Here is a 144,179-nt window from a genome sequence, read left to right as displayed (position 1 = left end):
TTTTGGAAGGTTTGTTTTTCTGCTATTTTTTACTTTTATTTCATTTTATTTTTATACAAATGGATAAAAGGAAGGCCGTTCCTCTTCGGCTACATAAACAGAATAATAGGAAGTCGTCCCGTTACGACAAAGGATGCTCCATACTATAGCCCGCTGCGAATTTTTCGATGACTGTCTTCTCGTTGCTATGTTGTTTCCGTTCTTTGTTCAATCTCATAAAAAAAGGAACTGGGAAGAGGTGCTATTGTTATCATCTCATGTCATCGATAATCTGGCTGCGAGGCGGATTATGGAATGCGCTCCGGAGGAAATTAGAAAAATATTGCCTATATTTAGGGTTCTTGACGATCGCACAATGTCGTTCGTTGAGGTAATACCAAAAATCGGGTACTGTCTTTTCGCCATTAGCGAAGAGGTAGTGAACAGCGTGGCCGCTTATCCACGTCACAGAGTTCGTTTTAGCTCTTGGGAAATAAATCTTATCGGGGAAAAGAAGTGATCGGGTAGTTATCCTATCGGGAGTCGTGTGTGTGAGAAACGCCAATATCTGACGCACCAAATACCATACGTCCTTTGCCGACCCACATTCGAAATGATGTTCATCTGTGTCAATCACTTGGCATGTGGCACACAAGGGGGAATCAGCGAGGTGGATGTGATGTAGGCGGGACTGGCACAACTGTTTCCCATTAACAGTAACGTACCATGCAGATTGCACGTCAGTATCAAGGTTGGTGGCATTCACTGCCTGCCACACAGTGCGCCACTTTGTATTGTGGTGTTTGCTTTCAATCAATTTCGGCGTCATGTTCATTTGCATGGCAGCATATATCGCCCTCGTCATCATCAAGCGTGTGGGTAGTAGTGCAGTGAGGATGTAGCTTAATTCAAGGAAGAATTGGCTAATGTAGAAGAAAGGTGCTGGGATGTCCGATATCATCACAGGGGGTGCGAGTGAGATTGGTCGTAAGGCTTCCGGTAAGAGACTTGTGAGGCACGTCGGACTTCGTAGCCACAGTTGCAGGTGACAGCTGACGATCAGGGCCTTCGCTCTGTTCTGAACAAGACAAAGGCCCAAACCCCCTCTGCTTCTCGGGAGGCTTAGGGACTCGTAATGAATCTTAAATAACATGCCCGTATTAACAAAGGATCCCAAAACTGCCAACATGCGGTGAGCCAGGGTAGGTAGTATGGGGAGTATCTGTGAAAAATGGGGGATACATGATGCCAAATAGACGTTAGCATATCGTGTCCGTTGCAGGAGGTCTAGGTGTCTCAGACGGTGGTCACTTATTCCTGCTCTCATCTGATTCAATAAACGTTTGTAGTTAAGGGCTGTTGAACGCTTCATGTCAGATGTGAAATCAATGGCAAGACAGCAGATTGCGTCACTAATTCGTAGCGGTGCGACGCTCTCGTTGGGTAGGTCTCTGCCTATAGACAGAGCGTGTGATTTGTGGAGATTGAGATGGCTGCTCGATGCTGCGCCGTAAGGTCGCCACCCACGCCAGTGCTGCACGAACATCGTCATTATTGCGAAGAAGGAGTACCAGATCATCCGCATAGGCAGCGCAGCAAAAAGTGTGTCCACCAAGGGACATCCCAGTCAGGCGTTGTCGGAGGCCGCAGAGGAGTGGTTCGAAGACGAGGGCGTACAATATCGCCGAAAGAGGGCAGCCTTGTTGCACCGATCGCTGGATCTGTATAAGCGGCGTAAGACGGCCATTATATAACACCTTGGACGTCGCGCCGCGTAGGAGACGCATCAATACATTAACTATGACGCCCGGATACCCCATGTGTCGCAGTACCTCCATCAACAATGTGTGGTCGAATCTGTCAAAGGCCTGGCTAAAGTCGAGTGAGGCCAAAACTCCTGGCAGTTGGCGAGCTTTGGCTAGCGCGATCATATCTCTATATCGGCACAATGCAGTGCGATTATTATGGTCACCACCTAACGATGCCTGGTCCTGCACATCGTACTGATCGCTTTAGGCGTGCCGCCAGAAGCCGGGTGTAAATCTTTAAGTCACTTTTGAGTAAGGTCAAGGGCCGATAGTCACTGATCCTGGATCCGCCTCGTGGTTTGTGTATGGGCACAATCAGTCCTTCTAGGAAGGCCCCAGGTATCTGCGTCGTGGGAGACATAAATTTGCGGCAAATATCAGTCTGTGCTGGTGCCAGCAGTTGTTGATACGTCCAGTAAAATTCCAGAGGAAGGCCATCAGGTCCCGGGGACTTATGAGCAGCCCCAGCCTGTATTGCTTCAATGATTTCCTCTTCCATTAGATCTGCAGTCAAATCCGCCGCCTCTGTTGGAGAGATCGAGCCATAAGTGAGTTGAGAGACTTCGGCGATCACCTCTGGGGGATGTTGATGTTCCGAATACAGCCTAGTGTAGTGAGCATGAAGGGAGTTTTCTATGTCACGCTGGGTATCAAGGTGTCGTCCATCTTCCGTCGTGATTGCTTGGATCAGTGTCCTGCGTCGGCGCCGTCGTTCTGCAATGATGTGGTACATAGACGGTTCCTCCTGGGCCACTCCGTCTTGAGTGCGCACTCAGACCATCACACCCTCAAGGCGGCAACGTGTTAATCTGATGATCTGTGCCTTGGCACGGTTTACCGTCACCTGCCGTGTAGGTGAGTACGGCAGTGTTGCACATTCCCTTAAGATGCTGTAGTAAAAGTCCATGGTATGTCCCTTCCATGCTGCAACATATCGGCCGTAGCCTATCAAGGTCTTCTGGAGGGCTGGTTTGGCGCAGAGTAACCAGAGTGCCACGCTGGCAGCTACAAGAGTCCCACGTGTTCTCTATAAGGCGGTGGCATTCCTGAGAGGCTAGGTGGGCGACGTTCAACTTCCAAGGACCAACGCTGTGCCGTATCTTCTGGCGGCCGAGGGTAATAGCGCAGATGTAGGCCTCGTGGTCAGAAAAAGCTGTGGGCCAAACTTCGGCAGCTCTTGTCCCCACAGCTATGGAGCGCGAGATATAAATCCGGTCGATGCGGCTGGAGGAATGGTTGGTGTAGTGAGTAAATCCGGGCCGATCACCACAAACATGTTCCCACGAGTCCACCAATTGAAGATTATTTATAATTGTCGTAAGTTCTGCGCAGGGAGAATGATGTGGTAACTGATCCTTAGGTGCTTGGCTACAGTTGAATTCCCCTCCCATTATCAAGGCGTCCTGACGGCCCATAAAGAGGGGCGTGATTGTATGACCGAAAAAGGTTGATCGTTCCCGACGCCGACCAGATCCTGACAGTCCATAGATGTTAATAAGTTTGACTCCTTGGATAGCAAGAGCCATGCCTCTGGCGTCAGGGAGATACTCGACGTCTTCTGCGGATATACCTTCGCGGAGGAGGATCGCCACACCACTGCCAATGGCACACGCATGTGAGACCCAAGTCTGGTAGCCATAGGGTCCCTTGAAGTCGGCGACATCACCTCTTGATGGAGCGCAATGCCGATGTCTGCTGTGTTGAGTAGATCCTGAGCATCGCTAGTTTATGTCGGGCACGTATGTTGTTGATGTTAATCATCACTAGACGGTATATTTGGTCAGCCAGGTCGGCAACTGGGTTGTGTAGGAGGCCAGGTGTGCGCGGCAGGGGCAGCCCCACAGAGGCTGACGATACAGCCGTAGTCACTGTTGTTGGCTGGTGCTGGGTACAGCCGAGGGAGCATCTCTGCCTTCGGCATCCTCCTGGTGCTGTGGCTCATCCTCGACATCATCCGCCCAAGAATCAGATGCAGCAATTGGTAACTGTTGATTAGTGCTGTCAGTAGAGCGCTTGCGTGTATGTTCAGTAGCAGAAGTGATGTTGTCAGACCGAGGCTCAGAAATTGTATCCGCTGTAGCATCGTGATGGGAAGGTTGAGTTGCGGTGGTAGAGTCCTGAGCGTCGTCCGACGCCGGATATTCGTCTGGGTCGCACATCCGAAGCAGGCAATCATCGGATGGCGTATGGCGCTGTTTCTTGCGTTTTCGAGGGGACCGTTGTTTCTGGACATGTTGTTCTGTGTAAGAGTGCGGGCGACAATCATCTGATGCGGTCTCCATTGGTAGGAAGGCAGAGGTCAGGACAATTTTAGTTTCTACTTCCATCTTCTCTTTAGGTTCGTCTTGGTGGCACAATTGATCACCGTCTTGAGGCAAGTCTGCCGAAGACGTCGTAGAGGGGATATACTGTCTGCCACACTGTCATCGACCACTGACTGCAATATGGTGTTACGATCCTGGGCAGGAACAGCTGTTGCGGTTGCAGCCGCTGCATACGTGATGGGGAGTGAAGTAGGCGTCGCCGGGCATGGAACTTCAGCAACCGGTGTCTGAGTCAGTCGGCGTTGAATGCAAGCCGATCGGACATGTCCTTCCTGGCCACAGCCGGCGCAAGTACGCGGTTGTCCGTCGTACATGACAATGGCTCTGCAGCCGCCAATTACTAGATAGGATGGCACATGTTTTGTCAGTTCAATCTTAATTTGTCTCACTCCATTTAAGACGGGGTACGTCTCAAACGTTTGCCATTTTTCAGCCAAGTGGCTTAGCACGTTGCCGTACGGTTTGAAAGCTGTCATCACAACATCTGGCGGGACTTTGAATGGCAGCTCGAAGACCCTCAGAGTGCGAAGGCCTAATCCAGTGTGGTCGATCGTCACAGTTCGTATGTGACCATCAGAATGCTTAAATTTAAGTCCATGAGCGTGTCGGCACACAGCATCAGTGCACGCCTTTTCATTGATCATTTTTATGTAGACGACACTTTGTGTTATAGAAAAGTGGATCCCAATGATGTCTTGAGGTGCAATATGAAGTTCTTCTCGGATGAAACGTTCAGTGTCAAGTGCTCGAGGTCTTGCGTAGTCCGCTTGAAATGTGATCTTAATTGTGGACTTGCGATACGAGTGCGCCATGGCACTACCGAGACACGGATGCGTGACACTCGCCGCAGCGGAAGGTAAACAGTAACAGGGGGACGCAGGCACGACGACCTTGCCCCACCGCTGCTAACAGCGGACTGAAAAAGTTTCTTACCTCGATTTTTGGAAAAGTATACGTTTCCGGACCCTATACGCGATGTCGAAAAATGCTGTATCTACTATTATCTATCGATCCCGCCAATTTTGAGTCGACTGCTCGTCATAACCTTTAGGGGTGATCTCAAAAACGGGGCGTTGACCCAAAAATATCTTAGATTCCTCCGTTTTAGGCTGTACACAAGCGACCTGCCAAATTTGAGCCAAATCGGTTGGCCACATCTGAGGCCTTCCCCTTGTTACTGCCGAGGAGACTACAGCTGTGAGGGTACCAATGCGACATTGTGTGTCGTTAATCATAGTTTGGCGCGCCTGTGTCCAACTGGAGGTCCACCACTGCCCCATTAATATCAAGTAGCAGCTCAGTGCATCCTACTAGCTGATGTCATCGGCACTGGCAAGATAGCATGTAGCTAGCTGACGGCCAAAGTTGCTGATGCACGCTGAGCAAGACAGACCCACACAAGGTGTCTTTGTTTCTGGCATACAAAACAAATGACTTCACAGAAAGGGCAGCAGTGCTGTTGTGGGCTACAATCTGGACACAGTTCGGCAGCACACATGTTTTTGGGGTTCTTTGACAGTGCCAGGAAGGAAGATGCATGAGCACCTGCTTGCTTTGGGATGTGCTGACAGTGAGCAAAGGGCTTTCTTTCATGCACATCTACCAACAATGAGAGTGGGGGCATTCCTAACTACTGGATCCCATTTTGCTGGACTCGGTACATCCGTGATGACATTGACTGGAAGTCACCAGTTGATTGTGGAGCTCAATGGCAACTAATACTACTAATAATGTCAACTCTGGATGAATTGTGAAACAGATAGTACTGATGCAGGAACTTCGTGAGCTTTGGCAATTTTTAGCGCACCACTCGAGGCAGGATCAGATGGCGCTAAAGCCTTCTCACTAATTTCTTAATCAAGAGTGAGGCAGATAACGTGATCACAATTGAGGAGTCTGCATTCAGTGTGTTAACAGGAAAAGTCACAGTTGTGTGTCAAGCCATGTAAGTTAGCTGCACGTGCTGCATGGAATTGCTTATGTCACTTAAAGCAGTAATTAAATGAGATCCTAGCTGCAACAACTTGTGATCATCATAATAGTCAGCCAGAAAACTATAAACATCAGGAATAGTCAAACTAATAGGAACTGAGAGTGGGCAAAACTTTGCACCACTTCATATAGTTTACAATGAGCTCAGAGATGTTCAAGGGTCAGTTTTTTTAACTTGCCTTGCATTGGAGAACAAAATAACATAAGTAGACCTCCCAACTCTCTTCTGCCTCCTCAATACAAGCAAATGGTGGAGGGAGAGGCGAGCATACTGCAGTTGCTGGCTTTTGATTTGCAGTAGCTGTAAGAGCTGCTGTTGTAGGTGGAAATCTCTCCTGTAGTTGTAGTTGTTGCAATTGCTGCTGCTGCTACTGCCACATCTTGAGAAACTTGGGATTCATGCTTCACTGGAATGTGGCGTGGTGAGAGTGTTTTTGTCACCCCTTTTCTGTCCTATTCCACGTAGGAAGAACACAGTTTGTAAAATCATTAGATAATAATAATAATAATAATAATAATAATAATAATAATAATGGTGCGAAAAGTGTCAATTGGCACTAAACAAAGAAAAGTGCAAGGTCATCCAAAAGGGTCCTAAAAAAAATCCGATAAAATTTGGGTATACGATAAATCACACAAATCTAAGGGCTGTTAATATGACTAAATACTTAAGAATTAAAAGTACGAGCAACTTAAATTGGAAAGACCAGAAGGCGAAACTGCGCTTTGTTGGCAGAACACTTAGGAGATGCGACAAACCCACTAAAGCCTACATTACACTTGTCCATCCTCCGCTGGAATATTGCTGCACGACAGTAACCATGTAGATGTACTGTAGATGTAGATGTGCTGGAATTTCCTGTGAGTATTGTAGGGTTTGCAAGACAGATGTGATGTGTGGAGAAATTACAGGAAAACCAGCACTGATCAGACAACAGTTCTTCATTAATTTGTTCAGCTTAGACGTTCTTCTGATTGTGCTCTATTTTTCGGCACAGTTCAGTGTTTTCTTGTAATATTCCAGCACTGCCACTGAAGGCAAGGTAGCACGGTGTACGGTGGATATGAGGTGCCTGGGAAACAGCGCATTGAGCTGCTGTGTCTGGTACACCAGAAGCTGAATTGGCAGTGGCAGAGAAGCACCTGTCATGCCTTTCTGTGGTGCAAGGTGGTCGCAGTTGCTATGAGGACACCAGCTTGCATCGGGGTCCAGGCCCTGTAGCGTAATGGTTTTCTGTTGATACACTGGCAAGTGTAGGGATGGCTGCACCCTCCTGTCTTACTCTTGGGTCAGTGCCAAAGTGCAGAGCTACCGGGTGCCCAGATGCTTATGCGGCTGGCAGCGATTCTTGTCCTGGCAGTGGTGGACATGTCCACATCACTGTTGTGGCACTGAAAAGGACTGGTTTGAAATAGCATAACTGCTCAACTGTTCAACTCCTGACAAGCTTGTTCAGCCATTATTAAATGCTGTTTATCCATGTTGATTTCATGGTAAAGTCTATGTTTATTGGTCACTTCTTATGTTCTGGGGTGGGGTGATGACCCAGTTGTTGTAATCCCTGAAAACTGGCACAGCATTGGCACTTGCAACCTGTTGTCACAGACATGGTTGTGAAATTGGTGGCCATGCAGTCCACTGGCCAGTGCCTAACTTTGGGCTGTGGCCTGACTCTATCCAGGGAGTGCACTGCTGATTATAAGACTCATTTATAACTTAACCCTTTACACATAATACATATAGTAGACATAATTCTTCATAAGATTTAAAAGAGACACACACCTTCACAATTCTAGTGCACAGGACCGCTGTTGTCTCTGAGAGCTTCAGCATGTGCAACTTGTGCATGTATGAATGTGTACACTGTTTTCTAAACCTGATGAAAGACTTTCTCCAGCAGCTTAGCTGACGTTTAAAAAAACCTGTGCTGGCTTAAGCTGTTGCCAGACACCAGTTGACAAAGATGTAGCAAGAAGATCGATAGTAGGCATTGGATCAAGCACGCCTGTAAGGAGAGAGGCCATAGACAGCCTTCCAAGCAACACGCTGCCAACGCCCTCTTGACTGCAAGTATTTAGGCCGCCGCCACTGACCAGTCAGTCAGTCAGTCAGTCAGTCAGTCAGTCTCAGTCCCAGTCACTAGCTCAGTCACTAGTGCACTAACTTGCATTCTAATTTGGTGTCTGTCATTCTTCACATAGCAGGACCTGTACTTCACCAGCAGTGATACTAATGTGAAGAGCTTGTATCACAACACTTGCACTCTTAAAGTTGAGTAGCTTCCTGTTTATCTAAATGTAGAACCATTGTAATACATGTATGCAGTTGTGTTGTAGAAAGAGGATACCGGCCATCAAATAGCATCCTCTCTCTCGATTCCCATAGTACAAGACTCAACAGTGTTCATGAGAATACTACAGTGATGACGAGGATGGGATAATTCAATGCAGATCGAAGGTAATCAGCTTGGCTGGAGATTTTGCTTGCTTCTCTTGTGTTTTAGCTTGCAGTGTTGCTCATTTCTGTTTGTTCAGTAGTTGTTGTGTGAATGCATGTAGTCCAGGAGGGGAGCTGCAGAACTAATCAAATTTCTGTTTTCAAGGGCTTTTGGCTGCTTTTTTACTATAAAGTGTTTGTGTAAACCACGGCTATCCTGCCTCCTCCAACCCCTGCCCCGTGCCTCAGTCGCAGGCAGCCAATGTGATGAATCTAACACAATCTTTTCAGTTTCAGAACCAACAAATTGCTGCCTTACTGGTGATGGTACAGCAACTTCTGGCTGCACAAGCTGTCAGCCCCGGCAACTGACCAACCAACCAACCAACCAACCAACCAACCAGCCCAGCAAGTGCTGCCGACCCGCATACCAATGTTCCAATAATTTAATGACACAGGAAAGGAATGGCTTGAAATACCTGACACAGTTCCGAGAACATTGTTAAGTTCATCGTATTCAAGGTAATGTAAAGCTACAATAATTTCTTTCGATTGTGGGGTCCCCAGTGTCCTGGTTAATACAATAACTATTCCCTGCCATGTCTCCAAAAGAATTCAGCTGTGATCAAGTACTTGCTGCATTAAGTCAATATTATGACCAGCAAGTCCAAGTAGCTGCAGTTTCTTCATTTGCAGAAAAAGCCGGATCAGACAAACTGTCCGTGGTACACAGAATTAAGGTGCATGACTAGGAAGTGTAAATTTAAGTGAAGTTGTCGGAACTTTTACAGTGATTTAATGATCTGGGATGCAATAACATTCAATGTCCCATATAGTAGACTGTAAGAACAGATCCTCGAGTACGCTGATTCATCACTTCCCCAAGTATTGCAAAATCTTAAAGCAATATGATTCGGGTGCCATAGCGGCCAATAAGTTTGACCAGGCCCCAATTTCTCAGGTCAACTAGCCCCTTGTCATGACCACTCCAAGCAGCCACAACAACAAGTGCATACACAGCCACACGGACAGCCATAAAGAGAGGTAAACAGGCCTGTGAAGTTTGTGAAGTCTTGTCCTATATGTTTTGCTTGCCGTAAAAGACAGGATTGCCCCTCACGTAACGCATCATGTTACACGTGTTGGAAAAAAAGGCCATGTCCTAGCAGTTTGTTTGCAATAGCACAAAAACGCCAATTTTGCCTGCTCTCACAAAAAACAGGCTTGTGCTCATGCAGTGGCCGTTGTGTTTTCAAAACCTACAACAGGTTCTGACAAAAGTAAGATTCCATTTATGCCTCCTCCTTGCCCTGGTGCTGTGCAAAAATGTTCAAACAAACTGTTTTGTCTCATTATGAATTGCTGGCTGTTGTGTGAACTTTCAATTCGACACAGGTGCCTCAGTAACTTTGCTTAATTGTGCCATGTATGACCAATTAGGGTCACCATGCCTTTCTAAATCTAGCTAGTACCTCACTTCCTTCCAATGGACAGGAAATTCCAGTGCGTGGACAATTTAGTTTCTCTGCCACTTACAAATCTCCTCAAGGATAGTGAATTTTATTGTGTTGAAATCGAGAGACAGTGAGAAAATAGTTGGTTTAGATGCCTTTGATTTGTTTGGCCTTGTCGTCCAAGACAATGTACCTTCAGTATCAGCTTAATTAATTTCTTGAACTATTTTCAGAAGGAGTGGGAAAAGCTAATAACTTCGTTGCACGTGTTACATTGAAAGACAATGCACAGCCTAAGTTTTACCGGGCCCGCCCTGTTCCAACTGCCTTAAGAGACAAAGTAGCAGGGTGAATTGAAAGAATTGCAAGATAATGATGTAAGTGTTCCCAATCAAGCTAGTCAGTGGGCAAGTCCTCTTGTTTTGTTGCCTAAGCCCTCTGGCCGTATTCACATTTGTATTGACTTCAAATGCACAGTCAACCCACAGACTACAGTTGACACTTATCCATTACCTCACCGTGAAGAAGTCATGGACAAGGTTGCTGCAGGACATTACTTTTCTAAGATAGATTTGTGTGATGCCCACTTGCAGGTTCCATTGGATAAAGAATCACAAAGTGTTTGTTGTAAGTACACACTTAGGACTGTTCAAGTATTTGCATTTGCCCTTGGGCAGTGCTTCTGCACACGCAATTTTCAACTTTACTTGGAACAGCTGACTGCAAAAGCACCATTTTGTTCAGACTACCTTAATGATATTGTCGTCTCAGGTTGTACACCAGAGGAACACATTGCTGATTTGCATACTCTTTTTCGAGTGTTGTCAGAAGCAGAATTAAAGTGTCATCTTGAAAAGTGTGAGTTTTTTCAAACTGAATCACAATAATTAGGTCATGTGATAAACAGTCAGGGTGTGCAATCTGTAACCTGCATTTTCCTTGCAAAGTGTCTGAACTGCAGTCAGTGCTAGGCAAGATGACATACTACATTCGGTTCATATCAAATGCCACTCAGATCACTACTCCATTGCATGCTTGTCACAAAAATGTACCTTTTGTGTGGACTGGAAATGTACCTTTAGTGTGGACTGTAGAGTATCGAGATGCATTTCAGAAACTCAAAAATGCATTACTTATTGACAGATTCCATTGGATGAAGAATCACAGAAAGTGCTTGTTGTAAATACACACTTAGGACTGTTCAAGTATTTGTATTTGCCCTTGGGCAGTGCTTCAGCACCCACAATTTTTCTACGTAACTTGGAACAGCTAACTGCAAAAGCACCATTTTGTTCAAACTATCTTGATTATATTGTCGTCTCAGGTCGTACACCAGAGGAACGCATTGCCAATTTGTATACACTTTTTCAAGTGCTGTCAGAAGCAAAATTAAAAGTGTCATCTTGAAAAGTGTGAAATGGAGGACCCTGTATAGACACTCTATATACTCATTCCACCTTTCTGCTTTCCCTACTTTGCTTAGAACTGGGTTTCCATCTGAGCTCTGGATATTCATGCAAGTGGTTCTCTTTTCTCCAAAGGTCTCTTTAATTTTCCTGTAGGCGGTATCTATCTTACTCCTGGTGAGATAAGCCTCTATATCCTTACATTTGTCCTCTAGCCATCCCTGCTTAGCCATTTTGCACTTCCTGTCAATCTCATTTTTGAGACGTTTGTATTCCTTTTTGCCTGCTTCATTTACTGCATCTTTATATTTTCTCCTTTCATCAATTAAGTTCAATATTTCTTCTGTTACCCAACAGTTTCTACTAGCTCTCGTCTTTTTACCTACTTTTCCTCTGCTGCCTTCACTATTTCATCCCTCAAAGCTACCCATTCTTCTTCTACTGTATTTCTTTGCCCCAATCGTGTCAGTTGTTCCCTCATGCTCTCCCTGATACTCTGTACAACTTCTGGTTTAGTCAGTTTATCCATGTCCCATCTCCTTAAATTCCCACCTTTTTCCAGTTTCTCCAGTTTTTATCTACAGTTCATAACCAATAGATTGTGGTCAGAATCAACATCTGCCCCTGGAAATGTCTTGCAATTTAAAACCTGGTTCCTAAATCTCTGTCTTACCATTATATAATCTATCAGAAACCTGTCAGTATCTTCAGGCTTCTTCCATATATACAACCTTCTTTTATGATTCTTGAACCAAGTGTTAGCTATGATTGAGTTGTGCTCTGTGCAAAATTCTACCAGGCGGCTTCCTCTTTCATTTCTTCCCTCCAATCCATATTCACCTACTACATTTCCTTCTCTTCCTTTTCCTACTGTCACCCATGACTATTAAATTTTCGTCTCTCTTCACTATCTGAATAATTTCTTTTATTTCATCATACATTTCTTCAATGTCTTCGTCATCTGCAGAGCTAGTTGGCTTATAAACTTGTACTACTGTAGTAGGCATGGGCTTCATGTCTATCTTGGCCACAATAATGCGTTCACTATGCTGTTTGTAGTAACTTACCCCCACTCCTATTTTTTTATTCATTATTAAACTACTCCTGCATTACTTCTATTTGATTTTGTATTTATAACCCTGTATTCGCCTGATCAAAAGTCTTTTTCCTCGCGCCACCGAACTTCCCTAATTCCCACTATATCTAACTTTAACCTATCCATTTCCCTTTTTAAATTTTCTAACCTACCTGCCCAATTAAGGGATCTGACATTCCACGCTCCGATTCGTAGAACGCCAGTTTTCTCTCTCCTGATAACGACGTCCTCTTGAGTAGTCCCCGCCCGGAGATCTGAATGGGGGACTATTTTACCTCCAGAATATTTTACCCAAGAGGACGCCATCATAATTTAACCATACAGTAAACCATATATTATCAAATATATGTCAGAATTAAACAAAAACTAGTTGAAAATGTACATAACGGCCTCAAAATCTGCTCTGTAACAATCCAAATCTGGTCTGGCACTGGTCCTCACTTAAATGAATAACGAGTAGAAATTTGTTAAGTGGTCACCAAGTTCTACATTGACACAGAAAACATTTAAAATAATTTATTTTGTTAAAAGTTGACTACTCTCGCAAAACCATGGAATTTTATGTCAAAAGAATGACATCAGAAATATACAAATTATGTTTAGACCAGTAAACCATTTTTGTTGCTTTCATTTATAAGCATTCTGATACTGAAGTATTATTTCATACACAGACAAAATGTCTTCAAAATGATAGATCAAAATATTTACATTTTGAATGAAACAATGGAAAATACAGGATTGACTGTAACAATACTGTGATAAGGATAGTTGCTGAGAGGCACAACAAGAAGACACTCATAAAATAAGCTTTTGACCAACAAGGTCTTTGTCAAACATAGACAAAAAAAACAAACAAACACACACACACACACACACACACACACACACACACACACACACACACACACACCTGCAAATGCAATTCACACACTCATGGCCACAGTGTCTCTGACAGCTGGGGCCAAATGACACAGCATCACCACTGTATTGGTGAGTAGCATCTGTTCTTTTCATAATGCTGTTACATTTTGAATGGTCAGCAGTGGTGTTCTATAACATTTTCTAGAGGTTTTTGTATTGTATATATGTGTGCTTTATTAAACAATTTTGTTACATAAACAAATTTCTGTTTTCCTGTGTTTGAAATTACAAAACTTACTGATCTGAAATACATACACATCAAGTTTTCATATGCATGCTTTCATAATTTTGCATATGAAATGAGGTGATGAATTTTTCCTTATGCAGGTCATTAAATTAACTTAAATGATATTAAATGTCAATTACAGTGTGTGACAAAAACAAATGTAATAGCAAATGTAGTTCAACATAATGAAAAAACAATGTCTCATGTACTTCACTTGAAAAATTGAATTTTTGTATACATCTGGTATCATGTATTTCATTATACAGCTCTCATAACAGGACAGTTATATCTCAATAGTCAGAGGATGAAGAGTGAAATGGTGCAAATGTTGAAGCAGCTATTGCAGTGACTCATGTTTTGTACAGTTAGTTTAGTAAAATGGTTGTTCCAATTTGCAATTGGTCACAGTTCGGTGGTGGCTATTCATGTCAGTATACTGCTGATAAGTTTTCATACTTGCATAGAACACTGCACAGCAATTAAAGTGCACTGATGTATAGCATGTCTACTTTCACACAGGACCTTGCATCAGATTTTACTGCAGCAGGAGGTTGTAATCTAAAACTGTGTATGAGATAGGTCTTGCTTGTGGGTTGTTCATAAGGCATACAGGGATGTCATAAGGATGGAAGAAGACATAATGTAGGTTGGGTCAGCTGTGGAATAACATTTTGGGTATTCCTTCTTGCACTGCCAGTCTTTCCCCACTTCCTCTTGCCCCTATTCCACAACTGAGTGTGGCATGGATGTGAGCATGTGGACATGGGCAGGTGTCTCAGATGGGGCGAATAGCATCAGTCATAAAAGGTCAGCCCATAATGATCAAGTTCATCTTTTGCCAAAAAGGGTATAAAATTTTTACCAAGACTGGTATAACACTGTGAGTAGATCTCACACAGAATTGTGTATAAATTTTTAGGAACTGCATCTCCCAGTTTGACTTATGTAAGTATGAATGCAGGAGGGCTGGATAATCATAAAGACTGCAGCTGGAAAGATGGTAAAAATATGACAAAACTGAATAATAAATAATAATTGTATGACTCAAAACTTAAACTTCGTACTGCTTGCTTAGTTACTAGACTAGAGTATGATCCTGTCCCTCAGCAAAACTATTTGCATAAGTACTAACTCTGAAATTATCTTACTCATGAGTCCCACTTCCCCTGTCATGTTGTCCTTGCTATGTTACTTTCAACTTTAATGAACAGTTCATTTTAGGTACTATTATTTTTCTACTTGTAGCATAATTTCAGTTTTTCATAATAGCAGTGTGATGATTGCTCATTTCTTTGAGTATAGTGCAGACACATCCCATCCATTTGGCTGTTTATGCTTCTTAATTCCTAATAGTAAATATTTCAGTCAATGCCACAATAGCAAATATTTTAACTGAAATGTTGCTTTGAATGCTTATCTTGCAGCTATTTTCTTTCATTTATTTTCTACACTGGCAGCTTCAGCTCAGTAAATTATTGCTATTCTTCTTTTCACTCTCATTTAAATGACCCATAATTATCTCTTATCCTTGCTAATATCCCACTTTCATTCTTTCAGAACAGAGGGATTAATTGTTCAAACTAAAGTATGTTTTTGGCCATTCCTTCTCACTCCAAATATCGCTTCTCTATTTCCATACCCACGTAATGTCGTTGTGAATACTGTATCTCATTGATCTCCTTTCCTTTAGTGATCCTGTTTAAGAATCTTTCAAAATTCTAGTTGCTGCAGAACTATGATATGTGTTGGGAATATGGGTCAGTCCATCACCTTACAACAGGACACCACAGGTATAATCGAAAATATCAAACTTCTTGCAGCAGGCTGCCTGAAAGTAGGCACTGAACCTGTTAGTCACTCATTGTAATGTCCACTCCTTGTCTGCACATTGCGGAAATGGGAGAATACCATTCAAGTTTATTTAAATAAATGTACAAAGACAAACACTTAATTTTTGCATTCAAGGTCAGTACCCTGACAGTCTTGCAGTTATCATTACACTTTCTTGAGTCTTAATAGTGGATATCATTATAAATAGAGATACAAATGTAGACTTGTTGAAAAAAAATCCCTCTGCAATAAATCTCTAATGATTTTTTTAGTAGGCACAATTTAAGAATTCTTCCATTAAAATCTCCACATAACATTTTTATGCCTTCATTTGTGTAATCACAGTAAAAGTATTGACATCATAAGTGGTATTAGTCAGACATCAACTTCTGACCTCTAAGGCTATAGCTACTACTAAGCAGACTGAAAACTTACAGTATAAATGCCACATCCATATAACTACTGATCATTTATCTAACCAGTCGTAAGCAGTGTACAAAGCTGAGTTATGAAATTAATGGTCTGATCAAACATTTCCAATCCAGCTATGAAACTGTAAAACAAGGGCTCCGTATTGAACCCTTTCCTTTTCCTGTTCTACATTAATGATTTAGAGGCACCTCTGTACTCCCAACTAGTAAGTTGTGCAAATGATGCCTCACTTTTGTTCTTTTGCAAAGAAACTAATGACTTGGCATTGGCTGCAACTGATGGCTTAAGTGAAATGACTACTTATTTCCATGATCAAGGTTTAAAAGTCAATATTAGCAAATCCCAGCTATTACCATTTAAACTTGGTAACTCATACCAAACCTGTATTGATAATATAAGTGGCATCAAAAAAGTAGACACTGACAAGTGTAAATTTTTGGGTATATACCTAGACGAAAATCTTAGATGGGTAGAACATATCAATGTTGTATGCAATAAAATCAGCAGTTCACTGCACTTAATTAGCAAACTATCAAATTTAGTCTCTGAACAAACATTAAAAACTGCTTATTATGGGACAATATTTGCATATATTAATTATGGAATAGAGGTATGGGGACGTGCTGCTGATAGACACATGAACAGAATCCTAACACTGTAGAGAAGAGCAATCAGGGCCATACATCGACTAGGATACAGAGATTCATGTAGGGAAACCTTTGTACACCATAAATAGCTAACAGTACACTCCTTGTATCTGTAAAAACTAATATCATTCTTTGTGGACCATAAAAATAATGAAGCTAAGTGCACTGATGTGCATACCCATAACACAAGACAAAAAGATTGCTTCTTCAGAAACAGAACTAAACTAAAGACAACAGATCATAGTTCTTGGATAAATGGCCAGATATGGTTTAACAAACTGCCAAGTGCTGTAAGATGCCACCGAGGTAAAGAATTGAAAAGGGAATTAAAATCATTCTTAACTCTCAAATGTTTGTACTTATTGAATGAATACTGATATTAAAGTGTAGCTATTCTTAAATGTAGGCCATACTCTTCTATCTGTATGATGTACTATTCTGAGGTGAGGTGATGGTAATATAGATTATTTTTGTAACAACATGCTGTAAAAACAGATACCTATACTATGTAACAACTGTATGTTGCATTATGAAATATATATTGCCAAGTGTGTCACCCTTAAATGGCTTCTTGTAAATGTGAATTGCAAATTCCTACTGTTTGTACAAAAATTGCATAAAAATGCTATAACATTTGCAAAAGTCACCAGTTGATGACTATATACAAAAAAGACAATAAATAAATTAAAAGTAATATTTGTGGTCTGCTCCTCACAGCCCTTCAAAGGTCAAATCATGTTGTATAAATTGTAGGAACATTAATTATAAATGAAAAGCACAATATTCTATGTGTTCTACAGTATACTGCAGAAGATGTTTCCTCCCTTTAATGCTTGCCATACTGGAATGTAAAGATGAGAGTTCAGAAGGGTGAATTAAGGAATATGCAAATAGGTTTGCATTTTGTTTCTTGTTATAAACCATTTCTAAGTGATCTACATACATCAGTAATGTAACACTTGCAATCTTTGTGTTTATAGTTTAATAGTGCTACAACTGTTGAATATGATATATGGAATCATGTAATGGGTGACCCCTTGATGGTCCATGAAGTCCTCCAATTGAGGATGCTGATTAAAAATACCATTGGAATTCCAATGGTATATCGTACATGATGACTGCTACTCCAGCCTCTAAATGAACAAGTTAATGGCAGTTTTGAGGACAGTCATCAGCATTGAAAAATGGCACTGTCAATACTGCTGTCCTGGCTTCCCTAGTTTTGTAAACTGTGATGGTTGAACTGAAACATACAAAGAAAACTCTAATCTCACGTACAAACTTAAAAATCTCATGTTTGTAAGCCAATCCCTGCGATGAGAGGGGAATCAGTGGGACTGGAGGCAGGGTGAATATTGTCACTGCTTGTGATTGTCATGCTGAGATCCACTGTGAAGGCATTGACTGCGCATACTATCCAGTGTTCTGCATCGTCATCAAAATGTGATCATGTTGCAGCATAGAATTAAATAATTTTCATGGAATACCATTCCTTTACGTTCAAAACGTGTCCTGCTGTGCTATCTGAAATTCTTGAAATGTCTGTAATATTGTTTTTAGTTTTCTTGTTTACATTAAAACCTACTTTCCTTTTCCTTTCCCTTTTCCTTGTCCTTGTCCTTTTCCTTTTCCTTTCTCTTTCCCTTTCCCTTTTTTCCCTTTCCCTTTTTTCCATTTCCCTTTCCCTTTCCTGTCTATCTGTAACTAATCATTATATTGAGGTTTTAGTTAATTATGTCTTCCTACTTATTGTATGTTATTTGATTTTATTTAGCTCCCATTACAAACTCTGTTGATTTAATTCACTTAATCTTTACTTCTCTGTAATTAAAGGTGATTATCTCAGCTCTTTGTTGCTGAACATTTTTGCAATAGGCTAAGTTTAAGTACCTGCTATGAAACATTGTTCAAATGTTATACATTTACTGTTACAAAGGCTAGGTTTTCACAATTTGTTCTAAAATCAACAGCCCAGCTGACTAAAACAGGATGTCTGAGGTCAGTCTCAAACATCTTTCTCCCAGAGCCTAACTCTGATGTGTATAAGGATTTGGCAAATGTGGGGTCTCGAGCCTCTTAATGCTGAAAGTCTAATCTGTGACTGACCTATTCCTTCCCTTAGTGAACCAGCCGATAACTGAGTCATTTGATGCTCCTGGACCATTGCCAGCCATGTGATTAACACAACATCACTTTCCCACTGGGAATTAGCTGCTTGTGCATAATAAGTGGTATAAAATCCCACAGCATTTGTAAAATATTGTGGTAGGGTTTATATATCAACAAATTCAAGATGGGGATGTAAAAGAGAGTAATACCCCTGACCCGCATCTGCTGTTGTTTCAAAGATATCATCAGATGTCAGTTGTAGTATCTGGCCACTCACCTAGACACATACCGCCATGGACATAATAATCTCAGTTTGTCAGTGGAGCCAAAGATTGTATTGTAATGTTTGGGCAATGGAGAATGAAATTCAGCAGTTGAAGACACCTTTGGCAAATCACGACTCATTATGATTAGATTAGTTTTTGTTCCATAGATCCGTGTTGAGGAGATCCTCGTGGATGTGGAACATGTCACCTTTTGTTATTTTTTATTTTTTTTAAAGCTGAAATAACAATACTAATAGTATAAATGTAGACAACACATCATTTGTTTCTATTAAAAAATTCATCAATGGAGTAGAAGGAGTTGGCCACTAGTAAGTCTTTCAGGCTCCTTTTAAACTGATCTCTATTTGTAACTAAATTTTTTGTGTTTGCTGGCAAATTATTGAAGATGAGTGTTCCTGAGTAGTGGACCCCTTTTTGAACCAAAGTAAGTGCTTTTAAGTCCTTGTGCAGATCATTTTTGTTCCTGGTATTGTATGTATGAACTGAACTGTTTTTTTGGAAAAAAGATATATTATTTAGGACAAATTCCATTAAGGAGTAAATATACTGAGAGGCAGTAGTTAGTATACCCAGTTCTTTGAAGAGGTTTCTACAAAACGTCCGTGAGTTTACTCCACAAATAATACGTATTACACACTTTTGGACTCTGAAAACTGTTGTTTGACTTGAAGAGTTACCCCACATGAAAGACAACACAAGGTTCAATGATACACAGGATGAGTGTCAGTTGTTAAAGTCAGCTTTTACATGGCTACAGAGGCAACTATGCCAAACTACAGTGTTAGTCCCACAACTACAACATGAAAGGCATTGACTGGGCACAGGTGATTGAATCTTGAAAACCATTTTGAGTGCTGCTGACAAAGAGGACCTAGAAATATCATTCATGCCTTACACCGAGTACAAGTGGATGTAGAAGGTAACCATGGAACAGTAGAACTACACACCATGCAGCTTCCCTGCCTTCAAAAGGACACAGTAAATACACCAGATAGCTATGCTTATTCGGCACAGCACTTGTGTCCCACATTTGGGCATCGGCAGACACCATAATCATGATCTGGGCGTACTTAGGTAGCTTTTGGATAATGTAGACACCTAGCTAACAATTGCAAATCCCTTCCACCCTCTCACTGATAGTATTACTGACATACGTACAAAAACCACCAAACTACAGGAAACCCTATTACAGACTGCTGTCGTTTAACACCAATACTACTACCTCCGGATTAATTCATGTAACTGTTATGTAAAATTCGAACAGAATTACTCATACCATTAGAGTTGATAACAGCTATGCGAGAGGAATTTTTCACTATACTATCATATGGCCATAGTCATAAGTACATAAAAAGGTACACCGACTGATTATTGATATGCAAATACTGTTAACTTACAGAGACACTGTACTTGAGTGTTATGCTTTGCATACTTAGCCCATAGCCTGGGAAGTCCTGTACATGTCTGTGGATCTGAAAGTACATGAAATGCTACTAGTAGCCATGAACAGACAGTCCCACGCATTTCTCTCTATGCAGGAATTACTGTCTTGCTGAGCCAGGCCAATTGCCATCTGCCCTACATAGCAGTACACACCATCCCTAGTTTTTATGGGTTCTCCTTGTTCCTCTTCCAGAAATATGTGACAGAATGTCCTAAAGAGATAATTGGACAAAATAGAATTCTTCCAAAGATTAGGTCTACATTGGTTACATCCACAGCAAATCCACTGGTTATTACTCTTACTTGTTACAAGCAAGGATGTTATAGTGGTGCACAGTACACAGACCTACAATGTCTATGATTATTGATCAACAGCAATCAATAAAATATTTCTGAATCATCTTTATGATTTACCGCCATCATCACTAGAACCACCACCAGAATTCACATATTAATTTATCTACTAACCTACATTTGAAATCCTATCTGCTGAAAACCTGACTTGCTTGAGTAATACATTACATCTGACCCTGCTCATCTCCATGGATAAAATGCTAGCTGTTGAAAATTGCTGCATATCAATGGAGCACCTTTCAGACTCTATAAAAAGGTATCTTACAGAAAATAATCACAACTCGTAACCATAGGAACCTCAACCTCAGCTACCTGCATGATTTTAGCCAAATAGGTATTGCTTGATACCAGTTCAAGCAGAAAGTTGCCCAAATTCCCAAATTTCATCCCTGCCAACCTTAAACTTATGGGTTCAAACCAATAGAAATTGCACCAACAGGAAAAAGTCTGTCAAGGACAAAATCAGCCAGAACAGAAACTCAGCCAAGAGCTAGTATGGTCAAAAAGAGGTGTAAATAGCATAAAGGACCAGGTGACAATGGGCGAGTGAAGTAAATAATTCAACATTTGTGTTATACAACCAGTTTTCAATGGACATCTTAAGACCGTCTTTTTTTTTTCCGGGAGGGGAGTTTGGGGGGGGGGGGGGGGGTTGGAGGAGGATTTATATCAGGATGCCTGAGCAGTGCTTAGAGCCAAGAACGGAGCACAAGGAACCACTCATTGATCACTGCCAGTTGTTGTCTTGCCTGCCCAGCACCCCTAGCGGCAGCAAGATGCTGCCATGACACTATTCTGTATGGCAGCACCCTGAGGCCAGTCTTTGGGGAGCCACTCTGGTTTGACTGACTGTGAAAACAACAGCTTCAGTCATTTCTTCTGTTTCAGAACATTTTCTCATGACACACAAATACAAAAATTTCCACAAATCAAGCTTCGCGCAGATGCATTTTTAAACCCTCCTTGACCAGCCACCATTGTTGAACAGCTGAGCAGTAATGTGATGTCCAGTCTATGCTGATCAGTGCAGTGACAATGACACTGTCACCAGTGTCATCCCTCAATCTCGAAACCATGTTCACTGCCTGAGCATTCCGAATGAATGAGCAGCTCAGAAATCTGCTGCTCTCACAGTACTATGATGCAGGGGATCCAGATGTCCCCGTCTGTTGACGTATCAACAAATGGCTTCCTTGCCCTGTACTCCTGGGGGAAATGCAGTCAGATGTATTCACAGTGAAGCAGTCACATCAAGATATCCACATTATGGGAATGTAACATGAGACTCCCTCTATGCAGCACTGGCACACGCCAACATATGAAATATGATGTGATGTGTATTCACCTTGCTTGCCATCAACACTAGTGTCTTCAAAGTTCAATGATACAAACAACAGTAAGGAAGTTCTTTCATTCAGGAACTACTTACTTCTGCTGAATCTGCTTCCATCTTCAGCATGGAATCACCACCCTCATTCAACTGTCTCAGCAGCTCTGTTCTAATTTCTGTCACTAGTCTGTTCTGTTAAACCATTATAAAAGTTTTCACTACTCACATCATATTGGATTATGCACCAAACTGAAGTTCCAATAATGTGAAAAAACATATCAAAATTTCTGCAGAATACACAGAAAAGGGGAAATCTTCTTACACATTACAGTAGTTTCTTTTCTGTCTAATTGACATGATCATCTGAAGTTACATTCAGATTCTTTATCAATTTCTGATATGGATTTGGGTATCACCAAGAAAATAGGGGGCAATTGTTTGCAGAACTGAACACTACCTTGTGGTGAGGTACAACAATTACTTGTCATTCTTTTGTATTTAGTTTCAAGGCCCACATTTTGCACCCATTTGAATGTGGAAGACACGTTTCCATCCATCTGGATGGTGGTGATGTTTGGTTTGTGGGGCACTCAACTCCGCGGCCATCACTACCTGTACAAAGTCCCAATTTTTACACAGTCCAATTTTTACACAGTCCAATTTTTACACAGTCCATCTGGATGGTGGTAGTACAAATGTCTTGAGGTGAGAATAATAACAGCATGCACAGAAGTTCCCACACTCCATACATGAATGGAATGGGAATAAATCCTAACAACAGGTATAACAGAATATTCCCTCTGTGCCACACACTTCACAGTAGTTTGCAAAATATAGATGTAGATCTAAATAGAAATAAGGCTGGAAGTTGTATGTGTAGAAATGATATTTATAGGAAAAAGCTGACAAGATGTCAATGACACATGAGGAAACAGAAGAGTGCATCAGACTGACCCCTGTGGCAGTGGTGAGAAAACTTCCTTTCAGCACAACTTTCGATTTCCACAGACAGCTTACTGCTCTTTGTTTCTCATAAAGCTCTCAGACCAATTTAATGCACTGCAAGAAAATTTTAGACATCAGTTTACCAGAGTGGACCATATCAATTGTTTTGCTGAAGTCTAGTAATTTCAATATGGTGAACTCTCAGTTCTTTATTGTATATTTGAGGTCATCATGTAACTTGACTAGTGCTGTGCTTTGGTGTTTACACAAACATAAATGAAGTTAGTTGTGTAAGTTGAATGTGCTTTAGTTGTCAGTCAACAGGGAACAATATGACCCATACTTTGGACACAGTACTTAATTCTAATTGGTTAGTAATCACAAGATGAGTGTGGGTTTTTGTTCTTATGGACAGGGGGGCTGAATGGTGCTGGGGAAGGAAGGGGGAAAAAAGAAAAGAAAAAAATCAGTGAGTCTGTCAAACAAATTTCTGATTTTACTTTTCCGATATCCAAGCTGTGGAGCTCCTTTTACTGAATCAGGGAGCTTATATTGCTGCATACAACAGAGTAAGTGCAAGGATACTGATACCCAGCGGCAAGGGGGTGGGGGGAGGGGGTGGGGGGAAGAGGTGGGGGGGGGGGGGGGCTCGGGCCCTCCCTAGCTCTTAGGGAGAAGAAAAAATATTGGTATTTAGGGGTTCTTCTTTTAAAAAATGATATAAAAGTTGGTACTATGCAGGTTTATGACTTGAAAACCAAATCAGTGTGTCTTTCCACACAACATACTAAGCCTTGTTTGTGTTTTTTAGGGGCAACCTTTATAGTTCCTACATTTACCAATTCTTCCATCACTTCCTGACAACTGCATAATTATAAATGAAAACTGGCTCAGCTGAGAGACATTACATCAATAACTCAATTTCATCATTTTTTCTGGTAACATCTCATCTGCTGCTTCCATCTAATTGTAATAACTAAGAGGTAATGCACCTCATTTCACTCCCAAGTTTTTGAGATAACATTCTCGACTGCCTCATCACAGAAGCCCTCATCCTGTAAAGACAAATCTAACCACTACTGTGCTGATAGATTCGCTTTTTGTGCTGGACATATCACCTGCCCTCAGTTCCAGCCCCATATGACAGTGGCCGTCTTTAAAAATGTCTGCTCCACTAGACTGGTTGTCTGGATATCCTTGGAACATCTAGATTATAGAACTGCATCAACTGGTGCCTAGTCCTGAAAATGAAAATCAACTATAACAAAAGGGTAATACTGGGTAGCTATGTCCACTTCAAAAGTAAGACTCATAGACCATTAAATCTGTGTTGGTGGCTGTAACTTGAAATGGCAAGATTCAGTGATTTATTTAGGGCTCCAGTTAGACATAAGATTAGCTTTCAGTATGGAAAGATTTTGATGTTTCCTACTTGTGTTGTCTGCCCATTAAGCATGGTAGATTATCAGTAGATACTAAGCTAAATACACAATCATTTATTAATATCAGTTTTATTAGTTATTATTACATCTTAATCAGTCACCTGTTATTGCCAGACTTATTGTATCAGACTTACGATACAATATAATTGGATTGATAAAAAATCTACTCACCAACGGGTGACAGGAGAAAACACACATAAAGGTTAAAGAAATGTGGAAACTTTTGAAGCTAGTGGCTGCTGCTTTTAGCAGAAGTGTTGAAAGGGAAAAGGAAAGGGACTTCCAAGGTTTAGGAAATGGGGATAGTTTGAAAAAGTCACTCAGAACCCAGTGGAGTGTATCTCGATGGGAGGAGACAGAAAGACTTGTCGGGGACTGCACCAAACATCATTTGAAAACTTAAGAGCTTAAAGGTGGAAGGTAGGGTAATAAAAAAGACAGAGATTACTGACAAGGTACCATGCAAGAGTTAATAAAAGTGGAAACCAAATGGGAATTAAGAAATGAATAGGTATTGAGAAGAAATGCTTAAACCAAGGAAATAAAATAAAATAATTAACATTAATTAAGGCCACAATGTTAGCAAGAACCAAGGACATGTTGGTAACACCAGTTTCCACCTTTGGAGCTCTAAAAAACTGGTGTCTTGGGGAGGAATTCATATGGCACATGTGGTGAAACAGACACCGAGATCACAACTGCCATGTCTACAACACGATGTTATGTGTTGTCAGTATACACTCTGTCTATGCCCATTCATCCTAACTGTTAACTTCATGGCAGTCATACCAATGTAGAATGCTAAACAGTGTTGACATAACAACTAGTACACAACATGTGTATTTCACAGATGGCTCTCCCTTTGATATTATAAATGGAGATAGGAGGGTGCATAGGGAAAGTCTTACAGTGGGGACATTCACAGGAAAAGTATCCATATGGTAGGGAAATGGATGCAGAAGGATCATTAGGTCTTAACAGGATATTGCAGAGTTTGGGAGGGGGGATACCAAAAACTATTTTAGGTTTGATGGGCAAAATGTCAAGACAGAGTGGACCTAACCTGTGGGTATGATATTGGGATATCAAAGCCTTGTTACAGTAGCTGATTAACACATTAACATCAGATCAGTACTAAATAACTAGAGCGATTGATACATGTGAAAAACTGTAGCAGCGAATAATATGATTCTGTCAAAATTTACGAGATGATCTCCAGAGATAGGTGCAGTAGGTTATTGTCTCCAAATGCGAGGATGAAATATGGAATACCTCCAGTAGGTACAAGTGTATGGTAAATAGAAACATGTAAAGTAATGAGACAATATTGCATTTCTTGTTAAGGTAGGCCTTGTGTGAAATTTGAACTCAATTAGATGAGGTGTTGATCAAAAAGTTTACATTTTGAACATATTTATATTAATCTGGACAATATATCAGTGATGGCTTGTAATGAAACATTCACAATTACCTCACATTTGCTTTGTTTGCCACATGTGTACTGAAAAATTTTTGCCCCTGTTATTGTGTACTTTCATTCGTGCTAGTTTTTGGTACTAACTGTGGTACACCCTATGTACAAATATTGCACCTGGGTGCCTCTAGCAACACTCCCAGATAGGCACCTCAAGCATCCATTTGTGTCACGTGGGCCTTAAAAATGTCCTGACTTCACTTTAATAAAAAGAAAAAGTTGGAAGTTAGGGAGATGAGGGCTTGTTGTCCTGTCAATGACTAGCTCACTAGGAATGCAGTAAATGGTGGGTTACAGAAGGAATTTGACCTTGTCCCTTTCAAAAGTACAAAAGGTACAATTTTGGTTGTTGTTTAAGTGATTTAGAGCAGCCTCAGAAAAATTAAATATGGAAGCCAGGACAGAGATCTGGATCACAGTCCTTCCAAATCTGAGTCCCACTGTGCCACTTTGCTTCAAAAGTATAAAAAAGGAAAGGCTTCTCCTTTGAGCTACAAACAGACTGATTTACTAAATCCCTATACATTAACACTTCAAACGCGAGGTCCATCTCCTCCTCTTTAGATAATTTACACCGTAACACAGTCCAGTTGTATTACCATCCAGATAATTCAAAGATCTTGTGTCAAACTTCACTTATCTAAGCTGGATGTCTGATAGAAAACAGTCTTTAGGGCTTCCATAATATAAACTAGATGTTAGAGATAGCAAACAGTTCTCAAGGTTATATGTAATTCTACGTGTTATACATTGCAATGTTATACATACCTGTGCATTTACTATAGTTCAAGTATTCACCTACTGTATAGAAGCAGTGGTACTGCAGATACACTCTAACAGATCTTTCAAAAGCATTAATATTTAATATTATTTGGCAACTTATTAAATAGTTTTATTCCCGTATAACATGGACATTTCTGATACAAAATTGTATTGGCTGGGAGTAAATGCAAGTTACCTTTTAGTTAGTGCTGTGATCATGTAAGTCACTATTTTTCTAATACTGTTACAAGCCAAGAAATGTTGTTACTACTTTATTCATAATGCATTGTTAATTGCTGGTAGTATCTGAATAATGCAAGGTGTCATTTTGACAGTTATGGAAATTTAATGATTTTTACTGTTTACTTAGTTGACCTGCAACAAAGTTTACTTCTATTACATGATTGCATGGTGTCTATTCTTTCGGACATGTCCATATAGTTGATGTTCATATAATTTGAATGCACAATTAAAACTAACCTCCTAAGGGACACTCAAAATAGTGAGCAGGGAGGACATGAATGGGGGGACTGTGGATAGATGGCACCAGTTGAGGATGTGGGTTGGCCAAGGGGAATGATGAAATAGTCCACAAAATTGCAATAAACCCTGTGTCTGGGTGGTGCAGTGGTTAATACAACTGCCTAGTATGCAGTAGATCCTGAGTTTGTATCCCAGTCCACCACACTTTTTCACTTGTCGCTACTGATTCCACATAAATTCCCGACGTAACTGTAATCAGTAGCCCTTCCCTTTCATTTCTTTATCCCCACCCCGCCTCCAGTTTACATAGTTTAGTTGATTCTGAATTTCATTTTTGGTGCTTTTACTAATACTGGTATATCATCAGCACACAGAATTATTCTGTGTGAATCAATGTGCACATCCATGTCATTTATACACAGGGTGACCCAGCTACTCCTATGGCTGTCACTTCATGCAACCCACAATGTTACTGCTGGCCTTCATAAACCATATGCAAGACTTTCATATTCTCTTGTTCACTGCATGCACAGGATATTTCTGTAGGAAACTTAATGTAGTAAAATTTTGTACTGGGATGTGGTTTTGGAGAAGCTGTAGATCTTGAATTATTCAAGAAAAACGTACAAAAACGACCTTCTAACACACCCCCACTCCCTCACTCGGCCCCCACTGGTCTGGAGTTCCAGCATGTTGTTCATGACACTGCCTCCTACCACAAATATGTGTGACTGCATGAATTATTTTCCCACATTTGACCATTTTTGGTCTTCAGTGACTGCCCTTGTAACATCACCGATTTAGTTGAGACTTGCAATTTGTAAAATTGATATTTACAAGACACTTTTATATATTTTAACAGCATAAAATAGACAATTTCATTATTGTATTCATTAGGTTTTCTGACTACCAAAACACTGTGCTCATAAGGATTAAATTTGGATTGAACTGTCAACACAGGTAGTTCTAGTGTAACCTTTACAAAGTCATTTTTCATTCGTTACCCTCATGGGCACATTTAAATTAATAATATTAACGAAGTATCCAGCCGTGCTGGTTATATAATAGCCCATCAATAGAGAACAAAAATGGTCAAATGTCAGGAATAGTTTGTGTAGTCAAAAATTTTTGTACAGTGGTACGGGAGAGTGCCAAGAACAACACACTACAAGTCCTGACTGGTAAGGGCGAGTGGGGGGTGGAGGCACGTCTGAAGGTCATTGTTGTATGTCTTTGTTGAATAATATCTAATGCTGTGGAGCCATGTAGGGTAGCCATGTGCTCTGAGGCGCCTTGTCATGGTCTGTGTGGCTCCTCCTTTTGGAGGTTCGAGTCCTTCTCCGGCATGGGTGTCTGTGTTGTCCATAGCACAAGTTAGTTTAAGTTAGATTAAGTAGTGTGTAAGCTTAGGGAGTGATGTCGTAAGCAGTTTGGTCCCATAAGAACTTACCGCAAATTTTCGAAAAGCTGTGGTCGCCAGCAAAAATGTGTCCCAGTAAAAAAATTAACTACACTAAATTTCCTACAAAAAAGATCCTGAGTCAGAATGTAGCAAGTGAGAGAATATGAATATCTCACTCATGGCTTATGAAGGCCAGCTATAACATTGCAGGTTGTATAAAACAACAGTGGTACAGGCAATTAAGTCACCCTTTACATTAGGAAAAGAAGAGGTCCCGTTACTGACCCTTGAGGTACTCCATCGGTGATTGTGTGTTCTTCTGTCTGGTATTCGGAGACTATTAGTGATTTTTCATCTTTATGTCTAATGCCAACTGTTTGTGTGTGGTTACTGGGAAATGAATTTGCAAATCCCACAGTGCTCAAGCTTGTTTAGAAGAGTTGTGCAGTTTACCATGTCAAAAGCTTTAGTTAAGTGTAAAAATATACTTGCTGTTTGCTGTTTTCTATCAATAGCTTTTAAAACAGTGGTTATGCATTCATAGATTGCCATATAAGTTGATTTCTCACTTCAAAAACCTTATTTAGAACTAATACTCTTATTTTTGTTTATTAACTTACTGCACATTATTTTTCCAATACTTTAGAGAAATGGGATGTTATTGTAATTGGTGATAGTTTATCACTTTATATTCATCACCAGCTCTGAATACTGGAAAAACTTTGAATGTTTTTAACTGATCAGGAAGGATGGTCATCTCTTAATTACAGTTACATATTTGGCTGAGAGGGTCAGTAATATTTTGACGGGAGAGCTGCAAGATTGTACTGGGTATGCCATGAGTTCCTACTGAGTACATTGGTTTTAGATAGGTGACAGCCTTGTCTCTTCTGTCCCTGCTTACATGGTCCACAGACATTGATATTTGCTGTTTCACTTGGTTCAGTAATCTTTTTAGTGTCATGTAACAAAGACAAATTGTCACTGATATTCTTGCCTTTTTTCCTTTTTTACCCACATAACTTTTACTTTGCTTGTAGCTAGAATTTTTTTATATAATTGTCATTGGGCATTCTTTTTTCCTGTTCTATGATCTTTTATAAAAATGTTGTGTGTTTTGTGGTGGGTATGCATGCTTGCAGTGACATTATTTTCCTTGAAGATTTGGAACAGTTCTCTTTCTTCTACAAGAACTTCTAATTCCTTTAGTAATCTAGGCACTGCCTCTTGCATTGTCTCTGATGTTTACCATTTTTAGAGGGCAGGTTGCATCAAAATGCTTTATCAGTTTGCTAGAATTATGTTGAGTTTTGTATCCAGACTTTGCATTGAGCTGGTAAGGTGGGGAGAATATGCAGCAATACGCCCGAACAGTTCGACAGGTGTTGTGCAGTTTATCAGGGTAACATTTTACCAATCAGGGTATCGTTGTACCATTGCTATTTTTGTTTCAAATGGCTGGTGTTCCACCAATTGGCATTATTTTGTTCTAAAACAACAGAGGTAAAGAAACCGTTACTTTTAGTCAAAATGATGCCAGTAGATGGAACACCAGCCATTTCAAACGAAAATACGAAGTGGTACAAATCTACCTTGTTCAATAAAAACTTCTCCTGATTGACTGTATTATAATTGTGTCTAAACACTAACCAATTACAACTGTCTTGGAGAACATAATTTTTCTCAAAAATTAACCTGGGAAGTAATTCAGTTTGAGCTATGAAAAAACGTTGAATAAAAACATTAGTATTTCGTATCGATTCATTAAGACATTTTGTTGTGCAGAAAACGTGATGAAGAGGTATGTATTGATAAGCGAAGGAATGGCGAAATACAGTGGCGGGGAAAAAGTATGTGTCTTAAATCATGTTTGTATGATAAATTACCTACTTAAAAAATGATACCTTTACTGATTATAACTACTACTTATTTGCATTAGGTAACTGTTAGAATGCTTTTCTTTTTTGTAGTAGTCAACTATTATGCAGAAATAAAAACGAACATACAAGTAACTTTGACACGAACGGTTTACGTTGTTATTCTCTGTGATTGCACTTACTTGGACGGTACGGTATGCTCTTTTATTTGGTTGGCACTCGGCACCTGAAGATAAAGTTCATTGTTGCAGTGTAAGTAAGTTGTTGTGCTGTGGAAGCTGTGTTGGATGCCTACAAAGACGGAGGTGAGAGTAAATCGTTTGTCTTTGTTTTTCTTGTCCAATGTTTGATTTGCCACGATATTGAACACGTTTTAGGGAAAAAGTTTTCATAGTAAATAATATGAGGACCTAAATTATGCTATGCATGGTTTGTAGGTATAGCGCTCCGTTCAAAATAGTAACTTATTATTTTGTTAGGGGCAACTTGCTCTGAATGAACGTTTATGTTTCGGAGAGTTCGGCGATTCACAGCGATAGCTTTTGATGAGTGTGTTTATACTTTTCTAGTCTGTTGAAACAATTTCCAGCGATTTGTGGTTGCAAAAGAAGAAAAGAAATGAACTCGACGAAGTGTCTATAATAGTAATTTTAAGGATGTACAGGTTTTTAAATGTAGAGTTTTAAACATTCTTCCATTGATGTTTACTATAATCTCATGGCCTAATAGCAGATCGGATGGCAGCCGTCAGCAGGCATGAAATGTAAGAAAAATTATGTCGGTTTTAGTATGGTGCTCAGTTGATTATTGACGATATTTCTTAGCAGGTATTGCGTCTTTATTTGTTAAGTGCGGTATGTAGTCCTATGGTTAAACTAAAACTTCGCTAGTTCTCCATTCTAATTGCCCGCCAATTTCCTTAACATGAGGTGTTCGAAACGCTGTCTTTATCTTGTTTTCCGCAAGTTTGCGTAGTTGATGGCTTTGTGTAATTTTAAAGATTATATTATTTGTTGCTTCGCATTGCATTGAAGTGATAGTGATTTATGATACGTGTATGTATGACTGCTGTTATTATTTATTGTTTGCGAATAAGCCCACTAAAGCTACGTAAAGTAGGCATTTGCCTTCCATCTTGCTCATTTTCCTTGCATTCTCTTCCTCTGGGTTTCCTTTCTCTCTTCGTATAATGTTGTTCATTTTCAATTTTGGACCTAGTGATTCCGTGGTTTTGGGCCATATTTATTGTATTTTTCAAATTTCTTGCCTCAGTAAATAAAATAATACAAATGGCTTTGGTCGACACACACCTTGTCAGAAACGACCCTCGTGCCATAAAAAACGCATCACAGCAGATTAACTTCAGAATTTTGCAGCCGTAAAGGTTTTGCTCTTTAGACTCAATTGTCAGACACAATCTAGTGTTGAATGAGAGATCATAAAATTCATTGTGTACGGATTCTTAGATTCACGACAGCAGAGAAAAATTAGTTTCAATTTTTAATTTGCCCGATGTTGCACTATTATTTCTAATAAAAAGCAAATAACAACAGATATGTTAATGAGTTCAATAATAGAGAAATTACAGCAAGAGCAGTAATAATGTCACTTGCATAATATTGGATTCCATGTAACACGAATCGTGTTCTCGTATTGCGTTTTTTGTATGAACCTCGCTGTAGATTCTGATAGCAATATGGATGACGAAATACACAACCCATTCAAGGTAATTGAATGTAATAAATTAGTGCCCATGAAGAGGTTGTAGAAAAATATTTAGCGTTGACAACTCTGGGAAAATCAGTTACATTACTTTTTTAATGTGGAAATTGTGGGTGTTTCTTGATATTTTTTCTTTGAACTAGTTATTGTTCATTCGATATTCGTGACCGTTTTCCTTTTGTTTTCAAGTAACGATTTTCTCATAATTCGAAAGATGTAGTATAGTTTAAGAGATTGAAATCAATTTTGTAGTGTGATTATCTTCAGAATGAATGAATCACGTATACTGAGTTTCCCGAAAAATGTTTCTGTGTCCAATAAGTCAATTTTCTCTTAAAACGTTTGAGTTGATCTGCATTATCTTTCACTTTTCGTCCATCATTGCCTCAGTGAAATACAAGTTATTAATTATTGAATATTCATTTTTACCTACAAATTTTCACATTAAATGTTGAAAGTGTCACCCCTGATGTTGAATACACAATTCAATTCGTTTAAACATGTTTCCAAACACAAAGCTTCTGTAACAGAAGCAGTGAAAGTGGATGTTGCAGTTTCCAATTCATCGATGGATTTTGGACGGTTTTTATAGACAGTTGCTTTGGTTGCACCCCAGAAGAAAAAGTCAGGTGGTGTTAGGTCAGGCGATCGTGGAGGCCAAAGTCCTTGCGAAATAATGCTATCATCAAAAACATCAGCAAGCAGTGACATTGAACGCGAGCTGTATGCGCGGGTGCACCATCTTGTTGAAAGTAACCGTTCAGTATTTAACTTAATACAAGTTCTCCTATGAAAGGGTACAGAATGTCACGGCAGAATCGTTGTGCGTTTATTGTTTCTTTGAAAAACCCGGGCAGGCGAACAATGATACGGCACTCCCGGCTAACAATTAGAAGCCACTGTGGAGAACACCCCGTACGTTCGCTTCTCACCCACAATTTTTTTTACAAAACTTGTAGAGCCTGAGATTTCTAATGAGTTATGTGTAGTAGACTTGCAAATATAAAGCAGACCGTTTTAGAATTTGAAGCTATATCGTGGTAAAAACTGTAGGAGTTCCCAGTCTTAGAATCCCCAGGCTAATCAGTCACTATATTCCTCAGCTGAATGACCTGATTTCAGAACAGCCAACTCTAATGCTGCGTTATAACTTGATTTTAACTTGATAAGCCTTAGGCGAGTTTTCTGTCTGGACACAGAGAAAAGGGACAGTTCTCGTACAAAGCCTGTGGGAATGTTGTCCATTGGCTAAAAGTTTTCAATCTAGCTTCAACATCATTAAATTGGGAAGCGATCTCTGAGTTTCCTTTGCTACCAGAGGTGATATGCAAATGAACTATTTTCTGAACTCAGAATTCTATTATAAATTCCCCTAGTGCCATTCTTATGCACTTAATGACATCTGACTATGCAATCCCGGCCTCTGTTAAATAATGGGATTGGGTGAGGTTGCATGCCTCATAGAAAGTGGTGGTAATGCAGGCAAATTATTAACATGAATTTAACCCCACCAAAATTTGTGACTTGGTTTTAGAATAGGGATGGTGTGTCAACATATTTGTAGTCTGAAATATGGGGAAAGGTTATGAGATTTAATACATTTAACAATTAAATACACTAAAAATTTGAATTAACTTAGTGATACCTCCTGAGGGATATCTTAATAAAGGGAAAAAAGAGTATGTCACCAATTTTCAACCATGAAACCTAGCGATGCGGGGTGGCTCTTCCCCTAACTGAACGAGAGCACAAGATTCGAGGTCACATCTGTATTTAATCACAGAAATAATGCGAGGATTTGCTGCGATGCTCAATAGGTCAATGACCACCCGTTTAATTTCTATGTACTGCAAGGCTGATCGTGCTACGTCCGGAGCAGCGTGTATTATGTACTATGCTCTTGTGCTCCACAATAGGGTCCCCAGCTCACTGTACGTGTCGTGTGTCGTGTTGTTATGCCGATCAGGTGTGATGTCTCTGCAACTACAGCGATGCACCTATACCACACAATTCTGCGGAATTATCAGAGTTTTGGATAAGATACACAGCTACTCCGCAATTACTCTGTATCAACCAGGAGAGCACTGCGTCCTTAATAGACAGATACTGAAACCTAGTGCAGTGTACCTCTCCACTGATGTGGCTGTCCAATTGCAACATTTTAACAAATGTTTCATCAATGAGCGTCCAAATGGACTGTTTGCACTCCTCTGTCTCACACTCATAAAATATGGAGTAGGGGATTCACAGAGATAATTCCTTGCTGGTAATGTTACCCACGACACCCATGGTGACGCGAATGAGGGGGAAATTGCGTCTCCCTGCATTATTCACCCTGAGGGAGACATTCTGCTTGCCTCACAGTGTTCTGCTGGAAATACTGGTTGCCTGTCGGGCACCATCAAAGCCCTGCCGCTGGAGACCACTCTGGCAGTGCTGGAGGTTGTAAAATTTGACCTTTGGGCTAACATGCTACTGGCTTCCCACCACCAGCACTCTGACAACAATCCCATACAAAACTGTCTGCAAAAATTATTTGCTCTCATTGCTCATCCCTTAGACATCATAGCATGATGAACCGCAAATTTGTTCACATCCAAGCTACTACTTGTCATTACTGCCCTAATTAATTAAAAAATGTAAAGTGGCAATTGATGTGTGTTAAATTCTCACTGCATAACCCATATAGGTTGCCAACTTGCATAGACCCCTCCATAACACTAGAAATTTGTGCCAGTCTATACACATCTCAGAGTACAGGTCCAATAAAATTCTGTGTAAGTAGATTACATATGTTGTGATTCGTGCAAATATAAATAATAAATCAAAGAGAAAAGATTGGGTGCCAATCCACGTAGTGTAACAAGTATGTACAGATTTAGATGAAATTCAAACAGATAATGTACTACAGTAAATATATTAATGGTCATTATGAGATCTGTATATAATAAAAGTGCGGCATAGGGCTCATCTCTCTTGCCTTTGAGGGTGACACATTGTCTGGCAAGATGTGTAAACATGTTGTTATTGTCGTCTTCAGTCCTGAGATTGGTTTGATGCAGCTCTCCATGTACTCTATCCTGTGCAAGCCTCATCATCTCCCAGTACTTACTGCAACCTACATCCTTCTGAATCTGCTTAGTCTATTCATCTCTTGGTCTCCCTCTACGATTTTTACCCTCCACGCTGCCCTCCAATGCTAAATTTGTGATCCCTTGATGCCTCAAAACATGTCCTACCAACCGGTCCCTTCTTTTTGTCAAGTTGTGCCACAAACTCCTCTTTTCCCCAATTCTATTCAGTACCTCCTCATTAGTTATGTGATCTACCCATCTAATCTTCAGCATTCTTCTGTAGCACCACATTCAAATGGTGCAAATGGTTCTGAGCACTATGGGACGTAACATCTATGGTCATCAGTCCCCTAGAACTTAGAACTACTTACACCTAACTAACCTAAGGACATCACACAACACAACCCCCCCCCCCCCCCCCCACATTCATGGGTGACTGGAATTCGAGAGTAGGAAAAGGGAGAGAAGGGAACATAGTGGGTGAATATGGATTGGTGGAGAGAAATGAAAGAGGAAGCCCTCTGGTAGAATTTTGCACAGAGCATAACTTAATCATTTGTGTAAACATATTGACATTAATTCATTTATCATGAAATACTGTATTTGACATGAGAGAATTCTGGAAATAACTAGTGGTGACACAATAAAGAGTGTAACATCCTCCAAGACTGCAGTTTTAACGAGGAAACCTTAAGAATTAATGTCTGAGGTAAATGACAAATCCTACGTTTAATGAAACAAACACACAATATATCAAGGAACACGAAGGACACATGTCATGTTGTATGTAAATATTTCAAAATCCATAAATGTAATTGACTGAGCTAGAACATGTTGCTACATGCCCCAAATTTATGATACAGATATAGGTATAAATTAGGATAAACTAGACATGAGAAATCAAGCAAATGTCTGCAATGTATAATCAATAAGTTAAGATTTGGAGACCAATGAAACCTATGTAAATCGAATTTCGGTGAATCAACAGTAACAAAAATTTGATACTGATACATTAGAAAGATATAATGCAGAGACACGCTTGTTGTACCTCCTTTGGATTGTGGTGAACACGAATATTTCCTAACAATTCAAGTAAGATACGGATTGCACATTAGAAGTCTCAACACTCACTTGCAGTGTCACACTCTTTTAAGTTTTATTTGGTGCTTCAAGGTATTGACGGGGTGGATGCAGGGCGTGGCAGGAGGGAGGAGGCATGAAGTTGTGTAGTGGATCCCTCTGTTTCTGCTTTGATCGCTGTTGTAGTGTGTGTAGTCTATGGGCCCATACCAGAGTTTTGTTGCTGTGATTAGGAGAGTGACGGCAACTTGTGCCACTGCGTGGTGTGTGTACTTTAAGACCTTCGGTGCACACACCAGCAGATTATTCGACTTGTCAGTCTAACGAAGTAGGCGAGTGTCAGCAATGTGTCTCGTGGTCTTATCGTGGCGTGTTTATCTTCTGCCGTTAGGTCAGACGATAGAAATGCCACTTGCACGCTTAGAGTAGCAGATTGATGGTGACCAACTTTAAACAGAACTTGATTAATTTTCACACACATTTATTAAAATAATAAAAAGCATAGACATTACGTAACTTGATTCTGGATGCTGTTTATAATTGACAATCTGAAGTTCCTTTGATCTTGGTACGTTAATCTTATTCTCACATATCTCTGATACTTGACAAAGTGTCTGTACATGTATCTTCATGGCTATGTACAGGAATATGATAATCGTCTTAGGTGCAGACAGAAACTTGACTATAGACTGGTACAGACTAATGCAGATGACTATTCGGAGGTCTGTACACTCGTTATAATACCTCACGCGTTCAGGTATCACTGCGCGAGTGTGAGCCGCGAGGAGAAAAGGTTCTACGTTAGCAGCAATCTCATTGGCTGCATTACATATTAATACGCGGATCGGTGGAAGCAGAATTTGGTCCATCTCTAAGGCAGCGCCATCTCGTAGTGCGGAGATGGACGAGAGCTGCGCCTGCGCTATTGTGCTTAGCGGGGTGCACTCTAGTGGAAAAGTTGTGTACGCGCTGACTACGTGGAACTATGTGCACAACACACTGGCCTCGCCTCTGACATGCCTGCGCACTGAAGTGTGACCGTCTTAACGACGAAGTCACAGTGGCATATCTGCAAGACATCTGTGGCAGCTGGGCCAATGTTGTAGGCAGTGCTAATGCAATGGTGCGCCCTGCCTGTCCGCAAGTCTGGAGAGTCTTCTGCCGGAGTGTAGATCACCCATTGTGTTCTGTGACGCAGAAAAGGGCTCCCTAGAGTGCGGCCAGGAAGTGCGTTACTGGCCCACGGCAAGCCTGTAGGGCTCGCCAAGTGGGGCGGTGGAGGGAGGGAGGGAGGGGGGTTGGAGGGGAGAGCTTTACGGCGTTTTTTCAACACTGGCTGGCCGCCCGTGTCTGCCACATTCCCAATGAAAGGGACAGATGTCCAGGCGGCAAATGGGCTCGACTTTCTGACAAGTGCTTAGCACAGGGATTTTAATTGGAACAAGTTCTGGCCACCGGAAGTTACATCAAAATTCGCAGCGTCACAGATATGTCAGCCGAAAACACTTACTCCAAGGATACAATGATACATACAAAGAAGACTACATGGAGATAGAAATGAATTTCGTTCAAAATCCAACTGAGGCCGATGTTTCAACTGGTGATAGAATATCCAGAGTCAAGCTGCAGTGGTAAGTCCAGAAGACAGCTATGGTAGACAATGTGAATATCTAAAAAGCTAAGAACAATGCCACATGCATCGTAATTGCTTGCTAACTGATACAGAGAAGTCTACATTAATATCTAATTTCAATTTGCTGGAGGACTGGAATGAGGAAAGCTTTCACCTGGCAGGGCTGATTTCTGTTGACAATGTACAATGCCAAATGACTCGGAGAGATGAGACAGTAGCTACTATGCGTGATTATACATTTCATTATAAGATCAAAATGATGAGATAGAATAAGGAGACAGAATTGTGTTTGTCAGAAGGCCTTTGTATCACTGCATGGTATTGCAAAGAAAAGATTAGAAGCTATCAGGTACTCCTTAAAAAATGAAGGCATGGCACCGGTTCATAAACGAGGGAAACACAGAAACTTTCGCAGGCGATTGACTTTATGCATTGAAGCAAATGGAGATAATTTTGAACAATTTCTTCATGGCTAATTTCATGAATTAAGCACCCCAAATTGTGAGAGGCAAGGGGACTCACACTAATGAAGTACTCCATGGAAACATCATTCTACTACGTCCATGTAGTCGTTACTGGTATCGCTAAAAGTAGGATACAGTACATTATGTACAAAAATAGCTTAATTTGGCGTAACGAATGAATGGGTGCATATTTTTTATCGATTTGATGTGTCTTTCTCGGATAATTCTAAATAAATCTAAGTTCTCCCCCAATTTTAATTTTTTTCTCGATTTCAGGGCCATCTGTCAATGCTTTAAAAAATGTTTCAGACAAAACTTGATTACTCATTTGGAGAATCAGAATCTGCAACAAAATGGGTGTTTCCATTTTGATTTAAAAGTTGCCCTCCGCCCCATCCAAGGGGGCGGGGGCTGGAGGTCACATGTAGTATCATTTGATGTCCCCCTTTGAGCTTAGGAACTTATCTTACCCGATTTATAGTTTTCGAGACAACCTCACCCAAAACTTAAGAGAGACCACCGTGTATATCTTATATATAGTGCTATCCACTAGTGGCACAGGTAATACATATCTTAATGTGTTGTTGTTGTTGTTGTTGTGGTCTTCAGTCCTGAGACTGGTTTGATGCAGCTGTCCATGCTACTCTATCCTGTGCACGTTGCTTCATCTCCCAGTACCTACTGCTACCTTTGGTGATCCCTTGGTGCCTCAGAACATGTCATACCAACCGATCCCTTCTTCTTGTCAAGTTGTGCCACAAACTTCTCTTCTCCCCAATCCTATTCAATACTTCCTCATTAGTTATGTGATCTACCCATCTAATCTTCAGCATTCTTCTGTAGCACCACATTTCGAAAGCTTCTATTCTCTTCTTGTCTAAACTATTTATCATCCATGTTTCAATTCCATACATGGCTACACTCCATACAAATACTTTTAGAAAAGACTTCCTGACACTTAAATCTATATTCGATGTTAACAAATTTCTCTTCTTCAGAAACGCTTTCCTTGCCATTGCCAGTCTACATTTTATATCCTCTCTACTTCGACCATCATCAGTTATTTTGCTTCCCAAATAGCAAAACTCCTTTACTAATTTAAGTGTCTCATTTCCTAATCTAATTCCCTCAGCATCACCCGACTTAAATCGACTACATTCCATTATCCTCGTTTTGCTTTTGTTGATGTTCATCTTATATACTCCTCTCAAGACACTGTCCAATCCATGCAACTGCTCTTCCAAGTCCTTTGCTGTCTCTGACAGAATTACAATGTCATTAGCAAACCGTAAAGTTTTTATTTGTTCTCCATGGATTTTAATACCTACTCCGAATTTTTCACTGTTTCCTTTACTGCTTGCTCAATATACAGATTGAATAACATCGGGGAGAGGCTACAGTCCTGTCTCACTCCCTTCCCAACCACTGCTTCCCTTTCATGTCCCTCGACTCTTATAACTGCCATCTGGTTTCTGTACAAATTGTAAATAGCCTTTCGGTCCCTGTATTTTACCCCTGCCACCTTTAGAATTTGAAAGAGAGTATTCCATTGAACATTGTCAAAAGCTTTCTCTAAGTCTACAAATGCTAGAAACGTAGGTTTGCCTTTCCTTAATCTTTCTTCTAACATAAGTCATAAGGTCAGTACTGCCTCACGTGTTCCAGTATTTCTACGGAATCCAAACTGATCTTCCCCGAGGTTGGCTTCTACTAGTTTTTCCATTCGTCTGTAAAGAATTCGTGTTAGTATTTTGCAGCTATGGCTTATTAAACTGATTGTTCGGTAATTTTCACATCTGTCAACACCTGCTTTCTTTGGGATTGGAATTATTCTATTCTTCTTGATGTTTGAGGGTTTTCGCCTGTCTCATACATCTTGCTCACCAGATGGTAGAGTTTTGTCAGGACTGACTCTCCCAAGGCCGTCAGTAGTTCCAGTGGAATGTTGTCTACTCCGGGGGCCTTGTTTCGACTCAGGTCTTTCAGTGCTCTGTCAAACTCTTCACGCAGTATTGTATCTCCCATTCCATCTTCATCTACATCCTCTTCCATTTCCATAATATTGTCCTCAAGTACATCGCCCTTGTATAGACCCTCTATATACTCCTTCCACCTTTCTGCTTTCCCTTCTTTGCTTAGAAGTGGGTTTCCATCTCAGCTCTTGATGTTCATACAAGTGGCTCTCTTTTCTCCAAAGGTCTCTTTAATTTTCCTGTAGGCAGTATCTATCTTACCCGTAGTGAGATAAGCCTCTACATCCTTACATTCATCCTCTAGCCATCCCTGCTTAGCCATTTTGCACTTCCTGTCGATCTCATTTTTGAGACGTTTGTATTCCTTTTTGCCTGCTTCATTTATTGCATTTTTATATTTGGACCTTTCATCAATTAAATTCAGTGTTTCTTCTGTTACCCAAGGATTTCTACTAGCCCTCGTCTTTATACCTACTTGATCCTCTGCTGCCTTCACTACCTCATCCCTCAAAGCTACCCATTCTTCTTCTACTGTATTTATTGCCCCCATTCCTAACAATTGTTCTCTTATGCTCTCCCTGAAACTCTGTACAACCTCTGATTCTTTCAGATTGTCCAGGTCCCATCTCCTTAAATTCCCACCTTTTTGCAGTTTCTTCAGTTTTAATCTACAGGTCATAACCAATAGATTGTGGTCAGAGTCCACATCTGCCCCTGGAAATGTCTTACAATTTAAAACCTGGTTCTTAAATCTCTGACTTACCATTATATAATCTATCTGATACCTTTTAGTATCTACAGGGTTCTTCCATGTCTACAACCTTCTTTCATGATTTTTAAACGAAGTGTTAGCTATGACTAAGTTGTGCTCTGTGCAAAAATTCTACCAGGCGGCTTCCTCTTTCATTTCTTCCCCCCCCCCCCCCCTCCCCCAAATCCATATCCACCTTCTACGTTTCCTTCTCTCCCTTTTCCTACACTCGAATTCCAGTCACCCATGACTATTAAATTTTCATCTCTTTTCACTACCTGAATAATTTCTTTATTTCATCATACATTTCTTCGTCGTCTGCAGAGCTAGTCGTCATAAACTTGTACTACTGTAGTAGGTGTGGGCTTCGTATCTATCTTGGCCACAATAATGCGTTCACTATGCTGTTTGTAGTAGCTTACCCGCATTCCTATTTTCCTATTCATTATTAAACCTACTCTTGCATTACCCCTATTTGATTTTGTGTTTATAACCCTGTAGTCACCTGACCAGAGGTCTTGTTCCTCCTGCTACCGGACTTCACTAATTCCCACTACATCTAACTTTAACTTGTCCATTTCCCTTTTAAAATTTTCTAACCTACCTGTCCGATTAAAGGATCTGACATTCCACGCTCCGATCCGTAGAACGCCAGTTTTCTTTCTCCTGATAACGACATCCTCTTGAGTAGTCCCCGCCCGGAGATCCGAATGGGGGACTATTTTACCTCCGGAATATTTTACCCAAGAGGACGCCATCATCATTTAATCATACAGTAAAGCTGCATGCCCATGGGAAAAATTACGGCCGTAGTTTCCCCTTGCTTTCAGCCGTTCGCAGTAACAGCACAGCAAGGCCGTTTTGGTCATTGTTACAAGGCCAGATCAGTCAATCAGCCAGACTGTTGCCCTTGCAACTACTGAAAAGGCTGCTGCCCCTCTTCAGGAACCACACGTTTGTCTGGCCTCTCAACAGATACCCCTCCGTTGTGGTTGTACCTACGGTACGGCTATCTGTATCGCTGAGGATGTACTGCCGGCTAATAATACATCTAAGTCTATTACACGTAATAACTGATACCCATGGTCTTCAGTGAGTTCGATAGGAAACTTTTTTCTCTTAATTTATTCTTAATTGGCCCCAAATACGTTACCACTTTAATAGGATTTATTAAGTGCAGTTCTAATAATCCTTTATGTGTATTTACAATTGTCGATGTGAACAGATCATATCGACTTTGTAACTCATTAAACATCGTCGTTACCTGAACTAACTGTTCCGTGATTGTTACTAAAATAAATGGTAGCTGAATCCTCTTATCCGTACTATTTTCGAACTCCTCTATGTGGTTGATCAACTTATGTATTCCATTTTCTATAATTTCCTCAGTTTTAGTTATCGCATTTATTGCCTGATTGAACCCCATTAACGAAGCCCTTACGATCGTTACATGTTCCTTTGATAGCCTTATCTGCTGTTATTCCAGAACATCTATCTTGGCTTTAAAAAATGATTCGTCTTCTTTATTTGATTTGCCGTATAACACTACTCGCTTCCTCTATAAAATTCAAAATCCCTCGTTTCGCACATCCTTGCTCGTGTCGGGCTAGTTGATTTATTAATTTCCTCGCTTCAGTTATTTTCCCGCTGTGCCATCTTATGGTTTGGTTCGCAGTCTCACATTCTACGGTACTCAGGTTCGCCTTCTGTTATGTCCTTATGGAATTTACCACTGCCCTTGTGGGTGCCTGATCCGTGCTTTCAAACTTACCGTTCCATGCCTGCAAATTAAAATAACTTACTATTCACCACGTTGTGCTGTATAGGTGTACAGTTCCATGATTATTGTAAAATATACCAGGTGCTGACTGGAATCTCTGCATCTGCACCTTCTGTGGAAGTATCTTGTTTTCTGTTACACTGGCCACTGCGAAGTTTCCGATTATTATTACTACTCTCCACATTATCTTTGCTCCTAACATCTGTAATTAAAAGAACTCTTTTAGTCTATTTGCATGCACCTTTACGCACGTCTGTCGTTTTATACTAATTACTACATCTACATTTTACATCTACAACAGTGAATGATCCTCTCCATTGACTATCTAGTTTCCTCGAACGCCCTCTTCTTATACTTCCGTCAAATAAAAGTACTCTATCGTGTCTTCTAAACACTTGCAGATTCTGTGTCTTACCATATTGTTCTTTTCTTTGTTCTTTGAGTTTCTGCGTGTTAGCCCCGGCCTCTTTGTGTCCCATAATCATTGTAATTGTATATTACATTCTGTGGCTTCTTCTGTAATATTTATGGAATATTGCACTTTCTCTCAAAAAAATAGTTCAAAAGAGGTATAACCCGTTGTACTGTGCGGCGTCTTGTTGAATACGAAAGTTGCAAACAGTATCCAATCATCCCAATCGATCTGATCCTTTGCTATGAAATTTCTTAACATTTCCATTAGCGTACGATGTGTGCGCCCCAGAGCCCCATTCGTTTGCGGGTGGTAGATGGTTGTCTGTATTTTCTCAATCTTTAATAATTTGCACACCCTTTTTATTGTCTCACTTAAAAAATTACTTCACATATCGCTTAGCTATGATGTTGGTATTCCGAATTTCAAGATTACACATTCTACTAGCTTTCTTGCAGCTGTATCCGCGTCGTGCTGTTCTACTGGTTCTGATAAAACAAATTTAGTTAGAGAATCTTGGAACGTCAGGATGTATCTGTTTCTTGCATTCGATTGTGGGATAGGCCCTACTATGTCAACGGCACGATTCTCAAAAATATACTCTGGCTTTGGCGTTATCTCCAACGGCTGTTTTGTCTTCGTCTGTGTAATTTTATTCTTCTGGCAACTCTCGCAAGAACGTAAAATTTTTTTGATACCTGCTTTCATTCCAGGCCAACTGCGGTACTGTTTTACTCATTCATACGTCCTCCTCATTCCTTGATGCCCCCCCCCCTATCGGTGACTCGTGCATCTGCTTTAATATATCCATTTGCTCTTCTTGACTCAATGCAATCTCTGAGTCCATAGATGGCGGCGCTCCTTGCTCTGCCTCTGCTATGCTCTTTTGTTCCTATTGCGCCTCCCTGGTCGCAGTTTCTGTTTCTTCCGGTGCTTCGTCTTCCGTCCTCGGTACTGCCTTTGTTTTTCCTTCTCGCATACTCCTAATCCGTGATAATGCGTCCGCTACTTTGTTTGCCCTCTTTGCACAGTATTTGGTAGTCGTATCCTTATAGCTTCAACCGGAACGTCATTAATATCGATGATGAATCTGATATATTTCCTAACCACACAAGTGGCTTGTGGTCGGTCACGGTTTTAAACCTACTACCAAATACGTATGGTCTAAAATATTTCACAGTCCGTACCACGGCGAGTAATTCTCGTTCCACTGTACTAAAATTTTGTTCCACCTTATTTAATGCTCGCGATATGAATGCTATGTGTAAATCCTTTCCCATTTGTCCCTGGTTTAGATACTCTCTTGACCACATGATTGCTGGCGTCCGTGGTTATTATAAATTCTTTTTCAAAATCCAGGTATTGCAATATCGGTGGATTAATCAGTTTTTCCTTCAACTGCTGGAATGCTTCTTCTTGGCGCGACCCCCACTCATATGGAATTCCCTTCTTCAATAAATCATGTAGCGGTTTGGTCATTTTGCTAAAAATCTTTATAAAGCACCTGTAATATGCAGTGAGCCCCAGATATGATTTCAATTACTTTATCGTCTTGGGCGGCAGGTACTTTTTGATGGTCTCCATCTTTGCGGGATCTGGATGTAGTCCTGACGCAGTTAGGACGTGACCCAGAAAAGTTACCTCTTTTCTTAGAAACTCGCATTTATCTATTTGTAATTTCAAGCGTCCATGTCTCGGACGTTCGAATACCTCTTCCGGGTGTGCATTATGTTCCTCTAACGATGCACCCACTACTACATCATCGAGGTAAATAAAAACCCTGTCACCTTGTACTCCATTGAGTACCGTATTCATTAGTCTCTGGAACGTCGACGGCGCGATCTTCAGTTCCATGGTCATTTTATTGTATCCTGTGGGCGTCCTAAAAGCTGTTTTCTCTCGGTCATTTTCGTCTGTCCAAAATCTTGCGAAGGGGATAAACCATATATAATCCTTTCTTTGGCAATACTAATATGGGGAAATTCCATGGGCTATTACTATCGGATATTATCCCATCAGCTAGCATCCCTTCTACTTCCTTTTGTGCGATTCTTGCTGCGCCTGGGGTATTCTATACGGCCTTTGATATATTATCATTCCTTTCGCTTCTGGTATTAACGGTATACTATGTTTCAGTACTGTAGTATGAGTCGATACGTCCCCAGGTAAGTGAAATACATCATTATATGCAGCGCATATCCTCTCGAGAGCCTGTTCTTCCTCACTATTTAAGTGTTTTGTTCGCATGTTTTAACATGCTGAGCCTTGACTTATTTACGCTCTTCGCCGTGGTGGACACTTGTCTAATTTTATAACTACTTGGTTGCGGCAAATCTGCATGTCTAATTGTACCTCTTCTTTGCGAATATTTAATATAGTCGTAATACAAGTCCCTACTTGGACTGTTATTATTGCCTAGGGGATAATCACGCCCCGCCTTACTTCTTGTTTCGGAATTATCACTTATGTACCGTTCACTTTCTAGCGAATCTTTCCTCCCAGGAACCGATCGTAATTTTCCGCGATGTTAGGCCCTGCTGGCTACGTTTATCATACTTAACAATCTTTTACTGGTTGCCCCTGCTGGCTACATTTCACTGATTACCCCTTACTGGCCTTAAGTACCCATTTCTCTTTTGTGAACCTGTGTTCTTCCGATTTATCTGTGCTATTCTTTCTTTTAATTACCTGTCCTTCAACTGATTCCTGGACGAGCTATTTCCCTTCTCAGTTTTTCCATCTGCTTTTTCCTTCCTTATTTTATCGTTTTCTTATCATTCATCTTCATACATTTTATTTCTGTATTTAAATTCACTTTCAGTGCATGGCACTCTCTCTTTATCTGTAAGATTCCCTCTACGCCCCTCGATATCGCCTTGTCTATTCTGTCCACGCGGTCCTCGCCTTGCATATCTCGCTTTCTGCTAACGGTGACGCTCCCATTCGTCCGTGTTTGGTAAGTGCTGCGTTAACTGGCCCGTTCTCTGTTTACTACTCTATCTGGCTTCAATAACAGTGCATCCTCTAACTATTCACCTCGTAACTTAAACTTTCTATGTGCATAATCTAGCACTACTCTGTGCTTTTCTAGGAAATCATTTCCTAGTAACCCTTCGAATGGCAAATCAAATCGATTTGTGTCCTTACAGCTTGGAATTCATGGTAATATCCTTTACCTCTTTTCGTCCGCAGCTTTACTCTAACCTGTCCTTCAGTTCTAATTTCCTCATTTGCGATACTCCTTGTCGTCACTGCCATTCTGCTTCTTCTATTTTGTGCTTTAACACCTCAGCTTTAATTATACTTACGATCCACTCCGCTGCTCACTAACAGCCCTGTCTTGCTCTCTATTGTGTCATTGCTACTTATCTGTACGTAATCATTTTTACTAATGCACTCTGCTCTACGTAATATTCCTGTCGCAACGTAATGGGACCATGTTTCAGTGTGATCTCTAACAATAAGTTTACTGCGGGCAGAACCCATTATTTGACCTATAATATATTTAAGAAACAATCTTTTAGACTTTGGTTCTATTAGTTCGTAAGCACTATCGCAATTGTCTATAAATTCAGAGAGTTGCTCTCTGTCTCCATCAAACTTTCTAGGCACTAACTTCGTTGCTTCACTATAGTTTAAATACAGTCAGGTATCACTATCGTTGGGAGTTGAATAGGCTTTAGAAGTCATTTTCACTAATCTTCCTGTAGTCTTGCGTTGCGTGCTGTAGTGTTGTGAGCCTCTTGCTCACGTTTGCTGGCGATACTAACGCCTTGCTGGTTTTCGCAAGCCTCCGAACCTCGCGTTTGCAGCCGGCGATGCTTTTGGTACGGTGGGCCTCTCACCCATATCTGCAACCGATGTCCCTTTCAGGAACGATGGGCTTCCGCCCACATCTGCTGCTGCTGTTGCTTCTCTAAATGTGGACCTCTTGGCCCCACGTCTGCAGCTACTCTCTGTCCTGATCCTCTCATACTCCGTTACTCCTTCCCTTGCACCTATTCCAGTACCCTGGATATCTGTTTCCCTTAGACTATCAACTAGCATACCCCACATCTGACACCAATTTTTCATCCGCCCCTGTCGTGTCGCGAGAGGGAATTTGATCGATACATGTTATATTTAGGGGTCTTATCTCATTCGTTCTGCTCGAAGAGTGGAAGGAGGCGCGGGCAGCTTCAACAACTCCGACATCTAGAAGGAGTAAGCTATTGCTGATGTGCAGGATGCAGAACTCTGTTAGGAGTGGTTACTTATTCAGGGCAGAATTCATTTCTATAGCTTTACAACTGAAAAAAGTCCTACTGGCACTGCCTTCTATTAATTTTATCAGTTGATGAACACCTTGATCTGGAATCTGCCTCCGTGAATGCTACGGAGCCGAGGCTGGCATGTCGGGTGCTCTTTTATAATCGGGGCACACAGTTTCAAATACCGGCTCCATGGCCATTGTTCGGTCTTCACAGCTGAGCTCTTTGCCCTCTATCAGGCTGTTCTTTACGTCTGCCGCCACCGACATTCTGCTTATGTCATGTGCTCCCATTCTCCAGAGCCTCAGTGATCCGTATCCGGTTCACCCTTTCGTGCGCCGGATTCAACGTTCTCTTCAGCAGCTGGCGAACGACAGTTCTCCGGTTAGCTTTATGTGGGTGCCTGGCCGTGTCGGTATCCCTGGGAACGAAGCTGCAGATGCCGCGGCCAAGTCTGCGGTCCTCCAGCCTCGGACAGCTTTTTGTTGTGTGGCTTGATCTGATTTTAGCAGGGTCAATTGTCAGCGCATTTTATCGCTGTGGCATGCCGATTGGTCTACACTTTCTGAAAACAAGCTTCGAGTCTTGAAACCTCTCCCCACGGCTTGGACGACCTCTTCACGCCCTTCTCGGCGGGAGGAGGTGGTTTTGGCGCGGTTAGGGATTGGACACTGCGGGTCAGCCACCGCCAACTGCTGACGGCTGCACTGGCGCCGTTCTGCCCACGTGGGCAGTTGCTGACTGTACGCCACATTTTAACGTCCTGTCCGAATTTTAATACACTGCGCATTGATCTTGGCCTGCCATGTACTCTGGATGAAATTTTAGCGGATGACCCAGGAGCAACTGCTCGCGTTCTTCGTTTTATCCACTGGACGAACCTGTCTAAGGTCATTTGATTCTGCTGTTTTCTTTTAATCCCTTGCCTGTTAATGTGCCTTTTATAGTGATGCCCTTTCGTTGCTGTTTTAACACTGTGCCTCGCAGTGCATTCATAATTTAGTCTGGGCGCTAATAACCACTGTAGTTGTGCGCCCTAAAACCATAAAAAAAGAGGCTGGCAAATCCTACAAAGTTTCCATGTCTGCCGTAGAACAACACGGAGCTTGCGTCGTAATACTCAGCAGATCTCGACTGACTACAGGCTCCTACTGACCTCCTATTTATACTGCTTTCGTGCGTCACAGAAATCTACTAGGACATTCTATATCTCCTGCTGAGAGGCTGACCACTTACTTCGTGTATTTCCATCATCATGTGATATGTGAAAGCTACTTAGATCCCTGTCTTGAGTCTGGCCGCAGCGGTCATTTAGTCACGTAATGTTGTTTGTCTCCTGGCGCCGCTTCGTCGGCGCTGGTCAGTATCATCTACAAATACTGTTGCAAAGCTTCCGGGAACTTGCGCCTAGCTGCTTTTCCTGCTGAATAAGTCTTAATACTGTTAATTTATAATCGTCGCTGGTTGAGATTCGCAACAAGGATCCTATCAGCACTTTTTAGAACCAATTTCAAATGCACATATCGAACACTTCAAACTTTTCGTTTGCTCTTCCCTTGAATACTTCATTGGTGTTGTTGTAAATTACCTTAAGTAAAATGTTTATCACATAAGTAGCACTGGTAGGCAGAGGAACATTCATTATTTGTAACAGGAAGCATTATTTTGCTCAGCTTTGTGGGCTCGCTGTAGAAATATGGCACTTCAGAGGTCTGTGGTAATTGTACTCATTTTCTAAAATTTCACATTTAGAATCACTCATTTCAAAATGCTGTTGCAACGTAGAAGCACAAGAGGCATAACAATGTAATGACGACGAAGCAAACGCTGTAAAAGCCCGATGCAGTGCTGCAAAGGGTAAAACACTGTTCACTACAGTAATGTACAAAGCGGCAAACAAACGGAGTAAATCACGTGGTCAATCAAAAAAAATGCGGTGAAAACCAGAGACTGTGCGCTCTTTGGGAAGATCCCAAAGCATATTCTTGGGTGCACTTAGTCGCTGTGGTGGGGGTAAAAGGGTGGGACTTTTTCTGGTACTTGTTCATTTCTGTGGAGGGCAGTGAATGGGTGGGATCTGTTTTCGGTGAAATCCTGACTTAGCGACGCTTTCCAGCTTGCGTAGCGGCCTGGGGCCATGTGCCGCATTGTCTGCCTCCTCTCTCCTGGTTTGTGACAGGAACCTGTTGGCCCCCACGTATGCGTCTGCTGGGCGCAGCGCTGGCGGCGTGCGCTTTTCTAGGCATGAAATGCATCCAAGACAGTTTCGTCTACAATCCTTTACAAATGAAATGCGACCAACACAGTAGAACAACTAGGGTTATTACACGGTGACAAATAACGTATTAAACATCAGGGGGTTGTAGTATTATCGTAAGGGTAAAAAGTAACTTATGTCGAGGTACCCCTATAGTTCTAGAACTAGTGTGATGAAGGAGTGAATGTGGGAGAAGTTGAAGAAGAGAAATATGCCCAGCCCCATGCAAAGGAACCATAATATCTTGGAGTATGCGACCTTATAAATTTAGTGTACAAGCACTTACTGTAGCATGAAATTATTAGCGTTGGTAAGGTAATAATACTTGAAATACTGCAGGCTTGCGAAAATAACTACGGAATGCGCAAAAGTAATTATTATTATTATTATTATTATACAAGCACATTTTTACCATCTCCTGTAGAAAACATAGTTAAACAAGATAAGAATATATGAAAATTGCAAATTAGAAAGGCAAGGCAGAGGTTCCAAGAACATCTACATTTATACTCCGCAAGCCACCCAACGGTGTGTGGCGGAGGGCACTTTACATGCCACTGTCATTACCTCCCTTTCCTGTTCCAGTCGCGTATGGTTCGCGGGAAGAACGACTGCCTGAAAGCCTCCGTGCGCGCTCGAATCTCTCTAATTTTACATTCGTGATCTCCTCGGGAGATATAAGTAGGGGGAAGCAATATATTCGATACCTCATCCAGAAACGCACCCTCTCGAAACTTGGCGAGCAAGCTACACCGTGATGCAGAGCGCCTCTCTTGCAGAGTGTGCCACTTGAGTTTGCTAAACATTTCCGTAACGCTATCACGGTTACCAAATAACCCTGTGACGAAACGCGCCGCTCTTCTTTGGATCTTCTCTATCTCCTCCGTCAACCCGACCTGGTACGGATTCCACACTGATGAGCAATACTCAAGTATAGGTCGAACGAGTGTTTCGTAAGCCACCTCCTTTGTTGATGGACTGAATTTTCTAAGGACTCTCCCAATGAATCTCAACCTGGTACCCGCCTTACCAACAATTAATTTTATATGATTATTCCACTTCAAATCGTTCCGCACGCATACTCCCAGATATTTTACGGAAGTAACTGCTACCAGTGTTTGTTCCGCTATCATATAATCATACAATAAAGGATCCTTCTTTCCATGTATTCGCAATACATTACATTTGTCTGTGTTAAGGGTCAGTTGCCACTCCCTGCACCAACTGTCTATCCGCTGCAGATCTTCCTGCATTTCGCTACTATTTTCTAATGCCGCAACTTCTCTGTATACTACAGCATCATCCGCGAAAAGCCGCATGGAACTTCCGACACTATCTACTAGGTCATATATATATATATATATATATATATTGTGAAAAGCTCCCCTGTGGCACGCCAGAGGTTACTCTAACGTCTGTAGACGCCCTCCCATTGAGAACAACTTGATGTGTTCTGTTTGCTAAAAACTCTTCAATCCAGCCACACAGATGGTCTGATATTCCATAGGCTCTTACTTTATCAGGCGACAATGCGGAACTGCATCGAACGCCTTCGGGAAGTCAAGGAAAAAAGCGTTTACCTGGGAGCCTGTATCTAATATTTTCTGGGTCTCATGAACAAATAAAGCGAGTCGGGTCTGACACGATCGCTGTTTCCGGAAGCCATGTTGATTCCTGCAGAGTAGATTCTGGGTTTCCAAAAGCGACATGATACTCGAGCAAAAAACTTGTTCTAAAATTCTACAACAGATCGACGTCAGAGATATAGGTCTATAGTTTTGCGCATCTGCTCGACGACCCTTCTTGAAGACTGGGACTACCAGTGCTCTTTTCCAATCATTTGGAACCTTCCGTTCCTCTAGAGACTTGCGGCACATGGCTGTTAGAAGGGGGGGGGGGGGGGGGGGGGGGCAAGTTCTTTCGCGTACTGCGTGTAGAATCGAATTGGTATCCCGTCAGGTCCAGTGGAGTTTCCTCTGTTGAGTGATTCCAGTTGCTTTTCTATTCCTTGGACACTTATTTCGATGTCAGCCATTTTTTCGTTTGTGCGAGGATTTAGAGAAGGAACTGCAGTGCGGTCTTCCTCTGGGAAACAGCTTTGGGGAAAGGTGTTTAGTATTTCAGCTTTACGCGTGTCATCCTCTGTTTCAATGCCATCATCATCGCGGAGTGTCTGGATATTCTGGATATGCTGTTTCGAGCCACTTACTGATTTAACGTAAGACCAGAACTTCCTAGGATTTTCTGTCAAGTCGGTACATAGCCCTCCTTACGCTAACTTTGACATCGTTTAAGTTCTGTTTGTTTGAGAGGTTTTGGCTGCGTTTAAACTTGGAGTGAAGCTCTCTTTGCTTTCGCAGTAGTTTCCTAACTTTGTTGTTGAACCACGGTGGGATTTTCCCGTCTCTCCATAAGATTTTTCTGAATGCGGCATTGTCCACTCTAGTTTTTGACGACTACTCTGCAGAGAGGGCTCAATGCAAGGTCGTACGAATCTCTGCAGGGTGCACAAGTGCTGCGCCGTAGTAAGCCTTCCCATCTTGTGAAGCAAGTTGTGTATCTGAAACTTTTGCAAGTGGCATAGAAACGGTGAAATTGTTGATATGTCACATATATCATATTGGTCAAACTGTGGTGCATGTGCATTCTCAATTACTGAATACTTTGCTTGGTACCAGTTAATGTCGTGGGGAAGGTTTGTGGCTAAGGTGGATAGTACAGTGCCAATATTGTTCGTAGTCGACACAACGTGACGAATGTGCAACACCTCTTGAGGACAATAGTACAACCCAGACGCAACTAAGGCTTGGGTGAGTTACACGAGCGAAGAAAGTGGGAAGAGCGTGGCTCTCCCTATAACGGCAAGTCCATATGTGCTCGTGCGTCAACACTGTTGTTTATTGCAACTAGGGCATATTTCCGTCGTGGGGACCATTACGTCAGTGGTAAGGCCACATTGACACGACCAAGAAATAGCTAGTTTCCAAGCACCAGATTCCCTCCACTATTTGCGGAAAGGGGTACAGAAACGGCACAGTAGCTCCTTAACAGCATAATTCGGCGCAGCTACCTCCTTCAAAACATTCTGCATATTTTTCAATATCGGAGTCCCCACTCCATCACCTGAATGCCTTGTAAAACTCTGCTGAACATGTGAACATTACTTCATGAGATAGTAGTTAGTGATGTTTTATCTTAAAAATGATGCAATTGTTGTTTGGTTAATGAATGTTGAGTATTGTCAGTGACATATCTCCCAGTTAAAATGAAGTGCTCAACCAATGTGTTCAAAGATGCGCTGACGAAAGCAGCATGAGCAACACCAAAATAACAATGGATATTTACGCCATGAACGAAATTCAGGAGAGGAAAAAAAAATAAAGTTAGAAATATTAACAGTAGTCTAATCAGGAGACTAAATAAGGAAAAATACGTACCTAACCTAATACTTGGATACCACTCCGTCCAGAGACAGCCATTTTTACTTCACATTCCAACAGCATGAGCCAGAGACAAGAACAAAACGTTAGCCTAATGTATGCAAGAAAAACTTGCTGCTTCTAATATGTATATTGTCTGTGTGGACTAGCAATGGACATTGTTCATTCCCAGAAGTGTTTCATATGGCTTATGTGATGTAACCCAATAGACTTGTGTAACTTCACAAATTGTAATTCCAACGCATTTGCATGGGCTACTCTCCGGACATGGAACGGGCCATTGTAAATGGAGAAGAACTTGGGGCATTTGGGCTACCAACTTTCGAATGAAGTCGACGGCTTGTTTGTTTCTGAGCACAGTAAGAGGGGCAATGTGGGTAACACCATGTGGGGTCTCACTCAGTACGTTGTGGAAGTCTGGAAGAAAGACATCCCAGGATGTATGCTGTTTGGAGCAGTATGCCCTAGACATGTTTCCAAGTTCTTAAATGATACGCTCCGCTGGTTTTGAGCTCTGGTGGTGCGAGGATATGTAAACAGGCTTCAGTCTGTGTCTTCGTAGTGTATCCTTCCAGAGGTTAGAGCGAAACAGTGGACCATTGTCCAATATCACCTTATCAACATGTCCAACTTGGGGAAAAAGGCCCTTTGAAAGACTTTTGATACAGTTAATGATGTTCCACGTTTCAAGGGAGCTAGGGTAATAAATTTGGATGTTAGTTCCAGAAACACAAGTATGTGGCAGAATCCTCGTTTTGTTCGTGGCAACAATCCCATGAGGTCCATTGCAGCCAAGTGTTTTAGTTTGTTCGGTACGATTGGGTAGAGAGATACCTGCATGCTCGTCTCGTGGTATGTTTAGATTTCTGGCAAGACTTGCACATTGATAGCACTCTTCTAACACGCCTCTCCATATTGTTGAAGTACACAAGGGTCCTCAGCTTGAGGAAGCACTTCCTGTCACTAAAGTGGCTGCAGCTCAGGTACGTGTGCCAAATGACTTTCTCGACTAGATTGCCTATTTTGTTTTATCAAGCAGACAGTGACAAAATAGACGTAATCAGATCGAGAAACCACACCAGTCTTGGGTGTTATTTGCGTTATCAGCTTTTTCAGTATTAGATAACGACATTTCGACTTTTCATGTAGCAAAACTTTTGACGAAGTAATAGATTCTTTCGCAGAAAGGAAACCACGCCATGTAAAGCTGTAACAAGATCAGAGAGAAAAAATGCTAGGAGCTAAGGATTGAAGAAATGTGAACTTTCTTGCTTCTCTCTTGTCTTTATTGGTTTTATGTATCCTGCATTTAATTTTATGTCACACAAAGCAGCAAGTTATTAGCTAATAGGCACTAAAGAGTGCAAATTGTCTGAAGTTTTCTTTAAAAATAATCCCATTCGCTATTAATTGCGAGTTTTTTTATTTTTTTATTTTTTAAGGAAAAAGAGGGACAGGCTGTCGTCATACCGGCCGACTGGGAGCAGGAGAGGCACCAAAGGACACTTCAATTTCCACTGTCCTGAATATAGTTTGATGGCATCCATTACAAGATCTAAACGTTTCATTTCCACAGAACGAAATACAGTAACGTGCGATAAAAGAATGTTATATGAAGAGGTGTGGCACTGCATTTTGCCACACTTAAGACCAAATAATAACTCTTACATTTCCTCGGACACACATGTTTTATGCTTCAGGCTTTTCAGAAGGACGTGCGCTACAAGATGAAGATATTTTTGAAAATTCGATTTTTTTTAGTATTGACCCGTTAGCAAATATCGTAGATCCGGGGATTATGCGTAGAACAGTCTGAGTTACAGTGGGGTAGTCTCCTCGTGACACTTGTTTAGATTTAGTGATTTTTTGCTGTTTCCCCTTCGTTTACTGTCAAGTCAAATGAAAACAAAACAGATATCTCTGGCCGGGTGCTATCAAGTGAATTAAAATACGTTCACATAATTACGGAAGGCTAAAATATGTTTTTAGTTTCAGATTTTATTTCCACGTTTCTGACAGTCAAGCATTAATCGCCTTGCAGAACAAAGAAGTTATTTTTGTCTGTTTGCTAAAGAAATTTGACTTTTAGTAACCTTTTCCGAAAAGGCAGTCAATGTATTTGAAACGAAATGTTTAATTCCACGATACTGGCTAGTTTCAACTGTCCGCTGCATTTCAAGTGCACGTTTTCATCTTCTCGCACGTATGCCATTATGCCATAATAAAGAATCAAACATGATGCAATACAGTACAGGTACTCCAAGAGAAAATTTACATCCCGAAAATCACACTGAAAAACTTAATATCAGGTCGAGGTCTACTTCATTAGGAATCTGGACATCCGAATGTGCACTTTAAGTATGCACTTACAATGTGCACTTTTTAGTATGGTTCATGAAATTCCGATGCTCTTAGAGTATCCTCTTATGTCTTGTTTATTTTATGACATGATGTATGATCTTTCACATACGTACATAGGGCTTCCTACGTCATGGTAGCTGCTCAAGTGCGGTGTCGCCTGTTACCTGCACTCTCTGGCAACTACTGAAACGAACCTATTTCTAATAGGCCACGAAAAATATTGCGAATGTTGGTTTGAAAAGCATTACTTTCCAAGTAAATATCCTTTCACGTAAGTTGAACAATGTGCGATAATATACCATGAATTCTTAATTCGCAGAGCGTTTGACTCTCATTTCTAAACCAACTCTTTGATGACAAGCCATTTAGAAGAATTTCGAACCCTGGAGAGCAGACATTTATGTCATTATTAAAAACTTTACTGGCACATTTGTGTTATATATGTTAAAGTGTAACACACGCAAAAAAGATAAACATTATATGCGAATGCTTACGTTCTCTTACAGCTTATTAACCTTAGAGACAAATATTATATGTGAAAGCTTTGCTTTTATTGTAGCAACACTACGTATATTAATTTAAACTATTAACTTTCCCTGTTCGTTTGTTCGTGCTACTTAACAGTGATGTTGCTATTGGCTGACTACATCATGTGTCCTATGCTCTGAATGTCCGCTGCCATCGACTGGCGAGATCTCGTTACATGACGTATGACTGGCTTACAAAAGCGCATCACAATCTCTATTTCAATGATTCGGAAAGTGACATGCGGTGTTCGGTGTAATTCCAATGTATACTTTCATAATACGAAAATATGCAGCGTACATGTTGCTGCACATCATAGATATTTCCAAAACGTGTCTTTTTCCCTGAGTTTCATTTTCTAAAGTGCTGGGAAATTCTACGCCCGAGTATAAAACTATAACCAATCAAAGGATTGGTAAGTTTTGCAGTTCCGAGGGAAAATATATTTTCGCTTAACGCGGTAAAAGTGTGTTTTCACCCAGGAGAAAGTGAATTTTTAACCGGGGAATCCGGGAAAAAACCAAGATTTTTTTTTTCCTTGTCCGCGTATACACCCTGTATAGACTTCCCTCGTTGGCGACCATACATTTCGACCAGTGATTGCTTCACAATGCCTCGACGGAGGAACGTAGCTGGAATACTCTGCCTTGGCTGCTAGAGAATGTGCGTTTGGCAGTGCAGCAGGTTATGTGGTTTCTGCGTGTTGGAGCACCATCCTTCATCTGCATTACAGTTTGCTGAAATCTCAGCAACTTCCCTGGACGTTGGATAGGACACGGAGGCCGTGTAGCATAGCCTGTCAGATCTCTGGACTTAAATCCCCTGGATTTTTTCCTCTGGGGACAGCTGAAAAGGTTGACTATACTGAACAATTTCCTTTTGTGCAGACCCTCCAACATCTTGTTCACGACGCCTCTGACGGTATTTGGAAAGGGGCCATAACATGCAAAAGAATGCAGCAATCGATGATGCGAGATGTGAACGTGTGCCCTGTATCCCATGGAGGCCATTTTGGGCATCTGTTGCGAAGTGGGTGCGATACAGCTCTGTACTGTGTTCTGGGACGATTTGTGTCGTTATATGCTCACTATCCATTTCTGCACACATGTTCATAGGACCTTCTTTCCTTCATCTGCAGGCAGGAATCCATTCCTGCAGTCCAGGCAGGAATCCATTCCTGCAGTTTATTGGTTTTATCAATGTTCACCCTGTATAGTGAACGATCGTTTATACTGGAGCGGATGGGATGCAACACAAGAGAATGAGCATAATTTTTCAACTCTATGAAGTTACAAACACTGCATTTTTTTGAAATCGTTGTCGTCACATACGTGTCAATTAATACAACACTATTTGTACCAAAATGCAAAACTAAAATTGAGATTTGGTTCTTCGTGTGTGTGTGTGTGTGTGTGTGTGTGTGTGTGTGTGTGTGTGTGTGTGTGTGTAGCTCCAGTGTTCCTTAGCATTTCCAAACCTTTACATAAGAGTCTCTTGTTTCTCTTTATACTTTCCTTATTAGCAACTGGAAACATTCACATTACAAATATCTTCGCATTTCTGTAGCTGCTATACCTCAAACAGTTCCTGACAACTGCAATGACATACGCGAAACACTTCAAGGATTTTATTAAAGTACTTCTAAGGGAGATAATGTCAAAAAGTACCAGTGCCGGTACTAAAATTTGAAATAATTTAAAATTTTCGTGGCAAATTATATGTTTAAGAGATTTCGCCATTGCAGCTGGCGGTCGTAAACTGCATTCCGCGATTTCACTGGACACCTGCCAGTTGTCTTCAGGTGAACCATCGAAGACTGACGAAGACATTCTCCGCTCCGCCTTATGTAGCACGCTGATAGTATTGGCACGCTTGTGTCAGCTTCATGGTGACAGAAGGATCACGATGCCCCGCGGCAGCACCAGCTGTCTTCGGCGTTGCCGCTCGTCGCAGTTATTGGACAATTCTGGCGTCTTTGTCTGGAGCAAATCTCGGAGATGATGGGATTCCACGCACTATCCAGCTAGTAACCGCTATCAGGGTTAATCAGATTTTCCTCGATGCATATTTCAACAGACTCTTTTATAACCGAGTCCCAGAAAGATGTTTCTGTGACAAAAATTAATGTTTAGTCACACTCCATCGAATGTCCGTTGGAGATACTATGTTCCGCTACTGCAGACTTGCTGTGTTGCAGACGGCGAGTGCAACGTTTATGCTCTGTGCAACGTTCTTCCACTTTGCGTGTTCTTCATTATCTCCAGAGACGATCAAGCGGTTAAGACCACATGGCAGCGTACCACCAAGACTTAATGGTTCTACTGGATTTTTGGACGGTCCATTCAGTATTGTTCATGTTGAGGAGGCTATAATCTCTCGGGCTTTATTGTCCATTATCCTTTAAGAGGTAAATCGTGAAATTTAATCTTCGGGTTAAAATATCACCCCACCATGTTATTTATGTTATTTTTTGTTTTGTTTACCAAATAGGTGGTACTTTCTTTTCTAGACGTAGAAAAGCCTTCTGACAAAATATTAGGAACTACAGAGCAAATAATAAGAGAATTTGAGTGTCAAGGCGCTGAAAACGCATATTACAGTGACTTACGCGAAGATGAGAGTGAGCTGGCCGGGGTGGACGAGCGGTTCTAGGCGCTTCAGTCTGGAACCGCGCGACTGCTACGGTCGCAGGTTCGAATCCTGCCGCGGTATGGATGTGTGTGATGTCATTAGGTTAGTTAGGTTTAAGTAGTTCTAAGTTCTAGGGGACTGATGACCTCAGATGCTAAGTCACATAGTGCTCAGAGCCATTTGAACCCTCCCCCCTCCCCCCCTTTTTTTTTTCTTTTTTTTTTTTAAAGGGATGAGAATGAATCTGAAATGGGTCGTATCACAGACGACAAGGAGTATAACGAATTCGATGTAACGCAGTTTTAGGTTGATTCATCAGATGAGGATGATCGCCAAGCAAGGAGAAATTCATACAGCAGAATTGGTTATTGTTGGAACACACACCCGTTTCATAAAAAAGCGTCAAGAGTGCCAGCAAAGAATATAGCAGTACAAGTAACCTGGCATACTAGGCGAGGCAACAAACGAAACGTCTTCCCTGAAATTATTTGAAATGTTGTTTACTAATGACGTGGTTTCACTATTATGTATACAAACCAAAAAGTTACTGAGTCAAGGGCGAAATTCACATCACCGCAATGATGTATTGGAAATACCAACCAAAACGAAATAAAAACATTATTTGTTTGCTTTTTATGAGTGGAGCTGTAAAAATGCTCTTGTCGATATTGTACTGATGCGTGATCTGTTGTATACAGTCCCCATTTTTCTGAGGAGCTATGACGAAAAACCTATGTGACTTTTTGATTAATAATCTAAGATTTGATGACCAACATGCTAGATTGCAAAGAAGAACGGCAGACAAGTTCGCTGCATTCCTTGATTTCTGGTGTATGTTTTTCAAACATAGTCAAGAACTGTACACTCCCTGTGCTGTTCTAACCATTGACAAGACACTCCTTAGCTTCTGAGGCAGGTGCCCATTCAAAGTGTATCTATCAAGCCCGACAAATATGGGCTAACGATAATTTCATAATATGATGCGAAGACATATTGCTTTTACAGGGGCATCCCATAGTTGGGGAAAAAGACTAGGATTAAATGTGTTTCAATTCCTAAATATAATGTGATGAAATTATGTGGACTTATATATATGGAACCAACTGGAACATTGCAATGGACAAATGGTTTGCTTCTTGTGAAGTCGCCAGAAAACTGGCCGACAAAATGACGACAGTGATTGGCACCTTACGCAATAATGCTGCTGCTGCTGCTGCTGCTGCTGCTGATGATGATGATGATGCTGATGCGTCCCATACTCCTGTACAGAGCGTAGGGGAGCGATGCGGGAGACCCACGCCGCCTTACCAGGCAAGGTCCTAGTAGAGGTGGTTTGCCATTGCCTTCGTCCTACCGTAATGGGGATTAATGATGATGATGAAGACGACACAACAACACCCAGTCATCCCTGACCCCGCCGGGAATCGAACCCGAGACCCCGTGCTCGCGATCGAACCCGGGACACCGTGCTCGCGAGACCACGAGATGCGGACCTTACGCAATAAGAAATCTGAAATCCCAGAATCCCTGCTTCAAACCAAGAATACGCCAGTTTCTTCGTCCGTATTCATTTACAGGAGAGAAAAAAGTTGGAGTCATACGCTCCAAAGAAAAATAAAAACGTTATTCTTTTGTCAATGATGCATGAGATAGGTGAAATAGATGAGAAGGCAAAGGAATCGATACTCTGCCTCAACAAGACCTCTGCACGAAAAAACAGGCGCTGGCCAATGCGATACTTATATGGGCTATTAGATGCGCTAGAAATAAACGCGTATGTCTTGTAAAAGGGGAATGACGGCACAAACAACGAAACCAATTTTTCGAAGTCATTGGATTTTGGGCTGGTTGAAGCAGAAATGAATGACAGGCTAACGAGAAAAAATTCACTCACAGAGCTTACAGAGCTTCGCATAACCATGGGACAGATTTTGCCATCGGAAAAGTATTTGTCAAAGTTGACATAACACATTAATTCGAAAATGTTCGTATATTCAAAATTTCGTCAAATTTTGAAATTAATTTATAAAATCTGTGCTTTTTTTTAAAATGAGGAGCTATTTTTTCATAGTTGTTAGCTTTATATTTTTTACCAATTTTCATATTATTTTTGATATTATGCAAAACAATTTCTTCAATGATTCTTATGCTTTATGATCTGTTGTGTTTTGCAGTGTTGTAACAAAAAGCATAATTGAATACAATAGATAAGTGCAGTCTCATATTTCCATGTATGACAACCATGATACAATCAAATACATTGATATTATAATTATTGTTTGCTTTGTCATATTGTAAAACATTAACAATACTTTGTAATAAATGTTGCATATTGCTTGATTATTACTTTGTATTACTTCAGAACATTTTTTTAGAGAGATTTTTTAGAAAAACGTAGTGTAAATTTTTACCCCACCTTATTTATGTCTTGGGATTCGCAACTTGTTACTGTAGGGTTAATCAACACTATCACTACAGCACGAAAGTGCTGTAACACGAAGAGGCCGCACGCAGAATGGCGGTTTCAAGAGTTTTGGTGCTCAGTTCCTATTTGAGCTAGGAACATGGGCTAAAAGTTCTTGGTTTAGCATGAACCAGCAGCCATTTGTATAGCTATTCGAATGCAGCAGTGTTAGAGTATATTGAGCAAGGTTTGAATGTCGAACTGGAGCTGGCACCCAGGCAAACTGTGCGGATAGATTAATTTCTTTTCCAAAGGCATTAACTGGGTTGAAATTAATGCTCAGTTAATGACACTATCCATATCTGCATCTTTCGGATTTTCTGTCCAAAAAAGTGCAAAAAACGTTCTTCTGGGAGGATTTTGAAGCGTGTCACTACTGTATTTTGAACTTGTACAAATCGGCCGAAACTTTGCATGAAGGTTGATAAATGGATAAAGTGGAAACGGACTTTTTAAATCCAATAGCCTTTATCCGTTGTCGACATATGATGGTTTAAAGTCCAGCTTAATGTAGCACATGAAATTCGATCTTAAGTGAACTGAATGTGTGGAAACGATTTGTAGTGCATTCTTATTATAAAATTGAAAACTCGCTTTCAAAAATCTAGCGCTTCTGTATTTCAGACTTTTGGGAATTGGTTCAAGTTTTGTAAAAATAGACTACAGTCCCTGATTCAGTGCCCAATATCTAGAATATTCACCAGTCATAGTAAACAATATCATATGGCTGAAGATCATACATGTAATGGCCAAAACAAGTTCCTGTGGAGGGATAAAATTTCTAGTGGTGAATTTGTTCCAGTGCTTGGGAGGGGGGGGGAGGCTTATTAAAATCAGTTTTTGGTTTATATTTAGGGGAGAGGGTAATTGCCCCCCTCCCCCTGACGGGATCACTTCTCCTCCAAACCAAGAATAAAAATACACAAATTAATGTTCTTGTAGCAAGTGGGATGCACCTTCAGTAGATAGTATCTCAGGGTGGGGGTGCATTTACAGTATAATAGGAAGCATCCCAAAATAGGGTTGCCTGCGTTATAACCTTTAGGGTCATTCCATGGCAAGTGGTCTAGAGGCTCCCACATGACCCTCATGGATTTTGATGAAATTTTGTATGAACATTCACACATGTTCTCAGTGAACACTGGTAAAGTTTCAGAACTTCAATACTTTCGGAGATAAAGTCATTTGTTTAAGACCATAGCACAGCTTTCTATAGTGCGTCCTTGAATTTTCAGCAAATTGGAGATGAGATATCTCTGTACGTATCTACATGAAAGAAACAAAACTTGGAAATCTTATACAACTTTTAGAGCTCTTTAAAGTAAAATATTAAGAAAAGGATTTCTGCGCAATTTTCTTATAGATAATTTGATGCATAGTTGGGTAAAAAAATAGCTGTTTAAAGAAAGCGAACTTTAGTTTTTTATATCTCCAAAAGTAATTGTGCGATGTACATGAAACTTGGCACACCATAACTCACTAACACAAGGTCTTAGAATATAAAATTTCATTCTCCTATTGCTTTCCATTATTTCACAAATCTAGGGTAAAGTTGACGATTTTTCAAAAAGTGCTAAAAATGGGTATTTTGAGTCAAATTTTTCAAAAAAGAGTTTTCTCCAAACTCTTTTAAACTATGGTCATTAGAAAGAGCATATTCTAAACTATCTAGAAAAGTGGATTTGGTTTTGCAATGCAAGCATATAAGGCCCTAAAAAGTAGCATCATCAAAGAGGCGCACTGGAAGTTTGAACACATTTTTCTGGTACTCAAATTATACCTGAAATCTTTTATTTTGCCTTATACATGTTAATTAATGTCTGGGATAAATGAAATAAGAAGTCCTGATGAATAGGACCTAGCTTAAGTCCGAATAGCAAAAGAATAAAAATAGAAACAATGTTATTTCTTAATTGTCACCTATGCCCCCCCTCCCCCCCCCCCTCTCTCTCTCTCTCTCCTCTCTCTCTCTCTCTCTCTCTCTCTCTCTCTCTCTCTCTCTCTCTCTCTCTCTCTCTCTCTCTCTCTCTCTCTCACACACACACACACACACACACACACACACACACACACACATAATTATTATTAAGAACAAACGTAAATCTGTAAAATTTATTTGGATAATTATCTAATTAATATGTGCCTGTTTAATGAACAACACCAGCTTACTTATGGAAAAGAAGTGTATAAATGAGTTGCTGTGGTCCATGGTGGCTTAACCACTGCTCGTTTCATTTCACCTGAGAAAACCAGCATTCCCAATGCCATAGGGGCCACACCCGATAGCTTAGCAACAACGGCCACGGGTGGGTTACTTTACCACAGGATCCCAAGCCTGATAAGGGTTTCTTTACACAGGTTCCCAAGCCTGATAGTAAAATTAGTTAAGTGTCCTGTGTAAAATTGGAAGGCACTCTTGGGTTCCTTAGATTGTTTCCTCTAACCTATTTCAATTTTTGATATGCTACATTAATTTTCTGATGAATATCACGAGGAATGGCGTATTGCTGGTCAGACAAATTTACTTATGGAGCTGGAATAACTGCAATAATGTGGTGTTCCGGAACCCAGCACTTATCACTTCTTGGTGGCCAATAAAATGAATTTGCTGGACCATGTGGTTGCATAAAGCTTATTAATGCATTCCTTTGCTCTGTGGAGGTCTCACAGATATTCCCAGTCCACCATACATTTTCCTAGATGCATGCAACATATTGTCCTGGTTGGAGAGCAGACATTAATATGCCTCCTTCATTACTGTGACCCATTTTAGCTAGAAAAGATGAACAATCATTTGAAACTCTACTGACCTGAAGTGTTGTTTCATCAATAGGTAAAAAGTGATGATTTTCTCTAGTGCCTGCTACTGTTTGTCCAAGTTTAAACCTCTCTTGTGACAAAATATTCTTTTCAATTTCATCTTTACTGAAGAAAACAAATTTAATTTCATTGATGTTTTCAGAGCAGAAGTGAAACAGATCTAGGGGAGTAAGAATTTGTCCATTAAGTGGTCGTTGCAAGCTTGCTCTTGCTGCTAATCACTTCGTTGTACCTCCAATCCCATCACAAGGCGATTTCCCGTGACTAGTAGCAAAAAAATTCCATTCGGCTGTCATTCCAAAATCACTCTTCTGATAGCACAAATTTAGGAAATTCTTGAAATTTTTATATTGAGCACTGGAGCCATCACTGAAATAATGAATGTGGGATATCTGTGCGAGCCGTGCTTTTATATATTTGATGAGCTGAACTGTAATGGTGTCATGCCGCAAACAATCACTGATAATGCAAAAACTTAAAGATTCTACTTTCTCATTTTGACGAAAGTAGATAACAAATTGATGAATTGTTGCTTGACTATTGTCCCAGTGGAAGCCTTGCACAGCATCCTGAGTGATAAAAGAATAATTTTCTGCAAATTCGATTAGGACAACAAGCTCTTCGTCTTTCAGATGACATTTAAGGCCTTTAAGATGCAAGCTTTAATGCTTGGCAATGTAATGATAGTATCATAGACTCCATATTTTATTTTTTACATCTTCAATAAATTCATCCACTATCATTTGCTCCGTGTCCAGTGTGGCCCAATTGGTATGTATCCATTGCTTAAACACAATAACTTCCTGTGGCTCATGATCTAGGAAATAGCTGGCAAGTTCAGATGCTATAGCTTCGGGCCCAGGACACCTTTCACAGCGATGTAGCATGCACTGTTTACAGTTCAAACTGCAAACTGCCTTGCTGAGAACTCCTTATAATGTTCACATATACCAGCTCCACTAAGCATAAACTTAACATCTTGGTGAATTGCACAGAGGCAAACTGCATGCATTCCAGCTGATCCTACTGTTACACGCCATTTGGGTCTAAGTTCACAAAACTTTGAGAACCGTATTTCTGGACCATTTATATTCTTATAGATAACATACATTTCCCGTAAATTTCATAGTAACAATCTTTTCTCCATGTATGTCTTTCTATCTAAAAGTCTAACTGAAATACTTTTTTTCCAGGGCACACCCTATTATACTCATCATCTTCAAAAAAATTTCGCGTTTGTCTGACTGTCCAGCTTACAGGTGCCAAGGTTAAAATTTGCATCTGTTCTTTATGAATTGCATTCTGCATCTTGGCTTTCAGTTCAGTCAGCAAATGTGCATAGTCGGCACAGTTTCCATATTCCATAATTTTACTAGCATCTTCAATTTGTTGGTTTACTCCCATTGCATTTACAGTTCTGTTTTTAATCACATTTTGAGCCTTTTGAATTTTCTTCTTCACATATTGGGGCTCATCTCTGTAGCTTACTGTTCTCTTCAGGGGTGAAATACCAACAGACAATAAGCTTTTGGTGTAAAGTCCTCATCAGAATGTGATGATGAGGCTGATGAAGCTTTGTCCAAGTGTTTATTTAAGGTAGTCCTGCAAGCCGTACAAATTTTCTGATCTGGCTTATGTTATTAACCAGCAGCTTCTTCAACATATCAGAAGCCTTATTAGCTGTTTCAGTATCAAGAGTGCGAATTCCTGCCTTAAAATTATGATTCACCTTCGCAAAGGGAGTGAAGCATTTTTTTGTGACCTCTCATATTGTGTCAATAACAGGGCTTCATGGTGTAGGCAAACTTGAGAGGTATTGTCCAGCCTTGCTTCGGACCAACAACTCTTTCATCACTAAAATCCGCAAACCATTTTAAAGTTTTTTTTTGGCAAACAAAGTGACATGTCACTTTGTTCCCCTATCTCCTTGCCCAATTGAGCAGGAAGGTATGCTGTTCCCTTCTGCATCTATCTGTAATCAGTAACTAAATAATGTATTTGGCCTCTAAGCGCGAATTATAATCTGCTTAAATTTCAGACAGATTGCCACTGAATAAAATTATATACAATATATAATACCAATGAAAAAATCTAATAAGAGATATATGCTGCAAAAGACACAATAAAAACAATTATTTGTAAATTAGATTACAAACTTTGATGGTCTTACAAATCACTTAACAAGCCACACTCAGTCAAGAGAACCCACTCACTATGCTGCAAACACACCACTGAAATACTGATTGTTCAAACAAGGCTCAGATTGTTCAAACAAGGCTCACACTAATGAAACAATCTGATTGTTAAAGTAATTGTTGCCATTATATTTTCTATAAACAGTGAATCTTGAGATTTTTCTCCGTGAAACTAGTGGTTACACATTTACCAAGGTAGTAGGCTACATTTAAGTGTGATTAAATACAAAATTAAAACTCTTAGATGTTTAATCAACGAATTTCACATGTTTCCCTAATAACTTTAAGACAAAAATTCACAGGTTACAACACCTAGGTTTTAAAATCTCTGCAATATTGATTGGAAAATTTACATCACTTGATGCATGATTGAAGCAAACCGATTCTTTTTTGGAAAAATGTTTTATACAATTGAATCCAAAAATTAGGTCTTCATTTTCCACTTGTAAATATTTACAATTTTGAGAAATACAAAAAATATGAAGCTATTATTCATTGAATTCTTTATGATATCTCTCCTTTTTTTTTTAATGAGAAGAGTTTAATGCAGATGAACACTTACGATGAAAGCAGAATGGCTACTTCTCATAGTTTTTAAGTTTTTCTGAGAGTCTCATTGCCTATTTACCAGATCTTTTTATTTCAATTATTCAAGGCACTAATAAACATTTATTAGGCATAATAAAAGGTTTCAGGTATAATTCGAGTGCCAGAAAAATGTGTTCAAACTTCCAGTGCGCCTCTTTGATGATGCTAGTATTTAGGGCCTTATATGCTTGCATTGCAAAACCAAATCCACTTTTCTAGGTAGTTTAGAATATGCTCTTTCTAATAACCATAGTTTAAAAGAGTTTGGAGAAAACAATTTTGAAAAATTTGACTCAAAATACCCATTTTTAGCACTTTTTGAAAAATCGTCAACTTTACCCTAGATTTGTGAAATAATGGAAAGCAATAGGAGAATGAAATTTTATATTGTAAGACCTTGTGTTAGTGAGTTATGGTGTGCTAAGTTTCATGTACATCGCACAATTACTTTTGGAGATGTAAAAAACTAAAGTTCGCTTTTTTTAAAACAGCTATTTTTTTACCTTTCTTTGTATCAAATTATCTATAAGAAAATTGCGCAGAAATCCAGTTGTATAAGATGGCCAAGTTTTGTTTCTTTCATGCAAATACTTAGAGAGATATCTCATCTCAAAGTTGCTGAAAATTCAAGGACACGCTATAGAAAGCTGTGCTAGGGTGTTAAACAAATGACTTTATCTCTGAAAGTATTTAAGTTCTGAAACTTTACCAGTGTTCACTGAGAACATGTGTGAATGTTCATACAAAATTTCATCAAAATCCATGATGGTCATGTGGGAACATTCTCGATATTAGACCACTTGTCACTTGGCCCTTTAATGACATATTGTGTCATATTACAAGACATGACATATGCCATGTTGGATGAAGTGATGGCATGTGATGACATGACATCATATATCATGTTACTTTACTTAACATTCAACGTGAAAGTCGCCAAAGTGGCGTCAGTTAAAAAAACCTGCACCAGGCGACCTGTCTACCCGACGGGAGGCCCTAGCCACACGACATTTCATTTCACTTGATGTGATGCTTTATATTACATGATATGGGCACAAACACTAAAGATTAAAAAAATACGAATTATGTCAAGAAGTTCGAAGCTTCCAGATAAGTCAAAATCTAGTTCCCTTGCTGTGATAGGAACATTTTTCATTCCGGTTGATTCATATTTATTTTCAAGGAAATTAATTGTGCCTACCATTTAAAAAAAATAAATACAAAGCATGTGCTTATTACTCTGTTCCCACATGCTTATCACTGCTCCCACCCGATGGAAGCATCTTATCTAATGAGTTTGTCATCCTTCCCATGTCCCCAGTTGGACATTTGAGTGCTTCGGTAATTTTCTACCATCAATATTTATTTTTATTTGGCACTTGATGTCAGGTCCTGCTAGCATCTATTATATCTATGTTCGCATATCACGAGCATTATGTTCTCTCCAAACCACTCCAACGCTCATGCAATTCTGCTAGCACCTAAGTCTTTTTCTTTGTTGATTCGCCGGAAGTCAACAATTAGCAGAATAGCAGCAAGCACCAATGAATGCAAACGGGATGTGACCGAAAGCTGTTCGCCAGCCCTCGCCTACCATCACTGGCTTCCAGCATGAGGGTAATTACCCCCTGAGGGCTAAATTTGATGCGGAGGTAAAAACAAAAAGGGTTCAGCTATGTTTTGGTCCCAAAAATGAATATTTTAAAAGCTCATTACTATTATTAACTATTTTGTTAGACTGTAATACCCATTACATAAGTCTCACATAACGACAGTTTTTCTGTTAAATACTAGCGTTAACGTGTGACACACTGGAGTGGAGCCTGCAGCTGGTGAAGCAGATGTGTGAACATCTTCCTCACATAGTGTGGAGAAATAAGCAGTATCAATTGTCTCATTGGCTCATTAGTTTGTGATTGAACAGAACACGTTCAGAAACTACATATCATTTATCTTTCGTCGTTTTCAAAATAAGGCTGTTGAAACAAAATTCTTTTACATTTTCAAGTTTAATTAGGAACCAATGTCGTTGGTGATGGGTAGGGGGCACAAGCTAATACCCGACTGCATGCAGGAGTAATGCTCTTATAAAAGTTGGCAACCACTGGTTTACAGCATATTCCTGTTCGCCGATGTGTTGTTCATTTGTGTTTGGTCGTTTGTAAACCAGCTTATACGAGCATAATGTATTAGGACCACATCATGGAAAACCCAAAGAAACACTCAACTTCCCCAATAACCCTTGCTTGTTCGTCATTATTGGTGGCATTGAAGACACATGCTTCCATTGCTTGCTTTACTCTTTTGTTCTGAGCTGGTAGTGATACACTGAGTACTCGTCTGTGGGACTAAGTGCTTTAAAAAATCGTTTGGATTGGACCGACACAGTCGCACCAGTAATGGTGCTGCCTCACTTTGGCAGGCTTTTTGAACCGGTGTGAGCGGTCGTGGAACCCAGCGAGCAGTGACCTGTGTCACATTCTAAATACTCTTAAAGATATTGGAAACTCATCTGTTACTAATTCACTTTTTCCACTATCACCTAGATTGTGACAGCTGGTCTCTGAACACCAGAGCTTCTACTTCTCTGGCAATACCCGTTACCTTACAGATAGATACTGTACCACTTTGTTTTTGGCAATTCCAAGACTGGAAGTGTGCGCATCACCTAACCAGTGTGCAGTATGATGGTACATTGTTGGCGCATCCAGCCACCATCTCAACATGGATGCTCACAGCGTTCTTACCTTTCAAAAGCAGACATAAATGTTATTGGAGGATACTCCATTTTACCAACAGACTGTGCCTTTTAGTTTTGGCCCTTCTGCTGTTGTGCTATGAGACTATGGTGTAGGGATTTCAATGTGTACCAGGCCTGCAGACATGCACGTGCAAACAGACAAAAATTAATTATGTAATTTCATTGCCGGCCGGAGTGGCCGTGCGGTTCTAGGCGCTACAGTCTGGAACTGTGAGACCGCTATGGTCACAGGTTCGAATCCTGCCTCGGGCATAGATGCGTGTGGTGTCCTTAGATTAGTTAGGTTTAAGTAGTTCTAAGTTCTAGGGGACTGATGTCCTCAGATGTTGAGTCCTATAGTGCTCAGAGGCATTTGAACCATGTTTGTCATTTCATTTTTTCATGGTGTTAATTTAAACCTAATATAAGGGGTCGTAAAAAATTTTTGGTTCTAAGGTTGTACCGTCCATAATTGGTATGCCAATCAGGCAACGTTGGGTGAGCATGGTGGCAGTCATATATCTGACACACCAGGTTGATGATAACTGTTCGGTAAACACTGTGCCCTGTTGCGAGAAGATGCCTGCTGCACATCCTCATCCAACTGAAATCGTCGACCCTTTAAGGCCTTTTTTAACACTACCAATGCCAGAGGTGAATGTGGGGTGGGGCAAATACTTTATGCTCATTTTTTGAAAATATTGTAATCTAGTCAGTTTCTTTATGTTTTACAATTTTGAAAAACAAATTTATTGTTAGTAAGAATTCTTCTATGAGATTCCATAAATGTTTTAAATTTTTCAGTTAAACGTAATCCAGAAATAAATTTGTGTCACTTTCCCCAGTTAATGTCGTATTTGGTATTCTCAGTTTCAGGACCTTATTTGTACATCAATATATCTCTAAAAAAGAATGTTGTGAGGAAAAACCAACAGAAAATAATGAAATTAGCATTTTGACATTTTTAATGATGGACACAAAGAATCCCCCGTCCTCCATATTTGTAGTAAATGTTATTGAAAGTGTTTGCTGGAAGTATGCTAAAGAGTTTGCTAAAAGATATTTGCAGTTTCTGGACTAGACGTACACATCAGTATCTCATTCAAAAGTATGTTGTTAATATATGTCAACAACAATAAAGAAATTTTTTAATTTTTGTAGGTGAGCTTAAAATACCCTCCTCTGCCTCCCACCTTGATAATGAGTGTTACAGAAAATTCGTTGGTATTGGTAGGGGAGATGTCAAGACTAAAGGGTGGATGCTTGAGTGTCTCCCATTTGAGTTGGCATAACTTCTGCTGGCCTCCCAGATTGACTGGCCCCTTGTCTTGAGTCGTGACCAGCACGGAACTTGGCGCACTATTCCACATCAGTGGTTTTTGACAGATGTGCCTCATACACATTCACCATTCTCCATCATCGGTTCTTATATATTGGTGTTTGTCCTTCAGTAGCGAAGAAAAGAATATGTTGGTCCTGTTTGGACACATTTCGTAATAATGTCAACACAATTCACATGTCCATATTTACCATATGCATGTCAGAAAGATACGAATGGCACACTGATCCCTTGCCGACATGTTGGTGCTTATACATCTGCACTGGAGTCACTCTACATTGCGTATATATTGCAGCAATGCTCTCAAATGGGACCTTTTTGATCTCCCCTAATTCTATGCTTCATACAAATGCTATGCAGGAAGTATCATTCTTCTAGGAATGGAGGTTATACTTACGTTAAAAGCACTCTTGTCGTCAGGCCACAAGTGGCCCATTGGGACCATCCGACCGCCGTGTCATCCTCAGCTGAGGATGCGAATAGGAGGGGCACACTGCTCTCCCAGTCGTTTTCTTTGACTGGAGCCACTACTATTTGGTCGAGTAGCTCCTCAATTGGCATCATGAGGTTGAGTGCACCCTGAAAAATGGCAGCAGTGCATGGTGGCCTGGATGGTCACCCATCCGAGAACTGACCATACCCAACAGCGGTGATCTGACAGGAACCGGTGTATCCACTGTGGCAAGACTATTGCTATACTTATATTAACTACTTACATAATTAACTGCTCTTGACTTGCCTGGTGTCTTTAGTGTGTAGTGTAGTAGAACTGAAAACAATCAATAAATAGGTGACCCAACTTCATTATTTTTGACACTGTCTGTACAGTTACTAAAACGGGTGCTTTCTTCTTCCCATATCTAACGAAAATCCAGATATTAGCAGATTAGCAGGATGAAAGTTGAAGGAGACTAACAGCACATAGGTTCGGCTACATAGTATAAGAGAGCACGCAGAGTTCTAGGGCAAGAAACAAATTAATAAATGAGATCACGACTGTGCGTAGTATTGTATTGTAAAAGCTGCAACAGCTGTGAAAACCAGTAGAACAACGTTCATATCTGTTTTCCTCCTTGTTGGTACATTTCATCATAAGGTGAATCCCAACAATCTACAGGGATTGGACAAAAACATGTAAAGACCGCTTGAACGTATATGTAAATGCTAGCCAAGCCTGCAGGTTGCGCTGCTATATTTGAACATGAACTGCACCTCTACAATAACTGAAAATGTCGCAAGTGTAGTTGTAAATGTATGATGTAGAAACTAAGTGAATTCAAACTTGGGCACATTGTTGGTGCTTGTATGATAGGTACTTCTTAAACAAGGAAGCCGAACTGTTCTGCGTTTCAAGAGGTACTGTATCGAAGACACATACCACATAGAGCAAAAGCGAAAAAACATCATCCGCTAAGTCAGAACGTGGACGAAAGTGGGCGTTGAGGGTTCGTGGCAGACAGTCATTGAAGAGGATTGTGATGAACAATAAGACAATGACAGCTGCACAAGTCACTGCAGAACAGAATGTCACACTTGTCAACCCTCACAGCACCGAAAACAAAACAAAGAGAGCTCCATAAGATGGGAATTGCAGAGTAAGCTGGAATTCCAAAAATCACTCATCAGTGGTGCAAATTCCCGAATGAGCTAACGACATAAAACCTGCACTATCAAGCAATGGCCAGGCAAGACTTTATTCACTTTGTTTCTGATATCTATTCAAGTTTATGTCCCAAGAGTGGAACGTGGTAGCAGTTCAATAACGATTTGGGCAGCCATGTAGTGGTATTCCATGATTACTCTGAAATGTCATTCTTACGTCTGTGTGCCCATTTTGGCTGGTTGGGTTCATCCCATGATGCAGTGTCCCTTTTCCTGTGTTCCAAGATGAAAGGGTCTCCGTTCACATAATTTGTGTCATACAAGACTGGTTTTGCAAGCACCAGGATGAATTGTTTCTTCTCCCCTACCCATCACAGTCATCAGATCTCAATAGTATTGAACTGTTGTTGCTCGCTTTTGAGAGAAGGGTGAATGATGCTATTCACCTCCAACACTGTTACTTGATTGTGCCATTATTTTGCAGGAAGAATTGTCTTGGGTCGCCTTGGAAACCATTCAGAACCTGTATTTATGCATTCTGAGGCGATTGGAAGCTGTTTTCAGTGCCAGTAGGTTTCCTACACTGTTTGTGGCATTGTAATATGTCGTGTTTTTGGAGTTAACATATTTTTTTCCCTGACACTATATATCTGGATCTATGTGGGCCACCTGTTAAGTCTATAAAAAAGCTGTTAGAAAAACATTATTAGTACAGATCGTGTTGTTTCACAAAATATTCACCATACTTATCTACTTCTGTACCGTACACGTATGAAGCTGTTTCGAAAATATTGTTTCCAATCGGATTTTGTTACCTCAGAAACATTGTTTGGCAAGTATTCAACAGATTGTTGAGGAGAATAAAATCTCTGATACACATTTTTGTTTGACACAATGGAATAAAAACGAATCGTTAGGGAAGATCAGTTTGGATTCCATAGAAATGCTGGAACACGTGAGGCAATACTGACCCTACGACTTATCTCGGAAGAAAGATAAGGGAAAGGCAAACTTACATTTCTAGCATTAGTAGACTTAGAGAAAGCTTTTGACAATGTTGATTGGAATACTCTCTTTCAAATTCTGAAGGTGGCAGAGGTAAAATACAGGGAGTGATTTGTACAGAAAGCAGATGGCAGATATAAGAGTCGAGGGGTATGAAAGGGAAGCAGTGGTTGGGAAGGGAGTGAGGCAGGGTTGTAGCCTATCCCCGATGCTATTCATTTTGTATATAGAGCAAGCAATAAAGGAAACAAAAGAAAAATTCAGAGTAGGTATTAAAATCCATGGAGAAGAAATATTAACTTTGAGGTTCGCCGATGACGTTGTAATTCTGTCAGAGACTGCAAAGGACTTGGAAGAGCAGTTGAGCAGAATGGACAGTGTCTTGAAAGGAGGGTATAAGATGAACATCAACAAAAGCAAAACGAGGATAATGGAATGTAGTGGAATTAAGTCGAGTGATGCTGAGGGAATTAGATTAGCAAATGAGACACTTAAAGTAGTAAAGGACTTTTGATATTTCGGTAGCAAAATAACTGATGATGGTCGAAGTAGAGAGGATATGAAATGTAGACTGGCAATGGCAAGGAAAGCGTTTCTGAAGAAGAAAAATTTGTTAACATTGAGTATAGAGTAAATGTCAGGAAATCGTTTCTGAAAGTATTTGTATTGAGTGTAGCCATGTATGGAAGTGAAATGTGGACAATAAATAGTTTAGACAAGAAGAGTCGAAATGTGGTGCTACAGAAGAATGCTGAAGATTAGGTGGGTAGATCATATAACTAATGAGGAGGTATTGAATATAATTGGGGAGAAGAAGAGCTTGTGGCACAACTTGGCTAGAAGAAGGGATCGGTTAGTATGACATGTTCTGAGACATTGAGGGATCACCAATTTAGTATTGGAGGGGCAGCATGGAGGGTAAAATTCATAGAGGGAGACCAAGAGATGAATACACTAAGCAGATTCTGAAGGATGTAGGCTGCGGTAGGTACTAGGAGATAAAGAAGCTTGCACAGGATAGAGTAGCATGGAGAGCTGCATCAAACCAGTCTCAGGACTGAAGACCAGAACAACAACAGCAACAGGCAATAAATCAGGCCATTAATGAATACGGACTTGAGAAGGCCACCTTGCCAGTTTAGAGGATATTGGGAACTCTTATTGTTAACTTAAAAAATTTTTTCAATTCAAATATTCATTCTCTATACTTACGCACCAGCTGTTGTGACTCATGTGTTAAGTAGAAGCATTGCATCGGCAGAAGCTGTTTGTTGTGAGAAAACATTGAATTTCTTAGACCCTACACGACACAAGAACAGCCAATAAGGATCATGGGAGAGGACTCCTAGTTGGCTGCGAAAAGCGACCAGTGTGTCGGACCAACAGATGGATGTTATCTCTGGCATTCAGCTAAGCTTGACATCCAACGTCTCCTAACTGTTCTTGGACTAATGTTCCACTATGAAATGACATGTTCCATGACTACCGCATCTGGCTGGTGGTCTGTTCTTCAATGCCAGGTCATCTCTGATTGTACACCAATATTTCAGAATGTTATGACGTTTCTTTAATTATGGATTTCATTCGATTGGATCCCCAATCTCCTAATAACTATTACATTTACTACATTGCACCTGTACAGACAACCACTACTGTCTTCAACATGAACATTCATCCTTCCACTATTATACAAACGACACCATTGGCTCCTCAACACCTTCACTCACTACAGTTGACATATGGCACAGCTTTGGTGATGATTGTCAACAGCTTGAAATTTTTCCGTTCTGAAACATTTTTTAAGAACAGGTTTCACATTTGGTGTGATTTTTCAGTTGCAGCCCTCTTTTTAAACGGCGTCTGTAGGTGAATAAAGGCAATATGATTTTCTCTCTGCCGCAGCTTGAAGCACACTGACTGACTGCATTAAAAGTGTAGGGGCTGCTCTGTCCACTCTGTCCACTTCCCGTCCTACGTGAAAACAGAAATTCATGTATACCTAAATAAACAGAACACAAGCACAAGAAGCAAACTCAGGATGTCACGAAGCATACCATTCTCACGGTGCCTGTGTCCAACAAAATACAATTCTCATCCCACCAAACACTTCCTGAACGACAAGGCTTATTATATGTTTCAAACATGCTTCACATACAGCTTTAAGTGCATATACACTCCTGGAAATTGAAATAAAAACACCGTGAATTCATTGTCCCAGGAAGGGGAAACTTTATTGACACATTCCTGGTGTCAGATACATCACATGATCGCACTGACAGAACCACAGGCACATAGACACAGGCAACAGAGCATGCACAATGTCGGCAGTAGTACAGTGTATATCCACCTTTCGCAGCAATGCAGGCTGCTATTCTCCCATGGAGACGATCGTTGAGATGCTGGATGTAGTCCTGTGGAACGGCTTGCCATGCCATTTCCACCTGGCGCCTCAGTTGGACCAGCGTTCGTGCTGGACATGCAGACCGCGTGAGACGACGCTTCACCCAGTCCCAAACATTCTCAATGGGGGGCAGATCCGGAGATCTTGCTGGCCAGGGTAGTTGACTTACACCTTCTAGAGCACGTTGGGTGGCAAGGGATACATGCGGACGTGCATTGTCCTGTTGGAACAGCAAGTTCCCTTGCCGGTCTAGGAATGGTAGAACGATGGGTTCGATGACGGTTTGGATGTAGCGTGCACTATTCAGTGTCCCCTCGACGATCACCAGAGGTGTACGGCCAGTGTAGGAGATCGCTCCCCACACCATGATGCCGGGTGTTGGCCCTGTGTGCCTCGGTCGTATGCAGTCCTGATTGTGGCGCTCACCTGCACGGCGCCAAACACGCATACGACCATCATTGGCACCAAGGCAGGAGCGACTCTCATCGCTGAAGACGACACGTCTCCATTCGTCCCTCTATTCACGCCTGTCGCGACACGACTGGAGGCGGGCTGCACGATGTTGGGGCGTGAGCGGAAGACGGCCTAACGGTGTGCGGGACCGTAGCCCAGCTTCAAGGAGATGGTTGCGAATGGTCCTCGCCGATACCCCAGGAGCAACAGTGTCACTAATTTGCTGGGAAGTGGCGGTGCGGTCCCCTACGGCACTGCGTAGGATCCTACGGTCTTGGCGTGCATCCGTGCGTCGCTGCGGTCCAGTCCCAGGTCGACAGGCACGTGCACCTTCCGCTGACCACTGGCGACAACATCGATGTACTGTGGAGACCTCACGCCCCACGTGTTGAGCAATTCGGCGGTACGTCCACCCGGCCTCCCGCATGCCCACTATACACCCTCGCTCAAAGTCCGTCAACTGCACATACGGTTCACGTCCACGCTGTCGCGGCATGCTACCAGTGTTAAAGACTGCGATGGAGCTCCGTATGCCACGGCAAACTGGCTGACACTGACGGCGGCGGTGCACAAATGCTGTGCAGCTAGCGCCATTCGACGGCCAACACCGCGGTTCCTGGTGTGTCCGCTGTGCCGTGCGTGTGATCATTGCTTGTACAGCCCTCTCACAGTGTCCGGAGCAAGTATGGTGTGTCTGACACACCGGTGTCAATGTGTTCTTTTTTCCATTTCCAGGAATGTATATCTTGAATGGGTAGCTTCAGAGATGAAATATTGAAGGCAGCAGAGTCTGAAAAAATGGCTCTGAGCACTACGGGACTTATCTTCTGCGGTCATCCATGTCCAAGACAGAATTCGAACTTGCGACAGTAGCGGTCAGAGTGTAAAACATGACCTAGAAGAAATTCTTGGGAATCAGAGGATATATTGAATTCTGTTGATGAAAGGAGATACTGAAATGTAGTGCAAAAGAAAAAGGTGGAAGGGAATACAGTCGTCTAAAATATGGCGACGGAAAAAAATCACAACATCAAGGAGGACATAAATGAAAGTTGGTAATCGTGTTTCTACATCTGAAAGAAGACGTCTGTTCTGATTTCGCACCAGTCACATGAAAGTGGCGTCAGTAGTACCACTATAAGGACGCAAATCGGGTTTGCCTTAAATACACCCTGTAATTGTCATGATCGTTTGTTACCTTTGAGATTGGACATGTTAAGTTGGTCTTAGTTAAGAATGTCTTTAAGGTGACAAAGATGTCATTGTTAACACCTCTTTGAGTTTGAATGAGGGCATATAATAGGCACATGAATAGGCACATGAGAAGTTTATGTTCCTTCTGTCATATTGCAGAAAGATCTGGCAAGACTGTAGCCAGTTTACATGATTGCTCGCAGTGGTGGTCACGAGAATATACGGTTGTATGAATGCTGTCCTCCAGACAGACATGTTGAGGGAAGACCGTCATATTTGGCGTACAGCCGTGGTGCATTGTACTGTATCTGCAGCAGCAATTTGAGCAGCAGTTGGCACCACAGTGACACAATGAACTGTTTCAAATCGGTTACTTCAAAGATAGCTCATGGTCAGATTCCACTAACCCCAAACCACTACCATTTGCAACTTCAGTGGTGTCAAGTTACGTCTCATTGGAATGCAGGGTGGAAGTCTGTTGTGTTTTCTGATGATAGTCGATTTGGTCTCAGTGCCTGAGATGGCTGTGTGTTGGTTAGGAGGAGGCCGGTTGAGGGCCTGCAACCAACCTGTTTATATTGGACACAGGACCTACATCTTTATGGTCTGGAATGCAAGTTTGTATGACAGCAGGAGCACTCTCGTGGTTATCTGATGCACCTTGACAGCAAATTTATACACCAGTTTGGTGATTTGATCTGTTGTGCTGCCATTTATGAACAGCATTCCAGGATGTGTTTCCCAACAGGATAATGCTCGCCTACTTACCGCTGTTGTGACTCAGCATACTCCACAGTGTCGACATGTTGTCTTAGCTGCTTGATCATCAGTTCTGTCTCCACTCATCACATACAGGATATCATGGACAACTCTAGCAGCATCCACAACCAGCATTGACTGACCCTATATTGACCTAAAGGCATGGAACTCTTATCTCACAAACTGGTGTCTGACACTTGTGCAACACAATGCATGTATGTTTGTATGCTATGAATAGTGGCATGTATAGGGGGTGGGATAAAATATATTATGTAATGGAAACTGATTAATGTCACACGGATTTAATCTTCTGCACTCCCAATTCCTTCATGCAGCATCTCAAATCAGACCATTTCCAATTTCTTGGTTAGTAGATCAGTTAGTTGATATGTCCCATCAATGTGTTCTAATCCAAGATCCCCATTCAAAAATCTCTCTCTCATGTAAAAGTGGCGGACTTTCAATGATACACTGGATTTTTAGGCAACTTCACTGCACTTGCATTGTCAACACAATGTGTGGGATGCATCACTTGTTTGGATGTTCAAGTCAGTTCGTACAGCAACCTTTTCAGCTAGAGCAAATTCCTTTGCTCTTTCACTGGCTAATATTATAGTAAATGTTGCCACTGTCTTTTGTAATAGACTGGTCCATGATGCAGCCCCATGGGAGAGTGTTGCGACAACACCTGTTGTTGAATGGCTTGTGTCCTTGTCACCAGCATAATCAGCATCACTGTAGACTTTTAAACAAACTGCATTGTTTTTGTAAATAATTCCACAAGTCATCATATTCTTCAGATATCTAAAAATTCTTTTCACTTGATTCCAGTATTCAACTGCAGGATCTTCCATGTCTCTAGCCACTTTGTTCACCACAAAAGCAATATCTGGTTGGGAGACTGTAGTCAAGCACATCAGACATCCCACCGCTTCACAATAAAGAACTTTGGCTGTGATCTTCTCCTTGACATCACTTTCTTCACATCCAATTCGAGTAGAAATTCCATTAGCTTCATCCATTCCAAATCTCTTCAGAATTTCCATTGTACAGTCCTCTTGATTAACTGCTATTGACCCCTCTTTCATTTTGCTGTATTTTCTTACCTAAAAGGTTGTTGAGAGATCCTGTAGTTGTATGAAACCCCAACATTTCCATGAACTCTTCAATATCTGCTTTATTGCTGCCCACAACTAAACCGTCATCAACATAGATTGCAACATATAAACAATTTTTGTTGCTCGGATGGTAGAAGAGAGACAGATCAGCCCTATTGTTTCCAAATCCAGCTTTGTTCATGAAGTCTATTAAACACTTGTTCCAACAATATGGCGCCTGCTTGAGACCATGCAGTCTTTTCTTCAGTAAACATACACGTCCAGTATCATCTTCAAAACTTTCAGGTTGTTCCATGTATACATCTTCTTCTAGTACACCATTGAGAAAAGCTGTTTTGATGTCAAACTGGTTGAGTTTCATTTTCTGTGCAGCAGCTACTGCCCACAGGGTTCGAAACATACCATAGCATGCAACAGGGCTGAATGTTTCTTCATAGTCAATTCCCTGCCTTTGTACATGTCCTTTGGTCGCAAGTCAACCCATGAAACATACATTCCCATTTTCTGCAAGACCCAACCATTCTGCAAAACCTGTGTATCACTTGGGCAGTCAGCTAATACCTAAGTATTATTCTCTTTTGGGGACTTCAGTTCTTCATGAATAGCCTCCAGACACTGAATTTTATTGCTAGACTGCAAAGCTTCAGTATAAAAGCTTGGATCCTTGCCCTGATTCTAGGGGTTCCAGCCATGTACATACAATCTCCACTGGTCAACAATTCTGATTTTTTCTTCTCATGTTTGCTTCTTCATTTCTCACTTAAACCTATACTTCCTCCAGAACTTGACATTGTGTCTAAATCTTCTTCCTCCTCACTTAATCATTCTGTCCTTTTGTTATGATTGACGTTTTCTGATTCCTTTTTCTCATCAGAAGTCTCATTATGTTCACTTTGTCTTATGGTTTCATCCTGAGCAACTTAAAATTCAGTAACATTGGTTTGCAGATTGCATACAACTTCAGCCTTAAATTTCACATCATGACTTAACACAACCTTCCCCTGAGATGGAATCCAGGCCCAGAAGCCCACCTCTGTCATTCACATATCCAACCAAATGTCCATGCACAGCTTTGTCATCTGACTTTGTGTGAAAATTCTTGTTTACATGCACATAACATTCTGTTCCAAAGATTCTCAGATCATTCAGGTTGCCTACTGGTTGCCCATACCGCAGTTCATATGGAGGTTTGTTTTCAGTAGAGGACTTCCAGTGCAATTCAAAAGGTATGTATCAATATTGCATGCTTCTGCCCATAGTTCTTTTGGCAGTTTCCTGGGGACCAACATAGAATGTACACAATCCACAATAGTTCGGGTTTCTCTTTCAGCAACACCATCTTGCTTTGGTGTTAAAGGTAGGGTGATGTAGTGCTCGATGCCTCTATTTGCCAGCAATTCCGAGACATTCTTGTTATCAAATTCTTTTCCTCCATCACACCTGAACTGGTTAACAGTATGACCACCTGTCTTTGCTTCATTCAAGAACTTTTCCAAGACTGAGCTGACTTCACTCTAGTGCTTCAGGAAGAAAATTTTTCGAAATTTGCTAAAGTCAACTTTAAAACATACACAGTAACAAGATTTTCCAAGAGGTTCTATAGTCATAGGTCCATTTACATCAGCATGGATTTGTTCACCAGTAACCATTGCTCGATTCATTTGAGTCCTGAATGGCAATCTATGCATTTTACCCACTGCACATCCATCACAAAATTCTTCTTTGCATCCTTCCGGATTGATGTTCATCTACTTCAAAACACTTTTCACATTTAGTTTGTGTTGGGGGCCAGATCTATCATTGCAAATTTGCAGCGTATCTGACAATGTCACCAAGTTCACTTGAACTGATTGGAATTGTTTAAATACACGTATGTCAAGAACAATGATTGACATGACCAGTCATTGTTTCATCAGTCACTTTGTCTTCAATGTGGACACTTTCGTCATAAAGTTTGATGCAGAAACATTTTCATGCAGCTGCATTTACAGAGAACAAGTGATCACTTGCTTCATGAACATAAAGCACTTCTCTCAGTTCAGCATTCTTTGTGAAATTATTCAAATGAATCTGAATTTTCACAGTTCCCTGTCCATGAGCCAACATGCTAATACCTCTTTTCCCAATTGAAATCTTTTCAGGAACAGAAAATTTTGTATAAGACACAAAATATTGTTTATTTGCTGTGATATCATTTGTGGCACCACTATCACAATACCAACTGTCAACGTCAAAATCGTTATTGACTGAGGCACCAAAAACATGTGCCAAAAATGCAACATTCTTTTCAGACTGATTGATGCAAATGTTTTCATCTGACTTTTGCACTGAACACTCTGCTGCCCAATGCAGTATCTGCCCACATTTATGAGATGGAAATATTCATTTGCGCAATTCCGGTTCTACATTCTCTTTCAATTTTTCACTATCGTCACATTTATTTTGCTGAATTTTCTTCTTAAGGGTACTGTGTACAACAAATTCAGCTGATTCAGTCGTACTTTGATCACACAAAGTTGTGTACAATTTTTCAATCAGAAGATTCACACTTTAATTTTTGGATGGAATTGTATCCCACAAGTCTTTAAAGTTGTCATATTCTTTGCCTAACATGGATAAATTTCGGCCATTTAAGATTCTTTCAGACAGAACATTTTCTTCGTGCTTCTGCAGTTCATTGATCAAGTCCACAAAAAGTTTCTGCAATTTCGACACATGAGTGGTAATATCCTCTTTGTCGTCATGTTGATCACGAAAAAATGACTATCAACATGTTCAGTCATTGCATACCACTACACTTGAACTGTGCACATAATTTGTCCCAAATTTCACTTGCATGAGTGCATGTTAAAATGAGTTCAGTTACTGACTTCCCTAGGGCACTTGCTAATAAATAGCTGCTTTTGCATTGTCTTTCATCCACTGGCAATGTGCTGCCCTTTTTTCCACGTTCGCATCATCTTCCACTTCAGGACACTTGTACATACCTGTGACAATGTCTTCAGGTGCTTCGAGCATGTCCACATGTATTTTATAGTAACCAACGCTGCCTGGCATTTCCGTTGAACATACACAAAAATAATGGGCAAATTCACATTATTTGTTATAAATTCACGGGCGAGCGAAAACAAACACTTTACTACTTTTAATGCACTGTCTGGACCAATAATCTGTTAAGATTATTTATTTCCAACTCGCTAACAGTTTCATTACATACTCGAACACCAACATATGAAAGACAGAGAGCTAAATACACAGTTTTACATAGCAAAAATTCAACTTGTCTTACGTGCCAAAGATATAAAGCATCGCAGGTATGACAAACTTTGTAATTTTTATTTCCAGTTTTAACAAACATAAAAAATTTGAAGACCACACTGAATGCCGGAATAAAATAACAAGTGTGAAGTTTGAGGAAAGAAATCGCACCAGCCTGGTAAAAAATGGACAGAAGAACGGAAGAAGGAGCATTCTTAGAGGAGTATGATTCATTACAGCTAGTGTTCAACAATCTGGCGATGACGCTGGTTATTAATGTACCAGAATTTCAGATTTGCAGTGTCTTAACCTGTGATCTTAGAACATTAGTCATTTAAATATGTTACCTAGACAAATGTATTTCAAAAGTTTTCTTGCTCTACATTAACTATTTTTTGGTGTTATTTGTCTCTGTCGGTGTATGTGACTGACAGAAAGTGCAAAAGAACTAAGCAGGAATGGCTATAGAACAAAACCAAGGCTGTAGAAACATTTATAATTAAGTAAAAATAGCCACTGCTTATAAAATGTGATATCCCAGCCTGATGAGTTTGAAGGCCTACCGGGAGGTATTAAAATCGAGGACAGCCGCGAACAGCGCTGCCACACTTGGGGGTGCTGGTGTTGCGAGTGGAGGTGCCGTCACAAGGATATGCTGCCTCACCACCCTACCAGCACCCGTAGCTGTCCTTTAAAGCCAGCAGCTCTGCCATCCCCCTTGTGGGGAATTGAAATAAATGAAAACTGTTTGGTCAGTTGTGATTTTTCTGTGCTGTTGTATTGATGTTGCAGCACGTAGTTGCATGTTTTGATTCTGATTTGGCTACATCTTAGGTTTTCAATCCTGTTTTATTAACTGGGCTTGTTATTTTGTTGTGCTGTCTCATTTGTTTGCCTTCTTCATGTTGTTGTCCACCGGTTAGGTTAGTGTTGTTTAACGTCCCGTCGACAACGAGGTCATTAGAGACGGAGCACAAGCTCGGGTTAGGGAAGGGTGGGGAAGGAAATCGGCCGTGCCCTTTCAAAGGAACCATCCCGGCATTTGCCTGAAACAATTTAAGGAAATCACGGAAAACCTAAATCAGGTTGGCTGGAGATGGGATTGAACCGTCGTCCTCCCGAATGCGAGTCCAGTGTGCTAACCACTGCGCCACCTCGCTCAGTGTTGTCCACCATTTAACTCGCAGGCAACTCACTGTGGCACTCTAGTTTTTGAGTTGTTAATGATATTGTCAATTTCTAGTCACTATAAGTGGAAATGAGGTAAAATGTTAGCAGCATCCCATGGACACAAAGCTCATACAACTCATGAGACAGCAACAGCACCACTAACAACAGATAGAGTTGCTGTGCCAGGAACTGAAGCTTTTAAAGGATCAGCTGCAGATTCAGGATATCCAAACCCTCGAAACTGTGGTCACTTCCCAGGCAGAAAGCTGTCCACCCACATTTTCGCCATTTAATGATGCCAAAGAGGATTGGGACATATATATGTAGTGGTTGAAACAGCATTACATTGCCATTCGGGTTTCTGATAATGTTCACGAATCCTCACTCTTCCTTTCTTGGACTTCCCCAGATATGTTTTTCTTACTAAAGAAGTTGGCTCTACTCTTGAATCCTGTCATGCAAATTTTCAAGGAGATGTGTTCACTGGTGTCAAATTTATTGTTCTCATGATTCCATGTGGTCATATTGAATTTTAAATTGCACCAATACAACAAGCAACCTGACCAGTCATATTGCTTGTGGGTGATGGATTTGCAAGGGTTGAATTGACATTGTGATTTCTCTTGCACATACTTGGCTTGCGAAACCCTGTATAGACCAAGATAAGTTTAAGGACATAAATGCTTATCCTGTTGAGAATGGTCTTTCAGATCATAGTGCACAGCTTGTTACAGTACATGACATAGCTCCATGCAGTATAATAAATCAGACTTTCAAAGCAGTGCGTTCAGTTAACAATATAAATATTGCAAACTTTAGGGAAAACCTACAGCAGCTAGACTGGGATGAAGTGTATAAGGAACCCGATGCAAACTTGAAGTATAACTTATTTCACAATACATTTTTAAGGGTATTTGAAAATTGTTTTCCTAAGAAAATAGTTAAACATAATACTAAGAAAACATATAAAAAACCTTGGCTAACTAAAGGAATAAGAATATCTTGCAACTGCAAAAGAGAACTGTATCTAACAGCAAGAGGGAGTACTGACCCCGAAATTGTTCAATATTATAAAAACTATTGTGCGGTACTAAGAAAAGTTATTAAAAAGTCCAGAAGCATGTGTATCATGTCTGAGATCAGTAACTCTGATAATAAAATTAAAGCAATTTGGAATATTATTGAAAGGGAAACAGGGCAACCAAGAGCACAGGAAGACTTTAGTGCAATAAAACTGAATGACAAGTGCACTAACAAACAATCAGAAATTGAAAATATTTTGAATAATCATTTTTAAATGTTGTGGAGAAAATAGGATCTAGATCTTCACTAGAAGAGGCAAGGCTATTAATAGAAGAGGCCATACCTGCGCAGTTTGAAACAACTGTAATTCCACCAACCTCTCCCTCTGAAATCAGTAAAATAATAAACTCACTGAAAAGTAAAAGCTCTTACGAAATTGATGGCATTTCCAGCAAAGTACTTAAAGCTTGTTCCCCACAGATAAGTAGGATTCTCAGCCACGTATGTAATAGCTCTTTGGAGCAGGGTGTTTTCCCTGATAGACTGAAATATACCATTGTAAAACCATTGCATAAAAAGGGGATACGTCGGATGTCAACAACTACCGCCCAATCTCTCTTCTGACAGTTCTATCAAAAATTTTTGAGAAAGTAATGTATTCAAGAGTAGCCTCCCATATTTGTAAAAATAAAGTACTAACAAAATGTCAGTTTGGTTTTCAGAAAGGCTTTTCAACAGAAAATGCTATATATGCTTTCACTGATCAAATATTAAATGCTCTGAATAACCGGACATCACCCATTGGTATTTTTTGTGATCTCTCAAAGGCCTTTGATTGTGTAAATCATGGAATTCTTTTAGATAAGCTAAATCATTATGGTTTGAGTGGGGCAGTGCACAAATGGTTTAATTCATACTTAACTGGAAGAATGCAGAAAGTTGAAATAAGTGGTTCGTGTAATGTTAAAACAACAGCTGATTCCTCAAACTGGGGTGCTATCAAGCACGGGGTCCCACAGGGTTCGGTCTTAGGTCCTTTACTGTTCTTGATATACATTAATGACTTACCATTCCACATTGATGAAGATGCAAAGTTAGTTCTTTTTGCTGATGATACAAGTATAGTAATAACATCCAAAAACCAAGAACTAAGTGATGTAATTGTAAATGATGTTCTTCACAAAATTATTAAGTGGTTCTCAGCAAACGGACTCCCTTTAAATTTTGATAAAACACAGTATATACAGTTCCGTACAGTAAATGGCACAACTCCAGTAATAAATATAGAATTTGAACAGAAGTCTGTAGCTAAGGTAGAATTTTCAAAATTTTTAGGTGTGTCCATTGATGAGAGGTTAAACTGGAAGCAACACATTGATGGTCTGCTGAAACGTCTGAGTTCAGCTACGTATGCTATTAGGGTTATTGCAAATTTTGGTGATAAGAATCTCAGTAAATTAGCTTACTATGCCTACTTTCATTCACTGCTTTCGTATGGTATCATATTCTGGGGTAATTCATCGTTGAGTAGAAAAGTATTCATTGCACAAAAACGTGTAATCAGAATAATTGCTGGAGCCCACCCACGGTCATCCTGCAGACATCTATTTAAGGATCTAGGGATCCTCACAGTAACCTCACAGTATATATATTCCCTTATGAAATTTGTTGATAATAATCCAACCCAATTCAAAAGTAATAGCAGTGTGCATACCTATAACACCAGGAGAAAGGATGATCTTCACTATGCAGGGTTAGATCTGACTTTGGCACAGAAAGGGGTAAATTATGCTGCCACAAAAGTCTTTGGGCACCTACCAAACAGCATCAAAAGCCTGACAGATAGCCAACTAACATTTAAAAATAAATTAAAAGAATTTCTAGATGACAACTCCTTCTACTCATTGGCTGAATTTTTAGATATAAACTAAGTAAAAAAAAAAAAAAAAAAAAAAAAAAAAAACTTAAACATTAGTGTCATGCAATATTTTGTGTAATGTAATTTCTTGTACAGACATCTTTTATTAACCTGACACGTTCCACATCATTACGAAGTGTCGTATTCATGATCTATGGAACAAGTATTAATCTAATCTAATCTAATCTAATCTAATCTAATCATTACCTCATTGTGCGATACAGGGCTTAAGTGTCACGTTCATAAATGCCAGTTGCTTCAGGAGCAAGTGGAATACCTTGGACACTGGCTCAACAAAGAAGGGATTCAGCCCACTGATGACAACAGCTTTCTATTGACTTTCTACCCTGCCCCAAAATTTACAAGAGCTGCAGTTTTCTTTTTTGGAACAATGAATGATTAGTCTTAAGTTTCTCTCACAAGTGGTCTATGCTGTGCATCTGTTAACCAGTTATGGAAGAAGGGCATTTGGTATAGGTGGATGGCTGCCTGCGAATGTGCTTTCACACAGGTGAAGCATCTGCACTCGGCACCCTGCCTTATGCCACTCTCCATCATGTCCTCTGGTTGTGGCTGCTGATGTTTTCCATTATGGCACTGGTCCAGTGCTGGTGCATAGGAATGGTGACTGTACTGAGAAATGGATTGCCTATGACTCAAAGATGCTGACACACATACTTAAGAAATACAAATCTAAAAGGAAGCTTTGGCAATAATCTTTGCGATTAAGAAAATTTATGTTTACCTATTTGGGACCACTTTTACCCTACTTACAGACCACAAACTGCTGGTAACTCTTGGCTTTGAGTGTGGACAGTTGGCTTTGAGTGTGGACAGTACAATGCCTCCAATGTTGGAGGCTTTTCCTCAGCTCCTACAATTATATCATTAAATACTGACCACCTTGATAGCTGAGTGGTCAGTGTGACAGAATGCCATGCAAATGGCCCCGGGTCCGATTCCTGGCTCCGTCAGAGATTTTCTTCGCTCAGGTTCTGGCTGTTGTGTTGTCTTCATCGTCATCTCATCCCCATCAATGCCCAATTTGCCAAAGTGGCATCAACTAAAAGGAATGCACCAGGCACTTGGTATACTCAACGCGAGGCCCTAACCAAATGACATGTCTTTTTTTTCATTAAATACTAGCCTACAGCGAAACACACGAATACAGATGGTCTCTCTCACCTGCCATCAAAACCAGACCCCGCATTTGACAACAGGGAAATCTCCTGTTTACACATAGACATGAAACATGAGTGTGCCTTGGACAGATACAACTACTCTCATTTGCTAAATGTAGGTGTCACAAGCCTATCTTACTGTGCATCAGCCGCGTGGTCTGAGGCGCCTTGTCATGGTTGATGCAGCTACCCCTGTTGGAGTTCGAGTCTTTGCTCGAGTGTGGATGTGTGTGTTGTCCTCAGCATAAGTTAGATTAAGTAGTGTGTGAGCTTAGGGAATGATTACGTGAGCAATTTGGCCCCATAAGACTTACCACAAATTTCAAATTTATTGTGCATCATGCACTGTGTGTTTCAAGGTTGTCCACATACACTCCTGGAAATGGAAAAAAGAACACATTGACACCGGTGTGTCAGACCCACCATACTTGCTCCGGACACTGCGAGAGGGCTGTACAAGCAATGATCACACGCACGGCACAGCGGACACACCAGGAACCGCGGTGTTGGCCGTCGAATGGCGCTAGCTGCGCAGCATTTGTGCACCGCCGCCGTCAGTGTCAGCCAGTTTGCCGTGGCATACGGAGCTCCATCGCAGTCTTTAACACTGGTAGCATGCCGCGACAGCGTGGACGTGAACCGTATGTGCAGTTGACGGACTTTGAGCGAGGGCGTATAGTGGGCATGCGGGAGGCCGGGTGGACGTACTGCCGAATTGCTCAACACGTGGGGCGTGAGGTCTCCACAGTACATCGATGTTGTCGCCAGTGGTCGGTGGAAGGTGCACGTGCCCATCGACTTGGGACCGGACCGCAGCGACGCACGGGTGCACGCCAAGACCGTAGGATCCTACGCAGTGCCGTAGGGGACCGCACCGCCACTTCCCAGCAAATTAGTGACACTGTTGCTTCTGGGGTATCGGCGAGGACCATTCGCAACCGTCTCCATGCAGCTGGGCTACGGTCCCGCACACCGTTAGGCCGTCTTCTGCTCACGCCCCAACATCGTGCAGCCCGCCTCCAGTGGTGTCACGACAGGCGTGAATGGAGGGACGAATGGAGACGTGTCGTCTTCAGCGATGAGAGTCGCTTCTGCCTTGGTGCCAATGATGGTCGTATGCGTGTTTGGCGCCGTGCAGGTGAGCGCCACATTCAGGACTGCATACGACCGAGGCACACAGGCCAACACCCGGCATCATGGTGTGGGGAGCGATCTCCTACACTGGCCGTACACCTCTGGTGATCTTCGAGGGGACACTGAATAGTGTACGGTACATCCAAACCATCATCGAACCCATCGTTCTACAATTCGTAGACCGGCAAGGGAACTTGCTGTTCCAACAGGACAATGCACGTCCGCATGTATCCCTTGCCACCCAACGTGGTCTAGAAGGTGTAAGTCAACTACCCTGGCCAGCAAGATCTCCGGATCTGTCCCACATTGAGCATGTTTGGGACTGGATGAAGCGTCGTCTGACGCGGTCTGCACGTCCAGCACGAACGCTGGTCCAACTGAGGCACCAGGTGGAAATGGCATGGCAAGCCGTTCCACAGGACTACATCCAGCATCTCTACGATCGTCTCCATGGGAGAATAGCAGCCTGCATTGCTGCGAAAGGTTGATATACACTGTACTAGTGCCGACATTGTGCATGCTCTGTTGCCTGTGTCTATGTGCCTGTGGTTCTGTCAGTGTGATCATGTGATGTATCTGAGCCCAGGAATGTGTCAATAAAGTTTCCCCTTCCTGGGACAATGAATTCACGGTGTTCTTATTTCAATTTCCAGGAGTGTATTTTTCCAAGTCTGCTGATCCTCAACTCTGGATCTGGGCTCTACTCTCCCACTGTCTGAGTCATCTCCAACATTCTGTACTTAATGCGGAGGCAAATAATCCACATGCCATCATCCTGCCTATCATGCCTCTTAAGTTTTACAATTCCGCCATTGGACTATATCATGGGTGAAAGCCCTCACAAAGTGACATGTCTATTGGCCTCGACTAAACAAAGACGTGGAGGCCATGGGGCACAGCAGCTTTTCGTGCACCTGACATCAGACTGCTCTAATCGCAGTCCCCCCCTCACATTCCCTGGGGCCCCATTCATCTGGACTTTAATGGTCCCTTTCCAGCCCCTACATGGCTTATTGTTGTGGATGCTTTTTCTAACTACGCCTGTGTGGTCAGCACAGCATCCACCACCGGTGACACCACTCCCTACGATGCACTCTAGCCATCAGAGGGTTTTCCTTGCACTGTGTGTCAGGCAGTGGACCCCAGTTCATGGCGAGAACTTTTTAATGGATTTGCACCTCTAGAGGCATCAAGCACGTGTATAGACTGCTGTTTCACCCATTCTCAAGTGGTGATGTTAGTATATTTAAACAACAGATGTTTAAATCATTGGGCACTTTCACCACCAGAGCTGTGCTGCTGATGTTTCTGAGCATCTAGAGGACCACCTCTGTCCACTCACCGTCATCTCCTGGCCACACAGCCAATGGAATCTCAGTTACAGCACACCGAGTGCCACATGCTTTCTGTGGGCTCAATTGTGTGACCACAATAATCTGGAAAAAACCCTCATGGATGTCAGCCATGGTGGTTGCCACCCATGGGTGGCACTCCAAGACATTTGCTGCTCCCTGCATGGGTGCAATTTATGCTCCAGGGCACCAGTGGTGATTTTTGCGGATGTGAGCATGGAAGTGGAGGTTTCAGTGCAACTACTGCCCTCTTAACCTTTGTCACCTGTACCATCATTGGCCATGGCACCATGCCCCAGAATGTTGTCAGGCAATCCTGTTTCGTCCTACCAACTGATGGGCTTCTGTGCCAAGACTCCATTTGTGCCATTGGTTTGCCCTCTCAAGTGTCATCCAGGTACTACAGGAGTGAATGTTACCTAAGTATCAGTCTAATACGGCATGATTGCAAAATACAGAAGAATGGAAAAATGGTAAAGTTGACTTCAGAGAAGATCAGTCTAGGTTCTGGAGAAATGTATGAAAATGCAAGGCAGTACTGGCCCAATGGATTATCTTAGAAGATAGGCTAAGTAGATGAAAACCTACATTTATAAATTTGTAGTCTTGGGTAAAGCTTTTGATAATGTTAATTGGAGTACACTGTAGCAATTCTGAAGGAAGCAGGGGTAAAATGCAGGGAATAAAAGATTATTTGAAACAGAAATCAGATGGCAGTTACAGGAGTCAAAGGGTATAAAAGAAAATGGTACAGGGCTTTAGCCTACTTCCAGTGTTATTTGGTCTGTACATTCAGCAAGCAATAACAAACAAAGGAGAGATTTGCAGAGGGAACTAAAGTGCATGGAGAAGATCCACAAAGTTTAAGGTTTGCTGATGGCATAGTAATTCTGCCAGAGCTGGCAGAGGATTGAGAAGAAAAGTTGAACGGAATGGATATTGTCTTGAAACAGAATAGAGAATGAACATCATCAGAAGTAAAGCAGGGGTAAAGGAGTGTAACTAGATTAAATCAGACGATTCTGAGGGAATTAGATTAGGAAATGAGACACTAAAAGTAATAGGATAGGTTTGCTATTTGGACAGCAAAATAACAGATGATGGTGAAAGTACAGAGTATAAAATTATGACCGCCTGTATCACGGAAAAAAATTCCTGAAAAATAGAAATTTGTTAAAATATAGTATAAATTTAAGTGTTAGGAAGTATTTCCTAAAGGCATTTGTCTGGTGTAGCCTTGTGCAGAAGGAAAACTTGAATGATAAATGCTTCAAACAGGAAGAAAATAGAAGTTTTCGAAATGTAATGCTATAGAAGAATGCTTGAAGATCAGATGGGTAGATTGTGTAACTATTTAAAAGGTACTGAATAGAATTGGGGAGAGAAGAAATCTGGGGCACAACCTGACTAAAAGAAGGGATGGTTTTCTGAGACATCCAGGACTCACCAATTTAGTCCTTGATGTCTCAGAAGTTATTTGGAAATTAAGAAGCTTGGACAAGGTGGAGTAGTGTGGAGAGCTGCATCAAACCAGTCTTTGGACTGAAGACCATTACAGCAACAACGACAACAGTATCAAACCTCACAGTTTCAACAGTGCTATAATTTTATACAACATAAGATGGAAGTATGCATTCACCATTATAATAAATACTCATAATTGCACCATAATTGTGAACACTGTTCTGGAGACTATGGCAGTTGGCTACCTGTACTTGAAATGGGTGGACACTGATTCTAGTAAAATGTTTTTTGTGTGATTATGATCGCCATGGTCCTCTTATCTTATCTACAAATGGATGTAAAGATGTCCACATTTCGGCTTTTGAAGAGTTATATTGTAGAACAATTAAACAATGAAAGTAAAATTAGGCTTGACGAATTGTAAATTACATTGTTACAACAAAGAAGATCTCCCCAAAATGACACAACATTTGAATTTTGTGCTGCATGTACATCTGATTATTGTAATAAATCTTTGTGAATACTAGTTTCATCTAAGTTAAACCTCGGGTTCTGTGCTTGCAGATGACTGATTGTGGAGATTTACCCAAACCAGAGATGAGAGGACTTGCATTAAAGCATGCCAAACGTGGCTTTAGCTTTGGTCTGGCACTGGCCATAGGTGCAGCTCTGTCATACAAGATATTTGTAGCTTCTGCAAGGAAAAGGGATTTTGCAGAATTTTACAAGTAAGTATTATGTTTCTTCATAATTAATTACTAGGAAATAAATAATGTCAAATGAAATCCAGGAGGTATCATCAGTATTCAGGGATATGAAAGGAACAATCATTCGGAGCAGAAAGTCTAGTAAACATGGGCTCTGAAATGCATACCTGAAGAGCTCCTCATAGCTCTCAAAGTACTTTGCTTCCTGCTGTATCCCTGAATACTGACCATTCCTCATGGGATTCCCTGTATTAGTACTGCATTCCACACCAAATGTAACCTCAGTAAATGAAGTACCAGCTAATGTAATGATTTTTTGTCCGATTTTAAGTTTATAGTATATTTATGCTATTTCTTTGCATTCGGAATTTATGTTGTTATGCGCCAAAATCAAGTGATGTTCCGGTCAGGCTGATAGCACCGTTATGAGACCAAGAATTTAAGGTTCTAAGAACTGCAAACAATAATCTGTTGATGAAAGAATTACATATCTACAGCCACATTCATGTAACTAATCTGCAGGTCATACATTAGTATTAGGCAGAGGATTCGTAGAACATTTTTCAGAGTACTTCATGACTGCTCCACTCTGAAATAGCACAAGGGAAGATATGAGCACCCAAATCTTTCTATACAATATCTGACTTATCTTAGTTTATTATGATGGCCATTTCTCTCTATGTAGGTGCGTATCAATACGATATTTTTGCATTTGGAAGAGGAAATTTGATGTCTGAAATTTCTTGAACAGATCTCAACTGGGAGAGGGAGGGGGGGGGGGGGGGACATTTGTTTTAATGATTGACTCTACATTTCATATATGGTACATGTGATTCTCTATCCTATATATCATCGTAATACAAAAGAAGTTACCTTTATTTGAACTTTTTTGATGTACTCCATTGAGTCTATCTGGTAACGCCAAGAGGAACAGTATTTCCAATGAGAATATTGAGTATAAGAAGGATTACTTTAGTAGAAGAGATGCTAAGCATTTAACATGCTTTACAGTCTTCATTGAAAAACATCTATTTGATCCTTAATAAAATCTATTTACCTCCTGTTACAGGGTGTATATGACCCGTGACAAACGGGAGGTCTGGGAAAACTCCGGGAATTTCTTAGAATTCCGGGAATTTTTCATTGTTTTTTAGTGTTTTTTAGTTTTCAGTTACATTTTTGTAACTGACTGGTAAGAACCAGTACTCTAACTAAGAATATTACTGTATCTTGCTACTGCATAATAATACTGCAGCAATAAAACAAGAACGAGAGAGAGAAAAAAACGAAAATAAAGCTTAAGTTGCAAAGGAAATACACCATATACAATAACAAAACACAGTGCTCATACAAGCGTCCGCCAACAGCTAAATGTGTCAAAATGCTTTAGGAAGACTATGCAATGCTTCATAACAACAAATTGCCTCCGATTAGTGTGACGTCACAACTGTTTGCATTAGATTCGTTTGAGTAGTTGTGAGCGAGCTTATGCGCATGTGCAGTTTAGTCTCATATGAGTAGTACCGCAGTCTAACATAGACCTTGGAAGTACCTTCACCCGCTTCTAGCTACAGAAGTGTGGCAGTTAGCTGTATAAGTAAAAGCAGCAAGCAGCCAGATGCTATCCAGAAAAATTTCACTGGTGCACCTAAGCCGTCAGATTCACGTATGCGCAACAGACCCAGAACTAGGGGGCAGGGGCAAACCAGGGTATCTTCCCCGGGTGTTTAGAGGGGAGAGGGGCATCAAATTCATATTATTGAGGAAAAAGACCTTGTATCACAAAGCGCCTAGCACCCAGCGTGTGTTGGTCTGTCGACTACTCATATGATTTTGAATGCATCACTGTTGGTTTTTGAACGAATTGTAAGTTGATTTCTGAATGTATCATAAGTTGATTTTTCAATGCATGCATAGTGTATGTAATGTCTCTGGGAGGGAATCCCTGTCACATCTAGAAGTAAACTTACCTACAGAAAAAATCGTTGTTTATGTGGTTGACCGGGTTTGCAAACGATCAGCGTTGTTATAATTCCTAGAGAAATCCATAGATTCAGACTACCAGAGTGGACATAAACGACTATCAGGAATACAAATTGTCTTCTCCGTGTATCCAAGAGAATGAAATTTTGACAGAAAATTTTTGGCCAGACCGCTACACTACTAAGGGCGACTTATAAAGACCCCGGCTAGCAGCCGCTAAAGTTCTATTCTGGGATTAGCATGGAAAATGCATTGTACGAACAGGTAATAACACCTAACCGGAGAATAAATGCATGATACTAAACCGGTGATTGTGGCAGGGTTAGTGAAGTTAACGAGAATAAGTTTTGACACTGGCAGGAATAGTTACAGAATTAGTGATGACAAGAGTGTTTGTTAGACAGAGGAAGGAGAAGAAACAGGGACTCACACAAATTATGGAAGAATATGACGATTCCAAATTTATATAAAAATTTTGTACTACTACTCTTCGACCTCATGCTTCAAAGCTAGTGAGTATGAATGAAACGTGAAACTATTTCCTAACACAAAACTTTTTGCTTTTAGTAGGCTTAATAGGCATATGAAACTGGTGCTTCATGAATTATATTCTGTCGTGTTTTAAAAATGACGATTTGTGGCAAAACAGCCTCGTTTATTTGGTGTGTCTAACAATTGGTGCAATATTAGGCCTATTTCATTTTATCTAACAGACAGTGACAAAATACACATAATCAGATCGGAAAGCCACACCAGTCTTGGGTACTATTTGTATTAACAGCTTTTCTAGTATTAGACAATGACATTTCATTTTTTCATTTAGCAAAATGTTCACGAACTTTGGTGAGGTAATAGATTGTTTCACAGAAAGGAAAGTATGCCACATAAAGCTGTGGCAAGATTAGAGAGAGAGAGGGAGGAAAAAAAAAAGCTAGGACTTAAGGATTGAAGAAATGTATTCTGTCTTGCTTGTCTCTTGTCTTTACTCGTTTTATGTATCCTATATTTAATTTTATGTTACACAAAACAGCAAGTTGTTAGATAATAGGCAGGAAAAAGTGCAGATTTTGCTGTTAACTGCAAGATTTTTTTTTGAAGGGACAGGCTGTCAAACCAGCCAGCTGGGAGCAGGAGAGGCACCACAGGAGATCTTAATTTCTACTGGCCTGAATATAGTGTGATGGCACCCATTGCAATTACACGTTTGAATTCCACAGAGTGAAATACAGAGGCGTGCGATGGAAGAATGCTGTGTGAAGAGGCGTGGCACTGCACTTCAGCACACAGACCAAATCACGTGTCTTACATTTTCTCAAACATATATGTTTTATGTATCAGACTCTTGAGAAAGATGTGAGCTACAAAGTGAAGACATTTTTGAAATGTCGATTTTTTTAAATTTTTAGTGTCCTACCTCAAATGCTCGAGGGAGGGGGAGCGCCACTATCTAATACAGGGTGTATACGACCCAGGACAACCGGAGATCCAAGAAAAACTCAGGATTTTTTTCATCTGGGAGAAAACCGGGAAAAACCCGGGATATTTTAAAAATTCTGGGAATTTTTCATTGTTTGAGTTTAATTTTTGTAATTTTGACTGGTAAGAACCGATACTCTAACAAAGGATATTACTGTATCCCTCTACTGCAGAATAATACTGTTGCAATAGTGCCACGACATTTAACAGTACCGCCACGACAGTATGCACAAACAGCGATAGAGGCACTCCGCAAATCGACTGAGCGCGGGAGCGCCACCTTTCTACGAACGGCGCCGGCCGCATGTCACGGCACGGCAGTCGAATATGAGAGACTCAGTTGTAATCATGTGATCAACTTTTGTTTCTAAGAGAGAGAGTTAAATATCCACGCAATTATTGTGATTAAAGGTTATAACACTTTTTGGCGACGAGGTTGGGATATTTTCACTGCGTTGTGGATTTGCGTGTTCGTGGCGGGGCAGACATGGAACAGCTTATGCAAGCACTCATTGAACAACAAACACAGCTGACGGCAGCAATTCAGGCGTTGTCGACGTAGCTGTCTCATCGTCTGTCTTCCTCTTCTCTGCCTCCATTCCCTCCTTACGACGAGGCCGTTGAAGACTGGGAGGATTATGAGAAGCATTTGCGGCAACACTTCTTGGCTTTCGGCGTTGCCGACGCTCCTATGTGTAAGTCGTTATTTCTATCTTGGATTTCCCCTCGGGTCTATCAGCTGCTATCTCAGTTAGCCCTCTGCGGGAACCTGCCTCCCTGTCCTTCCAAGAAATGTGTGACTTATTGTCTGACTATTATCGAAAAAACACCCACATCGTTGCCGCCCGCGTGGCGTTCTAACGGTGTAGTAAACAGCCCCATCAATCTTACCGGGCTTGGGCGGCGGAACTACATGGTCTGAGTAGGAAATGTCAGTTTGTCACGGACACACATCACGAGTCTTATGCTGATTCAGTGGTTAGGGATGCTATTCTACGGCTTGCTCCTGATAAAGAAGTTCGGCAATGTGCCCTACAACTGCCAAACCCGTCGTTGTCAGAAGTTCTAAGCATCGCTCAATCCTTTGAAGTGTAGCACGCTGCTGGCGCGCAAATAGACGCGTGGTGTGATGTAGGCGCTGTACAGTCAACTCTCGACACAGGCAATTTTCCTGTTTCACAGGAGAACGACGATGTGGCGGCGGTTCACTCGCGTCAACAACATCGCGTTGGGCCGCAACGCTCGCAGCGAAACCAGCAACCACAGAAGCTGGTTCGTTCTGCACTTCCTTCTTGCCCTCGTTGTTTCGTACAGCACGACAGGGCAGCGTGTCCAAAACGTTGGGCCACATGTAATTCATGTAGGAAAAAAGGCCACATTGCTTCTGTGTGTAAGTCCCCTAAAGTTCCTGTCGACGAGGACGAGGCGTCGGATATGGATGTTCACTGTGTGGTTTCACAAACAAATAAGTTGTTTGTTACTGTTCGTGTTCTGGATAAAGACATCCGCATGCATGTGGACACTGGCTCTGCAGTAACTCTAATTAATTCTCGCACATATTTGGCGTTGGGCTCCCCTCCTTTGTCTCCAGTTACGGGAAATCTGAGGATTTATAATAAACAGAAAATTCCTGTCATGGGCCAGTTTGATGCTTCCACTGCCTACAAGTCTGTTGTTCGGATCCTCACGTTTTATGTGGTGGATCATGCGGGCACTGAAAACCTGTTCGGTTATGATGCTTTCCAGTTGTTTGGGTTCTTAATTGATGATGATGATGTGCGCCTCATATCTGAGGATATTCCTTATTAACAGCTGGATGGATTGTTTTCTGAATTTTTGTCCGTGTTCTCTGCTGGTCTGGGTTGTGCCAAGGATTTTGAAGCCCACATTACTCTTAAACCTACGGCTCGCCCTAAGTTTTTCCGGGCACACCGTATTTCGGTGGCGTTGCGTGCACCTGTCAAGGCTGAGCTAGACAGGTTAACAGCTTCAGGGATTCTCCTTCCTGTTACCTCCAGCGAATGGGCATCACCGATCGTGGTGGTTTCTAAACCAAACGGGAGTCTGCGATTGTGTGGTGACTTTAAAGCCACTGTCAACGCTCAGAGCCTCATTGACACTTATCCTCTTCCCCGTCCTGAGGAGTTGTTTACCAAGCTCGCTGGGGGCCTGTTCTTTTCCAAACTTGACTTATCGGAGGCGTACCATCAGTTGCCATTGGACGCTACTTCCAAGGAATTTCTCGTTATCAACACTCCTTGTGGGTTGTATGAGTACCAGCACCAGCGGTTACCATTTGGCGTCGCTAGCGCACCGGTCATTTTTCAGTGGTTTTTGGAACAGCTCACGGCTTCCGTTTCTGGCTGCATAAACTATCTGGATGACATTGTTGTCATGGGGGCCTCCACTGAGGAGCACCTTCGTAATTTGCGTTCACTGTTTCGGGTTTTGCATTCGGCTGGGTTGAGGTGCAATCTGGACAAGTCACAGTTCTTCCAACCCTCCATTGTGTATCTTGGTTTCCACTTGTCCCGTGAGGGTATACGTCCTCTATGTCAGCACGTTGTGGCCACTAACGCTCTACCCCGGCCGTCTACGGTCAAAGAACTTCAGGCGTTTCTAGGCAAGATTGCTTATTATCACAAATTCATTCCATCCGCAGCGGCGGTAGCTTATCCTCTGCATCAGCTGTTACGCAAAAACGTCCCCTTCTGTTGGTCCGACAGGTGTGAACAGGCTTCTGTCCGCCTGAAGGCTCATTTGCAGTCGGTGTCTTGTCTTGCCACATTCCGTCCGGGTCAGCACTTGGTTCTGGCGACTGACGCGTCACAGTATGGCCTAGGGGCTGTTCTCGCCTATCGGTATGAGGATGGGTCGGAACGACCCATCGCCTATGCTTCCAAGACCCTCAACGAGGCGCAACGGCGTTACTCTCAAATCGAAAGGGAGGCGCTCGCTATCATTTATGTTCTAAAAAATGTTCAGCGTTTTTTTGTATGGTTCTAAGTTTAACCTCATCACCGACCACAAACTGCTGGTCTCCCTGTTCAGCCCATCGGCGTCGCTTCCGGATAAGGCAGCTCACCGCCTGCAATGTTGGGCCTTATACTTGTCTTGTTTTCATTATGAGATTCACTATCGCCCCACGGCCCAGCACGCCAATGCTGACGCATTGTCGTGATCGCCGATGGGCCCCGACCCGGTTTTCGATCGTGATGAACTCCTCTGTTTCCACATTGATGAGGAAGAACGTCCTGCGGTCGAGGGTTTTCCACTTACAAGTTCACAGGTCTCATCGGCTACTGCACGGGACCCGGTCCTACATTGGATGATCGGTTTTGTTCAATGGGGTTGGCCGGAAAAGACCAAGGGCCGGACATTGGATCCCCTTCAGATGGCGCATCTCCACGGGTCGTGGTGCCAGCCTCTCTTCGCAAAGATATTCTCAAACTGTTGCATGAAGGCCATTGGGGTATTTCTCGGACTAAGTCCCTGGCCCGCAGGCACGTTTATTGGCCCGGTATTGATTCGGACATCGCCCATATGGTTGCTGGGTGTGGCCAGTGTGCTCAACAACTGGCGGCACCTCGTACAATGCCCTCTCTGTGGCCTGATCCAGCTCAGCCATGGGAACGGGTGCACGCCGACTTTGCCGGCCCCTTCCTCGGTACGTATTGGCTACTGTTGATTGACGCCTTCTCGAAGTTTCCGTTTGTTGCTAGATGTCCATCACCCACGACTGCGGCGATGACGCTGGCTTTGTCCAAAATCTTTGCGCTAGAAGGTCTTCCATCCACGATCGTCATGGACAATGGCCCTCAGTTCTCTTCGCAGGCCTTCTGTGATTTTTGTACTGGACAAGGGATTCATCATGTTACAGCACCTCCCTTCCATCCGCAATCGAATGGGGAGATCGAGCACCTTGTCCGCACTTTCAAATGCCAGATGAAAAAATTCCTTAGTGATTTTTCGACAGATGACGCTTTGCTGCAATTTCTGAGTTCTTATCGCTTCACGTCTCTGGGTGATCGCAGCCCTGCTGAACTCTTGCATGGCCGCCAACCGCGCACTCTACTGCACCTGCTTCACCCTGTCAGGCCTTGTGCTGTGTCCCCTAGTGCGGGAAAATACTCGGTGGGCGCTGACGTGTGGGCACGAGGGTATGGATCTCGCCCTAAATGGATTTCAGGGGTGGTCAAGGCTCTTCGCGGCTGCCGGCTTTGTGAAATACGTACGGGCGAGGGCACGGTTGTTCGCCATTACGACCAGATGCGCCCACGAGTGGTGGCCACGCCGGTGCCACCGCCCCATCCTTCGCCTCCACCAGCCCGAGAAGCCAGTCCTGTCGCTGCTGCCGATCTACCGTCCATGTTGATGCAACCGACGTCGCTACCGCTTCCGAGTATGCCGGCACTGGCCCCAGTCGCGACGCTGCATTCTCTGGGACCCATCTCACTGGAGCACACTCCCAGGTCCATGACACCTATGGATGCTGCTCCGGAGTTTTCACCCATCATCTCATCCAGGAGGCACGTTCCACGCACGAGCTTCCGTCCTGGACATTTTCGACCATACTCTCGTGTCTCTCTGCGGGATCTCCTCGGGGCCTCACAAGAGGCCATGGATGTCTCCGCGCTGTCCATGTCTCCAAGGAAGTGAGGGTTTTTTTTTTTTTTTTTTTTTTCAAGGGGCCAAAATGTTGTGATAGTGCCACGACATTTAACAGTGCCGCCACGACAGTACGCGCAAACGGCGATAGAGGCGCTCCGCAAATCGGCTGAGTGCGAGAGCGCCACCTAGCTACGAACGGCGCCGGCCGCATGTCACGGCACGGCAGTTGAATACGAGAGACTGAGTTGTAATCATGTGATCAGCTGTTGTTCCTAAGAGAGAGTGTTGAATATCCACGCAATTATTGTGATTAAAGGTTATAACAAATACTTCCACAATAAAACATAAATGAGACGAGAAAACGAAAATAAGTTAAATTACAAAGGAAACGCGCCATATACAACAATGACACACAGCGCTCATGCAAGCGTCTGCCAATTGAAAATGTGTCACAGGCTTTAAGAAGACTATGCAGTGCTTCATAACAACAAATTGCCTCCAATGAGCGTGAAGTTGCAACTGTTTACATCCAATTTGTTTAAGCAGTTACGCATAGGCTCATGCGCATACACAGTTGAGTCATGTTTGAGAAGTAGATTCTCCCGCTTCTGGCTTCAGGAATGTGGCTGTTGGCCGTGAAAGCAGTCACAGCAAGCAGCTAGATGCTACTGGAAAAAGGGGGCGCCAAATTCATGTTCTTGAGGGAAAAAAAATTGTTTCACAAAGTGTGTCTATCGATTATTCATATGATTTTGAAACGGTTTCCTGTTGGTTTTTGAACGTTTTTGAACGCATTTTAAGTTGATTTCTGAATGAATCATAAGTTGACTTTTGAATGCATGCATAGTGTAGGTGATGTCGCTGTCAGGAGAATCCTCGTCACATCTAGAAATAAACTTTCTGCAGATAAAAGGGGGAGGGGCAATACGAGGGGGCAGGGCAATACGAGCTGAGAGAGTAAAGCTGAATGGATGAATACCAATCGCTGTCTGATTATGTGGTTGATTGCGTTTGTGAATAATCAGCATTGTTATAAATAGTAGTGAAATCCATAGATTCAGACTACCAGAATGGAAATAAACTACTAACAGGAATAACAGGTGAGAAAGATTATGTATTATCTTCTCGGTGTATCCAAGAAAATGAAATTTTGACAGAAAATTTTGGCCAGACTGCTACAACACGTTTTCCGGAATAGAATAGAACATATGCGTCTGCTAGCCAGGGACTGTATAACTGTAACACACCATATTAATCATGCTCTTAGCAGAGAACAACAACAAATCTCCTCTAGGCACAAGAAAAAGTTAAAATCCCTCATTCAACTCAAATTAAAGGAACCACGTAGCACTGGGGAACAGCAGAAGTACATAGTCTATAATAGAGTGGTAAACACAACAGATATTTCTTTCAATCCCAATGAACTTAACCTCTTAGATAAAGGTTTCAAGCATAACATTGCCCCAAGCTTAATTAATAAGAACATAAAAGACCTAATAGCAGCTACAAAACTGGCATGTGACACTGCCAAACTTAAGTCCAATGAGAAAAATGCGTTGGCATATAAAGCCAACAAACTCATCACAAAACACATGCTTTCAAAAAATAATATAGTTAATAGTGAACAAAAAATTCTTAAAGATATCAATAATAAACTTACTGCTAACAAAGCTCTCATGGTAAAGGCTAATAAAGGAAATTCAGTTGTTGTTTTGTATGAATCAGAATACATTAAAAACCTCTAGAATTTTTTCAGTCCAATAACTTCACAGAACTAGAATCAGACCCCACAGCAAAATTTCAAGCTAATCTTCGTAAATTACTCAACAGTTTTAAATCCCTCTTAAATAAATATGAAATTCGCGATGGCATTACCGTGAATCCAGCAGCACCGAAACTTTGGTCACAGCCTAAGATCCACAAAGAAAATGCCCCAATACGCCCTGTTGTGAACTCAAGAAACAGCCCAGCATACTACATAAGCAGAAAATTGAAGGATCTCCTTACCACTTACTACATGTTCAAACATAGTTATACAATTAAAAACACAGTGGACCTTATTTTACAACATATCTAAGACATCCACATACCACCAACAGCTAGATTTGCCTAACTACATATTGTAAACCTATACACTAACATCCCAGTAGATGAAACTATTAACATAATAAAAAGTAACCACCTAAAACACAAAAAGATCAATCTACCAGAAATATATGAGTTAATAGAGATCCTCACACTCGTCTTGTCTAATAATTACTTCACCTTCAATAATAAAGTTTATAAACAAAATGATGGCCTTGCAATGGGTAGCAGTCTTGCTGGATTATTAGCTGATATTTACATTAACCATCTTGAGTTCTTCTCATCCAATAACCAAATGAACAGTAAAATAATTTACTATAAGAGATACGTAGATGACACACTATTACTTTTTGATGGTAACAGCAGTGAAATTGATGCCTTAGCTGATGATCTGAGCAAATTACACAACAACATGAAATAAATAATAGCAGCAATTTTCTGGATCTCAAAATATCAAACATAAATAACAAACACCATTTTGGTATCTTTCAAAACCAAACAACCACAGATGTTACCATCAGTAACACATCCTGCCATCTGAACCAACATAAGATGGCTAATTTCTGGTCAATGCTACATGCTTAGAGTCCCCATCACCCCCACTGAACAGCACAAAGAAATCAGCATAATCAAATCAATTGCCCAAAATAATGGCTGTGATGCTTGAATTATAGACACACTCTCTCAGAAAACAAAAGAAAAAATTGCTAGCAATAAGTCTTTCAACAAGCAACAGCCACAACAGCTATGAAAGACAAAAAATCAGTAAAATATGTAGCCCTACCATATATAGGCCCACTTTTATACAAAATTTCCAACTTATTCAAGAAGAAGAACGTCAAAATCAGTTTCTCTACCAATAACAAACTCCAACAAAGAGTCATACACTCACTTCCACACAATAGCATACCCCATAAAAGATCTGGAATTTATAAACTCAAGTGTAACAACTGTCCTAAATTCTACATTGGCCAAACAGGTAGAGCTTTTGAAACAAGATTCAAGGAACACCTTGAGGCCCTACGTCTGAAAAACCTAAGCAAATCTGCTTTTGCCACCCATCTTGCAGAAAACAATCATACAGTTGAGAATATAGAAAACAACCTGCAGATATTACACCTCAAAGACAATGGTTTCACATTGAATCTCCTAGAGGAGATTGAGATTCATACACATAAAAACAGGTTCCCTGATCTCATTCTGAATGAACAGACAAGAGTCAGTTAACACCCCCTTCCTCAATAACTTTGAAGAAGTCTTCACTTTTTTAAAATAACTTAAGCCTAATATTCCATTAAAAACATTCAGTATACAGGCCCCAGAAACTGCTTATATGTCACTGAAAAATTGTATAATGAAAACATGTGCATTGCTTATCATGTCAAATATTAGAATTTATCTCCTATAATTGTAACAACTAATTAGTAAACACACAGTAATTCTGTACTACATATAATGTTTGTAATCTTATTTGTATGTAATTTTATTTTATTCCACTTTAGATTAATTTCATACACTAGCAAAGAGATAGTTTAGTGTACCCATATAGACTATACATCATCTGTAAGTTAACATCGTTATGACTGTAAGCTCTTTGCAAATATTGTTCTCGTTTGTAATATGAAGCTGGGCCACGTTTTGTAAACGTTATTTGTGTGTGCTGCATGTGTAATTAAAATGATGAGGTTGAAAGTGACGTCCATTGACTGGAATAGCACTCACATAGTGCATATTGAAAAGTGTATTAAGCTTGCGTTCGAAAACAAAAACACATGAATATTTCGTCAGGCAGAACTACACAGCACTGCAGCAAATGAATAACAAAAACAAAACTAGGTCCAACTAAGAATGCTTGTAACTGCCATCTGAAGATGGACTTGTAAAGGAAAATCTGAAACCGGTCATGGTCTGATGAAAATAAACCTTTTTAAACCATACATGTGGCTGGTAGCTGTTTTTTTATAAATTATAAATCTTATAGTACAACAGCCACATTTCTCAACATGTAAATGTTCGACAAAATAGCGTTAAACCTATTACTTCAAAATCTTTCTTTTACCGATTCCAGGTACCTTCTCCTTGGTCTGCCCCGACTGCTCCTACCCTCTACTGCTGCACCCATGAGTCTCTTGGGTAACCTTGCTTCTCCCATGCGTGTAACATGACCCCACCATCTAAGCCTGTTCGCCCTGACTGCTCCATCTATAGAGTTCGTTCCCAGTTTTTCTTTGATTTCCTCATTGTGGACACCCTCCTGCCATTGTTCCCATCTACGAGTACCTGCAATCATCCTAGCTACCTTCATATCCGTAACCTCATCATTTGATCCCGTCGAGTATCCAAGACATACAGTTGATATACATTTTACATTGCATCTGCTACTTTCTTCACTTATTAAATTTTTTTTGCATTTTACTGGCTTGTTATTGCTGTTCATACATAAGAACTATTGCTCTTCAGTCCCTGTCCTCAAATACTGTATTGTAAAAACTTTAGGTCTACTGTATTCCTGCTACTTTTTGATGTTTTAACTCTGTGGGAGCTTAAAATTTACTGACATGAAATTATTATAAAAAAAATTAAAAATTTGATTAGTGCAACTATCAGCTGTAGTGAAGTAAGTCGTCATTCCCTTCAACATCATTATAACTAGTTTTGAATGTAATTATAATCATTAGACACATACAGTTTCAGTGACATGAGAAAAAACAATTGTATGACATGTTTAATTCAATATTTGGAACAAACATATGTTTTATTTGGAGAAAAAAAATTATGACATGTTTAATTCAGTACTTGGAGCAAATATATGTTTTATTTGGAGACAAAGTTATAAAGGGCAATAAAACTTATTATTTTTTGTTACACCATTCATAATATCTGTAATTGCATTACTAGACTTGTTTTCTACAATTTTAGTTGCTACACTTTTCAATGGGTATGTTTGCTTGCACAAGATTACCCCTATAACCTATGGTAATAACATTTTCAATGCCAGAAGAAAATTTATTTTATAGTTTAACTCTTACACTGGGTGGCCTGTACCCATTACTTATTTACATAAACTTAACCTTCTGTTCCTTTGTTTGTGACTTTTCCTGCTACAAATCACGATTGTCTTTCATTTATATATGCATCAAATCAGATTATCCACAGTTAGTCAGCTCTTCAGATTTAGTAGCATTAGCTGTAAGTTTTCAAAAATTTATAAATACATTTTTACACCTACAAACAAAATGGCTTTCTGACCAGCTCTAGTTCGCAAGAACACAGTGCAATGGAGGTAGATTTTGAATGCTGACCCGACTAGAAGTATATAAGAATAAAGAGCTAGAGCATGCTGTTAGCATAAAGTTATTTCTCAATCAAAAAGTTTCGTAGTTATACAGTATTCTTGGGTGTTAATGTTGATAAGAACCTGAACCAGAAGTCACATTTTGATGATCATCTTAAATTTAAGCTCTGCAACTTTGTGTGATATATAATACCAGACTTTGTAGGTGAAAATCTCAAAAGATTGGCTTTCATTTTTCTGTTCTCATTAACTAATGTCCTGTTGTGTTACATTCTTGACTAATACACCATTGAGGAAAAACGTGTTTGTTGTGACAGATTGTGTAATAAGGGTCTCTTTAAACAGTTGTGCATACTGACAACTGTCTTACAGTATATTAACTTTCCTTTTAAGGCCATTGTCAGTAACCAGTCACAATTTGCAAGCAATGCTAACATCCTCAAATATAATGCTAGAAGCAGAAATGATTTATACTGTCCATCACTCAGCCTTAGTGTGGCACAGTCAAAAAAGTTCTTAACCACCTACCAAGTGATGCAAATAATTTAGTAAATAATAAAATTAACTTCAAGCATGAACTGAAGTCGTATTTGTTGGACAACTCATTCTACTCTTCATAACAATTTCTGAACTCACTATCAGCATCGAGGAAAAAAAAGTAGTTCAAGAAGTCATGTATATTTATTGTATATTTATTGGCCCTGTGTATCATACACTGTACAGGGGTACATAATGATATAGCACAAGTCAAATAATTTGCAATAAAGTTTAACAGAAAAACTGTTGTATAGTTTTCAGTATATAGCAATATAACTCTAATATATGGGAATAACATTTCACAAATACACTAATAAATTTTACACACACACATTTCGTACTTTTGCCCTTGATTATACAGACACACACATATATGTAATAGACCGCATATAATACACATAAATCTACATGTACACATCTCTTGTTTTGGCCTTAATTATATAAACTATTTAAATTTTTCACATATGCAAATGTCAGCACGTTGAAATATTTTTTGATAACGAAGTGTACTATGATTCTAAAACTGAATCATTCAGTATTATAGGGAGGGCTCACAATTTTCATTTGTGGAACATGCAACAAGACAATGTGAAGTATCTGCGCTAGCAGAATAGAAATGCGGAAAACACAAGTTCGTAAATAATTTATTTGTCTCATCAAAACGAAACAATAATACAACCTCCAAATGAGCAACAGAATTGATCCCAACTGTGGATTGTCACAAAGGTTAAATAACAAATATAAACAGAAAAGACACGTTCTTCATGGGGAGAGATCACAACGAAACAATTCTACAATGTCAAGATGTTTGTCAACTATACCATGTCCATCTGCAAGATATCAGCTAGCTAGAAGAGGTGTCTGGCCATGGCTGCCGGGGTGGCAGCTCTGTATACTTCCAAGCGCTGTCTCGAACTGCCCTTTGCCAGCAGTGTGCCAATTTGGAAGATGTATCTGCCAGAACTATTTGCGATCATGTGCCTGGCTTATCAAAGTAGTTCCTGGGCTAGTTATGACCTCTGGTGTAGCTGTTCTGCAGGCTCCCCGAATGGGTAGCGGTCCCTGGTGGCCGTTGGTGGAGACCTGGTGTTGTGTTGTGGCCGCTGGTAAATATTTGTGTTGACAACACAGATGATGTAGATTTTCCTGGTGACTATATGCCCTGTGACGCAGGCATACAACGTTGGTTGGACGTGAAGTGAGATGTTGGCTGCAGTAGGCGCTGCAGTGTATGAAGTAGACAGCCACAGCACAAAGTATCGTGTCCTTACTCCTCAATTTTCAGTTTCCAGTTATTCTGATGAAATGTAAATGGAATCTGTACCACTGATGGGGATTTGAACTAGTTTAATTTATCTGTAGAACACTATTGTACTAGCTGAAAATTGAAAATAATGTGCGTTTACCACCTGTTCACATGAACATTTTATTTAGTTCTTCCAATATTTGCATCATGAGGTAACAACAAGACTACATTGTAATGTTTTGTGCCTGCATGAAGTCACATGACCGACTTAGCTTGCATTGTGATTGAGATTTATCAGCTGAAAAACACTCATATATGGCTTGTGAACATATTCCTACTCCTTTAATACAGAGCACTGTATGTCCTTTTACCTAGTCTCCCTTTACAGTTACAAGCCTTCATACTCAGCATCTCCGTCTCACTGCCACTGTCTATGTATTTCTCTCTCCTACTGTCTTCTCTTTCTTCCATTGGTTTATAGTATATTCCACTACCACTGTGTCCTTTCTCACTCATTGTCTCCTTTTGTCTTTCTTTCCCACTGCTACTGTCTACACCATACCTCAGCAGCTCAAAAATTCTGGGGGTTCCAAATTATGATTTACCTAATACCCAGATGTTTTAAATTTTAGTCTGAAATATGCCCTCCCCTATACCTAAAAGATCGATAGTCTGGAATAATCCAGACCCTCCAAGTCTACATATGACCCCCATTCATCTGTATTTTACATTGCCACTGTCTCCTTTCTCTTATGTTCCCACTGCTTCTATCTGCAACCGTCATTTGGATAGTAAACATTTTATTTTGACACATGACCATGTTCCCTCATCACCACTGACCTCGGTATTCATCTGCCTCAGTTTGCCGCCATTTGTGACCCAATACAGTTAACTACAATTTTGAAAGTATGACAAAATTGACAATCCTGCCAACTGTGAGATTTGTAGTGTTATCTACTGTTGAAGAAAGTGTGGCCCATTGAAATTTATAGACAGGTAAATGAGGTTTACAGTTATGTGATGAATGAAGTATCGGTTTGGCAGTAGCGTATCATGTTTAATGGCAGATGGAAAAATGTTCACAATGAAGATCATTTGGGCTGGCCCTAATAAGTGGTGAGTGATGGACTCAGAGCAAGTATTGAAACAAAAATCAAAGAAGATAGGCATTTCATAATTATTGGACTGCAGGAGCCTACTGTCAGATGCTTCAACAGCTTCACCACACCATTAAAAACAATTGGTGTTGAATGCTAACCATTGGAGTCATCCTCTTTCATGATAACGCACAGCTGCACAGGACTTGCTTCAGTGGCTTTGGTGGGAAATGTTTTGACATCCACCGTATGGTGCAGACTCAGCTCCAAACGATTATCACCAAATTGAATGACTTTTTGAGTGGACAATGCTATGGAAGTGCTGATGAACTTACGGACGTCATTAAACAGTGGTTCAACAACTTGACAGCAACTAAGTATGCAGAAGGCATGGAAAAGCTGGTAAAATGGTACAATGCATGCCTAAATTTGAAAAGGTAGAAAAGTAGCTTGAGTATCGGGTTGTATGATGTGTATAGTTTCATTTAATTATATCAAATTAAAAAAAATCTGTAGAAAAGAATGTTCTTTACTTCATGAATGACTCATACATCCTTCTCTCTTTCTTCTTGTACTGCCACTGACCATCAGTATCACCTCTCCCTTTGGCTCCCACTGCTATTGTCTTCACCCAGCTCTTTCTTTTTCACTACCTCTTTCTCTTCCCCACCATTTCTCTCCCAGTGGCACTGTCTCTTCTCTTTTCCACCCTCACTTTCTCTTTGCTCTTCTCTTCACCACAAAAGTGAGCAGATATATTCACATGCCAAAATTTTTGCTGAGGAAGGTGGAATGAATAGTGAGACAGCTGGTTCCACACTTTTCTGTCAGCCTTTTAAAGAGGGATATATTCGCCATTTCTGTGCTCTGACAGGAACATTTTTCTGCTGGTTCGGTGCTACAGCAGGGTTTGCTGCTTATATAAAATTAACTCTGTGAGTCACTAAAATTTTGGCAGTTTAGTTACATTACTTCAACACATTTGTATAGTTTGATGCATATAAACAACAAACAAGTATGCATGATGTAAGGTTAGTGCAAAAAATGATTTGCTTTACATGTTTTCTGGATGTGTTGCTTATTGATCGTGGTTCACTGAAAATGCCTGGCTTATGATTAGTATCTTGAAAGAGTAAAAAAAAAGTATTAGAAATATTTTACTGTCTTTCCAGTTTTATGTAATTTTTGGCTGTCATTGTAAGTTATTTTCAGGCATGTGAAAACTCCTTTTAGCCCATTTTTATCAGCACAGTACTGCTTTGGGCATATTTGCGTAGGTCTGAAGTGCCGATTGTACACAGACAGTGCAACATACAGTTTTATTCATGAGAAGATGCTGACGAAATATATAGTTTCATGATCTCAGAATCCTTACAATGACCCTTCAGCCCTTGCCATGTGTTCACAATGCCAGTTAAAACTACGTTTACTTCTCAGACCTGATATTACATTCCAAGGTATGATAACTTTCAAACTCTAGATTTAACATATAATATTATCAAAGATAGCTTCAAAATTCCCTGAAAACTTCATCTTGAGAACATATGTTAAAAATTTGCTATGAGTAGGTATTATAGAAGTGGCCATCCCCACAGTTTGTCTTTTGGTATCCAAAAGTCATGATCTTTCCAGGTGCATCTGATAAAAAATTTCGAAAACAGAAAAATGACGTTTCTAGATCAAGAGATAAAGAAAGTACAATTAAAAATTGAGCAACTTCATTGGTTAGTTATTTCGATAAATGGAGCCTATAGTGCCAAAATGGATAAATACGGGTCTTTGCAGTTTTCTGCATAAGTATAATAACTTAGAACCTTTAGATCTTGGTAATGGACAGTGACAATGAAAAAAAATTGAAGTTATTGAAAATTTATTCTTAAAACCAGTAGGTAAAAATATTGTTAATCTGCCACGAATAGAAGTCATAGAAGTGGCCAGCTCCACAATTATCACTTTTGTATAGCCAAAAATCATAAAATTTGGGGCTTTCTCAGGAAATGCCCATGAACAAATGATGAGGCAATAAGCCACCTAAGTTCCACCCTGGACCACACCTAATACAAAAGAACCTACTGGTTGTCTCAGTTCTCTTGGGCTGGCGAAATATGCGTAATGTTTTTCTTGGGGTGGGGTAATATGTGTAATGTTTAGTTTTTTTTTACCCTGTACTGTAGGATAGCTATAGTATTGCCAGTAGGTATACAAATTTTCGCTATACCAAGGGATATCCAAACTACATGACCCCGTATCTCTGTTATTAATAGAACCCACGATAAGACCCAATTAAAAATAATGTTTTCAGGCTCTATGGAACATATTGGCACTGAGCTCTGTTGTGCACGCATCGATTGACTGCTACCAGTAGAGCTTGCACAAAGTAACGTGGTCCCTGTGCAGAAATGTGCTTTCATCCTGAGCACTGAGTAAGTCGTTCCCTTTGTTCTAGTGGGTCACTGCCTCAGTTTACTGTGCCCTGCCGACCTGCACACTTAGAGCATTCTGATTGCTATCTCTTTACTATATATCATTGAGCTACAGTATTCATGCATTGTAGCATCAATGGAAGTTCTTTATAATCAGACACATGTAAAGAAGTTCTTTATAATCAGGCATGTGTGATTCTGTGCAGCATCATCAGATTTATTTTGATAGAAGGAAGCAGGGAAGTGAAAATCTCATTGAAAAATGTGCTTAAGAGTATTGCAGGAATTGTTAGCTATTTCAATTGCAATACTTGCAAGATGTTTACTACAGGCTAGCGATGAATCCCCTAGATTCCTTCTAACAGCTAAACCTTTCATTGTTTCTTGTAGGGTATTAAAATTTCCTGCTCGGGAATAATAGACATCTTTCTGGGCCAAAGTGAGTGACAGTAAGTCTTTAAAGATTTTTTTGTGTATTTTGAATATTGGTCCTGTGTACAGAGCCGTTGCCACTTGTTTGGATAGGCTTTCACATGAAGTTTCGAATTCAGGTCACAGATAATGTGTATTAAACATTTTTGGACTCAGGAAACTTTAGCTTGCCTTGATGAATTTGTTCAGATCATCATACGATACTAGGGAATGAAAGTAAGCAAATCATGGTAGAATTTTATATTTTTTCTGTCTGGTTGCATTCAAACTGTGGATGAAGACTTTTTTTAGCTGTTTCAACATTTCTAGAGTATGCTTCTCCCCTTTGAACATATTATAAAGCTATAATCCCAATTAAAAAACCTTTTGTACCTTCATGTCCTTACATCTTGGGCCATTTTCATATTTCTTACATAACTAAAACTTACGGCTAACAGAAGCTGAGAAACACCAGAGACAAATTTTCTGGGCAAAATTGTATGTCTCCACTTTTGTGGGAGAGCCAAAGTGCAGATATTTATGTTCTTCCTTTTTCAGTGAACTTTCTTTACTAGTGCAAGTTGCGAGTCTGAAAATGAGTTGAATGATTTTTGATATTGGTTTGTAAACTAGTGTCTGTCCAAAGAACCCAAGAATAGATCTGGATATGGTTATTCGTGAACAAATTGGAAGATTATATACATCAGTACATAGTTTAATTAACATTTTTCTGGCTGTGATTCTGCTTCATAACATAAAATACTTGTACTATTGAAATAACAAATGTTTCAACTGTGTTGCAGCTGTCTTCCTTAGGACATGATCTGTTAGTGTTGGGGGAATTACTACTATGCAGCAAGAAAGCTACTGAGTCTCTACCACTGTTGTTGGACTACGCACTTGAATGTTATAAAATTTTAATGCCTCTAAAATATCACTTGTGAATTGTAATTTGTAGTCCAATATTGCGCTTTCCTTCTTCAGTCATTTTTATATGTATTTCACAAAATTATTTCCATTTCAGAAGCATGCTTCCATTTTTGCATTGTAAGAATTGCCTCTACCAATCACACGCCTCGGGGAATTTCATTGCAAAATGGACAAGTTGAATTGATTTCTGCTACAAGTGGATAAGTTCTCAAAAACTGAAAATGCAGATTTTATTGGTTTCATATAATTGAGACTTAGATGCATCAAATGGAAATAAAATAAGACACCATAATTATCTTTCCATTTCCAGAGACCACATTTAAACCCATCGTTGATTCTAATAGGTGATAACCCCAAGTTCAAGAACTAAACAAGTGACTGGTCTGGAATATTGCTGAATGAATGAATGGATGAATGAATGAATGAATGAATATTGTTAACTTTGAATAACTATTCCACAGATAATATTAAGATGAGCAGCTCAGAATATGAAGTTTCAAATAATAATGAAACAGCAAGAAAACAGATGAAAGGTGAACTTGATTAGCTTTTAGTATGCTTTTGTATTTTCTGTGTTTTGTGTTCCACAAAGGCTTTCATTGCGCTGTAATAAGAAGTGCTTAGGTTCATAATAATAATAATAAAAGCATTGTTTCCTCCCAAGCAGTTTCTGTGCGATGAGCACAGTTCAGAAAAGAAAGGGCAAGGATATTCGAGGAATGAGAAGTCCATACATTTACATCAGCTTAATGCAGGACCTATTGTACCACCAAGAACATTGGGCTTCTTCAGACAGAAGCATATGATGGGAAAGTTCCCATAAACAAGGAGGAGGAAGATGATGTTTTAAATGCAAACTTTTGCACCTACCAGTTTCTAGATGTCATTTTTGTTTACAAAGAGTGACAGTTTATATGTGATGTATTACGACAGAGAAAGAAGCCTGAAACCACTGAAGGCAATAGAACAGTTTACACTAAAGTCGTGATGCAACACATTGGTCATATTAATGGAGAAGATTTGAACCATTGGAACATATCGTGGAAATAAATTAAACAGTGACTGGGATTATGCAGACAGTACATCGTGTCAGTCGACCGCAGCTGTAAACAAATGAAAACTTTAACTGCCCAAGAGGACAGCAGCAGTGTGGGGGAATAAGCCCCACCTCTTTCTTGAATGGCTGCTTTCTGTGCTTCCATGAAAGCAGAACTGATATAATAGTCATAGGGATCAGTGATTACTTGGTGATTACTTTTGTTGTGGTGAGAGATGCATTTGGATCCCTTTATGCACTAGGATTAGTCTCTCCACTCATTTCACAATATGAAAATAAAACAAGCAATCCACATCACAAAGTAAATTGGAGTGCGCAAAGCATTTGGTAGGGACTACAGTGGAATTGTTTGTGTTTGACAAGTTCAAAATACTCCCCATCTGAAACTGCTATGATACAGTGTCCACTTAAAAGCAGTAGATTTGTTCTTTCATTTGAGGATGGTACAAACTACTGTCAGATCTTTTATAAGTAGCCAAAGATTTTGCCTGTCATGGAAGTAGATGTTCACTGAATAGTGAAAAGAATCAATAATCATTTTTATCATTTTTGCATTTGTTTCTGCATAACCTTAGAGCAGTTTTCTGAACATGTGGGCTGAAGTGTTATATGATTAATACAAGACATATCCAGTGGTTTAGGGTCAAAAGAATTGAGAAACAATGTTATTTGGTTATCTTTAACTGTATTCCATAACATGCTTTTCTGTATAATTGTATGTTCTGGACAGCCGCATTTACTTAATATTACATTTATTGCCATGTAAATACTGTCATTCATTTTTATAACTTACTTCTTTCATGTAATTTAAATAAATGCCTTACACTATATTTGCTTCCTAATTTATGGCTATAGAGAGAGAATTCCAGGTCATAAAAAATCATATGAGCTACAAATATTTTATAAGTAAGGCTATCTTAGCCAAGGGCCCAGTTAAGTACTTCAGAGGCCATGTTACCGAACAGCTTATGGAACTAAACAGAGGCTCATTTGTGCTAACTTGACCATTTGGTGTACTCACCTACCGACCTGGTCGGCACAGTGATTAAAAATTACAGAATAGAGCTGCTGACCAAGAGTAATGTCTTCATGTTGGAGCATTGCAATGGGAGTGAATCCGTCTTCATTGGCAGTCCAACATCATTTGCAGCTGACTGGGCTGATTAGGTTGCATGTTTCATAAACCACAAATGCCTTACACTGTAGTGGGCATTAGAAAAGACGTTAACCAAGTGCTGTATGGCAAAGCATGTTTTTGGAGAGTGTTTTGACAATGGATACATATATGATTGGACACAACCTTGGTGCCTGAAATCTGGCAGCCTGAATTATAGAGCAGAATAACAGTCATCAAAAGTGATAGTTTGGGTGCCATTTAGTACATATCCCTCAATTCTATATTATTCTAACAATACAGACATAATAATTTTCCAGTGACCACTGTTGATATTTTGTGAATTTGCATGCAGTCCACTCTAGAGATTCCCCAAGAAAATATCTGTGCCCTTTTGGATTACATGCTGTGACAATGACAGGCTTATCATTGCAGCATGTAGCAGAGTCACACTGTACCAATTTTTCAAACCCAAATTATGTTAAGTTTTATAATCCTAATGATTGTTATGTTGCCATGTACACTGCGCTACAAAATTAAAGGATCACATGTTTGAAACTACATAATTTTCTCTGTTTCATGCCTAACTTCAAAATTTGGCTCAGAATGTCTACAACATTTCTCTGTAATAGTGGAAAAGGGTGGTGCCGTGCAATGTCACTCTCGGGTTGAGTGCTGCTTCAAACAGCATCCCAATGCTACCATGGATGTGTTACATGGCGAGCAGTTGTCAAGTCGTCTCTAACTGACATTTCACCCCTACTTTTGCTACCTCTGTAGAGAGCAGAACCCAGACACTCAGCATTGAAATAACACACTTTTCTTACAGTTGGCCAAGGCAAGCATTTAAGACACATTGCTGCTCAGATTTGACACGAAAAGGCTTCAGGGGATAATATAATGGGCACAAAGGAAACCACCTCTTCCCTTGGGGCATTGATTCATACACACTTAGCTGTTGTAAATGACAGTTCGCAATGCAGTGACAGAGGACAGTGTTCTTGACAACATTCAACACTGCTGCCATCCTCTGGACGTTTCTACTCTACTCTTAAGAATATTGTGTGGTGCAGCCTCATTGTACATGGTTCAAATGGCTCTGAGCACTATGGGACTTAACTGCTGAAGTCATCAGTCCCCTAGAACTTAGAACTACTTAAACCTAACTAACCTAAGGACATCACACACATCCATGCCCGATGCAGGACTTGAACCTGCGACTGTAATGGTCGCGCTGTTCCAGACTGTAGTGCCTAGAACCGCTCGACCACTCTGGCCGGCCATTGTACATGGTTTGACCTCTTTGGAGTGTAGTGCGACTGCAATTTCTGGTCTGGGATACAGGTTGGAGCCAGTGGCCTTGCTGCTTTGATAACACCAGTTCCTGTAAGGTAACCGAAGTTAAGTGGTATCAAGTTTGGTTGGCATTTGGATGGGTGACCATCTGGGTCTTACAAGTGCTGTTGGAAGGCGGGGTGCATTCAGCCCTTGTGAAGCCAGTTGGGAAGCTACTTGACTAGGAAGTGGTAGCTCCGGTCATGAAAACTGACAGTGGCTGAAGGAGCGGTGTGTTGACCACATGCTCTACCATATCCACAACCAGTAATGCCTATTGGCTGAGGATAACATGGCTATTAGTTGGTACCATTGGGCCTTCCCAGGCCTGTTAAGTTTAGTTTTTAGATTTTATACAGGGTGGAACCATCAGGGACTGTTCAGAACCATTCGACAAAATTTGAACATGATCTGAAGCAGCAATTGGTTTTATATTTTTTATGTGCTTCTGTTTCATGCCCTACACTTGATCAAGGGTGAGAGGTTGTTGCTACATTATTGTGTGTGAATAAAATGACAAAGGGTCCCCTAAGACAACCCCCCCCGCCCCCCCCCCCCAATGACCGTTTCTAAAGACTGATTTATCACTGACAAGAGAAGTGCTCCAACTAAAATCTCCTCTGCTTCCAACATTGTTTGAATTATTCAGCATAACATTTTTTTATTTTTTTTTTTTTTTTTTTTTTTTTTTTTTTTTTTTTTTTGCTGGAGTTACATGATCTACACATTCAAATGCCTTGGGAAGACCACAAAAAATACCAACTGGTAATGTTAAGGCTTGCAGTAATTGATGAATTAGAATTCTCAGTCGAGAAAACCTTCTGGAATTGAAACTGTGATGCACTAAGTTAATTATTCTGGACCTACTCTTGAGTACATTTCTTTTTCGAATATTTTGGAACAGACACCAGAAAGGAATTGGTCTATAATTGTTCAAGTATTTCATGTAATCTTTCTTATAAAGAGATTTAACAGTTGTATGAATTAAGACTGGGTTGGCCTTCCAACATCAAACAAAACAGCCTTGCTGTGCTGTTACAGCAAATGGCTCAAAGCAAGGGAAAAATATAGCTGAATTTTTTCGGAGGGCATGCAGCTCTACTGTAAGGCTAAATGATAGTGGCATCCTCTTGGGTAAAATTTTTCAGAAATAAGATAGTCCCCCATTCAGATCTCCAGGCAGGGACTATTCAGGGAGACGTTGCTATCAGGAGAAACAAAACTGGCGTTCTACGGATCGGAGCGTGGAATGACAGATCCCCTAATCATGCAGGTGGGTTAGAAGATTTAAAAAGGGACTGGTCAAGGGAATAAAGGGCTATAAATACAAAATAAAGTAGTGGTAATGTAGGAGTAGGTTTAATAATGAGTAAAAAAATAGGAATTTGGATAAATAAAAAATAAAAAAATAGAAACGCAGATATGCTACTACGAACAGCACCCATCACAGTAGCACTATATGCCAAAGAGCCCTGCAGATTAGGAAGATATTGAGGAAATGTATGATGAGATAAAAGGAGTAATTCAGATAGTTAAGGGAGCTGAAAATTTAATAGTCATGGGGGACTGGAATTTGATAGTAGGAAAAGGAAGAGAACAAAAAGTAGGTTAATATGAACTGCAGTAAAGGAATGAAAGAGGAATCTTCCTGGTAGAATTATGCACAGAGTATAACTTAATCATAGCTAACACTTGGTTTAAAAATCATGAAAGGAGGTTGTATACATAAAAGAGACCTGGTGACACTGGAAGGTTTCAGATTGACTGCATAATGGTTATACAGAAATTTAGGAAGCAGATTTTAAATTGTAAGACATTTCTAGGAAGCAGATTTTAAATTGTAAGACATTTCTAGGGGCAGTGTGGTCTCTGACCACAATTTATTCGTTATGAACTGCATACTGAAACTAAAGAAACTGCAAAAAGACAGGAATTGAAGGTGATGATATCTGGATAAATTGAAAGAACCAGAGGTTTTAGAGGGTTTCATAGGGAGCATTAGGGAACGATTGACAAGATTAGGAGAAAGAGGTACAATAGAAGATAAATGGATAACTTTGAGTGATGAAATAGTGAAACCAGCAGAAAATCAAGTAGGTAAAAGGATGGGTAACACAAGGTATATTGAATTTTATCAATGAAAGTAGAAAATATAAAAGTGCAATACATGAAGTAGACAAAAGGGAATAGAAATGTCTAAAAAAATGATATCAACAGAAAGTTCAAAACGGCTGAGTGGGAATGGCTAGAGACAAACGTAAGGAGGTAGAAGTGTATATCACTACTGGTAAGATAGATACTGCCTACAAGAAAATTAAAGAGACCTTTAGAGGAAAGAGGAACACCTGTATGAATCTCAAGAGCTCAGATGGAAAACCAGTCCTAAACAAAGAAGGGAAAGCAGAAAGGTGGAAGCAGTACACTGAGGGTCTACACAAGGGAGATGTAGTTGAGGGCAATATTACAGAAATGGAAGAGGACATATAGGAAGACGAGATGGGAGATGTGATACTGCGTGAAGAATTTGACAATGCACTGAAAGATGTAAGTCAAAGCAAGGTGCCAGGAGTAGACAAGAATCCATTAGAGCTCCTGATCACCTTGAGAGAGCCAGCCATGACAAAACTCTTCCATCTGGTGAGCAAGATATACGAGACAGGCGAAATACCCTCAGACTTCAAGAAGAATATAATTATCCCAGTTCCAAATAAAGCAGTTGCTGACAGGTGTGAAAATTATGGAACTATCAATTTAATAAGTTTTGGCTGCAAAATATTAATATGGATCATTTGCAGAAGAATGGAAAACTGGTAGAAGCCAATCTAGGAAAAGATCAGTTTGGATTCCAGAGAAATGTATTAACACATGAGGCAATACTGACCTTACAACTTCTCATAGAAAATAGGTTAAGGAAAGGCAAACCTACATTTATAGCATTTGAAGACTTAGAGAAAGCTTTTGATGATGTTGACTAGACTACTCTCAAATTCTGAAGGTGGCAGTGGTGAAATACAGGGAGCAAAAGGCTGTTTACAATTTGTAATGAAATCAGATGACAGCTGTGAGAGTTGAGAGGATTGAAAGGGAAATATTGTTTGAGAAAGGAATGAGATGGGATTGTAGCTTATCCACAGTGTTATATAATCTGTATATTGAACAAGCAGTAAAGGAAACAATAGAAAACTTTGAAGTAGGAATTAAAGTCCAGGGAGAAAAAATAAAAACTTCGAGATTTGTTGATGACATTGTAATTCTGTCAGAGATAGCAAAGGACTTGAAAGAACAGTTGAACAGAACGGATATTATCTTGAAAGGAGGATATAAGATGAACATCAACAAAAGCAAAATTAGGATAATGGAATGTCGTCAGATTAAATCAGGTGATGCTGAGGGAATAAGATCAGGAAATGAGACATTGGGCTAGTAAATGAGTTTTGCTATCTGAGAAGCAAAGTAACTTATGATAGTTGAAGTAGGAAGGAAGTAAAATGTAGACTGGTAATGAAAAGAAAAGCGTTTCTGAAGAAGAGAAATTTATTAATATTGAGTATAGATATAAGTGTCAGGAAGTGTGAAGTGTAGCCATGTATGGAAGTGAAATATGGATGATAAATAGTTTAGACAAGAAGAGAATAGAAACTTTTGAAATTTGGTGCTATAGAAGAATACTGAAGATTAGATGGGCAGATCAAGTAGCTAACGAGGAGATACTGAATAGAACTGGGAGAAGAGAAATATGTTGCACAACCTGTGTAAAAGAAGGGTTTGGTTGATAGGACACATTCTGAGGCATCAAGAAAACAGAAATATAGTACTGGAGGGAAGTGTGGGGGTAAAAATCGTAGAGGGAGACCAAGAGATGAATACAGTAATCAGATTCAGGGGGATGTATGTTGCAGTTGTTACTCTAAGAGTAAGGGGCGTGCACAGGATAAAGTAGCTTGGAGATCTGCCTCAAACCAATATTTGGACTGAAAACCACAACAGCAGCAACAATCTATTTTTAAAAAAATTCCCTATGCCAGAGATGCACTTGCGGAATTCTGTTTGAAATTCCATCAACACCACACCATCTTTTATTTTTGAGAACTTTTATAATTCTTGTAACTTCAGAAAAGGATGTTGGTGCTCTTTCTTATAGTTTCTGTAGGACAACATGTGAATGATCAAAGTTTAGCCTGGGATACACATACTAATAAGTTATGCTCCAGACTCACATATGTGATTTATTTGCTGTATAAATTGAGAGGCCGTGTAAGTGAAATTCTGCTGAGCTATCCATACATTGCTTTCTTCACTTCCCTTCTAACGTATAGTATTTTACTGTGGGGAAGCTCACCTGGATCTAATGCTGTATTTAAATGGCAAAAAAGGCCATCAGATGCATTGTGGGGCTCTCACCAAGAGAATCATGTAGACACTACTTCAAGGAAATGAAAATTATCACAGTACCAAGTTTACATATTTATTGTTTCCTAGTGTACATAAAAGAAAACGTGAATAATTTTGAGCTTAGGATGTCAATACACCATCATAACAGTAAACGGAGACATGCAATAGAAGTCCCATGCCAGAATAGCAAAGATCCACAATAGCTATAAATATCTTGGTGTCTCATATTTTAACAAACTACCCAAAAATGCCCACTCAGTGCCTCTGAATAAATTCAAAAATCTAATAACAAAGTGTGTAATAAACAAAAGCTTCTGTACAGTGAAAGAATGTGTAATAGATGATTGGAGTTTTGAGATGAGACTATGCTAAATTATAAATTGTAATATTTTATGAAGCTACCAGTGTTGATTCACTGTGCCATATTTTATATGTTACAATGTACTTTTCTGAAGTTGTTACTTATATAAAAGCCTCCTTGCAACACAATTAGGCAAGGATAATTGTAAAATAACTGTAATGCTGTAACTATAAAACACATTATGACACCAATTATGTGTAAACATGTTCAAAGGTGAATAAATATTCTATTCTATTCTACCTATCAGGACAGGGAAGTTAGCCTGATCGAATTCAGATATTGGAATTAATGATGCCAACCTTCCTGAGCATCTTCATATGCAGGTTTCCATTCTTGCTTATGCAAATCATGGGCTAGGACCCTCAGTGGCATGACACAATGTGGAATTAATTGATCTACGAAAATTCATAGTTCACATACATATGGCTGACATACCATTTCTTTGTGTCTGTCTTGCAGCGTCGAGGGAGGGTATCTGACCAGTGATTCGAGAACTTTTTTAAGAACCATCAGGTATAGAACTCAGGAAGTAGGAAAAAATGTGATGGACGAAAAGGCAGTAGAGTAGTGATAACACTACTGCGAGAACCAAAAGAATCATTGAGGGGATTGATCAATACTGCACAATCTGTGTGCAGGTTGTTTAGGGATAATGTCTTGCTGACACTGAACATATTTGCACAGAGGTTTGATGAGGAACTGCATAAACATTCTGTGATGTTTAGCAATGACCCATTTACACTTAGGTGACAGAAGTCATGGGACACCTCCCAATATCACGTTGAACATATTTTTGTCTAGCATAATACAGAAACTCAATGTGGCATTGAATCAACAAGTCATTGAAAGTCCCCTGCAGAAATGTTCAGCCTTGCTGCTTCTATAGCCATCCATAACTACAAAAGTGTTGGTGGTGCAGGATTTTGTTCGTGGACTGATATCGCAATTATGTCCCATAAATGTACAGTGGGATTCATGTCTGGTGATCTGGGTGGCCAGATTAAACACTTGAATTGTCCAGATCTTGTGTGTGTGTGTGTGTGTGTGTGTGTGTGTGTGTGTGTGTGTGTGTGTGTGTGTGTGTGTTACGAGTGCTAAACAGCGTGGTCATCAGCGCCCAAACGCATAAAAACAGGAACACATGCAGTGAAGGGGCTAAGACGAACGGCTAAGGAGAACGGCTGAAAGACAAAGACATGACGCAGGTGCCTCACATACAGAGGCAAAACAAGAGGAGATGGAACACACTAAAAAGGAAAGGAAACACAAGGAAAAGAGAACACAAACCGAAGGGAAACAAGGAGGTAATCGTGACTGGTGGACCTCTTACCTAAAACCTGGGTGAGCCAGTCACCCAGCAGCACATTAAAACCCTCTCCTTAAAATGTGAGGGATCAAATTGGACAGGACACAAAACCGTAAGACCTTAACCACAGTCGTTGCGTCATCTTGCAAAATAGAGGGCAAATCCGGTGGCAAAGAAACCACCGCCCCCTGGTCAGAGAGTAAAAGATAGTAAAGTAAAATGTGGCAGACAGTAAGCTGGACGCCACAAGCACTGCAGATTGGGGGGTCTTACCGCTGGAGTAAAAAACAATGCATTAAGGGACTGTGCCCAATGCGGAGGCGAGTGAGGAGAACCTCATCCCGCCTGCATGACTGGTAGGATGTACACCATGGCCGCGTGGTGGCCTTGACCAGACGCAGCTTTTTTTTACCGACTGCCAGCCACTCCTCTTCCCACTGACGCGTAACATGAAAACGCAGGATGGAGGTAACAGCATGGTGGGGGACGGCACATTCAACAACGTGAGGGAGGGAACATGCATCTTTGCGAGCCACATCCGCCAGTTCGTTTCCCCTAATACACACGTGCCCCGGCACCCAGCAGAAGGAAACCTCCTTCCCCAGCCATTGCAGGTGGAGTAGGGCATCTTGGATGTTCTGGGCGACCGTATCCGCTGGGTACAAGTGTTGCATGGTCTGAAGGGCACTCAGGGAGTCAGAACAGATGAGGAACTTAAGACTGGGAACACATCTCATCTGCTCCAATGCGCGCAAGATCGAAAACAATTCGGCATCGAAGATGGTAAACGCCGCAGGAAGCCGTAACTTGATGACTTGATCAGGGAAAACACCAGCACAATCAACAGAGTCCCCCTGTTTAGAGCCATCTGTAAATACTGGTACATGGTCGGGAAACTGGTATAAAATATCGGAAAATAAGGAGGTAAAAACAAATGCAGGAGTACAGCTCCTCCGGTACTCTGACGAGTCTAAAAGGATGCTGGGCCTCTGGAGCAACGAGGGAGGCAGGCGAGTAAAACCTTGTCATTGGGGGACCACACGCTCCACACCAAGGGACTCAAGCAAATGCTTGGCACAAATCCCAAACGGTCTAGTTGCCCTGGGATGACTGGAAAAGAGACATTCCATAGGCGGTCGGGCAATGGTAGGGTATGCAGGGGAGGTAGAACAGGCAAGGAATTGACACACCTGTCGCACCATGAGGACTTTCCACCGGATGGTGAGCGGCGGTTCCCCTGCCTCAGCACACAGGCTGGGGATGGGACTGGTATGGAAGGCACCAGTGGCCAGCCTGATACCCTCATGGTGTACTGCGTCAAGAATCTTCAGATACGAAGGCCTTGCTGACCCACACACGGTGCAACCATTGTCAAGACGCGATCGGACGAAAGCCATATAAAACTGCAGCAGACGTGCCCGATCTGCTCCTCAGGACCGATGGCTCAGACGCTTCAAAATATTCAGTGCCTTCAGGGCCCGCACCTTGAGGTCTTTAAGGTGAGCCAACCACGACAACTTGGAATCAAAAGTGAGGCCCAGGAACCTCACAGTGTCTCTAAAAGGAAGAACAGTGTCCCTCAGATGCAGTTCAGGGGAGGTAAAAAGTCGTCGAGAACGATTAAAATGAACACACACACATTTTTATGCAGGAAAGGTAAAACCCATCTTCACAGTCCATGCCTCTAATTGCTTTATTGTAAGCTGCAACTGCCGACTAGCAGTGAGAAAACTGGAGGAAGAACAGAAAACAGCAAAATCGTCCACAAACAAGGAGCATTGGGCAGGACTCCAGATAGTGGACGTGATAATGTTAATGGCGACGGCAAAGAGGGTGACACTTAAAACACTTCCCTGAGGAACACCATTCTCCTGCACATACGAATCAGAGAGCACATTACCAACCCGATATCGAAAGAGGCGGTGGGAAAGAAAGGACCGAATGAAGATGGGGGGACGGCCACGAAAGCTCCACTCATGGAGTTGATTGAGGATAAGGCAGCACCAAGTAGTGTCATACGCCTTATGAATGTCAAAGAATACACATAGACAATGCTGGTTACGTAGGAAGTCCTGCTGGATGGCCGCCTCAAGCGGGGTCAAGTTGTCCATAGTTGAATGACATCTCTGAAAGCCACACTGAGAGGGGCTAAGGAGCTGCCTGGTCTCGAGCAGCCAAACCAGGCGACGGTTGACCATGCTTTCCAATATCTTCCCGGCACAGCTCGTCAAAGCAAAACTTCGATAACTACTGGGATGCGTTCGGTCCTTCCCCGGTTTGAGGAGGGGAATCAAAATTGCCTCCCTCCACGAGTCAGGGTACGTGCCGGATAACCATATCATATTAAAACAATTCAGGAGAACTTCTTTGGATGGCAGCAACAAGTGCTGCAGCATGCTGTACCGGATTTGATCATGACCAAGCGCAGTATCATGAGCCACAGACAGTGCCGAATCCAGTTCCCACATTGTGAAGGGGCAGTTGTAGGGTTCAGAATTTGGAGACCGGAAGTTTAAGTGACCCATCTTGATGGCAGTGCGGTAGCGGCATAAATCTGGATCGCAGTTAATAGTGGCGGTAGATTCTGCAAAATGCATGGCCAGTGTCCGGGCAATGTCTCTCGGCGCCGTGAGGAGACATCCCTGATGCAGCAATGCCGTGACAGGTAGTTGGCTGAGTTTCGCGGAAATCCTCCTGATGGCTTCCTATACTTTCGTAGAACCAGTGGAGCGGGAGATGGAGTTCAAGAACGATTACCACGACTGTCATTTGCTCTCTTTAGTCACTCGCCGCACTTTGGCCCTTGCCACCCGAAAGGCCGCAAGATTGTCAGCTGAGGAACGGCACTTCAAACGGCGCAGAGCTGCATGGCGGGCTCTGATGGCTGAGTGGCACTCAGTGGTCCACCAAGGGACAGGACGCCTCTTGGGATGACTGGATGACCGTGGGATTGGCAATTCAGCAGCATGGGAGATCACGGCTGTAACATGGTCTACCCATTCGTGGACGCTGGCATGGTGTTCCAAAACAGCCAGTTGGCTGTAAAGTGTCCAGTCAGCTCTGCAGAGGTGCCACCGGGGCGGTACTGGTAATGCCACAGCCTCATCCAGGAGGCGAATCCAAAGGGGGAAGTGGTCACTAGAATGGAGGTCAACAACAACCTCCCACAGAGCAGAATCTGCGAGTGCTGGAGAGCGAAAGGAAAGGTCAATAGCCGATGACGACCCGGAAGGAGTACAGAAATGAGTGGGAGCACCAGAGTTGAGGATGCACAGTTCTTCAGACATCATGAGGCTTTCCAGAATGCGACCCCTGGGGCAAGTTGTCGGAGAGCCCCATAAGACATTATGAGCATTGAAGTCCCCCAGAAGAAGAAATGGGTGGGGGAGTTGGCTAATAAGGTCTGTGAGAGCCTCAGAGTCTATTGCATCTTGAGGTGGTAAGAAAACTGAACAGACTGTGAGCCTCCGACCCACAAGTAGGCTAGCTGCAACTGCTTGCAAGTCTGTAGCGAGAGGGAGCGCAGATGAGGGGTGCATGTCCCGGACAAAAACCGCAACACCACCCTTTGCCCTTTCCCCCGTCAGATCATCTTTTCGATATACGGTATAGCCCCGTAAAGAAGGAGCATCAGTGGCCTGAAAATGTGTCCCTTGGAGACATAAGCACAAAGGGCACTCTCGTACAAGGAGTTGTAATTTGGCCACATGCGTCCTGAACCCACTCAGGTTCCACTGTAATATGGGAGCCAGTGATCAGAGTGGCTGAACTTTCACCCTGCCTCTGTGCTTTGGAGGAGAGCCCGTACTGGCCGGAGATTTATTCCTGGGACGAGAAGATCGCCCCCGGTCGACATCAATGTCCATCAGTTCCGATGATGACCCACGGGATATGTCAGACAGTACGATGGCCTCGTCATCGGACTGACCCTGACTAGTCTCCTCAGGTGGCAAAACCTTCACCTTCAGGGTCTTTGTCTTGGGGGGCTTAGAATGCAGAGCCTTGTGAACAGTTGGAGCTTTACTCACCTGGGTAGAAGGTGCCATATGGGAGAGGCAGGGAGTACCCCAATGTCAGCAACCACAGCCTTGTCCTACGTTGCGGGGAGAGCCGCAGGTTGCAAAACAACCGCAGCAGCACAAGTGCACTGGCAAATGCAGGTATTAGTGCTAACAGTAGCAACCTCCGTTGGCGTAGCAACAGTGGCCATTTGTACCAATTTTTTCAGAGCGGAAGCAAAACAAGATTGTAAACACAGGAGGTTGCATGGCCTTAAAGAGCTTCTTGGCCTCACCATAGGGGATGTGCTTAGATGTTTTAATCTCCTGTATCTTCCGTTCTTCGAGATAGATGGGGCAGACCCGGCTCCAGACAGGGGGACTCCCAGAGCAATTCACGCACTTCACAGGCGATGAACAATTGGCTCCTTCATGGGCAGACTGATCACATTTACCACAAGTGGCTATCCCATTGCACCCCAGTGTAGTATGCCCAAAGCGCTGACATTTAAAACAGTGCATTGGGTTGGGGAAATATGGCCGTACTGGCAAACGTAGAACCCCGCTTTAACATGCTCTGGGAGTCTTGGGCAACTGAACATGAGAGTAAACGAGTCGGATTTGACTAGGTCCCCATCAACTCGTTTCATAATATGCTGTACGTCAACAATACCTTCTTCAGCCCACTCAGATTTTATCTCGTCTGTGGGGATATCCACCAAGTCCCTACATGTCACAACACCCTTACTACAGTTCAACGTGGAGTGGAGCTCGATCTCGATAGTGTACTCTCCGAGACAGGTTGCTTTCTCAAGAGAAGCAACTTGACGGGAACGAGAAGTCTCAACTAACAGAGTACCATTGCGCAGTCGCTTAACAGATTTCAGTGTACCTGCAATTCCCTCAAGACCCTTGTGGATGTAAAAGGGAAAAACCCTCTCAAAGCTACCCTCCTTCCGTTTAATAACCAAAAACACATTCTGATTATCAGCATGTGCTCTGTTACGACAGTCTGATAAATCTCGAGCAACACCAGGCGCTGGAGGACTAGCAGCATGAAGTCGCTTTTTTGATGGGGTGTGTTTTCCTACCAGTGGCCCACCCAAGCCACTGGTAGGGGGAAATGTAGAGGTCGAAGGGTCCATTGCATTCCGACGAGCAGCTAGGGAACTAAAGGTCCACTCAGACAGAGCCCCGCGTGCCTGAGTAAGCCTTATACAACTGGGGTGCGGCAGGTGCCCCAGAGGTTGCCTGCTTGCGACTGTTCCACCCCAACAGCCATGCATCTTATAGGCGCGGAGCACACTGTAAGATTGAGGATTTTTTATAGAGGTTGGCCTTCCTCGCAATCAGGCGGTCAAGCCAAGATTACCATTCCCCGCAGCACACAACATTCCACTGCCGCACCATACGGTGGTTGCTGAAGCATGTCCGGGGGTTACAGTGACAGGAGACTGGCGGCGCTGACCAGTCCCCAGCTCAAGACCCCGGGGTCGCCAAGCTTGTACTCAGCAAATGAATACTGAGCCCCTGGGAACAGAATGTTCATCAAACCAGTCACTAACAACTGTGCCCTGGTGACAATGGGCATTGTCATCCATAAAATTCCAATGTTTTTTGGGGCATGAAGAGCTTGAATGGCTGCAAATGGTCTTCAAGTAGCCAAACAGAACCATTTCCAGCCAGTTCATCTGGGCCAGAGGACCCATTCCATTCCATTTAGTCACAGCCCACACCATTATGGAACCATCCCAGCTTGCACAGTGCCTTGTTGACAACTTGGGTCTGTGGCACATGTGAACCCTACCATCAGTTCTTACCAACTGAAGTCTGGACTCGTCTGATCAGGCTATGACTTTTGTTAACAAAGACTCTCACACCTGTCGTCTGGTGCTGTAGTCCATTAATGCTAAATTTTCCTGCACTGTCCTAAAAGACAGGTTTGTCATGCATCCCACATTGATTTCAGGGATTAGTTCACACAGTATTGCTTATCTATTAGCACTGACAACTCTACTCAAATGTTGCTGTTCTTGATTGTTAAGTGAAGGTCTTTTCCCACTGGGTTGTCCGTGGTGAGAGGTAATGCCTGAAATTTGGTATTCTTGGCATACTCTTGGCGCTGTGGATCTCAGAATATTGAACTCTCTAATGACATCTAAATTGAAATGTGCCATGCTTCTAGCATCAGCAAGCTTTCTGCTTTAAAAATCTATGAGAGGGGATATGTGTACTGCTCCGGTATTTATCTTGTTGGATGTGAGAAACAACCTAAAAATGACATCCATGCTGGCCAGCAAGCCGTCCCCAAACATAAATTGCTGTGTGGATTCAACCCAGAGCATGTGCACCTGCCCAGACCCAGGAAGTGGGCACTTTTAACATGTACGGCTATCTAAGGGGGGACCTCACTTTTTTCCTCTAGTATATAGCAGAAATATAACAAGACAGTGATGCTGAAAGGCTGCACAAATTTTGAAGTTATGGTAAGATTAACTGTATTCAGATAAATTAAGCATGTGGTGATATTGTTCTGTAGAAAATTGGCTACTGATTTATCACCTATTGTTTGTCCACCAAATACTTATTGGACATCAATACTGGTTGGACATGCAGGCAGCAAACTGCCCTCTAATTCGTTGATGCCAGCTTTCGAATGCAGCACTACTACTTTCTTCTAGTTGTTCTTTGCTTGCTTTTGAGCTTATGTGGACCAGATTTCTTTCATCCCAAAAAGAAAGAAAAGGCTTTGTTCCGTATGATGTCAACCAAAGGTACATTGTGTGGGAGATCTATGCAGGTTGCGTAAATTCGTGGGAGGGTAGTACTGATGTCGGCTGCATTGGGACTTCACGTGGAATCAATGATGAGGAGTCAGAAAGTATGCCGTACCAGGATTTGAACGACGAGTCTGTTGCTCTTCCTTACTAGGAAGTTGTGTTAACCGTTGCGCACTCCGGACACAGTGTTCATTGCAATTGTGCGGACTATTTCTGCGCACCTCTCAGCTGACCCACATTCTCATGTAGCACCATGTATGCACAGTCCCCAACCATGACTTACATTCTCGCTACTTTGAGGTCAAACATAATTCTGCATCCACTCAGTAGGTAGTGGACTCATTGCTAATTCAGGGGAATCCATTATGTGAATGCATCATGTCTGTTCTCTTGGACATGCCTGAAAGAACAGACATCATGCATTCATATGAAAGACCTATACAGGGTGCATCACCTAAAACTCTCACCACAGATATTGCGGAAATGGAAAGTGCTTTTGATGTGCAATTTTCACAGAATAGATTGGTAGTCATGGGCTCTTATTGCTTAGGCAGTAAATGGATTGTAATAATGTTTAGGAAGTGTATTTTTTGTGCAAATGTATGATTTTAAATGGAACAATGCCTGTTGACATTAACAAACTAAAAGAAGAATATCAATGGTGTTTGTTGCAGGATTCTAGTTAGAGTCATTTAGGAGCTATTGTGTTTTGAAAAGTTTCCACACCGACACTTGTTTGTGCCATTCAAACTATGTAGTTGCAGGGTACAATGTTGTTATGTTTGCTTACAGTATGCTTGTGTGTTCCTTGAGTGCATTATGACTTACTAGTCAGTCAGTGAGTGATAGTCCAAGTAGTAGACTGTGAGTGGATGATGGGGTTTACCAATGTAGAGAAAGCCAACATGCTCATCATGTATGAAGAGTGCAGGGACATGTGGTTCGTTCTTGTACAGTGTATGTGGTAAGACATTCCAATAGACATTAACAATCTTTGCAATTATTTATCAACCTCTGCAACCAATTATGTAAAAGTGTAGTGTAACACGTAGACAATGTAATAGAATTAAACAAATGACGATGACAGAAGAGCAGAAAATTAATGTTCCTGCTGCTGTTGCAGTTGATACATACATTAGCTCCTGGGCAGTTGCCTCAGGAAGTGCCTTGAGTCAGGCAAGTGTGCTACACATTCTCTATTGACCTACGCTTCATCCCTATTGCATATCTCTCCACAGTGACCTGCATGGAAACAATTATGAGGTTCATATTAACTTGTATACATAGGTATTAAGACACAATAATTCAATTGTGTCATGTATCTTGTTTAGTGATGAAGCCACATTTATCAGACATGGCCAGGTGAAATGCTGAAACAGGTGCTGTTGGTCGGTTGACACTCCCCTGTTAGCTTCTTCAGGTGGAACGTTAGCGTCCATGGGAATGTAAACTTGTGGCATGGGATAGTGCACCATCAGCTCATAGAACTGTTTTTCATAGGCAGAACATGGAAGATGAACAAGTATCACACCCTCTTAACAGACCACCTTCCATGGATGCTAGATGTTCCTCTGCAGACGAAGGAATCTGTGGTATCAACATGTGAAAGATGCTCTCTACAAGAGCGATCTACACCTGATGATATACAGAACATATTATTGCAGTCAGCTTGCACATCTGTGCTGAAATGCTACCACGTATACAGCAGTCATTCCATATCAGACTGTAAGCAAGTGTTGCCACTGCCGGTGATTATTTTGAGCACAACTTGTAATGGTCAATTGCGTCATTACTTGTGAGAATCCACATAACTAGTGTATGCGCTTGTGTTGGTCTTCAATGTGTGCTACGACATGTATTGTACAAGTGACAGTGTGGGACTTTTCAAAATATGATATCTCATAAATGACTCTTAGTAGAATGTTGTAACAAATGCCATTGACATCGTAATTTACCCTACTTTTAGTTTTTTAATATCAATAGGCATTGTTCCATTTTAAAAAGTGTGTGTTTGCACAAAAAATACACTTTCCAAGTGTTATAATAAAGTACACTCTTTTGATTGGCTAACATGTCAGGCACTGACAACCAATCCATTATATGAAAACTGTACATCCATAGCACTTTCCATTTCTGCAATATTTGTGGTACACGTTTTAGGTGAATTTCACTCTGTACAGTGACTGATCCATCAAGGCAATGAACAGAAGGTAGTTTTCCATAAAACCAAGTACAGCTGGAATTCACCTCGTCTGAAATGTAGTTATTTTAGTGAGTTTCCGGTTTGAGGAAAGGAACATAACACAGTCTTATGTCATGGATAGTGGATACTCCTCTTTGTGATGAACATATAAGGTGTTTCAGAAGGAAATGGATGTACGTTAAGAGAGTAGTATTGGAAATTTTGAAGAGGAAACATACTGTGTGTTCAGATACACCTGTTTGAAACAGGTTTTGCATGTAAAATCATAGCATTACTGTGTATTTAATGTAGTGAGGAGTTAATGATAACCAACTAATTGGTCCAGTTATTGCAAACAACTGTCTGAAAAAGAAGGTGATATTTACAATTCCTTGTTTGTTACTGTATAACTTGTAGATGTTAATCCGACAAAAAAGGGAAACAAGGGAGAAATGTTTTGATTACATTATAAATGCTTTTGTACATGTTAAGGAAAACTGTAGGCAGTAATTCCTAATACCTAAACTGTTTAAAATACAGTGAAGCTATGTATAGAATTTTTGAACATGCTTTGTCAAAGGATATTGACCATAAAACACAAGAATAAAAAATCTGTCGTTTTACCTTTACCTGCAATATATCTGACACAATATTAGAAAATTACATTGAGAACAGAGTGTATAATTGTGCAATGACTTCCCTGTAGACTGCTCCAAAGCATCAGAGCCTTTGTGTATGTTTGCATCTGTGTGAAACACCATTTATGTAAATTTTCATTTTGAGCAGGCCTTAGTTCAGTTGAGCCATAACTAGAGACTAAACAGCTCATGTTGAAAGTGCTCTCTGTTTGTCACCAGTGAATCAGCGTGTTGTTTGTCAGATCGGAGGGAGCTGGTAGGTAGAACTGATATTATTAAGATTATCAACGTTTCAGTACTAACATTGTACCATGTGAATGCGGTGTCGGAGGTGCCTATTCTCATTATTTTATTGCCTCACCTTGTAAGTATTCTGGAAACTGCTGAAAGATGTCAAAGAATATTAAAAGGGAACATATAAGGTTCGACTCCTGGCACTGACACAGTCCGTGGTTCTTACTCCTAATGATGATGGTGGAGACGGCTGTCAAAAGCTTGAGTGTTTTATTTGATGTGACATGGCTTGAAAACCGAGAAAAGTTTCACATTTTCAGTTTGTCTTTGAGTGACAAGAGGCGAAGAGGTGGTGGCATAAACTTCCTGATAACCAAATTTTCAGTTAATGCCCTCCATCAAACCTTGTCCAGAGTGGATGAAACTAAGGATATGATGCTGTTGATGGTGATCTGTTTACTGGTTAAGGACATTAAACTCAGCAGTCTCCTTGGAGCCATTTGAGAGGAGCGGACTTTGTGCCAGCACTGGAATTCAGACTGCCCCTTCTCTTTCACCATCATTACCAGCACTCATCACAGTTACCAAGAACAACAGTGCACTTACGGCACTCATGCTTTGCAAATGGAAGGAGCCCAGTGGTTTTGAATAAATAAGTCATTTCTGATTTAGTTGACCAAACATCCACTGCATATTACAGGCAATAGGGTCATAAAGTATTGAAATTTTCAATGTGCTATTGCTTTTTGAGCTTCTACATCTATATCTACATGGTCTGTGAGAGGAGTGATTTTTGATAAGCCTCTGTGTCATCTGAAGTTTCTGAAATTTTACCTTCATGGTCTTTTGTAAGATATACATAGGGGGAAGCAATGTATTGACTCACTCTTCTAGAAATATGCACTCTCAGAGTTAAAACAATAACGAAACCACATTGTAGAAGGCCTCTCTTGTGTTGTCTGCAACTGCAGTTGGCCGAGTATCTCCATGACTTGCCCCTGTCACATTTACAAAATGAGCTTGTAACATAACATGCTGCTGTTTTTTTTATTTTTTATTTTTTTTTATTTTTTATTTTATTTTATTTTTTTTTTTTTTTTTGCCTGTCAATCCTTTCTGGTGTTGATACCAGATTGACACACAGTATCAAGATGTTGGTTAAATGAGGGTTTTGTAAGCTTTTTTATTGTGGGTGGACTACACTACTTCAGGATTGTTACTACGAATTTCAGTCTGGCATTTGCGTTACCTGCAATTAGTTTTATGTTATGATTCCATCTTAATTCACTGCATAACGACTCTTAGATATTTTTATAGATGTGACTGCTTCAAGTAGTTGTCCTGCAATCCTGCGTCATTCTACCTATATCTGTGTAATATATTGCAGTTGTTTATGTCGAGGCTCAATTGCCATGCTTTCCACCAGACATAGGCCCCCTACATTACTTCCTGAATTTTGCTACAATTTTCTAGTGTTGTGACTTATCCGTGTACAACAGCATCACCCTCAAAAAGTCTCGTGAAAGTTCTGACACTTTCCACTAGGTCATTCCTATACACTGAGCTGACAAAAGTCATGGGATCGCTATGCACATACACAGATGGCAGTATTGTCATGTAAACAAGGTATTAAATGGCAATGTATTGGCAGAGTTGCCATTTGTACTCAGGTGTTCATGTGAAAAGTCCAGTGTGATAATGGTCACATGAAGGCAATTAACAGACTTTGAATGTGAAATAGCAATTGGAGCTAAATTCATTAGACATTCCATTTTGGAAATCGTTAGGGAATTCAATATTCTGAGACCCCCGTATCAAGCGTGTACCGAGAATACCAAATTTCAGCCATTACCTCTCACCATGGACAACTCAGTGACCAACGGCCTTCATTTAATGACTGAGACAGTCGTGTTTGCTTATAGTTGTCAGGGGTAACAGACAGGCAACACTGCCTGAAATAACTGCAGAAATCAATGTGATATGTAAAATGAACTTATTCATTAGGATAGTGTGGTGAAATTTGGCATTAATGACTGATGGCAGCAGACATCTGATACAAGTGCCTTTGCTATCAGCACGACTTCACCCGTAGCGCCTCCCTGGGCTCATGACCATGTTGGCTGGTTCGTAGATGACTGAGAAACTGTCGCCATGTCAGATGGATCCCAATTTCAGTTGGTAAGAGCTAACAGTAAGATCTGAGTATGGCGTAGACCATATGAAGTCATAGACCCAAGCTGTCAACAAGGCATAATGCAAGCCAGTCGTGGTACCATAATGGTGTGGGCCGTGTTTACATGGAATTGACTGAGTCCTCTAGTCCAACTGGACTGACCATTGATTGCCATTGATTATGTTTGAGTACTTGGAGACCGTTATCAGCCATTCTAGACTTCATGTTCCCAAACAATTATGGATTTTTTTTTTTTTTTGATGACAATGTGACATGTTACTAGACCACAGTTGTTCGCAATTGGTTTGAAGTTCTGGACAGTTGTAGCAAATGATTTGGCCACCCAAATTGCAAGGCATGAATTCTGTCGAAGATGTAGGGGACATAATACCACCTCATTGTATATTGTGAAAAGTAATGGTTCTATAACACACCCTTACAGCATACACAAAGTTATGTTTACAACTGAAGATTTCTCTGCGTTAAGAATGACATGCTGTGTTCTGTTTACCAGAAACTTTTCAATCCAATCACACTGCTAAGCTGATATTCTATACTTTCTTAGATTGTTCACTACTCGGCACTGTGGAACTGTATTGGAAGCCTTCTGGTAGTCAGTGAACAGGGCATCAACCTGGGTGGCAACATCTACTGCTCTCTGGGGCTTGTGAATGAATGGAGTGAGCTGAATTTCACATGCTCAGCTGAACCGCATTCTTACTGACAACTGTAATAAAAATTAATTGACACAATAGCAGAGGCCATTTTGTTGAATATACATATTATCACTCCTCAGTGATCTCTTGCCAATCACAAGAAAAATGAGATGCTCAAATGTTTAGAAAGATGGAAATAATGAATATGCGCGTGGACTCAAGTGACTTCTAGTTATCATGTGACCACGATTAATTTAACATGTTTGGCAAATAAAAAAGTTTGCAGCATCAGTCTTGAATTCTTTTGTGTCAGTACTCATACTCATCATTTTCCGGTGGAATGCTATGCATCTGTAGTCCATGGGGACTATTGATGTGATAAAACTTGTCGTTGTGTAAGGACACAGTTAAAGGTTGTAAAGGTGGCATGCTAATATGCAATGACAAATAAATCCCTAACAATGTGAGCAAACTCTTTTCTGATGTGTACAAGGGGCATTAAGTAAGTAATGGCTCTTTCTTCTGTGGATGGGGGGGGGGGGGGGGGGGGGGGTGGTCAGTTTCACTTGAAAAGATGCGGAATTTGTCGTGGGATATCATGGAATATACCCTCTTCAGCCTCTATAGTTTCCAGAAGTTTTAGTAGTTGGTGGCCCTATACATAGCCTTCAAAAAGGCAGCTGTAACGGGAGTGCATTCCAAGCAGAAAGCTGTCATTGAGTTTCTTTTTGCGCAAAATCAGAGCAAATCAGATACTCATAGGCACCTGCAGCCTATCTAAGGAGATCAGATAGTAAGTCATTGGGCATTGCATGTGTCATTGCAAGCTTGTGGAACACAGCTGTGACACTTGCAATGCTGGAAGGTGTGGACACTCTCATTCAAGGTGATTAATGGATCACAATCAAAAACTCGTTGCTCAATTAGATGTCTCTGTCGGAAGTGCTGACACACATATCCGCCAGTTGGGGCACTCAAAGGACTGCGCCCGCTGGTTTCCTTGCTGCCAACAGAAGACCATAAAGAGCAACAAAAGGCCATCTGTGCAGAATTGCTTGCGCATTATGAGGCTCATCCTGACAATTTTTTGTCGAACATTGTCACAGCCGATGTAAAATGGCAATACATGGAGTGGTGCAACACCAACTCTCATCTGAAGAAGGAGTTCAAAGCTGCACCCTCAGCCATTAAAGTAATGGTGACAGTATTCTGGGTCCCTGAAGGCGTTATTCTGTTTGGTATCCTACCTCATGATGCAGTGATCATTTTTGAAGTGTACTGTGCTATCCTCATGAGATTGAAGACACGACTTCATCATGTTCATCTCCACAACAATGCAAATGAACTTCTCCTTCTCCATACAACACAATGCCTCACACAAGTCTGCACATTGGAGAGTAGCCCGCAAAACTTAATTGGACTGTTCTTCTTCATGCCCCCACAGCCTGGATCTCTGGATCTCACATCTTTCAATTTCCATCTGTTTGCCAAATGAAGTATGCACTTTGCAGGAAGCAGTACATGAATGATCGGGAGGTTTTTTATGCAGCAAGACATTGGCTCTGGCGTCAACCAATAGAGTGCTACCATGTGGACATACAGGCCTTCCCCAGTAAGGTTGTGTAAGGCCTCATTGTACAGAGATTATGTTGAAAAATAGGGTTTTGTAGCCAAAAGAATGGGAAACAATGTGGTCTGCTGAAATCGTGAATAAAATCAACCTGCTTTCAGTCCCTTGTACGATCACTTACAACAAAGCGTATTTCATACAATCAATACTTTTTGTCTTCCATTTCCGAATTGTCTGAGAGGAATTTCACCATATGTATGAGGATGAGTCAAATGAAAACTTGAAATTTATAATAACAAATTGAAATTTCATGCCATTATCCTGTAAGTTGGTAAGAGTGCTACAAACAGCATGCAGAATGCCTTGTAGGTGGCAGCATATTGCACATTCATACATACCGTCACAGTATCAGTATAAAGATGGCCGCCCCACTTGCAACTTGCAACAGGGAAGAACAGTGTTCTGTTATTTGGTTTTTGCACAGTGAAGGTGTTGGTTTTTGTACAGTGAAGCTGTGAAACCTATTGAAATTTATCAACGAATGAAGGTTCAGTATGGTGATGCATGTTTGTTACAGCAGCAATTCTACAAATGGAGTAGAAAGTTCGCAAATGGTGTGACTTCAGTGGAAGATGCTCCTCGTCCAGGTCAGGCACAACGAGTTGTGACTCCAGAGAACATTGCAACAGTTGAAGCCATAGTGAAGGAAAACCACCGAGTGACACTGAATGACATTATAGCATGTTTACGGATTAGTCACGGGTTAGCACATCACACTGTGCATGATGTGCTCCAGTTTCACAAAGTGTCTGTAAGGTGGGTGCCATGGCAGCTGACTCCTGAAATGAGAGAACGAAGTGTTGATGCTTGAGAAGAACTTCTTCGGCTCTTTGAACGGGGAAGTGATGGATTCCTTGCAAGAATCGTTACTGGGGCGAAACCTGGGTTCACTTCCACCAACCGGAAATGAAGAGAGTGAGCAAGGAATGGCGCCATTCCTCATCACCACAACCAAAGAAGTTTTGAACAGAACCATCAGTAGGAAAGGTTATGCTGACTCTTTTCGGATGAAAAAGGCATCATTTTGGAGCATTACATGCCTAGAGGGACCACTGCCACCAGTGTATCATACACAGATCTCCTAAAAACTCATCTGCGGCCTGCAGTCAAATCAAAGTGACGTGGATTGCTGTCAGCAGGTGTCCTTTTGCAACATGACAATGCAATGCCCCACACTACCCGTACTACAGTTGCAACAATCACAGACCTGCATTTTGAGTGTCTTCCTCTTCCTCATCCACCATTCTCACCAGACCTTGCCCCAAGTGATTTCCATATGTTTGGACCACCCAAAGATGCAATGTGAGGAAAGAAGTTCCATTCTGATGAAGAGGTATGCCATGTGGTGCATGAGTGGTTGTGTGGACTACCACAATAATTTTTTTCTAAAGGAAATTATGCACTTTGTAAGTGTTGGAGGACTTGCGTTGAGTGTGGGGGGGATGATGTTGAAAAGTGATTCAGCTTTGTACCACTTCTGCACAATAAATAATGTTTTAAAAAATACACTCCTGGAAATGGAAAAAAGAACACATTGACACCAGTGTGTCAGACTCACCATACTTGCTCCGGACACTGCGAGAGGGCTGTACAAGCAATGATCACACGCACGGCACAGCGGACACACCAAGAACCGCAGTGTTGGCCGTTGAATGGCGCTAGCTGCGCAGCATTTGTGCACCGCCGCCGTCCGTGTCAGCTAGTTTTCCGTGGCATACGGAGCTCCATCGCAGTCTTTGACACTGGTAGCATGCCGCGACAGCGTGGACATGAACCGTATGTGCAGTTGACGGACTTTGAGCGAGGGCGTATAGTGGGCATGCGGGAGGCCGGGTGGACGTACCGCTGAATTGCTCAACACGTGGGGCGTGAGGTCTCCACAGTACATCGATGTTGTCGTCTGGGACCGGACCGCAACAACGCATGGATGCACGCCAAGACCATAGGATCCTACGCAGTGCCGTAGGGGACCGCACCGCCACTTCCCAGCAAATTAGGGACACTGTTGCTCCTGGGGTATCGGCGAGGACCATTCGCAACCGTCTCCATGAAGCTGGGCTACAGTCCCGCACACCGTTAGGCCATCTTCCGCTGACGCCCCAACATCGTGCAGCCCGCCTCCAGTGGTGTCGCGACAGGCGTGAATGGAGGGACGAATGGAGACGTGTCGTCTTCAGCGATGAGAGTCGCTTCTGCCTTGGTGCCAATGATGGTCGTATGCGTGTTTGGCGCCGTGCAGGTGAGCGCCACATTCAGGACTGCATACGACCGAGGCACACAGGGCCAACACCTGGCATCATGGTGTGGGGAGCGATCTCCTACACTGGCCGTACACCTCTGGTGATCGTCAAGGGGACACTGAATAGTGTACGGTACATCCAAACCATCATCGAACCCATCGTTCTACCATTCCTAGACCGGCAAGGGAACCCAACAGGACAATGCACGTCTGCATGTATCCCGTGCCACCCAACGTGCTCTAGAAGGTGTAAGCCAACTACCCTGGCCAGCAAGATCTCCGGATCTGTCCCCCATTGAGCATGTTTGGGACTGGATGAAGCGTCGTCTCACGCGGTCTGCACGTCCAGCACGAACGCTGGTCCAACTGAGGCACCAGGTGGAAATGGCATGGCAAGCCGTTCCACAGGACTACATCCAGCATCTCTACGATTGTCTCCATGGGAGAATAGCAGCCTGCATTGCTGCAAAAGGTGGATATACACTGTACTAGTGCTGACATTGTGCATGCTCTGTTGCCTGTGTCTATGTGCCTGTGGTTCTGTCAGTGTGATCATGTGATGTATCTGACCCCAGGAATGTGTCAATAAAGTTTCCCCTTCCTGTGACAATGAATTCACGATGTTCTTATTTCAATTTCCAGGGGTGTATTTAAGGTTTTCATTGGCTCACCCTCGTATCTTCGTAAGTTCACACAGAACTGTGAAAACAAGTGAATCATTTTACCCGACTTGTTGATTATTGTTCTTTTAAATTTAAATAGTCATACCTTTAAACCACTGTAGATTTAAGCAGTTCATCCTAGGAACATGAACCAAAATATTGCTCCCTCCTACGTGTATCTTGTGAAAAGACTATGATGTAAAATGAGAAATATTTGAGCTGAAGGAGGCTGAAAACCAATAAATCTTTCCACAAACAAACCACGACTAGAACAGGAAACAATGGAAGTGAGAGTGGTAACAAAATAGCCTCTGCTACACACCATAAGGGTGTGTAGGTGTTGATGTAGAAATGACCTTTACACGTTACAGCAACCACACAGCCAGAGTGGAAGCTGTCATTTCTCAGGGAGGAGAGAGAGAGAGAGAGAGAGAGAGAGAGAGAGAGAGAGAGAGAGAGAGAGAGAGTTTCAGCACTGTCTTCTTGCTATTTCAGGAACTTTGATCCAGAGGCAGCTGTAGAGCGGATGGTTGAAGCAGGTGTCCTGCAGTCAGGGAAATATGCTGACAAGAAAAAGGGGACATTCTGGTGACTTATTCTCTCACTTGATGTCAGTTCTCATTAGTATAGTTATAAATGTATGTATGAGCAAAATAAAGATCTCTTTGTTACTTTATGTAAAAGATTCTTTCTTTGTGCATTCTGTAAGGAAATATAACCACTGTCTTTCCAGGTCTTATCTCCACCAACCTTAGTGTTGCCCAGTTCTACACCGTCCTTTCTAAATGCAGTTGCTTGTTGCAACTACTTGCCAGTCCACTTGCAGTGCATTCACACTGAGACCATATGTTGTACAGGAACCTAAGTATGTGGTTGTACTCCAGACTTGTGATAAATACAGGGTGGCACACAAAATGTGTTACCATTTTCTTTTTGAATATAAACTTTATTGTCAATACAATCTAAAAGGAACATATACTACAATGAAGAGCCATCAATGGAGATTAGTTCTAACTCTGCACATGCTTGATATGTCTACCAATTTGTTTCCTAGCATCCTTCAAACGAACACTGAGGTTAGTGATTACCCTACGGCACATTTCTTCCTTAATTTCACTGCAAGCTTGAAGAATAAGTCTTTTGAGCTCCATTAAATCACGTGGACATTTCGGAAATTTTTTTTTCCTTTAGGTGCCCCCAAAGAAAAAAGTCACATGGATTGAGGTCTGGACTATTGGGGGGCCAATTTTGTCCATCATTGAAGCGACCTGGAAACCTGAGTGAAATGATCCGTATGTCAAAATGCTCATATAAAAACTCCAACACAATGTTTGCAGTAAGTGGCCTTGCTCCATCTTGCATGAACCACTGTGTGTTGAAGGGCAAGGCAGTAGCAAGAAGCTGTGGAATGAAGCTGTTGCGAAGCATGCTCAAATAACACTCGCTGTTTACAGTTTCTTCAAAGAAAAACGGTCCAACAAGTCTGTGACTGGAAATTTCTGCCCACGCTGTAATCCTTGGAGCATAATGTTGTCGTTCATGAAGCACTGGTGGGTTTTCAGTAGCCCAAAAGCGTACATTTTGTTTGTTAACAACACTGTCTAAATGAAAATCCACCTCGGCTGAAAACCAAACGTTGTTGAGAGTTTCTTCCCTATCCTCCGCCCACTGAGCAAACAGTAGTCTCTGCTGCTTGTGTTCTTCAGTGAGCTTCTGTGCCCAGGTCATCTTGTAAGGGTACATATGGAGGTCACTTTTAAGAATGCGTTGAACGGAGCGTTTGGATATTCCCAGTTGCACTACTGCCTTTCTACATGATTTCCCGGGACACCTCTGTGCAGCAACTCGTTACCGCTTCAATATTCTCCAGCAAACAAACAGGCTTAGGCCATGGTCACTTCGCTTCCAATACTGTTCCTTCCTGTACAAATTTATCATACAACATGAGGATGGTCTTCTTGCAAGGGACCCATTGTGTATTAAACTGTTGTTGAAAACACCTCTGAGTCACAACAAGGCTTTTCATTTCATGAAAAAGTAACACAATTGCCAATCGTTGCTGTGTTGCCAGTCTTCCATTGTCAGCCATTGCTGCTTACTAGTCTCCTAGCGGCAATACTGTGAATACATGTCATTTTGTAACTCATTTGTTTTTCCAAGCTCTGCTGGTACTGCTGTAGAGATCCCAGTGGGATATCTAATGTGCGTCATAAATTGTGAAAGAAACAATTGGTAACACATTTTGTGCACCACCCTGTATGTTTCGAAAAGATTTTGTCTTGAGCAGAACATGGTTTGTCCTTACTTATTTAGCTGATATTTCATTGTCATCATCATCACTAAATTTCCTCTACTTTTCTTTATAGCACATATACTGCCAGTCCAAATAGTTTTGAGACTGGATCAACAAAAAATAGAGAAAAGTTCTAATGATGACTTTAGCTCTTCAGGTGTTTTATGAGTCTCCTCTCACTTGAGTGCGACACATGGAATGCTCATACAAACGTGCACAACTATCAGGAAAGTCCTTCTTTGGGTCATTTATCAACTGGTGCGTTGCATTGGCTTGGTTGTCTGTTACTTCATCAAAGAGAGGACACTTCATGTGAATTTCTGCACTGTGTTGTTTTGTGGAAGATATGTGTCAATAAGATGGAGTCTTGTCACCTTTGAGAAGTTTTTCCAAAGAATAATTGTGTTTGTTTTGCATTTCAGTAAAGCAGCAGTAGGCCTCCACGTCCTTCTTTTTGTTTGGAAGTCAAGGTATGTGGTTCAAACTTTGTACATACTTTTGCCCTTCTTCAAAATGTTCTGGAGAACTGCAAGGTTGTAGCGGAGCCATCAACATACCCCTTGTTTAAATCACATTGATCTGTACTGGTTGATGATTCTACTGACAAACAGACTACACTACCTGGAGGATCATGTGAATTTAAGTGCAGGTGTTGAGCAGAGAATAAGTTAATGAACTGAATTTATGAAACAGGAGTGGGCCTAGCATACATGAAACATGGGTGCCGCAACTTACAAGATGATAAAGACAGGGAATTCATCAAATTACTGTCTGAAACACTCATCTCTATAAGTCCCTATATATTACAATTTGCTATTACAATTTGCTATAAACTTCAAGTTAAATAGAAATGTACTAAGGCAGGAAACAGTCACATTCATTAAATCTCAGTACAGATTACAACGGGATTAAAATATCAACATCTCGACAAAGATCAGGTAATGAATTTGGGGCGAATACATTAAAATCAACCCAACATTTGGGGGAATGATTAAGTTCATGAAAGCCTCACGGTGACTGCCGAACGTTAATCGGGAGGAAAGGAAAACCTACCGAAAGAGTCGTGCATGCATCCACTATCTGCACTGAGCACATGTTGAGCATGTGGCTGCTAATAAAGGTACCTGAATTACAAAAATATAAAATCCCCAATGTCAATTTGAAATCATCCCTTACATCTTAAAGCTCTGTTTGCAAATGCTGCAGTGCTCACTGTACTTAGCACTACCAGTATCTGTGAGTGGCAGCTGTGATGGCTGACACTTCTGAGTCATCTGGCCTGCACCAAAGCTGCTCTCAGTCAGAGCCTGGAATCGATGTCCCTCTCCCAGCTGAAGTATCCCCTGCTGAGTGTCAAATGGCAGTAGGTTCTACAGAACAAGAAGCCAGTAAGAAGCAGAATGTTTACTCTATCTTCGTGAGTGTGAGCCTAGTGCATGGTTTTGGTCACCAATGACAGTGATTCCTCCATGTGCCAAACAATCAAGGCCATCTAAATAATGCAGCAATCTCCTTTTGTATACTCAATTTCAAGATATTTAATGAGTCAGAGGTTTTGAGTGCTGAAACTCATAAACAGGCAATGTATGACTCATATCATCTGCACTGTCCACTTTACAGCCAACTAGGCCTCCACATACACACAACTGAGTTTGGTTCTCTCACTACAGAATTTATATATATAATCAAATGGTAGTTTTTCCTATCTTTCTTAAAAGAGTCATTAACAGTTCAATTAACCTGGTACCAGCCTGATGGTTGTGCAGGTTTTTGCATTATCATGGGCCTAGAGGTACCGAGAATAAAGACTTCCTGCAGCATTGTGATAATGGATAATTCAATGCCAACTGGTCTAAAACTTCCTGCATGACCATCACAGATGTTGCTGCAATTTTGTATGAACACATCACAGATGTTCCCAGCGAACATTGGTTAAGTTTTACTTCCTCATTTGTTTGACCACATAATGCAACATTTGCAAGTGCACCCCTGAGTTTTTGACAAACTTGAGATGTAATATCTTTGGCAATATTTTCTTGAAGAGACAAAACTAGGCCAACTTGTACAACTTTTTGCACTATTTGAAATGAACTAATTGAAAAAGATTTCTTTAGCAATTTTCATGTGAACAATTTGGAGCAAAGATGGCCTAAATAATAGACAGTTGAAAAAAAGTGAGTAACTGCAGGATAAGCCTGAAATGTTGTGTGTAGTGCCTTAGCAATCCAAGGTTTTAGAATATGAAAATTCATTCACATAATGCTTCTGAATCTTTTAAAAATTTAGGACAAAGTAGAGGATTTTTGTAGAAACATAGAAAATGGGTATTTTTAAAAC

The 144,179-nt window shown here is 41.2% G+C and overlaps 1 protein-coding gene across 3 annotated transcripts; it reads left to right on the top strand.

Moving 5' to 3' along the window:
* The first annotated feature begins 30,686 nt into the window (after positions 1-30,686).
* Positions 30,687-140,192, top strand: LOC126278463 (cytochrome c oxidase subunit 6C). Of its 3 annotated transcripts, none has more exons than XM_049978601.1 (3): positions 30,687-30,765; positions 92,556-92,719; positions 140,045-140,192. In XM_049978601.1, exons 1-3 carry the CDS (start codon positions 30,748-30,750, stop codon positions 140,139-140,141), a joined length of 279 nt encoding a protein of 92 aa, XP_049834558.1. In that variant the 5' UTR covers positions 30,687-30,747; the 3' UTR covers positions 140,142-140,192. The 3 variants fall into 3 exon arrangements, 2 of the variants coding, with proteins under 2 accessions (XP_049834558.1, XP_049834557.1); XR_007550706.1 differs by lacking the exon at positions 30,687-30,765 and adding an exon at positions 31,163-31,223; XM_049978600.1 differs by lacking the exon at positions 30,687-30,765 and adding an exon at positions 32,149-32,186.
* The last annotated feature ends 3,987 nt before the right edge of the window (positions 140,193-144,179 follow it).

The sequence above is a fragment of the Schistocerca gregaria genome, chromosome 6, assembly GCF_023897955.1.
Source record: "Schistocerca gregaria isolate iqSchGreg1 chromosome 6, iqSchGreg1.2, whole genome shotgun sequence".
NCBI lineage: Eukaryota > Metazoa > Arthropoda > Insecta > Orthoptera > Acrididae > Schistocerca > Schistocerca gregaria.
Note: the sequence above shows the minus strand (reverse complement) of the source record. Positions and strands in the feature narration are given on the sequence as shown.

Excerpts from the sequence above, each read along its gene's own strand:
- LOC126278463 (XM_049978600.1), top strand. The coding sequence starts at position 32,157 with ATGGATGACGAAATACACAACCCATTCAAG. Across the intron at positions 32,187-92,555 it reads AAATACACAACCCATTCAAG|ATGACTGATTGTGGAGATTT; the intron begins GTAATTGAATGT and ends CTGTGCTTGCAG. Across the intron at positions 92,720-140,044 it reads GATTTTGCAGAATTTTACAA|GAACTTTGATCCAGAGGCAG; the intron begins GTAAGTATTATG and ends TTGCTATTTCAG.